General features: G+C 36.1%; 9 protein-coding genes across 15 annotated transcripts in view; 4 read left to right on the forward strand and 5 right to left on the reverse strand.

Annotated features, from left to right (window-relative positions):
- Positions 1–7,678: 7,678 nt before the first annotated feature.
- On the reverse strand, positions 7,679–22,983 carry LOC125683881 (zinc finger protein 99-like). 2 transcript variants are annotated; one of them, XM_056141415.1, is made up of 6 exons: positions 22,885–22,983; positions 19,835–20,076; positions 14,370–16,027; positions 13,664–13,797; positions 13,043–13,227; positions 7,679–12,042 (listed from the first exon to the last, which is right to left on the reverse strand). In XM_056141415.1, exons 2-6 carry the CDS (start codon positions 20,043–20,045, stop codon positions 11,174–11,176), a joined length of 3,057 nt encoding a protein of 1,018 aa, XP_055997390.1. In that variant the 5' UTR covers positions 20,046–20,076; positions 22,885–22,983; the 3' UTR covers positions 7,679–11,173. The 2 variants fall into 2 exon arrangements, with proteins under 2 accessions (XP_055997390.1, XP_055997389.1); XM_056141414.1 differs by lacking the exon at positions 22,885–22,983 and adding an exon at positions 22,673–22,758.
- On the forward strand, positions 22,962–34,304 carry LOC125683883 (60S ribosomal export protein NMD3-like). The gene is made up of 15 exons (XM_048925385.2): positions 22,962–23,096; positions 23,248–23,382; positions 24,011–24,104; positions 24,512–24,592; positions 24,704–24,832; positions 26,152–26,242; positions 26,357–26,435; positions 27,326–27,422; positions 27,660–27,777; positions 28,747–28,889; positions 30,710–30,825; positions 32,393–32,465; positions 32,635–32,744; positions 32,928–32,998; positions 33,927–34,304. Exons 1-15 carry the CDS (start codon positions 23,053–23,055, stop codon positions 34,049–34,051), a joined length of 1,506 nt encoding a protein of 501 aa, XP_048781342.2. The 5' UTR covers positions 22,962–23,052; the 3' UTR covers positions 34,052–34,304.
- A 5,682-nt stretch (positions 34,305–39,986) lies between these two features.
- On the reverse strand, positions 39,987–41,952 carry LOC125683090 (60S ribosomal protein L19-like). Its single transcript, XM_048923868.2, has 5 exons — positions 41,821–41,952; positions 41,180–41,286; positions 40,808–41,051; positions 40,514–40,624; positions 39,987–40,274 (listed from the first exon to the last, which is right to left on the reverse strand). The coding sequence occupies exons 1-5, from the start codon at positions 41,823–41,825 to the stop codon at positions 40,145–40,147; spliced, it is 597 nt and encodes a 198-aa protein (XP_048779825.1). The 5' UTR covers positions 41,826–41,952; the 3' UTR covers positions 39,987–40,144.
- A 282-nt stretch (positions 41,953–42,234) lies between these two features.
- LOC125683091 (ATP-dependent 6-phosphofructokinase-like) lies at positions 42,235–78,843 on the forward strand. 4 transcript variants are annotated; one of them, XR_008796153.1, is made up of 23 exons: positions 42,236–42,506; positions 44,822–44,895; positions 45,474–45,551; positions 45,682–45,871; positions 48,293–48,458; positions 49,598–49,642; positions 50,374–50,482; positions 52,363–52,458; positions 52,560–52,652; positions 53,649–53,774; positions 54,037–54,101; positions 55,760–55,850; positions 56,099–56,245; positions 57,246–57,266; positions 61,239–61,309; positions 61,559–61,649; positions 64,339–64,491; positions 66,690–66,854; positions 67,355–67,419; positions 69,436–69,647; positions 71,402–71,510; positions 75,137–75,370; positions 76,556–78,843. XR_008796153.1 is itself a non-coding variant. In XM_056141416.1 (22 exons), exons 1-22 carry the CDS (start codon positions 42,323–42,325, stop codon positions 75,273–75,275), a joined length of 2,490 nt encoding a protein of 829 aa, XP_055997391.1. In that variant the 5' UTR covers positions 42,236–42,322; the 3' UTR covers positions 75,276–78,843. The 4 variants fall into 4 exon arrangements, 2 of the variants coding, with proteins under 2 accessions (XP_055997392.1, XP_055997391.1); XR_008796154.1 differs by lacking the exon at positions 57,246–57,266 and having other exon boundaries at positions 42,235–42,506; XM_056141416.1 differs by having other exon boundaries at positions 75,137–78,843.
- Positions 78,844–82,640: 3,797 nt separating this feature from the next.
- LOC125645428 (uncharacterized) lies at positions 82,641–83,600 on the reverse strand. Its single transcript, XM_048870928.2, has 2 exons — positions 83,582–83,600; positions 82,641–83,380 (listed from the first exon to the last, which is right to left on the reverse strand). The coding sequence occupies exons 1-2, from the start codon at positions 83,598–83,600 to the stop codon at positions 82,641–82,643; spliced, it is 759 nt and encodes a 252-aa protein (XP_048726885.2).
- Positions 83,601–84,942: 1,342 nt separating this feature from the next.
- Positions 84,943–93,868, reverse strand: LOC125645668 (BAG family molecular chaperone regulator 3-like). Its single transcript, XM_048871345.2, has 3 exons — positions 93,785–93,868; positions 87,303–87,549; positions 84,943–86,981 (listed from the first exon to the last, which is right to left on the reverse strand). Exons 2-3 carry the CDS (start codon positions 87,459–87,461, stop codon positions 85,752–85,754), a joined length of 1,389 nt encoding a protein of 462 aa, XP_048727302.2. The 5' UTR covers positions 87,462–87,549; positions 93,785–93,868; the 3' UTR covers positions 84,943–85,751.
- A 41-nt stretch (positions 93,869–93,909) lies between these two features.
- On the forward strand, positions 93,910–105,429 carry LOC125645669 (methionine-R-sulfoxide reductase B2, mitochondrial-like). Of its 2 annotated transcripts, none has more exons than XM_048871348.2 (5): positions 93,910–94,138; positions 95,092–95,204; positions 96,310–96,386; positions 96,530–96,677; positions 99,459–102,743. In XM_048871348.2, exons 1-5 carry the CDS (start codon positions 93,997–93,999, stop codon positions 99,561–99,563), a joined length of 585 nt encoding a protein of 194 aa, XP_048727305.1. In that variant the 5' UTR covers positions 93,910–93,996; the 3' UTR covers positions 99,564–102,743. The 2 variants fall into 2 exon arrangements, with proteins under 2 accessions (XP_048727305.1, XP_048727306.1); XM_048871349.2 differs by lacking the exon at positions 99,459–102,743 and adding an exon at positions 105,220–105,429 and having other exon boundaries at positions 93,912–94,138.
- A 3,318-nt stretch (positions 105,430–108,747) lies between these two features.
- On the forward strand, positions 108,748–111,888 carry LOC130047031 (uncharacterized). Its single transcript, XM_056141149.1, has 2 exons — positions 108,748–109,442; positions 111,825–111,888. The coding sequence occupies exons 1-2, from the start codon at positions 108,748–108,750 to the stop codon at positions 111,886–111,888; spliced, it is 759 nt and encodes a 252-aa protein (XP_055997124.1).
- Positions 111,889–122,067: 10,179 nt separating this feature from the next.
- The window catches only part of LOC125647988 (solute carrier family 13 member 2-like), a 33,358-nt gene continuing 29,036 nt past the window's right edge, over positions 122,068–126,389 (reverse strand). For both annotated transcript variants that reach the window (XM_048874870.2, XM_048874871.2), the window contains 5 exons: positions 126,046–126,152; positions 125,783–125,901; positions 122,952–123,113; positions 122,685–122,822; positions 122,068–122,435 (listed from right to left, as the gene is read on the reverse strand). In XM_048874870.2, coding sequence (XP_048730827.2) covers positions 122,229–122,435; positions 122,685–122,822; positions 122,952–123,113; positions 125,783–125,901; positions 126,046–126,152 — 733 coding nt within the window. In that variant the 3' untranslated portion in view covers positions 122,068–122,228. The remainder of the gene's footprint in view (positions 122,436–122,684; positions 122,823–122,951; positions 123,114–125,782; positions 125,902–126,045; positions 126,153–126,389) is intronic.

The raw sequence follows: 126,389 nt of genomic DNA on the forward strand, positions 1-126,389 counted from the left end.
GAACATGCACATGACTCTGTAAGCCAGTTTTAAGAGCATTTCTATCTTTTGATTTATAAAAAGGTTTCTCTTTGACAAATATATATATATGATTGTAAGTTGCATCTCTCTTCCAAGATCCGACAATGGTGCTTTCAAAGATGTATCTGCCCCCAAATACCTCGGGTAACTTTTGGTTGGGGATGGTTTTAAAAATTATAGACCGCTTGAAAATAATGACGTAAAAGAAATATTATATCTAATATGTATACCTGTGTGTCACCTTAAAAATGTTCAAATATCAACCTGCATGACGATGGACAAAAGATATTCAGGTGACCTGAAAATCTTGGACAGGTTTTGCTTTCTATTGGATGCAGATTCATAGCTTTGTGCATTCTAATGTTCAAAACCCACCATACCGTGCTACCCACAGCACACAATGCTTTCAATACATAAACTGAAATATACATCACCCCATCAAAGGTTGTGGGCATGTTTCTATGGATATCTTTTTCTCTCTATCCAAATCTTGTACATAATTCACATTTGGTAAATTGAAATGTCAAAACTATACAAGATCAAGGTCATGAATCGGGTACACACTTTGTTATTGTTGGAGGGCAATCTGATTCGGATTCTCTGGTCCGCTCGCGTAGATCGTTACACTATTGCGAGGATTTTGATTCTCAGTATATGGATGTCTTGTTGAGGGAGGTTTAAGGAGGTATGAAATTCAATAAAAGGAACATATTGCATTCATATACCAGTAATATTGAGCTGATGTCATAGATTTTTGCATACTCTTGCAAAATTTATTTTATTGCTACATTAAAAAAATCAAATTCTGCGAGATTCAAATCTATATATCAATTCCTTAGAATTATAGCTAAATTAACCCATATATCAAATAAGCTAACCTGAATATATATATATATAAAAGACCAGGTTAGATATTGCTGACCTTTATTCAGATGTTACAAAATAAGGTACGTCACAGATTGATATAATGGCTGATGCTACAGTAAATAAGTTCTACAACTCTACGGCATTTTTGCCATGTTTGCTAATCAATGTCATAAAACAAACCCCTTACAGTAAATACACCCTATATAACTCACAGACGTATCTTTATGTACCGTTTACGGTACTCTTCTTTAACTAGAGGCCCATGGGCCATATCGCTCACCTGAGTCACCTTGACCCTGCCATTCAGCTGTTATGATTTTTAAGATTTTTCTTTTATCAATCTTTATTCCCATGAAAACTTTTGACCCCATAATGTGGCCCAACCTAGCCCCAAAGGATCACAACATAACTGAAAATGAATTCACATAACACAGAAATGCCTCAACACCAATATGACTAACATGATCTTGCTGTTCTGGATAAGAAGGTCAGAGATCATGGTATGATATGTAAGACCCTGTAATGATAAATCTATATACAAAATATGAAAGTTCTATCTTGAATAGTCCAGGAGATATTGATTAGGTCATATTTTTATCAAAAATAGGTCAAATTTTCAGGTCAAGGTCACAAGGCAAAACGCGAGTAAATCAAGGTCTTGACATAAAAATCTATATCTACAAAATGTAAAAGCTTTTCCTTAAATAGTTCTGGAGATATTGATTAGGTTAGAGTTTTAAAGAAAGTAGGTCAAGGTCACATGATCAAATATCCTTGTTTCACAAAGTCATTTAGTCATAAATAATCCATATACAAAATATGAAAGCACTACGCAAAATAATACATTTTCTTAAAAGTAGGTCAGGGTTATAATATGAAATAGAAGGTATTCTCACTAGAAATTTATATACAAAATATGAGAGATTTATCTTAAATAGTTCAGGTGATATTGAATAGGTTAGATTTTATTTAAAGTAGGTCCAACTCCTCAAAAGGTTAAACTACACAAAATTAGGTCTTGCCATTAAAAAATCTATGTACAAACAAGAGGCCCATGGACCACATCGCTCACCTGAGTCACCTTATCCCATATCTAAATTCTTTCCATGTATATTTGCATGTAAAACCTTAGTCCCTATTGTGGCCCCAACCTACCCCTGGAGGTCATGATTTTTACAAACTTGAATTTGCACTATGTCAGAAAGCTGTCATATAAATGTCAACTTCTTTGGCCCAATGGTGAAGATTTTTAAAGATTTTCCCTATATATTTGTATGTAAAACTTTGATCCCCTATTGTGGCCCAATCTTACCACCGGAGGCCATGATTTGAACAAACTTGAATCTGCACTATGTCAGGAAGCTTTGATTTAAATCTCAGCTCTTCTAGCTCATTGGTTCTTGAGAAAAGGATTTTTAAAGATTTTCCCTATATGTTTGTATGTAAAACTTTGATCCCCTATTGTGGCCCAATCCTACCCCCGGAGGCCATGATTTAAACAAACTTGAATTTGCACTATGTCAGGAAGCTTTGATTTAATTCTCAGCTCTTCTAGCTCATTGGTTCTTGAGAAGAAGATTTTTAAAGATTTCCCTATATATTTGTATGTAAAACTTCGATCCCCTATTGTGGCCCCAACCTACCCCGAGGGCCATGATTTGAACAAACTTGAATCTACACTATGTCAGGAAGCTTTCATGTAAATGTCAGCTCTTCTGGCCCATTGGTTTTTGGAAAGATTTTTAAGGATTTTCTCTATTTATTCCAATGTAAAACTTTGATCCCCTATTGTGACCCCCACGTACCCCCGGGGGCCATGATTTTAACAATCTTGAATCTGAACTATGGCATGAAACTTCCGTGTAAATCTTAGCTCTTCTGGCTCAGTGGTTCTTGAGAAGAATAGTTTTAAAGATTTTCCCTATATATTTGTATGTAAAAACTTTGATCCCCTATTGTGGCCCCATCCTACCCCCGGGGGCCATGATTTTAACACACTTGAATCTGCACTATGTCAGGAAGCTTTCGTGTAAATGTCAGCTCCTCTGGCGTGGTGGTTCTTGAGAAGAAGGTTTTTAAATGATGTACCCTACCCGAATTTTGCATTGTTGTGATTATCTCCCCTTTTGAAAGGGGCATGGTCCTTCGTTTGAAAAAACCTGAAAACCCTTCACTCAAGGATGCTTTGTGCCAAGTTTGGTTGAAATTGATCCAGTGGTTCTGGAGAAGAAGATGAAATCATGAAAAGTTTACAACAGTATGCAGAAACCGACAACGACGACAGACAACGGACTCTTCGGCTCAGGTGAGCTAAAAATGAAAAAAAAAAAACACCTAAAATATATTTATTAGGTTGTGTTTTCTTAAAATTATAGGACAAACTCCCGTTTTCAAGGTCACAAGCCTCAAGGATAAAGGCCATGATATGAAATAAACAGTCTTGCCATAAGTAATATACATACAAAATCAATCTCTACCCAGAGTTATCGTTCCCGCTACGCTCCACTAATACCTCTGTCAACGTCTAAAAAGTTATATTAAAATGTACAAAAACTAACTTAGCATATCGAACTGTAATGATAATATCTGAGCAAATCAAACACTTCTCTGAATTTTTAAAAATCAGAAGATGGTAAATATGAGACACCTGAGCGAAATAGAAGGTTTATATAAATATTCATTCATTCAATAATACTAGTATAATCATGGAATTCGTTGTTTTTGTGAACCTACTTTAAGATTTAAAGCATAAAACTTAAACTTAAAAACTTATTATCCGTGATGCTATAGGTATAGGTAAGTTTTGCCAAGAATCTTGACATTTAGACGTTGACAAAGGTGTTGTAGCGCAGCGTAATGCGCCCTCTGGTGAGAGATTGATACAAAATATGAAAGATCTACCTTCAGGATATATTGAATAGGTCAGATCTATATCAAAAGTAGGTGAAACTTCCGGGTCAAGGTCACAAGATCACACACCATTGCATCACATGAAAGGTCTTTCTATAAAAGATGTATATACAAAATATGAAATTTCTAGCTTAAATAGTTCAAAAGATATTTATACCCAACGCAACGAAGTTGCGAAAGGTGTACAATGTTTTTGACCCGTCCGTCAGTCTGTCAGTCCCTTTTTTGGTCAGCGCAACTCCTCTGAAACCGCTGAACAGAATTTCGTGAAACTTTGTAGTTAATAAGGACGCACTGTGTAGATGTGCATATTCCCAGGAAATTCTGATTCAATAATTTTTCTGGGAGTTATGCCCCTTTTGGTCTTAAAATTTTGAGCCGTCCGTCCTGAACAACGAAGTTGCGAAGGGTATGTTTTTGACCCGTCTGTCAGTCCTTTTTTTTTGTCAGCGAAACTCCTCTGAAACACTCAACAGAATTTCGTGAAACTTTGTTGTTAATAGGGTCGCATTATGTAGAAATGCATATTCCCAGGAAATTCTAATTCAATAAATTTTCAGGGAGTTATGCCCCTTTTGATCTTAAAAATTTGAGCCGTCTATCCTGAATATTGAGCCTGTCTGTCCTGTTCTTATCAGCGCAACTCCTCTGAGACTGCTTAAAACAATTTCGTGAAACCTTGTAGTTAATCAGGACACACTGTGTAGATGTGTATATTTCCAGGAAATTATGATTCAATGATTAGCTCACCTGAGCTGAAAGCTCAAGTGAGCTTTTCTGATCGCCTGTTGTCCGTCGTCTGTCCATCAGTCTGTAAACTTTTTACATTTTCGGCTTCTTCTCAAGAACCACTGAGCCAATTTCAACCAACCTTGGCCAAAACATCCTTGGGAGAAGGGCTTTCAAGTTTGTTCAAACGAAAGGCCATGTCCCTTTCAAAGGAAGATAATAATAAAAATACAAAAATAGGGTGGGGTCATTTAAAAATCTTCTCAAGAACCACTGGGCCAATGATATTTACATGACAGCTTCCTGACATAGTGCAGATTTAAGTTTGTTCAAATCATGGCCCCCGGGGGCAGGATGGGGCCACAAGGGGGATCAAAGATTTACATAGAAATATATAGGGTAAATCTTTAAAAATCATCTTCTCAAAAACTACTTAGCCAAGAAAGTGGAAATTTACATGAGTGCTTCCTAACATAGTGCAGATTGAAGATAGTTAAAATCATGGCCCCTGAGGATAGGATGGGGCCACATTAGGGAATTAAAGTTTTACATACAAATATATAGGATGGGGTCATTTAAAAATCTTCTCAAGAACCACTGGGCAAAAAAACCTGATATTTACATTAAAGCTTCATGACATAATACAGATTCAATTTTGTTCAAATCATAGCCCCCCCCCCCCCGGGGGTATGATGGGGCCACAATAGGGGGTCAAAGTTTTACATACAAATATATATAGGGAAAATCTTTTAAAATCTTCTTCTCAAAAACTACTGGGCCAGAAAAGCTGATATTTACATGACAGCCTTCTGACGTAGTGCAGCTTTAAGTTTGTTCAAATCATGGCCCCCGGGGGTAGGATGGAGCCACAGGGGGGGGGGGGGTCAAAGTTTTGCATACAAATATATAGGGAAAATCTTTAAAAATCTTCTTCTCAAAAACTACTGGGCCCGGAAAGTTGAAATTTACGTGAAAGCTTCCTACTATAGTGCAGATTCACGTTTGTTAAAATCATGGCCCCCGGGGGCAGGATGGGGCCACAAGGGGATCAAAGATTTACATAGAAATATATAGGGTAAATCTTTAAAAATCATCTTCTCAAAAACTACTGGGTCAAGAAAGTGGAAATTTACATGTATGCTTCCTAATTTAGTGCAGATTGAAGTTAGTTAAAATGGCCCCTGAGGATAGGACGGGGCCACAGTAGGGGATTAAAGTTTTACATCCAAATATATAGGGAAAATCTTTTAAAATCTTCTTCTTACAAACTACTGGGCCAGGAAAGTTGAAATTTACTTGAAAGCTTCCTGACATAGTGCAGATTCAAGTTTATTAAAATCATGGCCCCCGGGGGTAAGATGAGGTGACAATAGGGGATCAAAGTTTTACATACAAATATATAGGGAAAATCTTTTTCTGAAAAATCACAGGGCCAGAAAAGTTTACATTCACATGAAAGCTTCCTGACATAGTCCAGATTCAATGTTGAAAAAATCATGGCCCCTGGGAGTAGGTTGGGGCCACAATAAGTTTTTACATGCGAATCTTTAAATATGAGCCAAGGTTACTCAGGTGAGCGATGTGGCCCATGGGCCTCTTGTTTTTCTGGGAGTAATGCATAACATTACCATTCATTATGTGAAGCATTGTAAAGCAATGTTGGAGCCTGGGGTATGTGAGCTTGCTCATCTCTGCTTTCTTTCATTTTTAAAGATTTTTGTCAATATATCAGCATATAGTACTTAAATCCACTATTGTGGCCCCAACCTATCCCCTGGAGCCATGATTTTTACAAACTTGAATCTGCACTAAGCTGCCATGTAAATAAAAACCTTTTTAGCTCTGTGGTTCTTGAGAGGAGTTTTAAGATTTTCCCTAGTCTATTCTCATGTAAAACTTTGATCCCCTATTGTGATCCCATCCTACCCCCGGAGGACCTCGAGTTTTACAAACTTGAATTTGCACTATATCAGCAAGTCAATGCAAACTTTTCTTGCACAATAGATTTTCAGAAAAAACTTTGATCCCTCTTGTGATCCCACTCTACCCCTGGGGCCTTGCTTTTAACACTTGAATCTGCACTATATCAGAACTTAATCTTTCATGTAAGTTTATATATTTATGAAAGTTACAGGAAACATATTTGATCAATTGGTTGTGATATTTACAGTTTAATAGGTCAATCTTATGCTACACATGAGGCACCAATCTTTTGTATAGGGTAGAATTTTAGAGTTTTGAAGTCATTCGAAGTTTTGCTGCCTTACAGTGCAACAGACACACACCCCTACCCCACCCTATACATACTTGTATGGTAGTTATTTCATGTTCTTTTATTGAAATCCCAATTTTCTTTTGTAGACTGAAAAGACTGCTGATGGTGAGTGTCGATATGAAGTGCGTTTTGTACATATATATATATATAGCTATAATTGAATGATAGTAGTATCATCAATTAAAAATATTGAGCAGACAATATCTTCCAATCTCAAGAGTGGATTGACCACGTGACCTCAAAATCAATAGGGGTCATCATCTCCTGAAGATGTACCAGTGTTACAAGTTTGATGTCTGTCAAGCAAAGGGTTATCAAGATATTGAGCTGAAAGTACATTCCAATGTCCAGTTTGACCCTTGACCATGTGACCTCAAAATCAATAGGGGTCATCTTCTTCTAAAGATATACCAGTGTACCAAGTTTGATGTCTGTCAAGCAAAGGGTTCTCTAGACATTGAGTGGTCAGTATATTCATATGTCCAGTTTGAGTTTGACCCATGACCTCAAATTCATTAGGGGTCATCTACTCCTTAGGATGTACCAGTGTACCAAGTTTGAGGTCTGTCAAGCAAAGGGTTCTCAAGATATTGAGCGGACAGGGTTCTCAAGATATTGAGCGGACAGTGTCTTCATATGTCCAGAGTAGATTGATCCTTGACCTTTTGATCTATAAAACAATAGGGGTCGTCTTCTACTCATAAACCAACCCACATATAAATATCATTCGATCAAGTGAATGGTTCTTTTAGATATTGAACGGACAACATGTGGTCTACCGACCAACCGACCGACAGGTGCAAACCAATATGCCACTCTTCTTTGAAGGGGGGCATAATAAAGCGATATCTGTGTGAAAAAGGAACTTGCAACATGTTAAATAACAAACATTTATTGGTAAAATGTGATGTGGCAATGCATGGACAATTTAATATACATGTAACATCAGTACAATATTGGAATTGGTAACAAGTTATTAATATGTAAACGTACAAAGTACATGCAAATTAATTAGGTTCATTTTATGCAATAAAATGGCATATAATTATAATTGCTGATTTCCAGTTTCAACAAACATCTGATTGTCCCTAATTTTAAGCAATGCCATAAATGTTGCATGTAGATACCTGTGTAAAACTTTGGAAGATCATAGGGATGGAAATTTGTAAAATATTTTCAAATAATTATGGGAAAAATGGCATATCCTTTCTATACAGTGTACATTACAAAGAATTTAAATTCTTAATCTAAAAATCAAATTTAAAATGAATGAGTATTAAATATCAGTTCTATCCAACAAAAACAAGAGTACCGCAAACGGTACAATCTGCGCCTGTCAGACAGTGAAGTTCACCTGGAAGTATATTGTGCACACTGAATTGATACAACACACATCTGAATAGAAGGCCTTAAAGTGGGTCATGGTGCACCAATCCATCTGACATGTGAACTGATTATGTATTTCTCCGAGAGTGAAGTTGAAACAAAATGTCGGAGCAATATCTAATTATGATGATGAAAGTCCAGGAAACCATTTGATCTACTTTAGTCCTAAAGTAGGTCATAGTGTGCCAATTAAGTTGAAATGTCAACTGATTATGTATACTCTATACCAAAGAGAGTTTAATTAATATTTGGGGAAAAAATTCATTTGTTTATACAGTCGTTTGCCTAATTCCGGATCACATTTCATTAACAACGGTATAATCCACGAAGATACTGTAGGCTTTAATCGTCTTGTGAGAAGATCAGAAGTTACTAAATGAAAAAAAAAAATTATTTGAAAATCGTGGTAAATATCACCGGCCTTTGCATTTTCCATAACCGTGTTCATGGGTCAGTTCCGAATCACGGGGATGTTTGAAACGAATGCAGGCCGATTTGACCTTTACTGACCCGATCCTACTTTCAATCAGTCAGAAACTTTAATCAGTATGTGTGTACGTTTATTTCGCTTAATATATACCTAATTTTTGTAGAAATCAAATCAAATCAAACACTAGTTTAAATTAATCTTTACATTATTGAATATTCAAAGCTTCACATTTAGGCATTGGCATAGCCAAAACTGCGGCATTCAAAATTCTCTCAATCAACATTAATAATTATCTTTCTCTGATTGTGGTTATGATCTAACGGTATATCTACCCGAGATAACAATCCTTCGGCATTTTCTTGTGGAGTAGGCGGGGTTGGGAAGAAAAAATAACAGTCATTCATTGTATTAATATGCTTAAAATTGAATTGACTACAGTAGGCCTATTCTTTTTAATTTTCAATTTCAAGATGTAAATCTAGATGCAATACATAGTATATCTACTGTCCCGATTTTCTCATTTTAAAATGTGTTTTACGGGGGGGGGGGGGGGGGTATCCATTTTGGTAATCAGGGAAAAAAAATAGTTTATTGTGTTTATAAAACAAGAGGCCCATGGGCCACATCACTCACCTGAGTCACATTGGTCCATATCAGAAGACTTTTCATATATATTTGCATGTAAAACCGTAAGTCCTATTATGCCCCCAACCTACCCTGGTTTTTGCAAACTTGAATCTACACTATGTCAGAAAGCTTTCATGTAAATGTGAAATTCTTTGGCCCAATGGTTCTTGAGAAGAAGATTTTTAAAGATTTTTCCTATATATTTATATGTAAAACTTTGATCCCCCCTTGTGGCCCCATCCTACCCCAGGGGCCATGATTTGAACAAACTTGAATCTGCACTATGTCAGAAGCTTTCATGTAAATATCAGCTTTTCTGGCTCAGTGGTTCTTGAGAAGAAGATTTTTATAGATTTTTCCTATATATTTGTATGTAAAACTTTGATCCCCTAAGGATTTTAACAAACTTGAATCTGCACTATGTCAGAAAGCTTTCATGTAAATATCAGCTTTTCTGGCTCAGTGGTTCTTGAGAAGAAGATTTTTAAAGATTTTTCCTATATATTTGTATGTAAAACTTTGATCCCCTATTGTGGCCCCATCCGACCCCCGGGGGCCAGGATTTTAACAATTTAGAATCTGCACTACCTAATAAAGCTTATCTATAAATTTCATCTTTTCTGGTCTAGTGGTTCTTGAGAAGAAGATTTTTTAATGACCCTACTCTATTTTTACCTTTTCTTGATTATCTCCCTTTGGATGGTGGCCTGGCCCTTTATTTTAACAATTTAGAATTCCCTTTACCTAAGGATGCTTTGAGCCAACTTTGGTTGAAATTGGCCCAGTGGTTTTTGAGAAGAAGTCAAAAATGTTAAAAGTTTACAGACGGACGGACTCCGGAATACGGGTGATCAGAAAAGCTCACTTGTGAAGTAGGCGGGGTTGGGAAGAAAAAATAACAGTCATTCATGTATATTAATATGCTTAAAATATTCTTTTTAATTTTCATTTTCAAGACTGTCCCGATTTTCTCAGTTTAAAATGTGTTTCCGGGGGGGGGGGGGGGGGGGGGATCCATTTTGGTAATCAGGAAAAAAATAGTTTATTGTGTTTAAAAAAAAAATAAAAATGTGTGCTTATTATATCTGACACTACTTCTATAACAGTGCATTTAATATAAACTGTGATAGTCCTCAAAGTTTAGTTCAACAAGTCGCGTATGACAGTAGTTGACACAACTGATCCGGAATTGGACAAACAGATGTTGTCTCTTTGGTAAGGCATCTCAACTACAATAATGCATTCACTGAAGAAATAGTTATTGATGCATTTGCTGAAAGATCAATTAAATGCATTCATTTTTTGTGAAGAAGACTTGGTTATTCTTTAGCTACAGACAACTTTTCCCTCCAGCGCAATTTTTTTCCAAACGTGTGTAAGTGACCAAGATGTCGAAGTCCTAATGTATTAAAGAAGTGTGACAAATAATAAACCTGGGTTGGATAAAAATTACAATAGTTTTGTATCCCTCAGTAATCATTTTCAACATGATTTACCTTTCTAAGTAAAAATAATTTCATTAATTAGGTATTTTTTAAAAATTTCAAAGTGATTCGGAACTGGCAATGATCCGGAACTGGGCAAAAAACTGTACGTTACCTATATAATAAAATTCAGTGAAGTCTCAATAACTGACATTTCATAGAAAACTGTGAAATTTATACTGGAGATTAAATATCACCTCCGTATATTTGAAAAATTTGCATAACAAATTTTCTGATCTCCAAGTTTTTGGATGTTGTGGGGGATTTTCAAATATTTCATTATAAACACGATTTCTTAATAACAGAGTTCCATATAAATGAGTTTTACTGTACATTAACAAATACTGTAACCACTAATGGTACTGTTACTAATGTCTTCGATATTGATCACACACAGGTACAATAATAAATACTTATGTTTGTATTGCTCAAAGTGTGGTGTTGTTACAAGTGTTGCATAGATTGATTAATGGCATTCACTATAGCTGCGGAGTAGCCCACACTATCCTCCGTTAACTGGTGGACATTGCCGAGGGTAACGATGTTTCCGTGATTATGGACAACAATGTTTTCATTTGAGACCATGACTTCCTGAGGTACTTGTACAAGGCTAGTTGGGTGGACATGATGACTTGGGTCAATAATCGGGTCAGAATGGACAGCAACATTTGTTAGCGTGTGAAGGTTACTGACTTCTACCACAGCAGGCGTTCCAGTCAGCTGGATTTGCTGGTTCCCATGGTGACCAGTGTCCTGCTGATGAGTCGCTAACTGAAAATCCTGTAACTCGAATCCGGGCTGTGCATCTGGAATCACTTCCTCCTGAACGGAGATGTAATTGAGAGACATTGTGTTTCCGGATTTCCTGGCCAGCCTTGCCGCCTCCAGCAGGCTGTCATCCCTAATGTATCGCACCTCCATGTCCTTATGTTTCTGTTTTATGTGTTTCCGTGTGTTCCCACCAGTAGCACACGTAAACGTACAATAGGGGCACCTGTACGGTTTGAACCCCTTCAGCTGATGTTGAATTCGGATGTGTTCGTTCAGTTTCTGAGACGTCTTAGTCTGGTAATCGCAGTGCGGACAGTCATATTTTTTCTCAGAATGAGTCCATTGCTTGTGGGCTCGCAGGGTCGAACTTGAAATGAACTTTTTGTCACACATATTACAAGAGTACTCTCGAATGTTTTTATGGCCGTTCAGGTGGGTCTTAAACCTATGTCCAAGCAAGGTTGTGAAATCACAATGAGGGCAGCAGAACTCCTTCCTTGTGTCTTCTTTAGCTTTAACTTTGTGAACCATGAACAAATGAGCTGTAAGATCAAATAAAATTCTTACTTTCTTTAACCTCCAGTTGTGGTTTCTATGAAATGCTAATTACTTTTCTTGCTTTTTACAAATCAATAAATCTTGAAGCTCTGAAATTCTGCAGGTTTTGTATGTCAGATGTAGTGTTGTGGTGATGGTTAACAGGAGATGAGTCTGTTTTACATTAAATCACGTAATTCTAAACAAATAAATGACTTGAGTTAGGCCTTCTCTTTTCAATTGTAATGAAAATCTGTACTTTTACAAAAAGAAACAAATTACAAACCCAATATATACAGAATGTCTAGTCGGAGTATTAATGGGGACATTAAAACAAATCTATTCAGAATGTCTAGTCAGAGTATTAATGGGGACATTAAAACAAATCTATACAGAATGTCTAGTCAGAGTATTAATGGGGACATTAAAACAAATCTATACAGAATGTCTAGTCAGAGTATTAATGGGGACATTAAAACAAATCTATTCAGAATGTCTAGTCAGAGTATTAATGGAGACATTAAAACAAATCTATACAGAATGTCTAGTCAGAGTATTAATGGGGACATTAAAACAAATCTATACAGAATGTCTAGTCAGAGTATTAATGGGGACATTAAAACAAATCTATTCAGAATGTCTAGTCAGAGTATTAATGGGGACATTAAAACAAATCTATACAGAATGTCTAGTCAGAGTATTAATGGTGACATTAAAACAAATTTCTGTACAATCAGATCATGCTGCACATACTTGATTATCCTAGTTTTGTATAGTGTTGACAATGGTGATTATTGTGTTAAATACTTATCATGTTTAATACTTATCATGTTTAGTACTTCTCATGTTTAGTACTCATCATGTTTAGTACTCATCGTGTTCAGTACTTGTCATGTTTAGTACTCATCATGTTTAGTACTAATTGTGTTTAGTACTAATTGTGTTTAGTACTAATCGTGGTTAGTACTAATCGTGTTTAGTACTAATCGTGTTTAGTACACTTACTGTAGAACGTGGCTTTATTAGCAGTAGCGTAGGGACAGTGTTCACACTGGTAGTCCTTGTCGGTAGAGTGGCGGTTCTTGATGTGAGACTGTAACTCTGATTCTTCTCCAAACCTCTGTCCACACACCTGACACAGGTGAGGACGGATCCCAAGGTGCATCTTGTTAATATGCTTCTTTAGGGTGCTGAAACGGAAGGAAATACTTCTAACCATTAATTTCTATTTTTTTTTTTTAAATGTTCAACATTATTTTTCTAAGCGTATAATATTCAAGTTAAACTCTTCAGAGGTTGTAGCTGCAGAACTGTAGCTCTCTGGGAAAAATTTGGTACTATACCATATTTTTCCCCTATAAAGCTCCATACCTATAGCTACAAAACGTCTTTGACTTGAGTTATCTGTTAACTACCATATTCTATCTCTATAAAGTACTTTGATAAAACTTTCTCTGTTTAGTACATTGATAAAACTATCTCTATATAGTACTTTGATAAAACTATCTCCATCATCCAAGTCCTCTACATATCACACTATTCAATAAAAGTGCTTTGCATGAAAAACTAACAATTGCTACATCATTAACCATGAGAAAAATTCAGTGATCTCCCTTCCCGACTTACACCTCAGTTTTGAGTCGGAGCGAGCAGTACTGACATTCGTAGTTTTTGTCCGTGGAGTGTCGTCTCATGTGAGACTTCAGACTAGAGCTGGACATGCACACTTTGTTACAGCCATTGTATTCACAGCGGTATAACTGCAAGAAAAACAGAAAGAGTGATCCTCCATAAGAACGACGTTGTCAACTCGGGGACACTGGCAAAAATCAAATGGAAAATCTAAGATTACTTTCATAAACACCTTTGCCAAATTTTCAATTTGAATACGTTGATATCAATGACCAATCACACTATGGTACTGACCCCATACAAGAAACTGTTATTCCAAGAGATTTTAAATCATTCTGCAAAATGTGTGTGTAATTATTTAGACTAGGTGAGTGATTTATGCACAGGAAACCAAATTTTTGTGTTTAAAACACTTGCACACTAATTGGGTAAAGATGTTGTTAATAGTTTTATTGCTTTCCATTTGATTATTATCAACTTCTGCACCAATATGGTGATGTCAATGAAACATAAATATTAAGATTTGATTAAGGTTAGGCAAAACAGTTTATGCTGAACTCTTACTTCAAATGGTTCTAAACTGGTCATGAAAAAAAAAATTTGAGTGGAGGAGATTGATTTCAGTTGGTTGTCAAGGGCAAACAACTTTTTTCAGTTTGGCCTAATCAATACTTTCTAAGCACACATGATGCACACTTACCTTCATCTCGTTATGGTAGACCCCATGTTTGAGGAACTGATGAACATGGAGCTGGGAGTTCTTACTAAACCTCCTTCCACATGAGTCACACTGTTTTTTCAGATGCTCAGAACGTCGGAGATGTTTGACTATCATGTGTCGATTAAGCGTCTTTTTCACATGGAAGGTGAAGTTGCACTCAGGGCACCGGAACTGGACCTGGGGGTGTTCCTTCACAACATGCAGCTTCATGGTCATCATGTTTCCTGTGGAGTAGTCGCACCCCTCAACCTCACAGGCAACGGAGTTCTTCAGGGCCTCCCGAACTTCAGCGGCAGACTTCTTGTGAACCCATCGTAAGTGTGACTTGATGGTGCCCAGCGAGGAGTAGGAACTATCACACTCGGAACACGGGTATTTCATGTCATCAAGTTGGTGTACTCCCTCAAAATGGCTTTTCAGGGCTTTGTTTCCAACAAATGTTAAATTACAATCAGGACACTCCCACTTCTGCTGCAGACGATACCTCGGGTACCCGGTCAATTCCTTGGCTTTCTCAAAACTCAAATAATGTTTCTTGATGAGGTGACTTGCATAGATTCTCCCTTTTGAAAGGACGGAATGGCAAAAGCAGCACTTTTCATACTCTTTACTTGACAGGACTCGCCTAGTTTTCTTAACTGCTTTTATACCTTTGTTTTTCTTTTTCTTTTTATATATAGATTTCATTTTCTGGATGTGTTTGACTACTTTGTAGAATTCCCCTTGTTTATCACCCGCGTAGAACGGCATATGATTCTCTTGAATGTGTCTGTAAAACAAGCTGTAAAACTGAAAGTTACAAGCACAAATTGTACACATGAACTTTTTACTGTAGTCTGTAAGTGTGCAGTAACGCAGGGATCCTGACCCCTTAATAATATTGCTTACAATAGCACGACTTTGGGTGAACTTGAGTGATATCTCCTTGTGTTGAATAACCATATGTCTTTTAAGCGCAATGTGAGAGTTCAGTGTTTTCCCACAGACGTCACATCTTGCTGTGGACCCTTTGGGAACCCAGATCTTGACAACTTTTTTAGATTTGTCTTTCGTAATGCCCTCCTTTTTCTTTCCTTTGGCATCTTTTTTCTTTTGCTCTTTTGAGTCTTTCTTTTTTGTCTGTCTTTTTTTGCCTGGACTGTCCATGACTGGTCTCCTTTTCCCACGGTTTCTGGTCGTCATTCCATCATCTGCTGATTCTGGGACACCTTGAATCTCCGGTTCAGACACCTTCACTTGCACAAAATCCTCGGGTTCCTCTATTTTCACCTCCGTTTTCTTTTTCTTTCTGCCTCTTTTCTTTTTTGGTGAATGTAAATTGGACATTTCACTACTTGTGGCACTGCTAATGGTGCCTTCTGTCACATGACACACTGATCGAATGTTTTTGTCCTTGACCTCAGAATCTGGTTCAATCATGACACTGTGATCAGAACCAGTGACATTTTTAAGGACCTTGGCATTCATAATACTGGGCCACTCGCTGGAAATATACGCCTGTTGTAGGAGATCTTGTGCCGTATCCATCTCCAAAATCACTGAAGCATGATAGAGAGAAATTTTCTCTTCCATAGTAACACACAGCTGACCGGTGTACATGAATTCTATCAGGATTTTAAAGACTGCTGAATCCACGTCTGAAAGATGATGTATATTCAAAATTAAGGAGGAATCCTATACCTGAGATGTTTGATATGGATGAAAAGAAGAGGATACGTGTATATACAACATTATTTTGAAACTGAAAACTTTCAAATTTACTTTACAGTGAATTACAAAAGACCGGTTGAGTTTTCAATTGCCAGCTGGATTGATCAATAGACTTTACAATTTGGTCAGCCAAGAATCACATTTGGTCTGAATTTAGGTCACAAAGTGTAGATTGCTTTTACAGGTAAATCTGAGTTGATTTCAGTGTCTTTTGCAGCTATTTCCCTAGGTGTTTTTTTTAAAGTGAATATCAATAAAATCAAATTTGATAATATTTCTCTCTCAAATATACATTTGATTACTTTAACATGTTTAAGTAAAAAAAAAAAAGTGCACTCTCTTTCTCTCTTATATTTGAAACATTATTTCTAGTCTTTCTAAATCAATAAATTTGAAATAAAATAAAATTTGATTATATTTCTCTTTCAAAAATACTTTTGATTACTTTAAGTAAAGTAAAGGGTGCATTCTCTCTCTCTCTCATATAATTTTTTTGATGATTGATTAAATTGAACTTAATTACTAAACTCTCATAAATTTCACTTTAGAAATTTTCATAGACATCTCATAAAGTGTCCACATGTACCATTCATCTGTTTGTCAATCTATATTTGAGGTCAGTCCATTCATATCACACAAAGAAAACTTCCAGAATACTCTTTTATTGTTACATGTTTCTGACCAATAGAATTCCTGTTATGTAATAGCAAGATCATAATATATGAAGAGAAATCTTCGTCACAAAGAATGGGCGGAGCGAAGCGAAGCCTATTCTTTGTGACGAAGATTTCTCTTCATATGATCTTACTGACTTAGAACAGAACCCAACCAATGAAATCAATGTTTCAAAATGAACCCCACCCATTAGTGTGTCACAATAGTGTCATGCCCGAGTTGACGGTTTGATTAGGGAGCCACTGTACAAATCGAGCACAATTCCCGTGAAAATCAAACACGCATACTTTCAAAATGGACATTCAATGATCAATCAAGTCGGGTTTTGTTGGATGTAAAGGAAATAGATTTTGCCATACTAGGAGACTGGGATGGAAAATATTTTAAAGCCACCAATTGATGAACATTCCTACTCAAAGTTTGTATCATAATGTGGCAAATAATGGTCGTTTTTTTGCACCTTTGAGTTCGGAGGAAATCGCTGAGAAAGAGTTAAACGTGGTGCCTCTGAAAATAAGGCAAAGTGAAATATGGCTATCAAGTTGTGGAAGGATTTGGCGGAGAACAGAAACTTGCAAATTTTAACCCATTTGGAGAGAGGTTCTATTCCAGCAGACCCGAAGGATCAAATGCACGAAATGTTCGATTTATTGGCTTCAACGCTTCATCTGCGAAATAAATCACATTAAATGGAGATACTCACCCGCCCAATAAACTAACCCACATTTCATCGTCCATACAGAGATATCTGCGTGTGGAGTACAAAATGTTTGTCAGTTCCGAAAAGTGTTTTTTTAAAAACTTATTCACAAAGGCGATCCAAAAAAAAAAATTAGTTGGAATTTGAATTTTAAAAATGTGAATTACAAATACAATTGCATTAACTGGAATTTTTGTTTTTATACGGTGTTTCAATGTTCGTTTTGGTTTATTCTGCAAAATCAAAAAAGTAACGCCCATTTCACAGTTTCTTGCAAAATGAACCAATCAAACACTCTTCAGTAGCTGAAAAATAGAGCGATTCTTCACCACGAAGAATCATTTCTTTGTGAGATTTCGGGGTGTTTGATTGGCTGAAAAAGTGGGTTACGTTCTAATCTAGCTAAACCATTCAGGTTCAGTCTTCTATTGTTTAGTTATTCTATTTATAGTTTCCAGGGTTGGTTAGTGCACATTTGCCTAGCATTGTCTTTCTTTGGGAATTTAACAACACCTTTTCAGCTAATAACCATGAAAAAAAAAATAAGACGGAGAGATATTTTAGAAATGGAAAGGAAATTTCTGAAGAAACAAACAAAGAAATCATTGACCTATACAATGAGAGAAATTCTTTTCCTGAAATAATCAGTAAAACTGGACAGGGTTGTCACTCATACTGAGAAAAAAAGTGGTCAATTCTTTGTCATACCTGAGTAACTTTATGACCTAAATTCAGACCAAATGTGATACTTTGCTGACCAAATTGTAAAGTCTATTGATCAATCCAGCAGGCAATTGAAAACTCAACCAGTCTTTTGTAATTCGCTGTAATTAGTAAAAAAAATAAGCAGTTTCAGTGGAAAGCAATCTGGAAAAAATTTAAGTTAAACCCCTGCTACACTCGAACCTGCGATTTACAGTTCAGCAGACAATGTGCTTACCTACTGAGCTACTCAGCTAGGCAATGATATTTGAAATGAATAGACAAAATATTGCTAATATTCATATTCTAATATGTTCTAAAAGGAAGTTAGCCATTATGGCGATGTAGAGTACCTCCTTAATATAAGCACTGATTTGTAGTACATGTACTTTTAGATACTTTTTAAATCTGCACAAAAGAAAGAAAAATAATCCCAAAGAAAACTCTTTTGGTTCTGCATATCTTGAAGTTTACTGACAGGTATTGATGAATGGCACTGTATTAACACCGAATATTTCACTTCTTTATCATATAACTCAAAATATCATTTACTTGACATGCATACATTGTTTTCAAATTCTCGTTAAAGGATGAATCACATTCAACAGGTTCAGTTACTTTCCTCCGAGATTTTACAAGACTTGTGACAATTGTGCACATTGCTAGACTAAGAACATTTTACACCCTATCTAATTAAAATCAGCTGTTTTGAATGTGCTACCATTTCTGAAGCGGTAGTGGAAACAAAACAGCTAATTAAAATTTATAGATTGATTTTACACATTTCTTTGATTTTACATTCATAATACAGTAAAACTCGAATATAGTGAACATGGATATAGCGAAATTACGGCTATAGCGAAGTGAAATCAATTTCCCCGGCAAATTCTTTATTCTATAGAAAAACCTGCATCTATAATGAACATGGATATAGCGAATTTACGGATATAACGAAGTAAATTTCTATTCCCCTTGAATTAAAAATGAACGTAAAAATCACCTTTTATAACGAATTTTTTTTTTCCATTTAAACTTGTGATTTTTAACAATCGCTTTCCATTGCCATAAAAGATCCATACTATTGTCGGTGTTTCCTATTCTCGTTAATTAAATTTGAAGCTTGATTGCATTTATTTTATCGTACACTCCTTTCTTTGTGTAAAGCAACAAGTAAATGACAACTGCGATAGACTGTTTGTATGTATTGCACATAATTTTGTTGACACTTTTCTTTCGACATGTTCTTGCGTCAATAATCCATCATGAAAAATTATCATAGATAAATCAGTGTGTATAGTTCTTGTATAAAAATACGTCTTCTTGAAATTAGGCTTAATTTCTCATAGAGACAATAAAATGCAAGTATATCGATTGCTGCTTTCTTATACAACTGATTTACATGTAGAACAAACCAGTTTTATAACGAATTCGTTATATTTGAATTATGAATTCGCTACATGTATAAGCGTATTATGCTTTTAGCGAATTTTTATAGTGTCCGGCACTGTCCGCAGAAATTCGCTATATCAGAGTTTTACTGTAGAATTATTCTAAAAGCTTTGCAAATAAACAGTCTGTTATGTGTCAAAGGTCTTTTTGCAGTTTTTCAATTGAATTAACACACAAAAGAACTGAAAACATGGGAATCTATTTTTACCTATTGGAATGACCATATTATACGAATCTTGTCGTCCTCTGATCTTCCTCTGAAAGAAGTCTGAGAACGCTGTTAAAATAAGTCGGTGTGTATAGAAAGTGGACTGATCCGAAGTCACGACTTTTACATCACACAAATGTTTGGAAGTATAGGCTTTATGCAGGCAATCACTGAGCTTCCCATCGTGTTTCAGGCTCACAAGTACATCCATCCTGCTACACTTCTGTGAATCTCTTCGATATCTACAATGTGTAATCAGTTGACAGTATTTCATAGTTAACAAGTGTGCACATTTACAAAACTACTTAAAATGGTTCAATCAAAACTTAGAACATTTGCAACATACACATAAAATGCAAAATCATGAATTTATATCACTGCATTTTTCCAATTCTATTTACATTTGGTGGACATTTGGTACATGTGTGGATTTATATTAGAGGTGTACATAAAATCACACAACTACAAAACTTGCACAGAAAGCTTTTAATAAATTATTACTATACTACCTACAGTAAGTACATTTACTGTATACTGACTCATTGGAGCCCTATGGGCTATTCCAGCAAAAAATGTAGGGGGGGGGGGATTTTTTTTGTAAGAGGCTTTCTGTTTCCAAAGAAGTATAGGTTCACGAATGACATGATTTGACCTTATCAATGGTTCACGAATGACATGATTTGACCTTATCAATTCACAGTTTTATGAAATGACAGATTGAGTTGAATTTTTATGTATATATATATATATATATATCTGTCTGATATCAACTATTTTATGCAATACCAAAAATTTTGTCAGCTGAGCTATTTCACAGGTGTAAAAGGCATCTAAGCTTAGCATTCAGCTCTTGTAACTTGTAATTACTAAAAAATTTAATCAGAGGTCAGGGTCTGTCGCTTAAAAGTTTATTGATTTTTATGCTATTTCAAGTTTTAGACTAATGAGTCAGTCACAGACCTCACTTCACAAGTCAACAGAGGCGTATGATGTCATACTGGGAGATGTACTGTGTCTGTTATATTTGATGCATGTTTTAGCGCCTTTGCTGGTGAAGCAAGAGAACTAATTTATGGTTGCGCTAAAATATGAAATTCTTTATTCATCCACAGAACAAGTGCTTTATCATGATTACGCCAAATAGTGCATGAGATCTGATGGCAACAAAATTAAGCGCTAAAATGTGATACTGTCAATGGTTTAAAACTATATTTTATTCACAAAGTGAATAGGATCAGGCAGAAGGTACCTGGTATAGCCTATTTTAGCCCTCTCCCTACTGTCAATGATGATTTATGGGTCCTTCTCCATCAATCATTGTTTTAGAAGCAACATAAATTCACAGGGTCAAATTCTGCCATAAAAAAATCCAACTTTGTTATTGATTTACAACAATGTGCTCATCACAAATGTTCCAGAGGTTTCAGTTTATCATCAAGACCTAGCTGTTATCTTTTAACAAAACGTTTATACATTAACATTACAAGAAAGTATGAAAGAGAGCTGTTATAAAATAACACTACTAGAGACTAAGTCAACCCCCTGTCTCCACCAGGAGTCTATTGGTGGTACCTAGTGTCATGTTGCTCAATTCCTGTGTCATTATACCATTTTGATGATGCATTCTTGACATCTCTTGAAATTTTCACGTCTTAAAACTTGTTTTTATTAATTAGCTATTTAGATTCTAACATGTATAAACTGTGTTTTGAATTATTAAAAAACAACAAAAACTTTTAGCTATCGATCTTCAATTATAGTGTTTTATTTTGATAATTTTATAGATATAAGGTAGATTTTATGTCATACTGTCATTTAATTGTGTTTTATTGTTGCATTCCTCTTCTTACCCTTGTAAAGCGCCTTAGAGTTATTTGTTTTATATAAGGCATTATATAAATTTTATTATTATTATTATCATCTGCACAGACAATGACACGCTCCACTATACTATCTAAAGATATATAATAAAATAATGGAATATATCATGCACCCCTTCATTTAAGCAGTGTTCGAAATTTATAACCATAGACCAATTCTATGGCAAATGACACCGGTCTATGCCAATTGTAATTTGGATAGACTAAATTGTCTATGCCGATTTTACAGGTTTAAAGCAATAGTTATCCCAAAAGTTGATGTCTGATAAATGTCATGAGGAAAGGAGGACATTGCAAATGGAAAGAAAATATGCATTCTAAGTACATTAGAAGTAAATAACAATTTTTTTAATTTGTGTTAATTTTTTTTTCAATGTTGTGGTCTATACCAATTCGATGAGGTCTATGTCATCTTGTTTTTGGCATAGATCCGTACGTGGTCTATATACCAAGTTTTAAACCAATTTCGAACACATGCAGTTTCACGTGAATTACCCAAGCCGATATCCACGGTCCATGAAATGCCAACTAACTTACTAAGCAAAACAATGTTACACGTACTACATTCCTCCCCATCTCCCCTCTTATTTAATACTTTAGTTGGTTGTACATTGTTTTACATCCCACTCAATAAATCAAATTCACTCATATGGAGAGATCGATCACCATTGCCAGTGAAAAGCTGCAAAATTTAGGCTTATGCTCGGCGCTTACGGCCTTTGAATAGGAAGGGATCTTTATCGTGCCACACCCGCTGTGGCACGGGGTCTCGGTTTTTGCAGTCTCATCTGAAGGACCGCTCCATTAAGTCGCCTCTTACGACAAGCAGTGTGTACTGGGGACCTAGATTCAAACCCGGATCCCCACGAGATATTCAAACTTTGAAAATCTCACATCTTATGAGTTATCTCAATGTTTATCATTCAATCTTATATGAGTTTATGATAGGTATTTATACGCAGTTTGAACGTTTTTTTCTTCTCTCCTCCATGGACTGGGTGCAGCTGAACACAGACGCCATTTTGATAACCTTCTTTGACCTGTACTGTACTAGATAATCTTGGTTTTGTGACCTGTCGCAATGATTAATTTCTGATCCATCGTGGTTTTTCAATTCAGATTACACAAATTATTACAACAATGCACTCAAAGATGATGTTTGTCTCATACCCTTATGGTTCCTCTGTAAACTCCATCCTTGGTGGATCTTGATGGAAGACAGTTTTAGCGCCCCCTGTAGGAATTCTAAACGGTTTCGCATTTTAGAATGCGATGTAGATTTCCGGTTAAACGTCACTGATGTATTTCACAAGCACGTGTTGACAATATCATTTAGAGATGGATTACTCCCTTACAGAAATACACAAGACAACAAATCTCATGTAAGTATGATAACAAGATCTTGTACTGTAATAAAATCTTGTTTTGGTCCGTTTGTTCTAAGTTGCTATGTACTCCGTTTTCATTTACAAACTGAAGAGCTACGTACTAGTATACAGATTCCTATGTTAAGCAAATATTTATTGTATACAGATTGTGTTGCGAGTGCGGCACCGAGATCGAGCCCAATGCCTCCAATATGTGTGTGTCATGCATCAGAACACAAGTGGATATAACCGAGGGAATCCCTAAACAGGCTGTACTGTATTTCTGCAGAAACTGCAACAGGTATAAACGTATGTTGAACAGGAGAATGCCCTTTCAATGCTTATTTTCCTCTCTGACCATCCAATATGCATAATGGTATGCAAATTCAACATGTGAGCAAATCGAATTATATACTAGACTATGAGAAAGACTGAAAATTATAACAATGTAAGACTTTGGTAACAAATGAAATACTCCATGTACTGTAAAGTTAGTAAAAATGACAGATTATATATCCAGTTATGTCACCAAAATATATATAATACTAATAAACAGACATTGTTTACGTAGGTGAAGTGCAGTACTTGATACTTCTGAGGGGGACACCCACCCCCCTTTTGTTTTAGTGTCACATTGTTCATATTAGTCAAATAAAATAAAAATGAAATCTTGGTTATATTCTAGATAAAGTACTAAGTTAATTTTTTAATATGAAAAGTGCTAGAGAGTGTCTCAGAAATTCGTAGCAGAGGTTTAAAAAAAATTGAAAATATCAAACATTATCATATTTTTGGTGTTTTTCACAAACAAGGAGTAATTATAAAATCCAATGTCTTTACAATTATAAATTTAAAATTCAAATATGATCAGTGGAGTATTTGGAAATGTTTGTTGAAAAATGATTATAATTAAAGATAATGTTTTGTAGATACTTACAACCCCCAAGCACCTGGATAACAGCACAGCTTGAATCTAAGGAGCTCCTCTCCATTTGTTTGAAGAAGCTGAAAGGGCTCAGTAAAGTATGTGGATGTATCAACATGTGACTGAACTAAACTATTATATCAACATGTGACTGAACTAAACTATTATATCAACATGTGACTGAGCTAAACTATTATATCACACATGTGACTGAACTAAACTATTATATCAACATGTGACTGAACTAAACTATTATATCAACATGTGACTGAACTAAACTATTATATCAACATGTGACTGAGCTAAACTATTATATCACACATGTGACTGAACTAAACTATTATATCACACATGTGACTGAACTAAACTATTATATCAACATGTGACTGAGCTAAACTATTATATCAACATGTGACTGAACTAAACTATTTCAGAATTAGAAATTCACTATTCAAGTGTACATGAATACTTAATGTGATATAAAAGTGTAATTTCTTGTTTGAAGGTAAGGCTGGTTGATGCTGGATTTGTGTGGACTGAGCCCCACTCCATGAGAGTCAAAGTCAAACTCACTGTTCAAAAAGAGGTAAATACATCTCCAAAATCATCGTCACTCTTCTTCTTCATCATAACTTCTGTTTTACTTATGAAAACTTTGCAGGAATAGCAAGCACTTACATGATGTTTGTTTTTGTAGGTGCTGAATGGAGCTGTGTTGCAGCAGGTTTTTGTGGTTGAGTTTACGGTGAACAACAACATGTGTGATGACTGTCATCGAGTAGAGGCCAAGGATTTCTGGAGAGCTGTTGTACAAATCAGACAGAAGGTCAGCCGATTTAGCTTACTTTGTCCACCATCTCTGTCAGTGACAAAGAGCCATTACAGTGGTGACATCATCACATAATTCTATTTATAGATCACAGCTAAATAAAAAATTCTATCAATGAACCTGTAATTAAGATACTTCTTACAATATAGATATAAGGAGGAAGATATCTGAAGTTCATAAAAAAAGGTGCAATGAGAATTGCACCATGACCTTATCATGCAGAAAACAATGTATACATTTTTAGGTCACCTATGTCACTCAGGTGACCTATTGCTGTCTGTTCATGTCCATTGTGCCCGATAAACTATTAAACTTTTTGGCTTATTCTCAGAAACTACATGACCAATTATCACCGAAACTGCTGTGTCGCATTATTTGAGTGAGGGGAAGAAATGGTGTGAATTTCATGGTCCCTTCCCCTTTTTTGGGCTCTATGGGTGGGACTGAAACTCCTAGAAGAAGTAAAATCTTCAACAAGAATAAATACATGAAAATATCATCTAAACTACATTTTTGGATATCTGGACACCTGCCAAAGTTTATGGTGGATTCGTAAAAAATCATATGACTTTGTAAATTTATTACAATTATAGTGTTCCTAAATGTATTTCCCAAAGCAATGTGCTGTCTAATCTTTAATTTTGAGGCATGAACATATGAAGGGCTATGAAATGTACCAATTGAATGAATATTGATTAATTTAAAAAAAAAAAAGGAAACCCCAAAAAATGTGACGTCTGCTGAGGAATAATTAGACTTTGTTGGGACACAATTTGTGTGGATTTTGTTGGGACACAATTTGTGTGGATTTTGTTGGGACACAATTTGTGTGGATTTTGTTGGGACACAATTTGTGTGGATTTTGTTGGGACACAATTTGTGTGGATTTTGTTGGTACCCTTATCCCAGGAATTTCAAACCTCAAGAGAACACACAAACTATATCCAGGAAATTACATCTCAGTGAAGCTAAAATTTCAAGTGCCATAAAAATTTATCCCCGCAAATTGATATGATTCCTCTGTAATTTTTTATTTTGAGGCATGAAAACTTGAAGGATTATGAAATGAAATTTAGATATGAATTAATTTAGATAAAGGAAGTTACGGAAAGTTATTAACCCAAAAAATGACTATTCCTAAATAGTGTGCCCTAACTGGACTGAAAGCATAGGAATACTCTGTGCTAACTGATATAATCAATAAAGTCTGTTAAATAGATTTAGGATGAGTGAATGTTTGGTCGAGGCCAGTCGAAATCTAATGCCACTTGCTTGGTATGTAACATCTAGATAACTATGTATTATCATTTTACCAGACTGATCACAAGAAGACCTTTTTCTTCCTGGAGCAGCTTATTCTGAGACACAAGGCCCATGCTAACACAGTTAACATCAAAGCTGTTCACGGTAGGAGTTGTTTATGTATCCAACACAGGTCTCAAATCTACATGTATTTCACAGTGTAGTGCCTGTTTGTGATCACCATGATGACAGAATGTGTATATGTATTGACCTTTTCAGATGGGTTGGACTTTTTCTATTCTCAAAAACAAGATGCTCGAAAACTGGTTGATTTTCTGGTGAATGTTGTGCCATGCAGGTAATATTTATATCTTTATGGATACTTTTTTAGCTCACCTGAACCGAAGGTTCAAGTGAGCTTTTCTGATCACATTTTGTCCGTCGTCCGTCTGTCTATCCATCTAAACTTTTCACATTTTCTACTTCTCCAGAACCACTGGGCCAAATTCAACCAAACTTGCCACAAAGCATCCTTGGGTGACGGGGATTCAGATTTGTTCAAATGAAGGGCCATGCCCTTTTTCAAGGGGAGATAATTAAGAATATGTGAAATTTTGGTGGCATCTTTTAAAAATCTTCTTCTCAAGAACCACTGGGCCAGAAAAGATGAAATTTATAGATAAGCTTTATCAGGTAGTGCAGATTCTAAATTGTTAAAATCATGGCCCCTGGGGGTTGGATGGGGCCACAATAGGGGATCAAAGTTTTACATACAAATATATAGGAAAAATCTTTAAAAATCTTCTTCTAAAGAACCACTGAGCCAGAAAAGCTGAGATTTATATGAAAGCTTTCTGATATAGTACAGATTCAGGTTTGTTAAAATCATGGCCCCGTGGGGTAGGATGGGGCCACAATAGGGGATCAAAGTTTTACATACAAATATATAGGGAAAATCTTTAAAAATCTTCTTCTCAAGAACCATTGGGCCAAAGAAGTTCACATTTACATGAAAGCTTTCTGACATAGTGTAGATTCAAGTTTGCAAAAACCATGGCCTCTAGGGGTAGGTTTGGGGCCATAATAGGGACTACGGTTTTACATGCAAATATATATGGAAAGTCTTCTGATATGGACCAAGGTGACTCGGGTGAGCGATGTGGCCCATGGGCCTCTTGTTTTTTATTTAACCCTCTCTATCTGTTATTGTCTAAAAATAGACCTGACCTTTCTGTATTGATGAACCAGGTATCAGTCGGCACAAGAACTGGTCTCCCACGACATCAGGAATAACACCTTTACGTACAAGTACACGTTCTCTGTGGAGATTGTTCCTATTTGTAAGGTTAGTATCCCCCTCTCAATATCCAGATAGAGAAACAAACTTTTCTTACAAATTATTAGGACTCCTTATAGAAGATGCAGGGCCTAGCTAAAATTGCTGTGCCCATCTGTCTGCCTTCATTATCTGTAACCTGCTTTAGTATTATCTGTGTCAATCAATGTTACTGCTACAAGTACAAATATGTACAAAAAAGAGGTGTCATTATATAAATTCATGTTTGAAATTTTTTTTACACAGGACAACATTGTGTGCCTCCCTACTAAGCTGGCTCAGATGCTCGGGAATATCAACCCAATCTGTATCTGTACTCGTGTAACCCAGTCAGTGCACCTCATAGACCCCAACACGCTGCAAGGTAAACTGTCACCTTATACACCCCAACACACAGCAAGGTCAACTGTCACCTCATACACCCCAACACACAGCAAGGTCAACTGTCACCTCATACACCCCAACACACAGCAAGGTCAACTGTCACCTCATACACCCCAACACACAGCAAGGTCAACTGTCACCTCATACACCCCAACACACAGCAAGGTCAACTGTCACCTCATACACCCCAACACACAGCAAGGTCAACTGTCACCTCATACACCCCAACACACAGCAAGGTCAACTGTCACCTCATATACCCCAACACACAACAAGGTCAACTGTCACCTCATACACCCCAACACGCTACAAGGTCAACTGTCACCTCATACACCCCAACACGCTACAAGGTCAACTGTCACCTCATACACCCCAACACACAGCAAGGTCAACTGTCACCTCATACGCCCCAACACACAGCAAGGTCAACTGTCACCTCATACACCCCAACACACAGCAAGGTCAACTGTCACCTCATACACCCCAACACACAGCAAGGTCAACTGTCACCTCATACACCCCAACACACAGCAAGGTCAACTGTCACCTCATACACCCCAACACACAGCAAGGTCAACTGTCACCTCATACACCCCAACACACAGCAAGGTCAACTGTCACCTCATACACCCCAACACACAGCAAGGTCAACTGTCACCTCATACACCCCAACACACAGCAAGGTCAACTGTCGCCTCATACACCCTAACACACAGCAAGGTCAACTGTCACCTCATACACCCCAACACACAGCAAGGTCAACTGTCACCTCATACACCCCAACACACAGCAAGGTCAACTATCACCTCATACACCCCAACACACAGCTAGGTCAACTGTCACCTCATATACCCCCAATACAGTACTGGTAAACCGTCACCCCACCATATTATAAGATAAATTGTCTTTCCTATGACATTAAACACGTTTACTCATTGAATATTTGTAGTGGCTGATGTGAGTGGAACTCAATTCTGGAGATATCCCTTTGTGAACCTCTGCTCTCCCAAGAGATTTGTGGAATTTATGGTGATGCAGGTGGACATTACTCCAGAGAAGGACCGCCCCCACAGAGTGCCCATGTCACACAAGGTATAATGTCGCAATAATGTAAACCAACTTTTATTTGCGGCTACTTTATTTCGCGATTCACCTGTGGTAAACTAGTTTGCGGCAAGTAACTATTGTTTTCGAGCCTATGACAGACGTTCAAGGACTGGCTCACAACGAGAAATATATGCAACAATGAGGTTCTCGCGAATTTCATGAAATTTTATCGCAAGCGAATAAAAGTTGATTTAAGGTATACATCCATGTGTCCCAGTTTGTCACTCGAAACAAACACTTCACACAACCGAGAGACCATTCACCACTCCAACACTTCACACAACCGAGAGACCATTCACCACTCCAGTCACAGAGTACAGAAACAAACACTTCACACACCCGAGAGACTCCACTCCAGGCTCTCACAGAGTACAGAAACAAACACTTCACACACCCGAGAGACCATTCACCACTCCAGTCACAGAGTACAGAAACAAACACTTCACACACCCGAGAGACCATTCTCCACTCCAGTCACAGAGTACTGAAACAAACACTTCACACACCCGAGAGACTCCACTCCAGTCTCTCACAGAGTACAGAAACAAACACTTCACACAACCGAGAGACTCCACTCCAGTCACAGAGTACAGAAACAAACACTTCACACAACCGAGAGACCATTCTCCACTCCAGTCACAGAGTACAGAAACAAACACTTCACACAACCGAGAGACCATTCACCACTCCAGGCTCTCACAGAGTACAGAAACAAACACTTCACACACCCGAGAGACCATTCACCACTCCAGGCTCTCACAGAGTACAGAAACAAACACTTCACACAACCGAGAGACCATTCTCCACTCCAGTCACAGAGTACAGAAACAAACACTTCACACAACCGAGAGACCATTCACCACTCCAGTCACAGAGTACAGAAACAAACACTTCACACACCCGACCATTCACCACTCCAGTCACAGAGTACAGAAACAAACACTTCACACAACCGAGAGACCATTCTCCACTCCAGTCACAGAGTACAGAAACAAACACTTCACACAACCGAGAGACCATTCTCCACTCCAGTCACAGAGTACAGAAACAAACACTTCACACAACCGAGAGACCATTCACCACTCCAGTCTCTCACAGAGTACAGAAACAAACACTTCACACAACCGAGAGACCATTCACCACTCCAGTCACAGAGTACAGAAACAAACACTTCACACAACCGAGAGACCATTCACCACTCCAGTCTCTCACAGAGTACAGAAACAAACACTTCACACAACCGAGAGACCATTCACCACTCCAGTCTCTCACAGAGTACAGAAACAAACACTTCACACAACCGAGAGACCATTCTCCACTCCAGGCTCTCACAGAGTACAGAAACAAACACTTCACACAACCGAGAGACCATTCTCCACTCCAGTCACAGAGTACAGAAACAAACACTTCACACAACCGAGAGACCATTCTCCACTCCAGTCACAGAGTACAGAAACAAACACTTCACACAACCGAGAGACCATTCACCACTCCAGGCTCTCACAGAGTACAGAAACAAACACTTCACACAACCGAGAGACCATTCACCACTCCAACACTTCACACAACCGAGAGACCATTCACCACTCCAGGCTCTCACAGAGTACAGAAATATAGTGCACTCCTCCAAAATGAGGAATTCAGTCACACATCCCTTGTGAATTTTAACTTTTCACTTAAGAAATTGATTGCAATCAAATGTTTCCATCTGCTATAAGAGAAGATGCAATATGATTAAGGATTAAGACATACATTGTGTCATTTACATCTTATTAAAGAGGAATGTTTTGATGTTGTTCTTTCAGCACGTACTGGCTGACCTTTGGGTGTCAAAGGTCACAGAAAATGGACTGAGTGACCAGCAGTACTTTTGCAGGACACACCTGGGGCACTTGCTTAATGCTGGGGACACTGTTCTTGGGTAAGTCAATAAGTCGTCCATTTGATACACAAGCTTAAAGTTTCACTTTGGAAAATATGGGAAACTGCTTTTTAAAATCCTATTTTTAGGGTAGAATTTGTGAAATTGATTTGCAACCATACATATGTAGAGTGAATTAAAATTTGTTTCCACCATGACCCCCAAGAACCAATAGTGTTTAAATGTTGAAATTTTATTTAAAAAGTGTTGTAAAACTATACAAACATCCTTATATAGTTTGTTCACATCATGACCCTTGGAATCAGTGATGCTACAATTAGGATTTTAAGTTTTACATCAGGAAAAATGCAACTGCTCTGGGAGCAATGATGCCCATGGGCTCAGTTTTTTACGCTCATCGAAGATGGGATGTATTATGGTATGCCATCGTCCGTCTGGACCTTGTTGGCAGGATACAGACGGAACCATAAGCTCCAGGATTTTACAACTTTATACATTTGATCACCATTACGAGAGGAAGATGCGTATTGTTTTTCAAGGTCAAGGTTGTAGTATCACTTAGTAGAAAAACCTAGTAGGAAACCCTTGTGGGCAGGATACAAACCGAACCATAAGCTCCAGGATATTAAAATTTGGTATATTTGATCACCATGATAAGAGGAAGATGCACATCGTTTTTCAAGGTCAGAAGTCAAAGGGCAAGGTCATAGTATTACTTAGTAGGAAAACTTTGTAGGCAGGATACAAACCGTAAGCTCCAGGATATTGAAACTTGGTACATTTGATCACCATGATGAGAGGAAGATGCCAATAACTTTTTCAAGGTCAAGGGCTAGGACTATCAAACTTTGTACACATACACTTTATGCCAAGTGGAGGATGCCTATTGTTTCTTAAGGTCAAGGTCATAGTAGCAGGATGCAGACCGATTCATAGGGGCAAGGACCATTACACTTGGTACACATACTGTACATCTTATGCCAAGTGAAAATATTACATAGATAGTACATGATTGGTCTTGTTTTTTCGATGCAAAGAAAGTATGTCACACCCTGATGATTGCTGATACTACTTGAAGGTCAGTTCTACAAATCATAGTGTAAGAAAAACACCCTATATTAGCTTTTCACGGGCGTATTATGTACTGTTGGTGGCGGTGGCCTAGTGGTTAGGCTGTCAGACTCTAGACCAAAAGGTTGTGGGTTCGAGTCCTGGCCGCGGCAGGGCCGATGTTGTGTCCTTGGGAAAGGCACTTTACCCGAATTTCCTCATTCCACCCAAGTATAAAAGGGGTACCTGGCTATAGACAGTGAAAGATATTGTTAGAATGTTAGTGCTCTAGCGCCTGTAACGGCAGCTTGCACTGTATGCTTCCCAGGAAGCAGAGAAAGTTCTAGATTGATATAAGGTCTGCTGGAGTAATAATGTATTGTAAAGCGCTTTGAGCAGCATACGCTGGAAAAGCGCTATATAAAAACCATTCATCATCATCATCATTACTCTTGTTAAAACAATGTGTGTATACAAGACAGATTTATTCCAATCATGACTAGTGGAACTGAAATTGCCAGTCCTACAAGAACTACAAGTAATTTTTTTTTTGCAGATTTGATTTTACAAATGCCAATTTGAATAATCCAGACTTGGAGAAAGTTAAGGCAGAAAAGTTACCAGATGTGGTGAGTTACTTCTCTTTTAACAATCACTGTAGAATGTTTTACTTCCAACACATACCATCAATAATATAGACACATCTCCACAGTATTCATAACTTCATCCTCAAAACGAGGCTTCTATGGGGTTGGTACTAAATAGTATAATGTGTCATTTCTATTATTTGTACGTTAGGTGATTGTGAAGAAAGTGTTCGGAGATAAGACCACTAGAAACAGAAAGCGGAGATGGAAGCTTAAGCATCTCCATGATGATCTTCACATGGAAACGGCCAGCAATGAAAGGTTTGCGATTCAAAATTTTACTATATAAAGGAAAATGCTAAACTATACATGAAAGGGTGGTACTCTGCTCATGTTTCATCATGATGTTAATGTACTAGTGTAAAAAAGCTTTATTTGAAGAAGTTTCACTTAAATTAAATGTTAAATTTGTGTATACAACATTTTACACTAAACAATTTTCAGAGACTACACGGACTTCTTGGAGGACCTTGAGGAAGATCAGACTACCAGGCAACTTGTCAATATTTACAAAGGTCAGAGGGCAAACTGTTTTGAAGTGCAACATGGTGTGATACACCAGTAATATTTTTCTTATATGATCACTACAGGAATTTTGATGCTCTCTGATTGGTCCGGATGATCTTTTCTGGGATGTACCTCAGAGCAAGTTCACCTCAATAATAACTGTAAATGATTTATTTGGGATTTCCTCTTTACCAATCATAGATTTGTCAACATTTTTATCAACCTATCAAATAGAGCATTCTAAAGCATTTATCAGTAAATCAAATTCACCAAACATTACTGATTACCGTCAAATCATTTTATGTATCAACTACAGTGCAGAAGAAAAAAAATCACACTGCCGTAAAATGGATGAAATATTGCCAAAACGGCGTAAAACCTCAATCAACCAATCAAAAAATCACAACATTTTATTACTGTTACAGTTTCTAGGTTTTCAAATATTGAAATATTATCATAATGCATGTTTTTATTGTTGAAGGAATGGAAAAAAATATTGTGAAAACTTGTAAAATTCCTTAACATTTAACAAAGCAGTTATTGACTTTCGTTGAAGTCTACTCATGACTATACGGATCTTGTCTGGTATTGATTGGCCTCGGCCCACAGCCTCCATCAACCAATACATGAATAGGTCCATATAGGCACGAGTAGACTTCATCAGAAGTCATTAATTGTATAATACAGAAATAAGCTTAATATAATCATCAATGCATTTCATGGTCACCGTGATAAATCCCGTGTCACAGTAGGTGTGGCACAATAAAGATCCCTCCCTGCTCAATGGCCATAAGCGCCGAGCATAGTCCTAAATTTTGCAGCCCTTCACCGGCAGTGGTGACGTCTCCATATGAGTGAAATATTCTCAAGAAGGATGTTACACAATATTCAATCAATCAATTCATCTTGGATCATGTACATCTATTGTTGTTACAGATGACAGCAAGACAATTGCCGTTGACACAGACGACACTGAGGATGAGGGTCTGCCACAGATCAGTCTCCAAGAGATGCTCGATGACCTTTGCATAACTGATGACCCCATGGGAGACGAGGACTAGACATTTAATGCAGAAAGCAAGTGATTGGATGACAAGAGAAGTCACTGGGAAATGGACTAGTTGCTGTGTGGAAAATTCTTAACTGTTAATCAATATGAAAGTGTTTTTATATCATGAATTTATGACTCCACATAATTCATTTAACAGGACCTGTAACTACTGCTTATGTTGTTGAGTTTTCAATTTAAGGGAATGAATATCTGTTATTTATATCATAAAAATAAACAAAAATCATAAAACTGATTCAGATACATAGCTGGGTTATACACTGATTTTTATCCTGATGATTATTTTCAACAAATCAGTGATATTCAAGCCATTTTGTTTGAAATGAGTTGTGTATTAGGGGCGAGATCAAAAGTTCAGTGTCTGACAAAAAACTAAATACACATAGTTTTCACCAAGACACCCCCCCCAAAAAAAACCGAACTATGATGAATTTTGAAACTAATCGATTCACAAAACACACAAGTATAAATAACACTCTGTATGATCAAAATATGGATGTCAGATAAAAATTCAAATTGTTAGGGGGAGGGGGTGAAAACTCCCACAAGTTCTCTCACCCCATCATCGGAACCTACAGGTTTTCTCTCAGTTGAATGCAGTTTAATGGACAGAAAACCTGTGGGTTCCAACGATGCTGTTATTCGACATCGATTACACTTGAGTGAATTTTAAAAACCACAGAATAATATAATTACATCTTAATGAACATTTAATAGTTTTAAATGTGCATGGACACGATTTGAGCTGAAAATTTTCAAATTTTATTCTTTTCATTTTTACTATTAATAATTTATAATGCTCAACTGAAGTATTTTCAATCGTCAACCAATTTTGAATATCAGTTGTTAAGTTACAAGTGATATACAGCACTCGCAATTCCTTGTTATGTAAACAACTCGTACCATGTTTTTGTTTACATATTGAAAATATCCTGTTCAAAACAAAATGAGATGTGTCAAACACTAGAAACTGGTTAATTGTGTTCAGAATTAACTTTTAAATTTAAAAAATCTGCTTTAAACGAAACTGTTACTAGTATAATTAACCTATGTAAACAGACACATGACACGAGCCTTGTTTACCGAACAGAGGAGCTCTATATCTCCCATGTACCTATACAACTGACATTCAAATATTTGAAAACCATTAACTTAGTTAAGCATTCTAAACATTAAAAATGAAAAAATAAAATTTGAAAATTTTCAGCTCAAATTGTGTCCATGTCCCTTTAATGTGATGTGCGATGCTAGGCCACTTTCAGTGAGATTGCCCTGGTATTTATTTTTCTATTTTCTAATTAGTGAAGATGTCTTTCACAAATTCATGTCTTAAATCATGATTTAAAAAATGGATCTATTATTTTTTCGTTGGATGGAGGTATAGCATGAAAAAGAGACGGAAAACTGCATTATTCCGTGTAATATACCTCCATCCAACGGAAAAAAAATCTAGTCTTTATCATTTAAACAAAAATATTTAAAGTTTAGAAAACACAAAGCAAGACGAATCAAATTTTTGCTGATCATTAGAAACACTTTGTTGAAGCATTTTAAACATTAACAAGAGTACCGCAAATGATACAATATATGCCCGTCAGACAGCGAAATTCAACCTGGAGGCATATTGTGCACTCTGAATTGATACAACACACATTCTGAATAGAGAAGCCTTAAAAGTGGGTCATGGTGCACCAATCCATCTGACATGTGAACTGATTATGTATTTCTCTGAGAGGAAGGTTGTGACAAAACGACGGTGCAAGATCTATCCATGATGATTAAAAAGTCCAGGAAACCATTTGATCTACTTTTAGCCCTAAAGTAGGTCATGGTGCACCAATTAAGTTGAAATGTGAACTAATTTTGTATTTTTCTGAGGGAGAAAATTTCAGAGCAATATCTATGACCATGCGGGAAAAAAATCTGGAAAACTGTTTGACCTACTTCTACCCCTAAAGTAGGTCAAAGTGAACCAATCCAGCTGAAATACTAACTGCACTTATACCTCCGAGAGGAAGCCTTTGACTAAATATCAGGGCAATACTTGTATCCATAATGAAAAAAAAGCCTGAAAAACTTTTGGACCTATTTTTAGCTTTAAAGTAGGTCAACAATTGATCAGTCCAGCTGAAATGCAAACTGAACTTGTATTCCTCCAAGAGGAAGCCTTTGACTAAATATCAGGACAATATCTGTAATGAAACAAGAGATGTTTGTAAAACACATATGCCCTCCATGGTGCAAAATTGAAAAGGGTTATACACACACATCATTTTTAAAATTGATAGTAGTATCATCAATTCAAAAATATTGAGCAGGCAATATCTTCCTATGTCAAGAGTGAATTGACCATGTGACCTAAAACAATAGGGGTCATCTACTCCTTATGCTGTACAAGTGTACCAAGTTTGGTGTTAATCAAGATAATAATTCTTAAAATATAGGAGACAATATATTACTATGTTCAGTTCAACAATTGACTATTGACCTCAAAATCAATATGGGTCATCTTCTCCTAAAGATGTACCAGTGTACTAAGTTTGATGTCTGTCAAGCAAAGGGTTCCCAAGATATCAAGCGGACAGTATATTCCAATGTCCAGGTTGACCCTTGATCTTTAAACAAGTGACCTCAAAATCCATAGGGATCATCTTCTCCTGAAGGTGTACCAGTGTAGCAAGTCTGTCAAGCAAATGGTTCTCAAGATATTGAACATACAGTATATTCCTATGTCCAGTTTGACCCTTGACCTTTAAAACATGTGACCTCAAAATCAATAGGGATTATCTTCTCCTGAAGATGTACCAAGTTTGATGTCTGTCAAACAAAGGGTTCTCAAGATATTGAGTGGACAGTATATTCCAATGTCCAGTTTGACCCTTGACCTCAAAATCAATAGGGGTCATCTTCTCCTGAAGATGTACTGGTGTACCAAGTTTGATGTCTGTCAAGCAAAAGGTTCTCTAGACATTGAATGGTCAGTATATTCCTATGCCCAGTTTGACCTTTGACCATATGACCTCAAAATCAATAGGGGTCACCTACTCCTTAGGATGTACCAGTGTGCCAAGTTTGATATCTTTCAAGCAAACGATTCTCAAGATATTGAGCTGACATTATATTCCTATGTCCAGACTAGATTGACCCTTGACCTTTTGACCTGAAAAACAATAGGGGTCCTCTTCTACTCATAACCAACCCACATATGAAATATCATTATCATGAACTGAATGTTTCTCGAGATATTGAGCGGACAACATGTGGTCTACCGACCGACAGGTGCAAACCAATATGCCCCTCTTAAAAGGGGGGGGGGGGGGGGGGGGGGGGGGCATAAAAAAGTCTGGAAAACTGTTTGACCTACTTATAGCCCTAAAGTAGGTCAGGGACGGACCAATCCAGCTGAAATGCAAACTTCACTCTTACACTTCTTGATGGAAAAATTGTGACCAAATTTCAAAGTCATACATGCATCTGTTACGGGGGAAAAAGTCGAGAATACATGACCTTGGACGGACAGCAAGCCAGACAAACAGCACTGTAACATAATACGTCCAATCTAATGACGGGCGTATAAAAATTGAAAATTTTCATCTCCAATCGTATACATGTCCCTTTAATGTACACTTTCATTTGGATAAATAAACAGTAGAAATGTATACATAGTCAAGTGTTATTTATACTCAATAATATATTTTTACTTGGTAACTAATATGTGAATTTGGTTTTTTCTTAAGACATTGAACTTCTGATCTCGCCCCAAGGTAAAGAGCTATCATGAGCGTTGTACCAATTCACACTGGACACGTGTTTGCCCTTTACCTACGAATTCTTCGCATGTTAAAAATCTTTTTCTCACATGTTGAAAGTATCTTTTCTAGTTAATGTAATTTAGGGCAATCATCATTATGAAAAGAAATATATGAAAATTTCACTGTCTAAAAGCATGGTGACCATAGACTAAATGGCCGGGACCTAGTTGCACAAAGGTAATTGACAATCTAACATATACATCTTATTATTAAGCTAGATGTTTGCATCAGTCAAAGTTAACCCACTGTTAGGCCAGTTGCACAAAAGTTAGTCAAGTTTAATGGACAGTTAACTTCCAAGTTAACACTATATGAATTCATGCAACTGGAATATTACATTCTAACTCACTGTAACCAACATGACTAGGAATTTCAATGAACTTCGAGATACTTAAAATGTGAACTAAATATAGTTGCAATGTTATCGATTTGAAAATTAGTAGGGCCATTTCCTAGTCCCAAAGTCTGATGAGCAGGACTCAGTTGCACAAGGGTAAGTTAATTTTAACTGACAGTTAACACTATATAAATGTTCAAGTTAATGGCAAGTAACCTTTGTGCAACTGGGTCCTGGTGACCTACAACCTTTCAACCCGAATACAGAATCCCTGTACAATTCCTGACCATCTCGCCTTTGTGGATGTTGATCATCAAGAACTTGAACCATTACCGAAAATGTATGCCTGGTGACCTTTGTACACTATGATTACGACAATCTTTGGACTATCTGGAAAGGAGTCAAAGCACACGCACAGCTCCTGTACATCACCCCTTCCATCTTTGAAGAGGTTCATGGTGAATATTGTAGTATAGGAGAGAAATTTTTTGGCTGGACTGGAAATCGAACCCGGGCATTACTAGACAGATGCTCTAACCACAGAGGTATCCAAGCTGATATCCAAGATCCGTATAGCCCTAATTACTACATTCCTCACTCCTCAATTTGTCTTCGTCCTCAGACACACAACCAAGATTCTTTTCGCCCCTGGCAAGACAACCTGCAAATCCAGGGGTGGTCACAGCACCAAATGTAGTATAGGAGAGAGAAAATCTTTGGCTGCACCGGGAATCGAACCTGGGACCCCTGCATTACTAGTCAGGTGCTCTAACCACTGAGCTATCCAGGCCCATATCCACGGTTCATATAACCCCAATTACTACATTATGAAGAGATATTCAACATACTGAATAATATATCATTCTGCAATAAATCAGTTGTATAGTTGTGGTTTTGGATACAGTATATGTATAATACATACAATAGACATACTTTGTAACAAATCAACGAAAACTCTGCTTATAGACCAAGTGTACATATCCCCAGAAATGTGTTTCCTGTATCTCAAGCTCTCAATGAATGATAAACCTTTCAAGGTCATGAACATTTTAAAAGACTCGAGTGCCACAATGTGACCATGAAATGAAGGAATCTTAGTTGTTCTACCCAAGTCACACTGGCTGGACTTTAACCTGCTGCAACAAGTCAGTATCGCATATTACACATGAAAATGGTCTTCATTTTATTAACAGAATGCATCTGTTAATCAACTCAACTTTAATGCTGAATCATAGCGAAGATTAAACAATGCTCAAATTTCAAAGAGATATTTGCAAATGCTTAGCACACAAATAACACTTTAAACTTTTCCTTACAATTTTTTTTTTAAAATAAAGTACATCACTGTTTTTATTTCTAATGATTCAGAAGCAAATGCAACACTGATAAAAATATTAACAATTTTACCTAATTAAGATACCAAATTGTAGCTACATTTTAAAAAGAAGTCATGTCCCACATCAATCTAATTAGAATTAGATCTTCCATCCGCTCCCCAGTTTTCGATAGGGAGCAGATGGAAGATCTAATTTTAATTACATTGGTCCCACATTGACGTTAAAGGAAACGATTTCAAGGATTTCTGTTTCAAAGAATCTACAAAAATCTTTCTATTAATACTGCTAAAATTTTAGTGCTATGTAACATTTGATTCTGATATGTTGCATAGTGTTGGATACTGAGTTAGACCACACAAATAATCAAACCAATCTGACTTGGAAAAAACATGAAGGTAACTATCCCCCCCTCCCTTTCCTACATTGAGAAACGGTTTCCAATTGGATATCATCCCTTTAATCATGTTAACATCTCAAGTCAAGAAATGTGATCTCCAATCCACAAGAATTGCAAAGGATAAAGGATGATGAAGAACCATTTTTTCCCACACAGGTTTATTGTGCTGACAATGTAATCTATGTGTACACAAAGTCTGTTTTTAAGAACTTGACGCTGGGGGTTCCTTCTCTGAGAAAGACTTAAGCATCTCTTCCTTCTTTTGCTTGATGCGCTCCTCCCTGCGTTTACGTGCCTCACGGACTCTCTGTCTTCTAGATTCGGCCTGGTCACTGTAAATCAATGCAATAAAAACTTATAGTACAGTTAAATCAGTTTACAATGGATATCTAGAAAGGGCAACAGTTGGTCAGAAACATCAAACAGTACATGAATGAATTATGGAATTTTTTTCTTTACAGAAGGACAGACACACCAGCCAAATGAAAGATCAACTTGTTTAGCAAAACAACTTTGATGGTAGAAACTTAGTATACAACTATGACGACTTGTTCAATTAGAAAAATTATACCTGAGCTGTTTACTTCTTGCTTTCTCAGCCTTTCGTTTGTGAATGTGTTCCATCAATACTCTCTTGTTCTTGAAACCATTACCTTTAGATTTCATGTATAGTTCATGGTATCTACAATTACAAGTAACAATTCTCCGTCAGTAATAAATCTACAAAAATAAGACAAGAACATCAAATAACACAATAACAGCATTCAATGAGGTTAATGTGGTGATTTTATCACAAATTAAACAATACGCAGATTAATAAATTCTGTCAAACAAATGACAAAACTGATGAATTCAATCAACTTACAAGTGCTTGTCAATCTTCTTGGCTTCCCTGTAGCGCTTCAGAAGACGACGGAGCACTCTCATCCTACGCATCCACAAGATCTTAACGGGCATACGCGCATTAGCAGTACCCTTCCTCTTTCCATGACCCATGTGGCGACCCTTTCTCCTGGCAATAGCATTCTTGCGAACTCTAGCCCGTGAGTGCACAGCAACAGGTTTGCGGATAATCAAACCATCCTTGATTAATTTACGAATATTTTGTCCTACAAAAGTACACTCTTTTATCAATTCATGCCAAGTTCATCATTCTCAGTTAGAACATAAATAACATACACAAGCATAAAAATTTTGCAGGAAAATATTGGAAACAGTTATGAAAGTTATAACTTACTTGAGTTGGCATTGGCAATCTCATTTGTTTCATTGGGATCAAGCCATACTTTGTTTTTGCCACACTTGAGAACGGCGGAGGCTAGCCGTTTCTGCAACCTGAGGGTACTGAAAGGGAAAAACAATAAAACACAATAAGAATATTCTTTCAGATTAATTGTTGATAATTATTACATGCATTTAATTCACTCAACTACATGCATTTTGTAGAAAACCTATACTTAAATATATATATTGAAGCAGAAAAATTTGATGCATGTTTCCAACTGTATGTTCATTGTTGCCGTTCACCCCCCCCCCCCCCCCCCCCCAACCTTTCCACACAACAAGCCAATATAACCATCATGAATTAAATAGTATTACGATATTGTTTACTTAATTATTATGACTGTAAAATGTTCAATTGAAGTGTGAAAAGATCACGTGGAAACCAGCGAGTTTATTTCTGTACTAGTCTATTAGAGTAGAACACATCCCTTCTCGATTGTCTATGTAATAATTATCCGTCAGTTAAAGAATATAGCCAATGTATTGGTTTATGTAAAATACTTAAGATAATATAAAGCTAGAAGCCCCAAATGTTCATTGATTTTACAGACATTTAATGAAGAATTTACAAAATCTTTGGGACAAAAAATGCACCTCATGGTCGCGATTTCACGTTGTTGAGAAAAAGGAAGTGCGTTGTAATCGCAGGGAAAAAGTAGTCCGTATAATACTGGAAAAAAACTTACAAGTAGCAATGTAAGCTTCTACAATGATATAGGTTTTCCTTTTTTTATGTTTTCATTTAGATAAGATACGAAAGATAGAAAATATAGCTAAATTGATTATAACTACATTTCTTGTCGTAAGGTATAAAGTTATTAGCCGGAAGATAACGCTAATCGCGGGGAAAAAGAAAATTAACACATTATTTCACCAGTTAAATTGTATGAAAAGATATAAGATAGACCAATTATAGAATGTGCCTTTTTGTGATTTTTTTCATGATAGATATTTTTTTTTTAGCGAAATTGTCTACTTCTACGACATTTGCTATGGTCAATGAAAAAATCAGGGGTGTTCCGAATTGGTCGAATCCAGTCAAGGTCGTGTCTGGAAGGTCTCAGATCTTTCGTCTGGAGGACACATTCCACCAAAAATGGCAATGGAAACGGATGGCGTGTTTATGAGAAGTGACAGGGAGCGTATCTTCAGTAATCGTAACGCTCTGAGTAGGAAAGACAGCATCATGACTGAATCTGGGAGAGAGGGACAGGAATTAGCATGGGGAAGTGGTATGGGGAAAGCCATTGGCGTTTTCACAAGTGGAGGGGATTCCCAGGGTATGTCGTATTCAGCAATCAATACATTGCAAAATTATTAAGTCCCTGTTTCCCAAAAGTATGCATATCTTAAATAGCCTAATGTTCGTTGTTTATTAACCGAAAGTTACCGGTGCTGCGCTAGCAGACAATATACAGAGTGTCTCGGGTGTTATCATTCTATAACAAAGGCGAAACCCAAGAGGTAGCGAAATCCTTGCAGCCGTAAAGAGCATGATTTTGTTTTGACAAACAAGATTGATTTAAATGCCAAACATGTTCTGTTTAGTTCCTGACCTTGAGAAATGTTTTACATGTAACAATGTAATCTGTGCAGTCTTAGGGACAGATGACATCACTAGTAAATTAAACAAGAAAGAATGGCAAGATCTACTGCCTGTACTAGTGAAAAGTACCATTGTATGAGTTGTTCAGCAAAGTACTTTTACAGGGATCACACTGGGCCAAAACTTTTGTGTCGCAACCTGGCACACATGCATCGACTCTACACGTTTACTGTATAATCAAGAGGTATATACAATATATCATATATGAAAGGTGAAGATAACGAACAGTGATCAATCCCACAACTCCCATATGCAATACAAAATAGATAGTTGGGCAAACACGGACCCCTGGACACACCAGAGGGGGATCAGGTGCCTAGGAGGAGTAAGCATCCCCCGCCGTGAGCCCTATATCCTGATCAGGTAAAAGGAGTTATCTGTAGTCAAAATCAGTGTGCCAAGAACGGCCTAACAATTGGTATGAAACATGTCAGACAGCATTTGACCCAATGATAGGTTGTATTGACGAACTGAATTGTTCAATGACGTTTCTTCAGCAATTTTGAATGTACATATCCCACTGTCCACTACATAGTAACTTAAGTCAGATACCTACGGTAGATCTCGTCTTCACGAAACATCAGTCTTAAAAAGCAAAAAGAAAATTTCCAGAATCTATGATGCATATGCAAACTGGAAATACACAATCAGTGTTGGAAATTGGTTAAAAACTTGGTATAGACCATGAATCTATGCCAACACATGATGACATAGACCTTATCGAATTGGCATAGACCGCAACATTGAAAAAAAATATCGCCAAAAAAAGAGCATTTTCATTTACTTCTAATGTACTTAGAAAGCATATTTTCTTTCCATTTCCATAACGGTATCCTCATTTCCTCGTAACATTTATCAGATGTCGACTGATCATGTAGAGCCACAGTAGAGGTCCTTTGGGATAGCTTGATAGCTTAAATCTAGAAATTGGCATAGACAGTTTGGTCTATCTCAATTACAATTGGCATAGACCAGTGTCATTTGACATAGACTCGATCTATGGTTAATTTCGAACACTGCACAATACAAAGTTAAAATACAAAATATCACTTAAAAAATTGAATTTTCAGACTATATGGAAGTCTATGACTTTTGCAATTACAACGATTTTTGGTGTCCCAATATTTAATAAATGTTTGTTGGGACCAGAGGTCTGACGGTTTTCAGCTGTTGATAATTTGATCATGTTGATACAATAAATAGTCATTTGAAACGGTTAGAAATTAAACTTTGAATAATTGTTGAGTGAACTTGTTATGATCAATCCTCCCGTATATGTATACAGATACTGCATGGTTGTTGTTTTTATAATGACTTGCTCATGACAGTATAGCATTTAATGTCAAAAATGAATTATATTAATAAGGTGACTCTGCTTATTCATGGTGGTATATAGTCTGCCATCAAATATTCAAGAATATGTAAAAGCTAAAAGAACAATATATGAGATTGATTTCTATAATTCAGTTTGATAAACCTGAAAATTAGCCACCTTAATTGATTCCACTGCAGTGATCCTATCATCAGTAATGTCCAGAGCAGAATTATTCGGTGTTAGTTTTAGAATTTGTAAGTTTCAAGTTGCTATAGAAGAGATTTATTGAAATCAATTTGGAGCCATTGAGGACATGCAAGTAAAGAGCAACATACAAAAGAAGAAAGTCAGAATTGATAGCAGTAACATGTCGTTGTTATGTGTGGCATGATGAAATTCTTTCAAATAATACATAATGCTGTGTTGTAAATGTATTGTATTGATTGAGAGGAATTCATTTTGTGTTTATGACAGTGGCTTGTTGGTTCTTTACATTTGCTATTCATATTTACGATGGTATAATGCCTTTATGTGGGAGGTAGACAAGACATCCCTCCCCCTTTCCTCTTTTGTCCCTCCTCCCCTTTCCCCTCCCTCTGCCTCTCCCATTTACCCTGTCTTTCCTCACATACATGTTAGAGTGAGTTAAAGCCATTTTCTCCTCTGCTTTATAGGAATGAATTCCAGCGTGAGAGCTGTAGTAAGAATGGGAGCCTACCTGGGCTGCAAGGTTTTCTACATAAAGGAGGTAAATACCAACACACAATACGAAGATTTCCTTGACAGGCAATGATCTTCATTTCCTGCTAACTACCTTGTATAAGCCTCACTAATCACTTGTTCAGAGTAGAAAAATTTCCTGTTAATTTTAGAAGACTGTAATGAGGAACACACACAAAACAAATAGAACAGGTGTATAACCATTCATTGTCCATTTAGGCCAAAAATAAAAATTTATTTGTTTGATGTACTCCAACCGACCCATCAAATTTGCTCCTACCCGATAATTTTTTTCGGCAATTTAAAATTTCATTTTGTTTTTTTTTTTTGTTTGTTTGGTTTTTTTTTTTTTTGGTTCCCTTGAAAAATATATATTAAAAAAATCCTTATTTGAAAAGAAAATATTAGTTTCATGACATTAAAAAAAACCCCAAAAAACTTACCTACCAACCCACCTTGAAAAATGTGGGTCGGAGTACATCAAACAAAAATATATTTTTAATGATGGCCTTACATGCACAATGTAGTCTTTTTAAACAGATTAAAGAGAGATACAAATATCCGCTCACAGCCATGTAAATATAACACCTGAATGTAACTTTGTAGGGATACCAGGGGATGGTTGATGGGGGAGAAAACATCATGGAGGCCACCTGGGCCAGCAGCTCGGGGATCATGCAGATGGTAAGGTTACTGAAATATTACATTTGAAATATTTGCATCTCATGATCTACATCCCACATTTCTGAACACTAATGATACCTGATAACAGGGAGTTCAGGATTTTTTGAAAATCACTAGACACTTTTGACAGGGAGGAACTGTGATAGGAAGTGCCCGCTGTAAGGACTTCCGTGAGAGGGGAGGGCGTATGAAAGCTGCTGAGAACTTGGTCAAAAACAATATCACAAACCTGGTGGTGATTGGTGGAGATGGCAGTTTGACAGGTGCCAATCTCTTCAGGAAGGAATGGGCGGAGCTTCTGGATGACTTACTTAAGAATGGTAAGAAGGATATTTAACCTGACTAGAAGGGTTTATGACACATTAGTTTAGGCAGTAACTCATCTGTTTTTGGTCTTTATATGACTCTATTCTGGTTATGCATTATTGAGATTGTCCTGATTTTCTAGGTTAAATTACGTATTATCATCAGATTCTTGTGATTGTGATCTGGCAATGTTTTGTTGAGATTATTCCGATTTTGTAGGCCATGTTATATATCATCATCAGGTTTAAATAAATCCAATTTTGTGGGATCTGTCATATATTATCATGAGGTTGAGATAATCCCGATTTTGTGGGACCTATTATATTTTATCAGGCTGAGATAATTCCGATTTTGTGGGACCTATTATATTATCATCAGGATGAGATAATCCCAATTTTGTGGGACTTATTATATTTTATCACAAGGTTGAGATAATCCCAATTTTGTAGGCCTTATTATTAAGGGTGAATCAATATATCGATATATGGAAATGTACCGGTATACATCTGTCCAGCGATATACGATACGGTGTTTCTACAATACGATATAATGTCGGGTTAAAAATAGCCCTTTTAATAGTCGGGATCGAAGTTCATAATTTAAAAATGGCTTCTAACAGGAACACGATTCCTCTTTTACATTGTGACATTGGAGATTTCTCAGACTTTAATACCCGCTTTTACATTGTGACACATCGGAGACTTCTCAGACTTTAATCCTCGCTTTTACATTGTGACATATCGGAGATTCCTCAGACTTTAATCCCCGCTTTTACATTGTGACATTGGAGTTTCCTCAGGCTTTAATTGTCATTGTTTGTTTTGTTATGAAATAAAAGATATTGAACCACTTCATTTTTTTTTTTATTTTGATATTTTACTTTAGAAAATGCTTAACTATATTGTAAATCCATTATATCGGATATGGCATCAGAAAATATTGTTTCGTATCGTATCGGAAAATCTTGAGCAATACACACCCCTACCTATTATATCATTATGATATCAGTGCTCCCACTGGACCAGAATTCCCTTTCGCCACTTTTTCGGGGAGTGGCCAGCACAAATAATCACATGCTTTACAATTATTTCCATCATATTATTTATTATTTTACTCATTACACTTATTTTAGCATTTTGAATCAGTTACATTACTTAATCATATCCAGCTACCATACCTAAACATTTCTTTCTGAAATAATAAGAAATTGATTAGTTTAATAAATTCTATTATGGAAATCAAAATTCAGATAATAAATCATATAAATATAAACTTCATGATGCTACACCCCTCAGTGAAAACATTGTGTACATTGACCGAAATGCAGATGTCACAAAACATCAAGCCCAATTTAGAGTCAAATCTCAACCATTCCCTATTAAATTTCCGTTTTTGTATGGAAGATTTTGCAATTTGGACAGAATCAGATGTTTGAGCAGGTGGGGTTGACTGTAAAGCCAAACATAGATATTTTTTTAATTTTAGACTGACTAGGGTCAGAAGCTACAAGTTTAGTGTCAAAATAGAATGGGGTGCATAGTCTTATGAGATAAGCATTTTTATACTGTTGAGCACCGAACTTCAAAGAAAATTATTTTTTAAAATTGCTATATCCATATCAATGGTGACCGACCGCATTGTTTATGAAATATTCGAACTAAAATCAAACACATCAAAATCAAAATCTTGTAATCAACGAGTTTGGCCGCAAAAACAAACCATTGATGTATTAATATATACATTATACACAACAATATGGCCAATTTAATTACCGGTCGGTTCTCTGCTTAAGAATTGACATTAATGTGGAAATGATAACACGATAATGAATAAGACTTTAAATGTTAAACAATTGACCACAGCAGGGTAAACAGCTGACCGATGTACTTTATTACATAATCACCGACTTTTTTGCAGCCATAAATTACCTGAGGCTGTGACCAGCTCTGTGTGCACTGGAGCGACGCGAGATTTCCAGTCGCACGCGTTGACTGAATAAACAGATTTTGACTGCATAAACAAACAGGTGATAATGTGTCACTGACAAAGGATTAAAAATTCAATTTATTGCAAAAAGGGATTTTCGCCACTTTTTTTTCCGCCATTTTTGAAAAAAATTCACCATTGGCGAAAATGGCGAAGCCCAGCTCGAGCACTCTATGATATTTTGTCATCAGGTTGAGGTATAATCCCGATTTTGTGGGACCTATTATATTTTATCAGGCTGAGATAAATCATAATTCTGATTTTGTGGGACCTATTATATTATCATGAGGTTGAGATAATCCCAATTTTATGGGACCTGTCATATATTATCATCAGCTTAGATAATCCCAATTTTGTGGGACCTATTATATTATCATCAGGTTAAGATAATCCCGAGTTTGTGGGACCTATTATATTATCATCAGGTTGAGATAATCCCGATATTGTAGGTTGCATCACCCAACAGCAGAGAACAGATTGCTCCCACTTGAACATTGTGGGATTGGTGGGCTCTATTGACAATGATTTCTGTGGGACAGACATGACTATTGGGGCTGACTCCGCCCTCCATCGTATTGTAGAAGCTGTAGACTGTATTGCCACCACTGCCTCCAGGTAATTCAACGTGTTGTATTCATTATTAGTCCAAATAAAATATGTGTGGTTCTGGTTACACTCCCTTGAAAAATAAGGTAGGTAGGTAAGGATTTTATTTCATTTTTATGCCCCCGAGATCGAAGATCTTACTTTTCATGTTCAAAAACATGATTTTGGCAAATGCACCGATTTTTTTTCCCTTCATTTTACTTAATGTATTTATTTTAAATTATATATAAGAATTTTCAAAACTAGGGTGATCCATACCAATTTTGATAGGGATATATCACAACATATATAAATGAAGTAAAAAAAAAAATGGTGTTTCCATCTTAAATCTAACATTAAAAAATAAATTTAAACAAGATGTGTTTGTGAAACACAAATGCTCCCGATAATGGCCAATTCCGAAGATGGCCAAGGTCACAAGGGCAAATATCTTGGTACCAGTAGAAAGATCTTGTCAAAAGAAATGCTCATGTACAATATGAAAGCTCTAATATTTACCATTTACAAGTTATGACCAATGTAAAAAAAAAATTTAAAGTAGGTCAAATGTCAAGGTCAAAAGGTTTAATACCAAGGGAAAGATCTTGTAACAAGGAATACTCATGTGAAATATCAAAGCTCTATCTCTTACTGTTCAAAAGTTATTAGCAAGGTTAAAGTTTTCAAAAAGTAGGTCAAACTCCAACGTCAAGGTCACAGGGTCAAAAATGTAGGTACCCACGGAAAGGTCTTGTCCCAAGGAATACTCATGTGAAATATCAAAGCTCTATCACTTACTGTTCAAAAGGTATTAGCAAGGTTAAAGTTTCAGACAGAATGACAGAATTACAGACTGGACAAAAACAATATGCCCCCCGATCTTCTTTTGGCTTATATCCTTTACTTAACTGGATTGGGTGTATTGCCAAGCATAGTAAGAATGACGTCATAATGTTTCGTAACATAATTGTTTGGAAGTTTAGATATTTTCATCTATCTTTTCCAAGAAGAAAAACCTGTATTAAACGCTCAGTATTATGTAAATGGATTTTAGGTGAAGTGATTTTCGCAGTTTTGCTGTAGTTTTGATAGACTACTATTAGGACCATTTCATAAACATTACTGAACTTTTTTCTAAATTTTTCTCATTAATTTTGTTATTTTCATAGCCATCAGAGATGCTTTGTTCTGGAGGTGATGGGCAGGCACTGTGGGTAAGTGACTTATGTTGCCTCTTACAGCAATTTTGAATTTCAGCATTTTGATTAATGTATTAATAATGTATAATTATACACATACTGTGGATCACTTACTTGTGTACAGGTAATTCACTTACCTGTATATGTCACAAGACGTTTTCCCCTACCATCATACCTTGTTAGGTTTCTCAGAGAAGCATAATTTTTGTGAACTTTGAATTTGTTCATTGTTATGTTTACATGTAAAATTATTCAGAGAACCATATTTTCACTTAAAGACTACATTGCACGTGTTCTTGCAAATGAAAAGTTATTTACAGAGCATGTATGTGACTGTTAACGGACTTACTAGAAGTAAAGTCAAACCACATTATCTTATCTTTGGGGCCAAGAAAAAACTATGAAATATCCGTGGGTTTAAGATATTGAAGTTAAAATACATTCTGTGCATAAAGAAAATGTAGGTGGGACTTCCAAATCACTACGACATATCCATGGTATTTGAGATATCAACATTCAAGATACCAAACTTCAACTGTGATTCATTGTAAGTGTTTTCCACTGTGATTCATTGTAAGTGTTTTCCACTGTGATTCATTGTAAGTGTTTTCCACTGTGATTCATTGTAAGTGTTTTCCACTGTGATTCATTGTAAGTGTTTTCCACTGTAATTCATTGTAAGTGTTTTCCACTGTAATTTATTGTAAGTGTTTTCCACTGTAATTTATTGTAATTCTTTCCTGTAGGTACCTAGCGTTAGTGGGAGCTCTGGCTACAGAGGCGGACTGGGTGTTTATCCCTGAGTGGCCTCCGGAGGATGACTGGGAGGAAACCCTGTGTAAAAAACTGGCAGCTGTAAGTCTGGAATCACATGACTGGACTCACTATATTCACTATAAGTAGGGGACTGGAATAGCGTGACTGGACTCACTATATTCACTATAAGTAGGGGACTGGAATCACATGACTGGACTCACTATATTCACTATAAGTAGGGGACTGGAATCACATGACTGGACTCACTATATTCACTATAAGTAGGGGACTGGAATAGCGTGACTGGACTCACTATATTCACTATAAGTAGGGGACTGGAATCACATGACTGGACTCACTATATTCACTAGAAATAGGAGTCTGGAATCACATGACTGCACTCACTATATTCACTATAAGTAGGGGACTGGAATCACATGACTGGACTCACTATATTCACTATAAATAGGGGACTGGAATCACATGACTGGACTCACTATATTCACTATAGATAGGGGACTGGAATAGCGTGACTGGACTCACTATATTCACTATAAGTAGGGGACTGGAATAGCGTGACTGGACTCACTATATTCACTATAAATAGGGGACTGGAATAGCGTGACTGGACTCACTATATTCACTATAAATAGGGGACTGGAATAGCGTGACTGGACTCACTATATTCACTATAAGTTGGAGTCTGGAATCACATGACTGCACTCACTATATTCACTATAAGTAGGAGTCTGGAATCACATGACTGGACTCACTATATTCACTATAAGTAGGGGACTGGAATCACATGACTGGACTCACTATATTCACTATAAATAGGGGACTGGAATCACATGACTGGACTCACTATATTCACTATAAGTAGGAGTCTGGAATCACATGACTGGACTCACTATATTCACTATAAATAGGGGTCTGGAATCACATGACTGGACTCACTATAAGTAGGGGTCTGGAATCACATGACTGGACTCACTATATTCACTATAAATAGGGGTCTGGAATCACATGACTGAACTCGCTATATTCACTATAAGTAGGAGTCTGGAATAGCGTGACTGGACTCGCTATATTCACTATAAATAGGGGTCTGGAATCACATGACTGGACTCACTATATTCACTATAAGTAGGGGTCTGGAATCACATGACTGGACTCACTATATTCACTATAAATAGGGGTCTGGAATCACATGACTGAACTCGCTATATTCACTATAAATAGGGGACTAGAATAGCGTGACTGGACTCACAATATATTCACTATAAATAGGGGTCTGGAATCACATGACTGGACTCACTATATTCACTATAAATAGGGGTCTGGAATCACATGACTGGAGTCACTATATTCACTATAAATAGGGGTCTGGAATATCGTGACTGGACTCACTATATTCACTATAAATAGGGGTCTGGAATATCGTGACTGGACTCACTATATATTCACTATAAATAGGGGTCTGGAATTTCGTGACTGGAGTCACTATAAGTAGTGGTCTGGAATCATGTGACTGGAGTCACAATATGTTGTAATATTCTGGGGCACTTCAAAAGCCTCAGAAAACAAGGTTTGATAATGCTGCAGTCTTGTATCTGTGTCACATAGTCTGCATGCAGGTCAAGTGACTCAATGATTGGAAACATCGGTATCATTGCCTTTCTGACAAGAAAATTCACTTAGTATGTATGTACCAGCATTCTAAATTCTTATAAACACTACATTGATAACACATATTACTCTAGACTCTTATAAACACTACATTGATAACACATATTACTCTTAATTCTTATAAACATTACATTGATAACACATATTACTCTTAGCTCTTATAAACATTACATTGATAACACATATTACTCTTAACTCTTATAAATATTACATTGATAACACAAATCACTGTATATATTGTTCTTAATCAACCATAAGACTATTGACCACTTGTTAACTTGACCCAATAGGAACGAGCCCTTGGTCAGAGACTCAACATCATACTGGTGGCTGAGGGGGCCACAGACAAGAAGGGGAATGCCATCACAGCAGACATGATCAAAAGGGTTGGTACATGTAAACACTCCTTTTACGTCAGCTCAGCGATCTGTACTACAAGATGAAGTTATCACGATTTGCATAATGAATCCTGATCTGTGTATTCTAGGTTATCACTGAGAAGTTGAAGTATGACACCCGAGTGACAGTCCTGGGGCACGTACAAAGAGGGGGAAAACCCACAGCCTTCGACAGGATTCTGGTGAGTAAAAACATCAGGTTTCATATTGTGTTATAAGCCTACAACCTTTGACAGGATCCTTGTGAGTAAAACATCACTCAGGTTTCATATTGTGTTATAAGCCTACAACCTTTGACAGGATCCTTGTAAGTAAAACATCAGGCTCATATTGTGTTTTATATAAACCTACAGCCTGAGACATCAGGTTCATATTGTGTTATAAACCTACAGCCTTAGACATCAGGTTCATATAGTGTTATAAATCTACAACCTTTGACAGGATCCTTGTAAGTAAAACATCAGGTTCATATTGTGTTATTGAGTCCTAATGTATTTGTACAGTTGTAAGACATGTTTATCTTTACCAATTAAGGGCCCTCAGGTGGCATGTACAGTTTTAAAACAATATACCAGTAATTACATTTATAACAATCTAAATAAATGATGTTCTATTATAGCTTACCAGAAGAAAATGCTCAGATGAGCTGTATGTGTGTCTGTTCATAAACTCCTTTAAACTCTTTTAATACTATATGAACTCCACCTTAAAAAACACTGGGTCAATTCCAACCAAACTTGGCATGAAGAATGGGTAAAGGGATTTAAGTTTGGTTAGTTGAAGGGCTGCACTTCTTTCTAGGGCAATTATGTAATTAAAAAGAAGAGTAAATTATATAAAGGAGAGTGTCACTTTAAGACCCAGTGCACTTTTGTGTAAGAGGAAAATGAAGTAGGTGAGCTTGTAGATCCCTGTGCCAATTATTTACACTTTCATGTTACATGTAACAGTGTATGTGCAAAATTTTCATAATACATGTGCTTCAAACATGTATTTGAATTAGTTATATCGTGCTCAGTAGGAATGATTTCATTGTACTGATATTTTTAGACTGATGTCTTTCTTATGGATGGTAATAAAACAACTGGAGGCATGTTCTTTGGTCCACTTTAGTCTCTGTAGTAACAATAAGGAATAAGATGGTAAGGGAGCAAACTCTTTGTAAATTCCATTGACAGGGTGCCCGTATGGGAGCAGAGGCGGTCCTTGCCCTGATGGATGCCACCCCTGACACCCCGGCCTGTGTGTGCTCTCTGGACGGTAATCAGACGGTGCGGGTGCCTCTGATGGAGTGTGTAGAACGAGTAAGTTGTAATGGTCAGCTGATCAGTATTTTCTAAAATCGTCACTGAATGTGGATTAGTAAAACAGTTTCCTGAAGCTTTTATTTTAATGAAAATGTTGTAGTGGTGTATTTAAGATTTTTTCAGAAAATATATTAATGTCCGTGGAGACCTTTTCGTATTATCCTTATATTATTTTCATTTCTATCAAAATTGATATAAACAAATGAAAGATTGAGTAGATTTTGATTTTTCTTTAAGTGATGGTTATTAAACATTTCAGACACAAGCTGTACAGAAGGCCATGAATGAGAAAAACTTTGATGAAGCAGTAAGGCTGAGAGGAAAGTAAGAATATCTTATACAGTGGAGCCTTGGTAATCCGGACGCCATTAATCCGGACGCTTCACCTTCCGGACGATTTTTCTAGGGAACGGAATTTTTATACAGTATTTTGCATCACTAATCCGGATATTCGGGTTCCGGATCCGGACGGTCACTTTTTACTACAAAACGTTATAATGCATTGAAAATTGTACCGTTAATCCGGACGGTAATTTTTTAAGGGAAGGTCTGTGTCGGACAATTTTAGCAAGGCGTAAATTATAAAGAAAACAAGCCAAACTGTCTAATTGAAGTGATTACCTGTACTTGTCAACACCTCCCTATAATGAAGTGGTGTGTGATGATGTCAATTAGATAGCACGTGCCGATCGAGACATTGTATTGCCAATTTTCGCACATAAGATCTTTATTGCGTGTAGTGTTGAATTTTGTATATAAATCTGTAGCATATCATTTTATAGTCTTGATCAATAGCCTAATAGTATTAATAAATTAAACATCATGCCGTAATGATAATTTTGTTAACTGCTACATGTGCTACACATATCAATTGTACTGATTCGTAAATTGATTATCGGCTTATGCAAATCTAAAGAGTGTAGATTATACTTCTAGATTCTGGATTTTATATTGTTGATTGGCTTGAAATATACATGTATGTTCATGCATATGTATATGTAGTAAGTTTTTAACGTTCAGAATGTCACGCATGTAGAATGTACCTGTGTACGATTGATTCTTGTTACGATGTTGTAGAGCTTTATTGCTTTCGAATTTTTAAACTCTGGGTAGAAGTGAGAAAATTACCATTTTAAGGAAAATGACAATTAAATTTTGTATGTACCCGTAATGTTAGTTTCACCCGAGTTTTGTTCCGTTATCATCGCATCATGATAATAATAGGTGCGTGTGGCTAGATCAAAGCAGTAGTAGGTCTTGATATTACGAGTTTAAATGATTTTTGTTCTCCCGATATTGTCTTGGATAATTATAGAATAAGAAATATAAACTCTGGCAGATGGAATTTTGGTCAAAGAATGTTGTCAACTGACATGATAATCACGAAATTCTTATATCAACTTTTAACAGACCGCCGAACCCGTGAATCGTGACAGATGGAAATTACCGACCTCTTTAAGAAGTAAAAGTGTGATGAAATGTTTGAAGTGTAAATGATTATGTTAGTTACTATAAATGATTCATTTACTTATAGTTACATAAAGTGCTTCATTATTTGTTTTAGTGCATACGGTACACAGTTTTGTATATTTATTTGTAGGGTTCATATATACGTACAATGTAAGCACAGGCAAATACACTGAACACGTATTAAATTTTAGTGCTTTGAAGTTCATGTAAATGTTAACATCATCATAATTTATTTACTAGTGCTAATGGTCAAATCCAATGATAGAATGTGTTTAATTCACTATGCATCAATAAAGTAGGCATATATTGGTTACTTATGAAAAGATAGAAAATATGCGATTCAATTATCCGGACGCTTCATTTATCCGGACGATTTTGCTGGGAACCAAAGTGTCCGGATTAACGAGGCTCCACTGTACTATGTAGTCCGTACACTGCAGATTTATCAGTGTCGGTGCCACCTTCATGCAGTAATTAGAATTAGAAAACTTTATGAAGTGTTGTGATTTCAGGAGTTTCCAGAATAACTTGACCACCTACCGAATGTTGAGTAAGCTACGACCGCCAAAAGAAAAGTGTGATATCTCTGGAACGACCTGTGCAGTAAGTGGAAGTGATACCTGTTTGAACTTTCTTTCTGTAAGAGATGTCATTCTGTAAGAATACTAAGACATAATAATATAAAGTGAATTCATGCATGCATATATAAAATATTTACCACTATTGGAATTTCAAAATCTGAGATTGATGTTTATGTTTCCATGTCTAAGAATGCTGCAACAAGATTTGTAAAGCAGCATCATGTGAACACGTAATGGGGCAGTTATATGATTCCTATGTTTATTTCCCAGACTGGGAAGAAACTTGGTGTGATGTGTATAGGGGCACCTGCCTGTGGTTCGAATGCAGCGGTCCGGTCATTTGTTAGGGTAGCACTGACCAAAGGCTACACTGTGCTGGGCTTCCACGACTCGTTTGATGGACTCTTATATGGCAATGTAAGGCTATGATTATCAGGGATTTACAGGGCATCGGAGGAGGGGGGGACAGTTCTTATTTATAATGTACAATATCACTAACATGAATCGTTTACCGCCTAAATTCAGCTCTCTATACTGTAAATCAACTTTTATTCACATGTGGGAAATCTTCATGAGATTCATGGGGTTCATTGCTGTCGTGAACATTTCTACAAAGCACTCCTTTAACATTTCTTATACTTGTTTAAGATTATCTTGTCGCAAAAATTAGTCATCACAAAATAGCTCATCATTAGTAAATTACAAAATAAAGTCATCGCGTATAAAAGTTGATTTCCATTATGTTGATTTGACCTTTGTTTGATTAACACATGTTTCCTGTTAGCTTCTGATATACATTGTATCTACCACATTGTAGTTTTAGTGTTACTTTAGTTACATGTGGGTTAAAAATCATGTTCGAATCCCAGTCTTTCATAAAAGGTCATTTTGACTTGTTTGATGTAATAGTATATAATGTATACTGTATGTTTCTGTCAGAATTAGAACGTCTACAGTAATTTATCTGAGATGTTTTATACACATGTACATGTGGGTCTTAATATGAGGTAGAAGTGAGCAATGAATTCTGTACTATCATAGTTTCATGACTGCTGTGTTAATTAAACACCTTTGTATATATATAGTGTCCTATGATTTAAACTTATTTACAGTTGTGAAATCATTTTCTCAATAAAAATCAACTAAATTAAACCAACCAACACTATAATACATGTACAGGATTTTGAAGTCATAAAATGATTGTTGGCCAAGAGGGTTTTTAGATTTTTTAACTTTATTTTTCATTATGCTTGATTATTATTTCAATTTTTTCATTGCAACTTTTCTTAATGCATGCATAGGTAGTTTCAAAATATACAAATTAATGGGACAATGTGTTTAATGCTTAAGTATATGTAGCTTACGTGTAATTGGGAGCATAATAGCTGGTGGTTTAAAATTTTGTTTTTGGTTGCAGTTGACAGAGGTTATAGATCCGGTAAGATTTACCTCCCTTGTAATAAAGTTCCCACCATTCAGCTTTGTTTCAGCTTCTCTAGCAAGGGTTTCTGGGAATTTCCTATGCTTACATACATTGTATAATTACATAAGCTTTTAAGCTGATACTTTTTAATGAACTATATCTCAAGCTTCAGGGTTTCAAGAATATATTTTATTATACCCCTACAACATGAGGAGAACTTAGTCCCATGCCCATTCATTCATGCATTCCTACCTGTGCTAGTTCTCTTCAGTATACAAAATTAAAGTCATGGGATACTTGACCAAACCAGGAAATCACTTATGGTGAAGATCTAGTTTCCTATTTATTGTTAAAGAGTTTCATGGTCAATGGTCGTTTAAAAAAAATCCTTTTGTACAAAGTTTGGAGTGTACATGTATTTTATCATACAAAAGACACCGTATCAGTACCTATTAAATTTGGAGTGCAAAGGTTGAAGGACAAGATCACAATCTTTGATGGAATGAAGAATGAATCTAAGGGTGCATGATAAAATAAACTACAGATGGAACATTTAATTCTTGTTTTTCTATTTCATTTTGCACTTCACTCTCCCCCCCCCCCCCCTTTTGCCAGGTGTAATGATTGTATACTATTCTATCCCCAAAACCATTATCCTTGGATACTTTAACTCCTGAATGATGTGGTCAGATTCTTACCAAGGAGTTTCACTTTTAGTACAGTGACCTTTTGCAAAAAAAAATGTGACAAAATCATTCTTGCTGGTCACAGGGCAGGTTGAGTATCCAAGGGAACCAGTTTTTAAAACATTATCCAGATTTCTTGATCAGGAAAGGCTTAATCAGTAAAGCATATAGAAGATCTATAACAATGGATCCATTGAGAAATTTTATCATGAAATGCCTGTAATTGCAAAAACAATATTAATATCACGTTAATTTTTAATTGATTGCTTTTTGGCCATGTATAGATTTAACAAGTTTTCAGTAATCATGAAATCAAGCATCATTCTTATTAGATAGATTAATTAATTAATGAGATTGAATTTAATATCAGGCTCTTCTTTATTAAAACCACAGTGTTTTTCACTAAAGGTAATACATAATTTTCAACTGCAGAACAGAAGCTCTCTGGGGATTTTTTTTTTTAGAAAGCTACAGTTCTGGCGGCCGTTTCACTAACCGATCGTAGATCGTAAACGTAGACTTAAATGTGAACGTAGCACGTACGACCGTTTCACTAAAAGTTACGATTTGCGATTTACGATCAGTATTGATCGTAACCCTACGAGTGGTCTAGGGTTATCGTAAGTGTTCCTACATGCAGGTAAATGAGCAATATGGCCGCCATGCTGGCCCCGCCTGAGATCATTTTGTGGTAGTATTTACCTGACCGAGTTTGTTTATACTTTGTAGGAAGAAAACAATCACAATGACTTGCAGTCTGCTTTTGCACAAAAATATTGTACAGTCCGAGCCCGAACCTTAAATCAATTAGAGTTGTCCTTCTTTGTTATGCACACCCACAGAAATGTCAGTCTCACAGGGGTCAAGTTCGTTTTGGGCCCGGGCTCTGTGATACCACAAATATAGAAAATTCATTGTATCATAGAGTTCGGGTCCAAAATGGGCCTAGCCCTTGTTACCAGTTTGCTGAAATAAATATAAAGACAATGCAAGATCGAATTCATATTTTAAAAAGTGAGGGGGGGGGGGGTAGTCAATATATCAAACTTTGCATGTAATAATAACGAGAACAGATAGGGGGGGGGGGGGGGGGGGGGGGGTATAGCTACATATGCCTGCATCACTGTTAGATCACATGTATATTTAACATTAGAGGGGTTCCAAGACATTATTATTCTCATGTTCAGAAATAAAATTTCTTTAGAAACAGTGGATTTAATGATCCAAGACGTTGTGATTCGACGTACTCAGCTTTTTTTCCCCGTCAGATCAATACCTTTGATGCAACTGACTAACTGCATAATACATGCACATTTTAAGGAAAACATGATAATAAAATGATTTGGTAATGGGAGAGGGGTTAAAATCCCAATTTTGTAAGTGGATCGTTTCTGTGCTTTTATGAAGGTCGTTAGAAATTAAACATACAAACCTAGACCTATATGTATACACAGACAAGGGAAGGGTCATTATCGGACCCTTGGGGTTCCGACCCCTTTTTATAAAGTGCACTCCCGTGGGGATCCGGGTTAGAATAGGTCCTCAGAACCTCTTGCTTATCGTAGGAGGCGACTAAATGGGGTGGTCCTTCGGATGAGACTGCAAACACTGAGGTCCCGTGTCACAGCAGGTGTGGCACGACAAAGATCCCTCCCTGCCCAATGGCCGTAAGCGCCGAGTATAGGCCTAAAATTTGTAGCCCTTCACCGGCAATGGTGACGTCTCCATATTAGTGAAAATTTACGAGAGGGAAGTTAAACAATATAAAAATCAATCATCATAAAGTATAATATCAATAATAATTTTTAATAAATGATCTAGATTATACATCATCACGTAAAGACAGAAGTTAGCATATGCTTACATGCCTAAACGGAAAAAATATATATAAAAGACAAACGCATGTGGAAAATAAATTTCAAGTCATTTTAGGGACAATTGAGCCCATGATTTGTTTGAAATTTATACAAATAAGTGAATAGATATGTCATTAGTGTTACAGCTTATTTTACAACAATGATTAAACGTCGGAGTACGTACATATCCATGGTTTGATGCAGGGTAAAATTTCCTATACTTGTGTGCAATTTTATTTTCATTTTATTATTTCCTTTTATCAATATAATTTCATTTTCTTATTCATTTTTTTTTTTAATCCGTTGAAGATAGTTTACTTATTGATGGAAATTTGGCTCACATGAGCAGATCGATACATGGCATTTAAAATTCTAAAATGTAATTCTTTTATGTTATTTCTTATATCACCCCCCCCCCCCCACCCTCCCAACCCAATTTTAGTTACATGAAAGTCAATAAAAATTATTCTATCAATTGTTTAAACATTCTAGGAATTTTCTTTACGTTACACTAGAGATCGGGCTCAAAATTTCCATTATTTTTGTTGACAACTTGCATGGGTTACTGCAGACGATAAGGATATATGTTTAAAACCATGAAGAAATAATGAATGAATATTTCTTTCCATGGTAGGATTAATTTTAAATCTACCTCCATAGAGAAAAGAGTTCTAAAAAGTCAGACGTAAATCGCAATCGTAAGTGTTATGACTACGTTAGGTTTCGTGAAACGCTCGTATACGTGCGAGTCAAATGACCTTAAACGTAATCGTACGTTTACGATCTACGATCGCTTAGTGAAACGGCCGCCTGCAGCTTTTTTAACCATTGTTACAATATTGTTATACAATGCGTATGGAATAGATATATACATGTAGGTATGCTTTATAATGAATTTAAACTGACCGATGAAATATTGCATGATATCATATATATAGCATTCAAATATACATATAGTGGTAAAATAGCACCCCTGATATTGGTACAAGATCCACTGTTTTATAATCTCAATAGGGAAAGTGTATATTATGTGTAATACCAGATACCTAGAAAAATGATAGACTAGGGTTCTTTATTTTCCTGAAAATAGCATCTTTCTCTTGTTGAAAGTATTCATAAAATTAATGTTTTAATGTATTATTTTCAGGTGTAGAACTAAACAAAATGTATTATATTAGATGCATCCTACCTGCATGAATCTCTGTATCATTTTCTTCACACTGAATCAGATTTAAATATTATAAACTTTGATGTGTAATTTTTTTAATTCTTGGGATTTGGAAATTCAAAGGAACATATTTTCCCAAAAAGTTTAGAACATATTTTGATAATGTTTTTAGTCAATTGTTCCCTCAGACTTTATGTAAGGTTGGAGAATAAACTTTGTACAGTTCAGAAACCTGTCATGTTGTAGACTGGCATTGATTTTGACTCTTGTTTATCAGGTAAAACCAATGAGCTGGACAGATGTCCATGGCTGGTCAGGCATTGGAGGCTCTCTGCTTGGAACTAAAAAGTAGGTTAAGGATGCATTTTGTGGGGGGAAAAAGGTTATGGGTGCATTCTGTAAAAAGTTGATCAAGGATGCATGCTGTATGATTCTTATTTTAAGGCATTCAGAATTTCTGTACATAAATCTTGATGCCAGCAACTGTATCATACTTCCAAGATTATGGCCATATTTAAACTAGATATTGTTTATCTATGCATTAACTTTGAAAAAAGATAACACAGTCCTAAAATTTGTGCTGCTTTATGATTTTAGGTGTGTTGGAGCAAAGTATGGTATGGACAAAATTGCAGAAAAATTCAAAGAATATGATATCAGTGGGTTACTGATTATCGGAGGATTTGAGGTAGGTTTAAATCAAATTTATAGAGTTTCAAACCAGATCAGTATACTCTTTATATCTTTCCCTTACATTATCACCAGTGTGAGATCGACTTTATCCATGTGAGATTTTTCTGTCTCACACTGCTTCGACGTCATTTGATTGTGACGTCATATATTTTCTATGATTTACGTTACACAGTGAAGATTTACGTTACACGGTGAAGTAAAAATATTTTCCATCGTTATCTTTAAATTTAATGTATATATAGCTTTCTGGTGGACAACCTTGGGTTTTTTAGTTTACACTTACAGTAATCCATTTTCGGGTATGCTCTTTCTGGCTGTCTAATTAGTTTTTGCATTGAAGTTGAAATAAGGATTTTGATCATTTTGAATAGCTTTGAATTTATGCACTAAACTGGGGGTAAAATGAGAGAAAAATCCTTCATTATTTACTTGTGTGGGATAGGGAAATTCCATCTCTGGAACAAGATTCGCTGTCCAGGCCTTTGCAGAGCCTTGTCATAAATTGTGAATCTTGTCCCCTCGGTGGAATTTCTCTATCCAACACTCGTACTAAAGAAGGATTCTAATATGTATATATGGTGTGACTGTAGGACTGAGTGAAGCACGAAATGGTCATTTACGTGGCCCAAGTGATAATCATAATTTCGTTAAGGATGATAAATTATAATTCATTTAAAAATATATATTATTTATGAAATTCTCCTTGTTAAACGCCCAGTAACATCTAAATATTAAAGGGGGATATATGAGGATAATTACAGGATCCGCTTATTCGTTTAATGTGGGGAATATAACGCCAGCCAATGTAAACCGTGCATCATGACGTCACATTTAGCCTCAACCATTTTTCTCTTTCAAATCAAACAATTATAAACAACAATACATCCCATATGCAATTTAAAAGACAATAAAAATTAAAACAAAATTAACCCACAAATTCAGCGTGGCAAAAAAGTAAACGTAAATATATCGTATATTTTTATATAAAGAAACTCGTGAACTCATTCATCTATTTAGTCGTATTACTGTTTTTCTATTTGATGATTGGCTAAAAATTGCAACAATAATAATTATACCATTCATTTTAAACAATATTTGATGTCAGTCTTGTATTTTTGGCATTCAATATTAAAACATGGAAAAACTGTAGAAGCAACTAATGAACAAAACAATATGGCAGTGCCCATATGGATCACAAAATGCTCAGTGAACATATGTAGAGATTATCTCTATCCATTTGCTGATTTTCTCATTTTTAGCTCAAGTGAGCTTTTCTGATCGCCTGTTGTCCGTCGTCTGACCGTCTGTCTGTAAATTTTTTACATTTTCGAATTCTCCAGAACCACTAGGCCAATTTCAACCAAACTTGGCCAAAAGCATCCTTGGGTGAAGGGCTTTCAAGTTTGTTCAAATGAAGGGCCATGTCTCTTTCAATGGGGAGATAATCACAAAAATGCAAAAATAGGGTGGGGTCATTTAAAAATCTTCTTCTCAAGAACCACTGGGCCAGAAGAACTGAAAATTACATGAAAGTTTCCTGACATAGTGCAGATTCAAGTTTTTAAAATCATGGCCCCTGGGGATTGGATGGGGCCACAATAGGGGATCAAAGTTTTACATACAAATATACACTGTATAGGAAAAATCTTTAACAACATTTTTCTAAAGAACCACTGAGCCAGAAAAGCTGAGATTTACATGAAAGCTTCCTGACATAATGCAGATTCAAGTTTGTTAAAATCATGGGCCCCGGGGGTTGGATGGGGCCACAATAAGGGATCAACATTTTATTTACAAATATATAAGGAACATCTTTAAAAATCTTCTTCTCAAGAACCACTGAGCCAAAAAAGCTGATATTTACATGAAAGCTTCCTAACATAGTGCAGATTTAAGTTTGTTCAAATCATGGCCCCCGGGGGTAAGATGGGGCCACAAGTGGGATCAAAGTTTTACATACAAATATAGGGAAAATCTTTAAAAATCTTCTTCTCAAGAACCATTGGGCCAAAGAAGTTGACATTTACATGAAAGCGTTCTGACATAGTGTAGATTCAAGTTTGCAAAAATCATGGCCTCCAGGGGTAGGTTGGGGCCATAATAGGGACTAAGGTTTTACATGCAAATATATATGGAATGTCTTCAGATATGGGCCAAGGTGACTCAGGTGAGCGATGTGGCCCATGGGCCTCTTGTTTCTTTTGCATACGTGTTATGTTTAGAGCCTTGCTTTGGCCCGTCTGAGCTTTGCTCAGTATTAATCTCACCCAAGCCTTAAATCTGATAATATTTAGTATTCCATCTGTGGTTAGCTGTCCATATTTTGACTTCTTCAGAATAACTAAGCGAATATCAACCAAACTTTGGACAAACTATTATTTGTAAAAGTTTTTTGGTATTTGATGGTTCCTGTCCTATATTAAGAGAAGATAATTATAAATAGTGAAAATAGGATGTGGAAGTTTAAAAAGTTTTATTCTCAAGAACCACTCGACCAGAGAGACCAAACCTTGCATGAAAGTAATATCAATATGCTAAACTTTTTGAGACATGTAGTGTATGTAGTTATGAACTGCAAGTTTTTGTTTACTGTCAGCCGTTATTTACTCACTTTTGTGTGAACTGACACAGGTGAGCACTGTGGCCCATGACCTGTCATTTAATTGCTTTGTAATATATTTCAGGCATATCACAGTGCTCTGCAGATGGCGGAAGCAAGAAATAAGCATGATGCTTTTTGTATCCCTATCGTGGTGGTTCCGTGCACGATCAGTAACAACGTTCCAGGAACGGACTTCAGCCTCGGTGCGGACACAGCGCTCAATGAAATTACTGATGTAAGTGGCAGGTCACTCGCAGCGAAAACAATAATGGTTACCTTTTAGTTGTCAACAATAAGTTGTCAACAATAAGTGAAACTTGGGTTCTAAGTGGGAGACATGTTATGAGTAATGATTCAGATGCACAGTATATACATGTATACAATGTTCAATGTGTGTGTGAAGTGTATTTCAGAGTGCTGTACAATTTATGTTCTGTGAATTTGAAAACAGGCGCATCTGTGAGACGATACATGCAATTGCTTTGTCTATTGCCACATCCTGTGCAGAGATGTTAGCAACCAATGTTTTAGGAAATTAATACATCCAATGCATATTAGATGTGCAAACTGCACCATAGAAACAGTTTTTAGTCTCTTCGTATATACAAATCTTAAACTATTTGATACACCTCAAACACTTCACAAAAACCCCAGAAACAGAGATATATTGCAGATCCAGTACATGTTCTACCAAGCCCTTATTTTTGCTCCACACTAAAATATTAACTGAGGTAAGGGAGATAAGCATGCGAGAAGTGGTGTAAATCAAACGTGTATTCCAAAAACCAAAGATCTTTTAAAATCTGAAATCACAAAACTTTTCCAAAATCAAGAAAATCAAAACGTATGATTTTTTTTACACTTTAGATGACCATTCCTCACGATAAATTAAAGACTAGGCTTTTTGGCATCACAGACAGCTCCTTTTTAAAAAAAAAAATGAAACACAGAAAGATTCATATTTTGTGATCAGTCATTCAAAAATTATTTTGTTAAACACCACTCTGATTCTACACACAAGTACTCTGAATTTGGTATTAAAAAGATGCTGGAGATCCTCATTGACAATATTTACATAGTCTTTGGTGATCAGGTCTTCCAACAGTCTGTTAGAATTCCTATGTTAATTGTTAATGCCAAATATTATGTTAAGAAATATTGAAAAAGAACAGTTCATTTCTCCACAAAATTGAGGAAATTGATTTCGAGAAACAGTTCATATGTTGAGGATGAAACAGTTCAAATTTCCGCAGTGATTGGTATAGCAGACTGTGGATAAAAAAAAAATTATCCCCAGAAATTTCAGTCTCTCAGTAATAAAGTTTGTTTAAGTTTAAACACAGGCAAGTACATCTGAATATATTAGATAAATTTTATGCAGAATAGATTTATTTTAACCAATATTATTAGTACATGTAAATGGAATGTCCATACATGTATAAATAAGTTCAACATATGTAGAATTTGAATGTAATGTAATCTATTTGATGATTTTTAAACAGAGTGGAGAGATCTTTGACTAAGATTTTGCTATGAATAGGTATCATGTTTTGTTATGAATAGGTATCACGTTTTGCTATGAATAGGTATCACGTTTTGCTATGAATAGGTATCACGTTTTGCTATGAATAGGTATCATGTTTTGCTATGAATACTGTAGGTATCATGTTTTGCTATGAATAGGTATCATGTTTTGCTATGAATACTGTAGGTATCATGTTTTGCTATGAATAGGTATCATGTTTTTCTATGAATAGGTATCACGTTTTGCTGGGTGGTCCTTGAAATGCATCAGAAATTTTTTACTTCACTTTTATTGATTATGTTGAGCACAAATTAGTACATTTCAAATTTTTCTAATCTGACCAATTTACGCACCAATGTTCCCAATTCTACGGACCCTGGACCCATGTTTATACCAATTGTTAGGCCATTCTCTTCTATGACTATGGATTACTCAGTCTCCCTGTGTGACCAGTCAACTGGGGTGCTTACTCCCTCAAGGCATCTGATTCCACCTCTGGTATATCCAGGGGCCGTGTTTGCTCCACTCTTAATCCTTCACCCGCTGTGATACCTCATATCTTAATCAGAGTAATCTATAATCAAAATCAATATATAAAGAACGGTCTAAAGATTGGTATGAGACACATCTGACAGCATTCGATTCAATATGACAGGTTGTATTTTTTAAAATTGGTTGGCATTTTATAGAGTTTACTTCATTGTAAGCTTAATTTTGTTTTTAGTTATTTGTTGTAACTGTCATTTTGATCAAAGAAGAAGAAAAAGAAAATTAGTTGGGACCTAAAAATCATTTCGTTGTGTGTGACATTTCGTTGTATCCAATTTCAAAGTAAACAGAGGCCACTGTGTGTTTGTGTGTGTGTGTGTCTGTTGAAAAATCCTTCTTGATACATTTTGTGATTTCAGATCTGTGATAGAATAAAGCAGTCTGCAACAGGAACAAAGAGGCGTGTCTTTATTGTGGAAACCATGGGAGGGTACTGTGGTTACCTAGCAACAATGAGTGGATTGGCAGGTGGTGCAGATGCTGCTTATATTTTTGAAGAGGATGTTAATGTCACAAAGCTTAGGGTTCGTAATCAAATGTTAATATCACAAAGCTTAGAGTTCATAATCAAATGTTATATCACAAAGCTTAGGGTTCATAATCAAATGTTATATCACAAAGTTTAGGGTTCGTATTCAAATGTTAATATCTCAAAGTTTAGGGTTCATAATCAAATGTGAATATCACAAAGTTCAGGGTTTATAAAGACAAATTAACATCATCAAGTTCAAGGTTTGTAATCAGAAGTGAATATCACCAAGTTAGGTTTAGAACATGTAATTTAGAACATGTAATTTAGAACATGTAATTTAGAACATGTAATTTAGAACCTGTAATTTAGAACACATAATTTAGAACATGTAATTTAGAACCTGTAATTTAGAACACATAATTTAGAACACGTAATTTAGAACATGTAGGACAGTTATAACTGATGAAGAGAATAAAACTACTAAAAACAAAGCTTTCTAAATAGAGTTTTTATTTTTTTTAAATCCCTAAGGTGAGAAAATTGACTTTGTAGGATGATGTATTCCACTTGAAGGACAAAATAGTCAACATGGGTGTTCAAAGAGGACTTATTCTGAGGTAAAATCTCGCCATCATGTGCAGTCATTCACTGTACAGTAGAACATTCTTATAACAAACACACTTATAATGAACTCACCATTATTGTGAAGTACAGTGTAATATTTATTCCCCTATGAGAGGAAAATAACAAAAATAGTATTGGATGTAATGAAGTTTGGTTAGAACAAACTTTTTTTTCTAAGTCCTTAGAGGTTCACTAAAACGGTTCTACACCTAAACAGCAAAATCATGTTAGTCATATTGAAACTGAGACATGCCCATGTTGTGTAAATTCAAGTCTGGTTATGTCATGACCCTTTTGGGCTAGATTTGGATACCATATGGGATCAAAATTTTCATGGGAATAAAGATTAAATAAAGATTGAAAAAAAAATCTTTTAAAATTCACAAAAGCTGATGAACACGAGGACCACAGTGGCTCAGGTGAGTGATATAGCCCACGAACCTCTTGTTATATATTTTGATTATATGCATAAACTAATTTCATTTAGATTATTCATGCAAAATATTACACAATCTATTGCCACATGTATGCAATACTTACAGAATGCTGTTTTTTTTTATTATGACCCCCTTTGAAAAAGAGGGGGCATATTGTTTTGCAACTGTCGGTCAGTCTGTAGACCATGTGTTGTCCGCTCAATATCTTTCGACCCCTTTGCTTGATAACAACCAAACTTGGTACAGGGGTTGCCCCAGGAGAGTAGATGATCCTTATTGATTTTCAGGTCACATTGTCAAAGGTCAAGGTCAAACTACTGGTCTTTACCCTATGTGGTAGACCATGTGTTGTTCACTCAATAACTTTTGACCCCTATGCATGATAACTACCAAACTTGGTACAAGGGTTGCCCTTGGAGAGTAGATGATCCCTTTAGACCTTCAGGTCACATGGTCAAAGGTCAAGGTCAAACCTCTGGTCTTAAGCCCATGTGTTGTCATCTCAATATCTTTTGATCCCTTTGCTTGATATTAGCCAAAATTGATACAGACTCTTTTCTTAGAGAGTAGATGATCCCTATGGATTTTCAGGTCACGTGGTCAAAGGTCAAGGTCAAACTGCTGGTCTTAACCCTATGTGGTAGACCATGAGTTGTCCGCTCAATATCTTGAGAACCATTCACTTGATTGTAATGATATTTCATATGTGGGTTGGTTATAAAAAAAAAAAAAAGAGGCCCCCTATTGTTTTTCAGGTTAAAGGTCAAGGGTCAATCTACTCTGGACATAGGAATATACTGTCTGCTCAATATCTTGAGAACCCTTTGCTTGACAGACATCAGACTTGGTACACTGGTACAACATCAGGAGAAGATGACACCTATTGATTTTGAGGTCATATGGTCAAAGGTCAAGGGTCAAACTGGAGATAGGAATATATTGACCACTGAATGTCTCAAGAATCCTTTGCTTGACAGACATCAAACTTGGTACACTGGTATATCTTTAGAAGAAGATGACCCATATTGATTTTGAGGTCACATGGTCAAAGGTCAAGGGTCAAATTGGACATAGGAATATACTGTCTGGTCAATATCTTGAGAACCCTTTGCTTGACAGACATCGAACTTGGTACACTGGTACATCTGCAGGAAAAGATGACCCCTAATGATTTTGAGGTCACATGGTCAAGGGTCAAACTGGACATAGGAATATACTGTCTGTTCAATATCTTGAGAACCCTTTGCTTGACAGACATCAAACTTGGTACACTGGTACATCTTCAGGAGTTGATGACCCCTATTGATTTTTAGGTCACATGGTCAATCCACTCTTGACATAGGAAGATATTGTCTGCTCAATATTTTGAATTGATGATATTACTCTCAATTAAATGATGTGTGTGTGTATAACCCTTTTCAATTTTGCACCATGGGGGGCATATGTGCATTACAAACATCTCTTGTTTAAACAAAATTTATTCAATAAATTGATGGATCGCGCAGCAGGCTTAGCCTATATGAGCCCTCTCCCTATGTTTTTAATGCATTGTCAGAATCATATTTTGTGTAGAAATGAAAATGCCAATTCCAACTACACGACTGACTTCATTGAGCATCTGTTCTCCGAGGAAGGGAAAGGTGTGTTCACCTGTCGGAAGAACGTTCTGGGACACATGCAACAGGGAGGCATGCCGTCGCCGTTCGACAGGAACTTTGGAACCAAAATGGCAGCAAAGGCTCTTCAGTACATGTCCGATGCTGTTCAACAGAACATGAATGCGTGTAAGTACTGTGACCGACACCTCGGCGTATAGAGAATTGAACACCAGTGTTACTTTGTGGTTCATCAGTAGTTGGGGTAGTTATGCAGATTTCCCGTTTTGTTTTCAGGGAGTAATCCAAGTTTACGTCCTTGTTTTGTATCAAATAAACTGTCAACACTTGTCCGTCAGTTTGGAAGCATGAAAGGCCTTTCTATGAATAATCATCACTTTTCAAATTTTTACTCAGGTTCACGACTGATAGAGAAGTTTGTTCACCATTAGTATATGCAGTATTTCGTAGTTTGTATTTGTGGTCACAGCTTTTGACACTAGCACTAAATGCTGTAAATGTATAGTTTAATATTCACTGTAGTCTATTTTCAATTATTTTGTGGGTAAAGACAAAACCATAAAATCAACATTTTGTGAAGTAACAAAGATCTGTTCCATTGACAACCACAAAAAGTAATATGGATTGAGAAATTAAAAACAGCATTCTTGCTTTTGTTACATATCTTATACACTGTAGAAAAAATTCATGCATTAGAGCAATGGGTGTTACACTGGACTGTATTACTACCTTATAATGACTATAAAGTATGCACTTACCACCACGCCCAGGGTGCCGGAATTTAAACGTTGAAACTTGTCTGGTTCTGATGGCCTAGATAGCAGAAAAATCTTCTGACAGTATCTTGAATCAAGAACATTTCTAGTAGAATTCAAAGTTTGTTGCTGAAGTATTTGTTCAGGTTTTTTATGCCCCCGAGATCGAAGATCGGGGGGAATATTGTTTTTGTCCTGTCTGTCTTTCTGTCTGAAACTTTAACCTTGCTAATAACTTTTGAACAGTAAATGATAGAGCTTTGATATTTCACATGAGTATTCCTTGTGACAAGACCTTTCTGTGGGTACCAACATTTTTTACCCTGTGACCTTGACCTTGGAGTTTGACCTACTTTTTGAAAACTTTAACCTTGCTAATAACTTTTGAACAGTAAGAGATAGAGCTTTGATATTTCACATGAGTATTCCTTGTGACAAGAACTTTCCATTGGTACTAAACCTTTTGACCTTGACATTTGACCTACTTTTAAATTTTTTTTTACATAGGTCATAACTTCTAAATGGTAAATATTAGAGCTTTCATATTGTAATGGGCATTTCTTGTGACAAGATCTTTCTACTGGTACCTAGATATTTGTCCTTTTGACCTTGGCCATCTTCGGAATTGGCCATTATCGGGGGCATTTGTGTTTCACAAACACATCTTGGTTTTTTTTTTGTTTTTGTTTTTTTACAATTTTGGGTTACACAGGATGCAGACTAGACAGGTTTCACTGCACTTCTTGTCTGTATGTATAAGTACACATATAAGTAATCATACAGTACAAGATATTTCTTGATTTATAACTTATCAGTTCACAACATGGAATATTAGCACTGTGATAAAATTAGGACTGTGATTTGTAAAATAAACTATGATAAGTTAGAGGTAGTGATTTGTCAGAAAGTAAAATCAAATCTTCAACAATTTAAAATTTTGAAAATAATCATGAATATTATATTATATGTTGCCATGGTGACTGACAGTCATACTTATGATACATATGTAATACAAAGTGCCCTTACATGGGAAGAAAAGTTGGCGTCCAGTATATTAATCATTTAACTAAAAGTTTAAAGGTGGTGCATAACAATGGACGTAAATCTACAGGGTGTGAACAAAAGTCTGTTATGATTACTGTTGAGATTTCCACTCTTGTTTTACAGCGGGTAAAGTCTTCAGTAAAGATCCATCGACTGTAGTTCTCCTCGGAATGCAGAAACGTCACCTGACCTTCACCCCCGTGGAGGAACTCAAAAAGATGACAGACTTTGAGTATGTACAAATTCACTTGTTATTGGTACCAGGTAACTAAAAAGACAACAGACTTTTAATATGTACAAATTCACTTGTAATTGGTACCAGGTAACTAAAAAGACAACAGACTTTTAATATGTACAAATTCACTTTTAAGTGGTGGGTCCAATTTTCACTGTTTTTGTGGTACAAACATTTCCACGATCCCCTGTGAGTATCGGAAAATCATTCCGCAATTTAATTTCCCTCACAAAGGAAAGAAAGCATTCCACGATTTCATATCCCCACATTTAAAAGAAAATCCTCTATAAATGAGAGAAATCATTTCATGCTTTTATATTCAGGAATAAGTTAGGGCTATTCCAGAAATAAATACATGGGGGGGGGGGTCAGGAGGCACCTTTTGTATATACCAAGCACCCATAAAAAAAAAAATAAAAAATTACCCCATGACCCATCAAATTAATAAACTCATTTTACAATTACCCATCTAATAAAAAAAAAACAACTAACCAGACCCACCACAAAAATATTTTTAAAAATGAAAACGGTACAAATCTCGCGAGGTTTTCGGGACAAACATTCTAGTCAATGACGCGGTAATGCCTGTGCGACATTGTATCACAGTAGTTCTGAAGAAACGATGTCACATCAACAATCAAAGGCATCTATAGCGGGAATGTTGGAAAGATTGGGAGTCCAAACAATGCTATTATCATGAAATGGGTATGGATATATGTTTTTCCACGAATCGTTCGTCTTCTAATGGAGCCCGTGCCCAGAGGCCTCTATATCACCATCACACCGACTGATAAATATAACGCATCGGTACCCTCGTATAAATCAACTAACGTTTGCCTATTTTTATTAGAAAACGGAATACCTATTGGTTTCAAAATATTCCCAAAATCGATGCACTGTAAACTGTAATAATCTACAGAACAGAGTTCGCCGCCATCACGTCCAAAGGGACCCTACTAAACGCGCCTCTAATTTGAAGAGTGCCGTAATGGAAAGTTATGCACTGCAAAGAGCGACAACTCGAATAGTTCTATGTTACTTCTGATTTCCGATTTCGAAAGCAGCATTTCGAAAGCACGTTTTCAATTTTCCCTCCGACGTTTTGTAACCAACACGACAAGAGCGACAATAAAAATATTCTGAAAACTCAACACCCACATGGCACAAAATAAAACAATAGAAACTACCCACTACCCATAATAAATATTTTTTAACAGTCCAACCACGGACCAATTAAAATATGAAAAACTACGACCACCCTTACAAAAAAATATCGTATGCCGCCCGACACCCCCCCCCCCCCCCCCCCCCCCCCCATTTGATCATTTCTGGAACAGCCCTTAATGTATTCCACAGTTTAATATCCCCAAAACATTCCATGACTTTATACCCCCATCATGAAGAGAATTTGCATCTCCAAGATTTAGAGAATTTATTTCCCCATAATGAAGAGAATTTATTTCCCATTATGAAGAGAATTTATATCCCCATGATTTAGAGAATTTATACCCCCCATGATTAAATACAGTGGAACCCCGTTATTACGTTCCCCCTTTAATACGTTAGTCCGCATATTACGTTGGAATTTCAAAGCACAAAACCATTTCTTAACAAACCTATATAAAATAGACCTCGTTATTACGTTGCCCTAAGATGCCGGGACTCGGTATTACGTTGTAAAAATTCCGACAAAAACGTAATAAACTCCTAATTATTCAATAATGATTCTCAAAATAATAAGCCATTCACACCTTGACTGTCTGAGGCAGTCACCATGTAAATTTCCTGGTCTGTTTGGGGATTAGAGACGCTTGACTGATCACGCTTCGATAGATCTAGCGACATCAATACAGGTGAATACCTCGTATCGAAGCCAGTGATAAACAATTAAATAATGTTTATTTAGACATTGTACTCTATGAAATTTACTTCATTTTTCATATTTTGATAATCGAAGAAATAATTTCTCAACCACCTGAGTGTTCAGTATAGTGTGATTACCTTCCCTATTAAAACTCTATTTACGGACAGCTTTGGTACCGAACATGAAAGACAAGATTTATCGTAGCATTGTTAAAACCGCTTGGGTAACTGCTTGGACATAGGTGACGAAAGGTGGTTAATTAAAAAATTGTCTGTTGTTTGGACATGCAGCTTGGTTGTTCATAAATCTCGTCCATACATACACCAATCAAACTGTCCTGTGTTATCGGCCGATTCGCGCACGGCATTTACCTCAGTGAATATTCTAAAATCCCTTGATGCGCACGTGATTTTAGTGCCATCATTTAGCGTTATAAATGAAATCTTCGTGCATTATTATATTTTTTTTTTATGTGGATTGCGCTTAAATTGTTCTCCGTGTTTATCGTTGGTGAGAAAAGTGTGTAAGTGTTGGGTATCGTGTGCGTTTTGTGTCTATAGTTTTGTTGTTTTGGGGTGGGATTTTTTTTTTATTGTATTGTGTATTGTGTAATTAGAGAACTTAATAAAACGATGTTTTGTTATTTTTTTAATACGAATGTTGAATACGAACTGGAACGAGTTATTGATAGAAATTTACATGAACGCATTGTTTTAAAGTTGAACAAAATGGCGGTCCAAACGAATGCAGAAAAAACAACGTTTATCAAAACATCCTTATGTATCCTACACCAGAAATAAAGAAAAGGGATAAGAACATGAAGAATTACGGACATTAAAGATAAAATGTAAATAAAACAAAGTATAATAGTCTTTTAAACAGAGAAACAGTAAAGATATATTCACACACCCCTTCACGGAGTACCAACGGACGATATACAATTTCCAAATGATATTTTTAACGGATTTCACTGGGAACATTTATTACGTTGCCCCCGGTATTACGTTATTTTATCGTGACAAAATGGAAAACGTAATAACGGGGTTCCACTGTACTGAGAAAATAAACATTGCCATCAAATTTACCTGGTCGTTGAACCCTGTCAATCAGTCCTTGTGTATATCTTGATTAAGAGAACACACTCCATAATTTTATATTCCCATGATTAAGAAAAAGCATTCCACCCCATGATTAAGAGAACACATTCCACGCCATGATTAAGAGAACACATTCCACCCCATGATTAAGAGAACGCATTCCACCCCATGATTAAGAGAACGCATTCCACCCCATGATTAAGAGAACACATTCCATTATTTTATACCCTCTTCATAAAGAGAAAGGAAATAAACACAAAGAAAGGCATCAGGACCCCTCTGACCTTGTTTTTTCTTCTCATCATGAAAATTTAATGTCATGAAAGTAAGTGATTCTAGAGTAAAGTATGTCACATATAATGGAGAGTCATTTGAACTTTTCATTTGGAAGACTGTAGTGTAAAGACATCTTCACAAGCGAAGGGTTTTTGGTCCATTCCCCTGCGGTGAGCAGAGTGGATCGAAAATCCTTGGCTAGTGAAGATGGTATGTAAAAAGTGAAGCAGTAGCTCAATTTAACATGATGGCAATTAGATATTCTCTATTTGTAATGTGTACACATTCAGTAGTAGTGAGGATGAGAGGATTAGTAAGAAAAAACAGAGGGGCGTGTTTCCTGTAGTAATTCTAATTCATGTTGTCATCGCCTGTTTAATTTGCAGACATCGAATTCCAAAGGACCAGTGGTGGTTAAATCTTCGCCCTCTCATGCGTATTCTTGCCAAGCACAGAGAAAAGGCGTACATGACAGAAGGAGTGTTGGCTGGAGTAGATGATATCGAGGATGAGGACAACATTTAAAATTCACCCCCAAAAAGTTCCAGATCCAACATTTTATTCAACCTACAAATCCATCCCGCTTAACATGTACCCAAGTCTGGCTGAATTTCCCCAAGGTGGATATACAATAGTTTTACAATTAAAGCATGTGACCTCAAACTGAAGGGAATCACTGACTTTGAGTTATGTCACATCATGCACACAGCTAAATTTTAGTGTATGTCATGAATGGCTACAGTTATCAAGACTTGAATACTTCTAATAGTGATATTACTAGTGATCCATAGAGTGACATTACTAGTGATCCGTAGACATTACTACTGGTAATTAATCTGTAGAGTGACATTACTACCGGTAATTGATCCGTAGATTGACATGACTACTGGTAATTGATCTGTAGAGTGACATTGCTGATGTTAATTGATCTGTAGAGTGACATTACTACTGGTAATTGATCTGTAGAGTGACATTGCTGATGTTAATTGATCTGTAGAGTGACATTACTACTGGTAATTGATCTGTAGAGTGACATTACTACCGTTAATTGATCCGTAGAGTGACATTACTACTGGTAATTGATCTGTAGAGTGACATTACTACTGGTAATTGATCTGTAGAGTGACATGACTACTGGTAATTGATCTGTAGAGTGACATGACTACTGGTAATTGATCTGTAGAGTGACATGACTACTGGTAATTGATCTGTAGAGTGACATGACTACTGGTAATTGATCTGTAGAGTGACATGACTACTGGTAATTGATCCGTAGAGTGACATGACTACTGGTAATTGATCTGTAGAGTGACATTGCTGATGTTAATTGATCCGTAGAGTGATATTGCCAAGTGATCCGTAGAATTGGAAGGCAATGAGTTTTTTTGCAAATTACTCGCCTTTCACTTTGAAGCATTAGAGTGTTGGTAGTTTTAGCATCCAATGAATTTGTTGTCTTTTTGCCAGAAATTGAATTGTTCTGTTCAAACAGATTCCCTGTGTAACATTAGATGTTTGTTAATGCTAGTCTCCAACAATGAGTTAATGTATGACCATTGCCACCCAAAGGACATGTACCAGTTTAACTTGTATTAAAGACTGAATATGTGTTTAGGTAGAAATAAAGTTCATTATAGTTTATGTTTATTACTTTCAGGTTGCTTTCTACATGTGTATTTCAGTATTTGTTAACCTTGGCTGCTTAATACAAGTTTTACAAATGAAGATAGTTGTTCATGTCAATTTAGTTAGGCCTGTTTTTATTTTGTTTTTCTTGCATGATGATACTTTCCATACTTATACAGTGTTGCCTACTGTAAAAACCACCATGCTGATAGCTTGAAAAGTTAAGGACTAACTAATAAACACAACTAAATTGTGACTGTTTCACGAAGACAAATATTTGAGAGGAAGTGGTGGTCACATTGCATTGGAGCCCTTGTCCTACTCTTCACAGACTCCAAGTACTCCTGCTGTTACTTGTTTTCAATTTATTTCAAAAACTGCCACACCAATCTGCCTGTGACATCCAGAAGTTTTAGTGTGTGAAATAGATGCTAATTAGGTATTGTTGGAATATAATGCATTTATAAAAGGTTTGTTTTGCTTTGTGTATTGCCATAATTTGCATGTTGTAGATGCATGCTCTGCGACATCTGTTTAATGACTAGACATTTGTAGATGCATGTTCTGACATCAGTATAATGACTAGACATTTGTAGATGCATGTTCTGACATCTGTTTAATGACTAGACATTTCCCGATGTTGGTGTGTAATTGTTGTTGAATTAATTGTTTATATTTTGTTAGTGACTTACTAAGTTGTGAATGGTCAGGATTAACTTTAATACTATACAATTGTATGTAAGATCTGATATTTGGATCTGCGTAATGTTTTCACTGGAGCTTTTAAAATAAATGCCCCTGTTAATTAACATTATATGTGTAAACATTTGTTATAAGATGGTCTAAAATTGTAACTAAGAATACTAAATCAATTTTGCCTTTCATTTTGATTATACACTATATAGCACATGGAAAAAAAGTACATGTTTTAAATTTACCTGGTGTGTCCACGCGTTTTTCTTAATTTTGAAGATTTACTCCACATTTAAAAGTTAATAAGGACATAAGCGATATTTCTCAATAATATATATAGGTTTTCGTGACATTTCACATACGATTTACATGCATTCTATGTCGCTTCTACAAAACATTTTGGGGTACATTACCGTGTCTGTTTTCGAGTTGGCACATTTTGATAGTTCTTGGTTGTTGCAAGAAAAAAGGTGAAGTCAGCTCTAATGTATTACAGTAAGTTGTATAAATTACTGTAGCAAAGAAGGAGAGAAAAATGTTGGGAACAATCGGGTCCTTGCATTACTAGTTAGATGATCCAGCCACTTGAGCTACCCAGGCTGACATACAAAGTGTGGTTTTATTACTACAACCTACAGTGGAAATCTTACAAGAACTCTTCATATCAAAGAGATGAAAAAATAATTCTAGAGAAAACAACACGAATGTTGTGTATGTTCTTTAGGTGTGTCTGAGACAGTGTTCATACGCGTCAGTAAACAGTATCCTGCATTTTAAAGGGACATGGACACAATTTCAGCTTAAAATTTCAAATTTTATTTTTTGATTTTTATTGTTTAGAATTCTTAACTAACGTATTACTAATGATCAGCAAAAATTTGAATGTCAGTAGTCAAGGTACATGGGAGATAACAGAGGTCACAAGTCCTTGTTATGTAAACAAGGCTTGTGCCATGGTTTTGTTTACATAGGTTAAATAAACTAGTAAACAATTTGTTTAAAGCAGATTTCTTAAATTTATAAAGGAATTCTTAACAAAATTAGATATTTTCTAGTGTTTGGCACATCTCATTTTGTTTTAAACACGCTATTTTCTATTAAACAGTCTAATGTAAACAAAAACATGACACGAGCCTCGTTTACATAGCAAAGTATTGCGAGTGCTGTATCTTACTTATAACTCAATTTTAACAACTGATATTCAAATTTTGGTTGATCATTAGAAATACTTCAGTTAACCATTGTAAACAATAAAAATGGAAAAATAAAATCGGAAAATTTCCAGCTCTAATCATGTCCATGCACGAAACTAGACATGTACATCATATTTTATAATTTTTGTTCAAAAGAGATGTAAAAACAGTGTACATGATAACTTTGTGTTGAAATGTACAGTGCAAGTACCAGAGTAAATATGTTTCATGGTTGTAATATTGTACCAGTTCTAAATGCAAGCTACGCTTTTGAAGCATGTCCACATGTCAATTATTTTTGTTATATACATGTTGGCAAGCTTTTAATTGCAGTGTTTATATATTTATTTTTTCATATTAAACCTGAGTCTTGTCCAATAGGATTGTATATTAAATTTACAGGGTGTGATATCAAAGCTTTTTATCCTACAATCCGAAGGCATAATTCAAAATCCGGTGTGGAATCTTTTGAACACAACTGTAACTGCTTGTAAATCACATGTTAGCTAATCCAGCCTTTACTTGTTTCAATTAATTTTTTTCTTTTGTTATCATAATAAAGAAGTAAATATTCAAAAGTTGCATAATTTCTTTTCATTTTTTCACTTCGACACAGATTGTCTATGGGACCAAAATGATTTAGAACCACCACCCAAGGCCAGTTAGACCAATTTAAAATGGACAAAACAGACAAATGTTATAACTTGTCCAGACCAATTGAAGTGTCTCATTTCTGACAATTTGAGGAATATTGCCTGGGTGAAATAAAGAGATGAAGTTGGCACAGCTTCAGAATGGCTTACACAACCCAGCATGCTTTTTATACACCCATTTTTAGACGGGACATATTATGGTACAGCGATGTCTGTACGTCCGTCCGTTCGGGGTTTTCTCTTTATAATTTCATTTTCCATTCACATATGCTGAAACTTGCTGTGTAGCTTCTTTGTGGGTCACTCTAGATCATACTGCAGTTTTGATCCATTTCGACCTTTTTTCCAGGAGTTTTGCCCCTTTATTTTGAAATAATTATTATATGGAGGGTACATAATTTGTCCGCCCTACTCCTCCCACAGTTTTCAAATGAGAGCCTTCTTATTATGCCACCTTCAAGGAAGAGGGGCATATTGGTTTGCACCTGTCGGTCGGTGGACCACATGTTGTCCGCTCAATATCTTGGGAACCATTCACTTGATGATGATATTTCATATGTGGGTTGGTTATGAGTAGAAGAGGACCCCTATTGTTTAAAAGGTCAAGGGTCAATCTACTCTGGACATAGGAATACAATGTCCGCTCAATATCTTGAGAATCCTTTTTTTGAAAAACATCTAACTTAGCATACTGGTACATCCTAAGGAGTAGATGACCCCTATTGATTTTGAGGTCATATGGTCAAGGGTCAAACTGGGCATAGGAATATACTGACCATTCAATGTCTAGAGAACCCTTTGCTTGACAGACATCAAACTTGGTGCACTGGTACAACTTCAGGAGAAGATGACCCCTATTGATTTTGAGGTCACATGGTCAAGGGTCAAACAGGACATTGGAATATACTGTCCGCTCAATATCTTGAGAACCCTTTGCTTGACAGACATCAAACTTGGTACACTGATACATCTTCAGGAGAAAATGACCCCTATTGATTTTGAGGTCACATGTTTAAAGGTCAAGGGTCAAACTGGACATTGGAATATACCGTCTGCTCAATATCTTGATAACCCTTTTGCTTGACAGACATCAAACTTAGTACACTGGTACATCTTCAGGAGAAGATGACCCATTTTGATTTTGAGGTCAAAAGTCAATTGTTGAACTGGACATAGTAATATATTGCCTCCTATATTTTAAGAATTATTTGCTTGATTGACACCAAACTTGGTACACTGGTAAAGCATAAGGATCGAGTAGATGACCCCTATTGATTTTTAGGTCACATGGTCAATTCACTCTGGACATAGGAAGATATTGTCTGCTCAAGATTTTGAATTGATGATACTACTATCAATTAAATGATGTGTGTATAACCCTTTTCAATTTTGCACCATGGGGACATATGTGTTTTACAAACATCTCTTGTTTTGTGGAGTGTTTGTATGGGTATTGAAGATGTGCATGTGGGGTGGATTTTGATTTTCTACAATTTTTGAGAAAATTACAGGTTGTTGAACTTAGTCTATTTGGAAATTAATATTCTATGGAGGGTACATAATTTGTCCGCCCAACTCCTCCCACTGTTTTCAAGTGAGGACCATCTTATTTTGTGGAGTGTTTGTATGGGTATTGAAGATGTGCATCTGGGGAAGGATTTTGATTTTCTTCCATTTTTGAAAAAATTACAGGTTGTTGAACTTGGTCCATTTTGAGGAAATCTAGATTTTTAAGCTAAGACCCTTTGTTCATATGAAAGTTTGTCACAGCCTCATGATGGCTGATAATACCTGAAGCAAAGTTATACAAATTATAGCACAAGAAAAACACCCTCTGTACTAAGCATTTCACGGGTGTATTATGTACCGTTTGCGGTACTCTTGTTGAAAACATTTACGCAGAGGGGGAACCTCCCTTTCGTCAGAAATTTTTGCTTTAAAAAAAGGTAGATATAACCCATTTTGAGGATGGAACCCTCCTTTGAAAACCATAATTAATGTAACTTCTCCTTTTCAAAAATTCCTGAATCTGCCACTGTTAACAGGTTCTTCTCAACAGTAAATCGTGTCGAACACAGAATCTATGTCGGCATGAAGAAGTTAAAGAATTATGAGGTGGGTTTAAATCAAGTTTTCTCAAAAAAATTAAACCCTGGCAATTCAAGGAAATGCTCACACACTAACTTCTTGAATGGAGATGTTGAAAGGGATGCATTAATCGGAGTTTCTGAGTTGCAATTGTTTGTTTTTAAAGATACAAGAAATCATTAACAGTCCTAAAAAGTTTTGGCTATATCAACTCTAGTGTATAATTGAGGATATTCGACTGCCGCAATAAATCTTTTCTGATGAAGTACACATTAAGTGTGATTGTACCTAGTCCTTACACACTCTAAGAAGCAAGTATAGACTGATTTAATGTGCATATAAATTAATTAACTATAAATAAGCAGCTGATTTAAACCTTTGACAAGAATTCATTATATATTAACTTGATCTTGCAGATAGGTAATTCTTGAAATATACGATTCCATGTATGGAAAAAGATTTGGCTATATATCGTGCATGTGTAACGGGAAGGGAGAAAATGCCATGGATCAACCTGGGTCCCCTGAACCTCTAGTCAGACACTCTACCAACTGACCCGTCTGACCACCATATTCCCCCCTCCTCATTCGTCTTCACGCCCCAAATCAACCCAGGATCTTTAACCCATGGCAGGCATTTTCACTTGTCAGTTTCAGGGGCTGGTCTACAGCACCAACTATAACAGGAAGGTTGAAAATTTTGGGCTGTACTGTGAATAGAGCCCAGGACCTCTGCATTACTTGTCAGAAACTCTAACCACTAAACCACCTAGACCAATATTCAGGTACCCCACACCACTACCATGGTACACATGAAAAAGGGCACATCCTTGTAGTGCAGCACGTTTTTCAAAACCTTCACATTCTTGTATGGAGATGCACACAACTTTCTACACTGCAAGACAGAATGCCCCAGATATGTAGCACACTGCAAGACGGAATGTTCCAGATATGTAGCACACTGCAAGGCGGAATGCCCCAGATATGTAGCACACTGCAAGATGGAATGTCCCAGATATGTAGCACACTGCAAGACGGAATGCCCCAGATATGTAGTACACTGCAAGATGGAATGCCCCAGATATGTAGCACACTGCAAGACGGAATGTCCCAGATATGTAGCACACTGCAAGACGGAATGTCCCAGATATGTAGCACACTGCAAGTCCCAGATATGTAGCACACTGCAAGACGGAATGTCCCAGATATGTAGCACACTGCAAGGCGGAATGTTCCAGATATGTAGCACACTGCAAGACGGAATGTCCCAGATATGTAGCACACTGCAAGACGGAATGCCCCAGATATGTAGCACACTGCAAGACGGAATGTCCCAGATATGTAGCACACTGCAAGACGGAATGCCCCAGATATGTAGCACACTGCAAGACGGAATGCCCCAGATATGTAGCACACTGCAAGTCCCAGATATGTAGCACACTGCAAGGCGAAATGCCCCAGATATGTAGCACACTGCAAGGCGGAATGCCCCAGATATGTAGCACACTGCAAGACAGAATGTCCCAGATATGTAGCACACTGCAAGGCGGAATGCCCCAGATATGTAGCACACTGCAAGGTGGAATGTCCCAGATATGTAGCACACTGCAAGACGGAATGCCCCAGATATGTAGCACACTACAAGTCGGAATGCCCCAGATATGTAGCACACTGCAAGACGGAATGTCCCAGATATGTAGCACACTGCAAGGCGGAATGCCCCAGATATGTAGCACACTGCAAGGTGGAATGTCCCAGATATGTAGCACACTGCAAGACAGAATGTCCCAGATATGTAGCACACTGCAAGTCGGAATGCCCCAGATATGTAGCACACTGCAAGACGGAATGCCCCAGATATGTAGCACACTGCAAGACGGAATGTCCCAGATATGTAGCACACTGCAAGTCGGAATGCCCCAGATATGTAGCACACTGCAAGACGGAATGCCCCAGATATGTAGCACACTGCAAGACGGAATGCCCCAGATATGTAGCACACTGCAAGACGGAATGCCCCAGATATGTAGCACACTGCAAGGTGGAATGTCCCAGATATGTAGCACACTGCAAGACGGAATGTCCCAGATATGTAGCACACTGCAAGACGGAATGCCCCAGATATGTAGCACACTGCAAGACGGAATGCCCCAGATATGTAGCACACTGCAAGTCGGAATGTTCCAGATATGTAGCACACTGCAAGTCGGAATGCCCCAGATATGTAGCACACTGCAAGACGGAATGCCCCAGATATGTAGCACACTGCAAGACGGAATGCCCCAGATATGTAGCACACTGCAAGACGGAATGCCCCAGATATGTAGCACACTGCAAGACGGAATGCCCCAGATATGTAGCACACTGCAAAATACTTCCTGTTTATTCAACACTCGAATATCGAAGAGTATTCGTAAATAAATGTTAGTTCTAAGATGACTTATTAGATATCAAATTGGAAAAAAAGATTTCACTTCAATAACGTGTAACTTGAGAAGCAACACTACATACTTTGCAGTAAGTTTGATGACCCTAGCCGTATTACATGTAGCACTGTTTTCCTGCATGATAACCTTTACCTTGAGAAATAACAAGCATCTTCCTATCACCAAGGGAAATTTGTGTAGCAAGGTTAATTATCCTAGACTAATTAGTACTCTTTTCATCCTTCCCACAACACTGTTAACCTATAATCATCAGGACAATGTGTAAGAAGTTTGATGATTCTAGCCATGCAAGTATTCTTTTTATCTGATCTGATAACGTGCTGACGGACAAATAGACCGAGACATAGTGCAAACTGTTCGGCAAGGGATTATCAGAGGTTGGCTATATATCGTTTAATATCCCTCTCGAGAATTGTTCACTCATGTGGAGATGTTACCAATGCCAGTAGCTGCAGAACTGTAGCTCTCTGAAAATAATATTGTGACAGACACAATATATTTTTCAGAGCTACAGTTCTGCATGCAGCTACAATGCCAGTGAAGGGCTTGGCCTTTGAGCAAGATGGGGTTTTTATCGTGCCACACCTGCTGTGAAACAGGACTTCAGTTTTTGTGGTCTCATTCAAAGGACCACCCCATTTAGTTGCTTCTTGCAACAAGGATGGGGGTACCGAGGACCTATTCTAACCCGCATTATCAGAGGAGTATAAAACCTCAGTTGCTGTCAAGATTAAGAAAGGTCCATGTCAAAGTAAAAATGGTAATCAGCAAGGGTGTTAGACTATTTGATATGGATACAAGTTAAAGGGACTGATTTACGATTTCCCCCAAAATTTTGTTTTCACTTTTATTGATCAGTCTACTGCCTAACGCATTCAAATGATTGCACATAAAAATTAAAGTTATATATTATCAGAGAAGCTCATTTTAGTGAGTTCATAATTTGTTTTGTAAACAAAGATTGTGGTATGTATTATTTACAAAATTTTCAGAAGAAATGGATATCGATCTAAGTTTGTTATATCTTTCATATTTCAAGCATTCTTTGGGTAAAATGTGTCATCTAAAATTTGTGACTATGCAAAATTAAGATGCTTTATATTACAAAATTGATATTTCACTGCTTTGTTTACATAAAAAGACTTGGAGTCTTTGTTAACATAACACAGATTTAAGGCTAAACTATTGCTTTTATTCTTCATTCAGTAGGTCAAAATATTGGCTGACAACATTAAATGAGTTATATTTTTAATGTTTCACATAAAAAATAAAAGACATTTTGTTCAAAAATCGTGAACCAGTCCCTTTAAAGTCATTGGCAGCAGCTGTTAAGGGTTCAAAGGCATGAATACCAGATCAAATTTTAATATATGGAGCAGTGAAAGGCACCAAGTAGCCAGTGCTTTTACTGAATAATTAGGCTAAAGCTTGGGTCCGTCCCTGAATATGGTGTAGAACATCACAATAAACAGTTTAAATCAGAAGTAGGATTCTATAATTTCAAACAATTTTATTAAACAGTATTTTAGCAAGCTTTCTACTGAATGCTACAAGTATGTAAATGCAACCATAAACCTTTGCATTGAACATGAATGATATACATAATAACTTTTCTTTGGAAATTAAAGAATAAATGATAAATGTTGCATTTCTGATAAGACATTTCTGCATAGTTTTCATCAGGTGCGACCCAAAATTAAAATTACATACTACATAAATTGTCTTCAGTAGTACACGACATTGACTAGACTTGTAAGATGCAATTGATCACAGTAAAAAAAAAGTTCATAGTAAACATGTTAGCATTCTGAATGCCCTTGATTTCCAGAATTTCTCTTCCATTAAAAATAAAAAATAAATTGACCAATCTTTTCCACATGATAACCAAGCATGTCATTAGTAGGCAGACATAAAATTTCCCATAAAATATTGTTATGTATCACACCATTGAAATAAAATTTTTGCTCTCAGTTCTAAAATTGCCGATTTCTAACCAACCTGGAAACTCCATAATCTAGAATCCTAGTCACTGTTTAACAAAACCCAATATGTAAATAAAATTACACATCCTTTCTCAGTACACTGTTTATTGCATTGCAACCTTTGTAACACGGATATATTATATTACACAAATATATAGAGATATAAAAACATTCAATAAATAACCACTCAACCTCTCTCTAGACAAATTAACAAAAACAACAAAACTTTGAAAGCACTTGCACAAAAATTAATCAATTCATACCAACATACTTATCACTAAGTATATATATATTTAAAGCATGCACTCAGTCCACCCTGATTATTGTGTCTGTGAAGTGTCCATCCATTCCTTACTTGTCTCCTGTTTAGATTCACTGCCATCCGTTGTTTTCTGTTCATCCTCTACAAAAGCCTTGAGGTCTAACTGATCGAGATACGACTGAAATTCCTTCACAGCTGTGCGTCGAGCCTGTCGAACAGCCTGGTCATCACCGGCCTCAATTCCGTCCAATTTCAAAATACCCCTATTCAACATTTCCTCTAGATATTTATATTCTTTGTCAGACTTTTTTCCTGAAAATGAATTCACTCTATCTATGATATGTTTTGTTTCACTGACTATTTTTTCTATCCTCTGTAGAGAAATATTTTCCTGCACTTTCCTCGTCTCTGTGGGAACACTGTCCGTTTGATCTGGACCCATTGGAGGTTCTTCAGATTTAGATGTACTGTTTTGGTTTGTTTCTTTATTCTCGCTGTGCCTTCCCTGTTCTTTTGGTACCTCAGCAGTTTGCTGAGACATGTTCATATTGACAGGTTCTGTAGGTTTATTTTCACGTCGGACCTGGGGTGGTGACTTGGCCCGATATTGCTGTTGCTGTGGAGGGGGGACCTGATTTGTTGGTTGGGGTGGGGACTGATACTGGTGGGGTGGCTGGAAGTGTTGTGGTGGGACAGGGTATTGTTGAGGTGGCACCTGCTGATGGGATCCACCATATTGTGAATGTGGTGGCACTTGTGCCTCGGTTTGTTGTGGAGGGTACTTCATCTCTGTCTGATGATATACTGGTATTGGCTGTGAAGGCTGGTTTGGCATCTGAGGCTGGGGCATCTGTTGATACTGTTGTTGTGGGTAACCTCCATGGGACGATGAAGGATAACTCCCTTGACTCGGTGATGCTGGAGGATATCCTTGTTCAGGATAGCCCCCTTGGTTTGCTCCTTGATTCCCTTTGTAGAAGGTATAGCCTTGTAGATCTGGATGCTGACTCTGTGAGGTGGAAGACACATGTTGTACTGGGATTTCCCTCACGCCCTGGTAAGGTTGTGGCATTTGTTGAGGTGTGGCAGAATTAGGAGGTGGGCTCATTCTCTGCGGTGAGCCTACCCTAACAGGAGACTGCATCCTTTTAGGGGATCCAAGTCCTGGGGACCCAACCCGGTGGACAGCTTGGTGGGTCCATTTTGGTGGTTTTGAATTTTCATGAAACACTGGAATTTCTCTGGAGAAAAGGGAATTATGCTCTGGATATCCAGAAATATGTTGTCTCTGCAAAGAAATTTTAAAAAATAAATGATTAAAACTATATATATTGGGATTGTCGTTTAATGAAACTGTGATTCAAATGACACGTTCAATGCATTTATCATGTTACAAATAGAATTAAATCTTTACGAGCACCCATCCCTACCCCCGGGGGTAACAATTCAACAATATAGGCGTCTCATTTTTCACATCAGAGCGATGCAATCTGAATCAATACCGCTAAAGATTTCACTTGTCATTAGTCTGATTTTTTCCATCTGTACAACTTTTACACATTAATTTCAACTCTGGAAGGCTGATGAGGCAATTAAATCGCATCCTTACCATTCTTAACCGAGGGTCTTCCCAGCTCGTCGATTTCGTGTTGTGGTCTATAAAATATGGCCAACCTGTATTGTGATCGTGCAGCATTTCCCAACCCGGTGGAAGATCGTCGTGGTTCAAGTTGTTGTACGGATTTGGATATAATTGTCTGCCTGCCATCTTTTTATAACCTCTATTCTCGATGTTTCTCAAAACCTCCAGAGGCAACTACAGCGCCACCACATTCGGGAAAGCTCCGGAAGTTTCTCTGAGGAGATAAAAATAGAACAGTAACGTAAACCGTAGCTAAAAATATCCGTTAAGGCGTAAACGTTAGGTACATCTCGGTGAGTAATACATTTTTACATGTATGCCATGCCTTCATAGATGTTTGAAAAGATCACGATCCGTAGGAAAAAGTGGTGTTTAGGCCTACATGCATTACACATGTAAATGTGAAAAGCTTGTTGATGAAAGAAAATCTTTTTTGTGATGCTATAGAAAAAACAGTAAAGAATATTTTACCAAACTTGATGAACAAAAATCCATTTACTTATTATGTTCTGAAGAGCCATCTATTCTAAATATAACATATATATATATATATATATATATATATATATATATATATTTCATGTAAATCTATCTTTTTTTCAAAATCTTCTCTTGGAGCCAATTTTCCCTCTATGTGGATGAAATAAAAACCATTTTGTTTAGAATGTCGAAAGTAACTGTTATAAGTCTTTAAACAATGTTACGATGAAATATTGCAGAGAGATAACATTTTATTCATAATGTTAATTTTTTTTATTTCCATAATTACGCATACTTATATAACATGTACATAAAGAGTAAGTACTCTCAAATTAAACTTCATGTTTTGTTTAATTGTCATATCTTTACAATAGATTATTATATAATTATTATGAAATTATCAGGTGATACTGTGAATAATTCTGAGATCAGTGCTTCTTATTTCATCAAAATTGAACAAGAAATGCGTTCAGAATTTTTTTTTGTTGAAAATATATGGTTTTGTATGAAATATATAGTGGAAATTTTCCTTGGGAACTTACTTATGGCCAAGTACTGTACGTCTCGCTTGGCTTCCGGCTTTACTAGAAATTTTGATATTTTCGTAAAACTACATAGTAGGCCTCTATGTTAGTTATTTGTTCCATATGCTTATAACCCCTGAGATATTGGAGTCGTAGCGTAACGGAATATAAATATTTTATATGCACATGTACGTCATTAATGCAGCCTGATTCTTTTTTCTAAAATGAAACCTTGAATTTAATTTCTGGCCTGTGATTTCTGGTTCAAATTTCACGAGAATTTTAACAGCCAAGTACTGTCAGGGAACTCGTATCTATACCATTAGATCTCGTAAAACTTACGAAATGGTCGTGATTTATATTACAAGAGTGAAATTTCATGTCGCCAATTTTCTTTATGATTTTTTAAATAAATGTTTTGTGATGTCAAATTTCATGTTGTTAAAATTATGTATTTCTCTGAAATGAGAGATAATATATAAGGAAAATAATGTGTAAATGTTCTGACCTCTTTCAAATAAAAACACCGTGCATTGTTCAGAAGATATGTATTTTTAAATATACCCTTTAGAGCATTACTGCACAATCGGGTCTTTATAAACAACGACAAATAGTTACATACTGTATTTGGTAAGAAGAACATGCTACATGAAATTTATAACAAACAGGTCCGTGTAGATACTGGTATGCCGACTGTGTATATCTATAATGCACTTGTTATATATATATAATATATATATATATATATATATATATATATATATATATATACACAGTGTAGATATATATAATGACATTTTGACGTGATAGAGATCGAGATATCATTTTCTCTGAAGTAAGTCCCAATGACTACAGTACTAGGTTATTAATCAATTTTTACAGACAGCACAAATAACATATTTATCACATGGACTATATATAACACCAGTACCGTTAACGAAAATGAGCGTAACAAAATTGCTACAATTCACTATCAAAATATTAGTAAATTAAAGAAAGGTTCACAAGTCAGGGTTTATTGATTCATTACCTCGCAGTGTGAGGTAACGAATCAAGAACCTTTGAATTGTGAAGATGAACGAAGAAAGATTCAGCATATGCTTACAGAGGCAATATGAACTTTCATGAACTGTTGTACGTACACAATTTTGACTTTGATAATGTACGTAACACTGGTCAAGAGAAATTTGATTATCTTTTAAAGATTTAGCATCAATATTTGCACGATCATATTTCCAGAATAAAATTTCGTGTGTGTTATTATTATGCAACCCCTGTAACCCCCCACCCCTATTAATTTTTCTAGATAGACCACTGACTCGGCTGGATAGTTTTGTCATTCTCTATGAGTCTACTTTATGTACAAATAAAAGTCATTTTTAACTTCCGTTAAAAAAAATCATCTTTCTAACTTTCCAGATGTCTTTCACAGATTTTTGTGTGACCAACCTACGACTCCTCAAGAAAGTTCATCTCGATTTCGGCCTCCTTTTCGTGAATCTCAATCGGTAATCTAACAAATGTATATATCAATCTTTATTGTACGTGCGCTGTCTGTCATTCCCTGCATACTGTAGTTTGAATTTTAGCTCGATCTGCTTTGTGAAGAAAAAAATAACGTTACGTTTTACAAGATGCATGACACAGACGTTTGACAGAAACCTACCATGATTTTATTTGTACATATAGACTACTATAGAATGAAAAAAATATTGTATCCAGCTGATTCAGATCGGGGGGGGGGGGGGGGTGGGGGGTGGGGGGGGGGGTACTGGGGTTGCAACATAACACACACCCTTTTTGGTTGACTATCTTTAACAAAACTCATTTTGAATAGTTATCCCCCCATTTTGAGGGCATCAATTTCTCAATTTCCCTTTTGGGGCGAAAAAGGTACAAACTTAGGTCGCAACCACACCCACCCACCCACCCTCCCTTGAAAATTTTCTGGTTCCGACTACGTGATATAAATTGAAGATTTTCATGCAGAAAATAAAGTTGCAATAGTGACCTTAATTCTCACATGTTGCATTATGAAAGGCGAAGATAACGAACAGTGATCAATCTCATAACGCTTATAAGCAATGCAAAATAGATAGTTGGGCAAACACGGACCCCTGGACACACCAGGGGTGGGATCAGGTGCCTAGGAGGAGTAAGCATCCCCTGTCGACCGATCACACCCGCCGTGAGCCTTATATCCTGATCAGGAAAACGGAGTTATCCGTAGTCAAAATCAGTGTGCCAAGAACGGTCTAACAATCGGTATGAAACGCGTCAGACAGCATTTGACCCAATGATAGGTTGTATTGACGAACTAGATCGTTATAACGACCATAGAATTTGTGAAATGCTGACTTCAATCGAGACTGTTGAAACCCCTGTACCATCAACTTGTTTGTCAGTAGCTTACCTCGATTTAAAGACTGACTCAGTCTAATTAAAATTAGATGTTAGATCCGCTCGCGTACTCACATACATTATGTATGCGAGTACGCGAGCGGATCTAACATCTAATTTTAATTAGATTGAGACTGACTATACGCAGAACAAGCTCTTGTGGATCGAATCAGTTGAGTGATATAACATCATATGCAGGTGATAATGGAATATTGCTACATAAATATGAGAAGTTGACGATGTATCTAGGATGTTTTTAAATACAATTCTTTATATCATGATTAAGAGTCGTTTGCAAATCGTTAACCTTAAAACTACACGTCATTTTAAAATCTAAAATAATATTAAATGCATTCAAAGTAGAGAAACAGAAATATTATATTTAAACTTTGATGATGATTTATTCATTTCATCAGCGTATAATCCCATTCAGCGTATCCTATGTTGGCTCGTCTTATAAATACTTTTATAGTAATCGAGTTACAGTGCAAAAAGAAGAAATATTTAACAAGAGGGCTACAACGCTCACCTGATCAAGTCAACTTCCCCCTCTGCTGTTTTTCGAAATCTTCTAAAAGATTTTTACCCTCTTTAGTCCCACATAAAATTTACCTCATATTATTACTCCATCCTAGTCCTACGCGGAGTTACGATTAACCGCGAACTTGAATCCACACAAGACAAGAACTAATCCCAAGCATCCATCAAACTAATTAGATCCCACGATCCGCTCATCTACTATCGCTACACATCTAAGGGATCAAATCCTATGTGTAGCGATAGTAGAGTCCAGATGAGCGGATCAATTAATTTTAATTAGATTGAGTATCCATCGATCTCGAAATATAAATCAGAGTATAAGCACAGTCCCCTGGTGTCTTCTGCAAACTTGTTACCAAGATTGATATGCATTCTTTTGTTTTATAATTACATTTCTGTTTTGGACTCGGGGAGAATTTTAATCAAAACAATATTTAGAGATTCTTAAGCATCGTCCCCAGGTGTCCTTTGCAGTTTTGTGATAAATTTACAATTACATTATTTTAAATGTGTGTGCATGTGCTATGGCAATAATACATGTAATGCACAACATCTAGTCAAGTTTTGATCTTCCTACTTTGTACATTATACTGACAATTACACATGCCAAGAAATTCCTAGCAAAATCTCCGGTGTAGAAAACCCGTTATAAATCATGCAGTGACCGCAATAAGAGATAAGCGACGGCTACTATTAATCAGCATGTAATATGGTCCTATTGAAGTCAATGAATTCAGACCGGACGGGATTTCTTGGCATGGTCGTGATTTTTGTGTATTCAACTAAAACACTCAAATAACCCCATACCGGCTTATTTGGTCATTTTTGAAAATTTTTGCACACCAAATCTTTCCACAACCTTGGCGTAAAAATGCGTAATGGCAAAAATTACAAATTGTGACCCCCCCCCCCCCCTTTGGACTTGATATCTAAGGAAGGATATCATAACATATTTGGAATGAATCGTTAGAGAAAGTCGTAATTTATCACTTGTTAAAATTGATGCCATATAACGCGCGCGCGCTGATGCCATATAACGCTGTCGGAAATGCTCATTGTCTCGTCTCGTGGGGAGGGGTGTCAAAGTTTTCCATACAAATATAGGGAAAATCTTTAAAAATCTTCTTCTCAAGGGCCAAAGAAGTTGACATTTACATGAAAGCTTTCTGACATAGTGTAGATTCAAGTTTGCAAAACTCGTGGCCTCCAGGGGTAGTTGGGGCCATAATAGGGACTAAGGTTTTACATGCAAATATATATGGAAAGTCTTCAGATATAGGCCAAGGTGACTCAGTTAAGCGATGTGGCCCATGGGCCTCTTGTTTTATTTTTACTAACCCCCCACCCCACCCCATCCTTTCAAATTTTCCGTTCCAAACTCGGCTGTATCGTACTCGTTTACGGTTCTGCACTGGGCTCAGGGTAATCCCATTTAACATGCACTTCTTCGGCACCGTCCCCTGGTGTCCTTTGCAGTTCTGTAACCATTAATTACTATTATGTGGGTATACACATATGTATATATTTGCAGTGGTGCATATATTGCACTATATCTGGTCACAATTAGGTTAATTCTTGTTGAAGAAGTATAGTTAATATTGTCTAAACATTATCAATATGTTTATGTTATAGCAATGGTACATGTGATGTAAATGCACAACATCTAGTCATATTTTTCAGTCCCCAATCGTTGTTACCAATAACTCCAATCAATCTAAATTGTATTGTACATTTATAATCAAAACTAAATGTTAAATAAATGTATGCTATGCATGTCTGTCTCTAATGTACATGTCTTAAATCATAACTGTTCTTTGTATATTTGCCCCTTGTAGGTCCATAATTGGTCAATAAATCATATCATATCATATTTAAACGTTACATATTATACATATGTATCACAGGCACTTGTTTCTGTAAATGACTTAAATTATGACCTCTGTATACTAATAACAACACGAGCTGTTGTTATTAGTATACAGAGGTCATAAGTCATTTACAGAAACAAGTGCCTGTGATATGTATGTCTGATATAATTAAATCAAATTGTCATATCGAGGATAATTCTCCAGTATTCTTTTTTGAACAAATTCCTTCTAAGCGGTGATTAATTTGTAATTAACAGTAAAAATACAGTTTTTAAAATATAGGCTTAGTTAATATTATATATATATATATATATATATATATATATATATATATATATATATATACATTTACATATGTACAGTGTACATAAAAATAACCAGAGAGAGAGAGAGAGAGAGAGAGAGAGAGAGAGAGTAATTAAAATTGGATTCATATATAAGGGGTAATTTGACAAATCACTGTAATTTCAAAATTGTAACTTTTAAGATGTAAAGCAAGTGGCGGATCCAAAATTTTACATTGGCCTAAATAAGAGCATTATGACCTACTTGTGCGAAATTGCATTTGATTTCATGAATACGACAATTGATACAATAAATAAATGAATCATGATGACAAGTTCATATGAGTTTTCACCTGAGATTCTATTTGGGGCAGAGATAAACCAGTGAGAAGCGGTTTGTTGTCATTCATCAAATCCGATCGAACATTCGGATAATCTCGGCTGATTACCATACCCTTTATGAAATATCGACCGAGGTGTCCCGAGTAAGGTTAATAATTGTACATGAGACGTGATCGTGACGTAAGGAAATAAACAGTGCAGACGCAATTTCTGAGGTAGAATTATGTCTCTGTCGAGTGCCGTCCGTGTGTTTTGGCGATCAGCATCAAGAGTTCAACAATTAAACAAGTTCAGAATCTTGAAAGGGTGCAAGAACACCTCCATTTGCAATGCAGATTCGACAGTACACCAGTCAACGTGTCGCTGTAAGTCTAATTCGAATTTCCTCATCCTCACCTATATATTTTGGCTATCGGTCTCAAGACATCTGTAAATGTAATCTACAGTATCTGGCCATAAGTTTTATTTTTAACTGTATATTTCATGGGAAAATGCTTTTTTTAATTGAGAAAACAAAACTTACTGCAATGCAATTTGTATTTTATATAGATCTAAATAATTTATAATGTCACCAACAATCACATGCCAAATGCTGAAGTGAAATTTTAGGACACAGATTTGTGATCATTGTATAAGTTTGCTATATAGCATCATAGGGGGGAAATTGACAATTGTGCATAATCAAGTAAATAATTTAAATTATGGAGATAGGACAAAAATGACATCACAAGTTTTTATTGAAATAGGTTTATGAAAAAATAAAATGATGACTCGCTTATGGTCATATACTCTATGCAGCATTAGTATTTGGTTCCAGTAGGAGCATTTATTGGATGTAACAAGAATTTGACGCAGTATTCTAGATAAAAATTAGTAAAGACTAAAATGAAGTTCTGCTGTCATTAACTTACTCTCTTATCTTACAAAAGTAAGAATATTAAGTGCCTATCAGTTAAATATAGAAACAGGTCAATATTGTTATCCTGTCATTCCTAGAGAAAATAGATTTTGTTACCATTGTAAGATCAGTGTTGATGATGAACATTTTTTACTTGATTGTCTTTTCTAAGAAAAAAGTTTTCAAAAACATCATATAATACTCCTGTATCTAGTTTACTGAATCCTCTTAATCTTTTGTCTATAAAAGAAATTTGTTTATATATCAGAAACTCTTTACACCCTAGAAACAAAGGAATGTTGCAATTATAATACCATTTAACACAGTATACAATACAAGTATTTTATTTTACATGGCTAACAGCACGTAGATACCTGTGCTTCAGTCCCTATAAAGAATTGAATAAATGTATTTTAACAGTTTACACAACGGAAGTTGACCCAGATAATCCTAGAACAGTTCCAGATGCCGAGTGGGAGAAACGTCTCACAGCGGAACAGTATGCTGTTACCAGAGAGAGAAAGACTGAAGAAGTAAGATGCAGTGTTTCTGTACATTTACACCAACAAAATTTGGATTGTAATTTTATCTGATATGTCCATTGTTGATACCCCGGTGCTACTGTTGGTGTGAGTGTAGCAGCTGCACAAAACACGGGCAAAATTTGATGCCACGAAAAATATTCGAGCTGAAGATGGCAGATCTTAGAAGAAGTCTTATATGTCAGCATTTTATTTGCATGCATATATATACACGTGTACTACGACTTTAAAAGTAACATAAAGATATACACACTACATTTATTAACATCTACCATATATATATAATGACATTTCATCATCAACAATAGAGACAATGATGCCTGATTATGATTATGTTGTGAGCAATATTGTTGAGTTCCTATAGAAATAATGTTTAAAATATACTTCTTTTGTCAACTATTCCTTCCAGGGCCCTTGATTGGTCAATAAAATATCTTGTATCTTGTAGATAGTGGTGTCACATCTTTCAATGCTGAATAGGAGTTTTGGAAGATTCTAAATGTTTCTTTGATTAACATACAACTGTCTAGGACTGAAACAATACACCCCCTTCACGATACGATACATATCGCAATACTTATGCCACTATTCAACACTTTCAATACGATACAATTTACAGAAGAACAATTTAATCACCAAGATTCACAATCATAATTTTAAAAGCAAAATGTTTCCAAATTGCCAAATGGTAAAATGCCTGTTGGCTCTGTAGTTTAAACTGATAAAGTTCATTATTATTTTCGTCAGACTCCAAGCAAACTACTGTCTGAATGTTATTCTATGTTATTTTGTCCCTCAAGCAGGTAAAAATAATAAGTGCAGGGTGAGCCTGATGTATTTTACTTAACTCGTTTGTAATAAACGTATCGAACCGAAAATCTAGGCAATGAATCGAGCGTTTATACTGAACAGTATTGATAATTCGGTGAATCGTTTCAGCCCTACAACTGTCCACTCTCAAATTTCCTCTATTTACAAATACATCAGTTGTTTCAAAAGAGGTCACTAGCCCATGCTGTACTCATTATTGGAGTTAGTTTATATTCTCTTAAGAATTTTAAAAATTTCATTTTAATGATGTTTTGTTTTGTTGCAGCCTTTCAGTGGAAATTATTTGAATCATTTTGAGAAAGGCACTTATCACTGCATCTGTTGTGATGTGGAGCTTTTTAGGTAAGGAAAAGAGCTTTAGCATTAAGTATTCCTTTTCATGTGATCCATGCGAAATGTATCATTTTGTTATAACACATTTCAACTACATGTAATTAGAACCTGTCAGTAAAAACAAAATGTATATGTTGATCATTTATGGACAGTTCTAACGCAAAGTTCGACTCACATTGTGGTTGGCCTTCTTTCACCGAGGCGTACGGAAGTGTAGATGGAAATGAATTGACTTCCAACATTTTGCGTCGTCCTGACAACAGTATTGGAATGGTTCGCACAGAGGTTATATGTAAAAATGTAAGTTTAGCATGCACACAGTCTTAATTGGGTGGAAACAATTAAATGTTATTCATGATTTGAGAGAGCAGGTCATTTGTGTAAATTTTTCATTCACTGTGTAGTAGGGGTGAATCAATATATCGATATATCGAAATGCACCGGTATCCGCCTGTCCAGCGATATACAATACGGTGTTTCGATGATACGATACGATATAATGTTGGGTTTAAAAATAGCCCTTTTGATAGTCGGGATTGAAGTTTATAATTTAAAAACGGCTTCTAACAGGAACACGATTCCTCAGACCATTCTCTCACCAGAGGGCGCGCTACTCACTGGGTCGTAGCGTAACGCCCTCTGGTGAGAGATTGTTTAATACCCGCTTTTACATTGTGACATTGGTGTTTCCTCAGACTTTAATTGTCATTGTTTTGTTATGAAATAAAAAATATTAAACTACTTCATTTTTTTTTTTATTATTTTGATATTTTACTTCAGAAAATGCTTAACTACATTGTAAATCCAATATATTGGATATCGCATAAGAAAATATCGTATCATATCGGAAAATCTTGAGCAATACACACCCCTACTGTGTAGAAATGTCAATATAATGCATTGCTAATTGTTTAATGAACTCCAGAGAAGAAATTTAAAACTATTTGCTAGTTTACGAATGAAGGTTTTTCTTTGTAAAATTTTTTTCAGTAGCTTAACGTTACTTGACATTTAAGGGAAATTTTCAGAGCATGTTTGTATCGGACCTAAGCCATCGACTCAACTGACACTCGTCTTTAACCCTGTCTCCTCCCCCCCCCCCCCCCCCCAAAAAGCCTTGAGAGGGCTACATTATTGCAACTAGGTATCTAGCAATATGAGATCAAGGTTATATAGAAGGTCAAGATATAAAAATCGGGGGATATTTGTATATGCATGTGTAGTTTGATGATGATTTTTCAATAGTTGGTTGTATATTGTTTAATGATCCACTCAAGAATTTTTCACTCATATGGAGACATAATCATTGCCGGTGAAGTGCTTCAAAATTTAGATCTATGCTCAGCGCTTATGGCCTTTGAGCAGGGAGAGATCTTTATTGTGTGACATGGGGCCTCAGTTTTTGCAGCCTCATCCGAAAGACCGTCCCATTTAGTGACTCTTACGACAAGGACCTATTATTTTTCTAACCCGGATCCCCACAGGATTTCTATACCTTAATGCCTAATCATTTACATAGTGATGGTGCATTAAAAATGGGGATGGGGGTGCGTGGGTGGGTAAAACTTGGTTTATGATATCAAATAGTGTCCAGATGTTTGGGCCTTGATATTTCAGTTTTCTTTGCAATATTTCAAGTACTATTTGAGCTCCACCACTGAAACTTTACGAAACTTTACATCATCAATCTTTACGATTATACCTGTAGGGATTACCTTGTCTGTCCACCATCAGTATTCTTGTCTGTCCACTATCATTATACTCTATCCGCTATCATTAAACTCTGTCTGCTATCATTATACTCTGTCCATTATCATTATACTTGTCTGTCCGTTATCATTAAACTCTGTCCACTATCATTATACTCTGTCTGCTATCATTATACTCTGTCCACTATCATTATACTCTGTCCACTATCATTATACTCTGTCCACTATCATTATACTTGTCTGTCCACTATCATTATACTCTGTCCACTATCATTATACTCTGTCCACTATCATTATTCTCTGTCCACTATCATTATACTTGTCTGTCCACTATCATTATACTTTGTCCATTATCATTATACTCTGTCTGCTATCATTATACTCTGTCCACTATCATTATACTCTGTCCACTATCATTATACTCTGTCTGCTATCATTAAACTCTGTCCACTATCATTAAACTCTGTCCACTATCATTATACTTGTCTGTCCACTATCATTATACTCTGTCCACTATCATTATACTCTGTCCACTATCATTATACTCTGTCCACTATCATTATACTTGTCTGTCCACTATCATTATACTTGTCTGTCCACTATCATTATACTCTGTCCACTATCATTATACTCTGTCCACTATCATTATACTCTGTCCACTATCATTATACTCTGTCCACTATCATTATACTCTGTCCATTATCATTATACTTGTCTGTCCACTATCATTATACTCTGTCCACTATCATTATACTCTGTCCACTATCATTATACTTGTCTGTCCACTATCATTATACTCTGTCCACTATCATTATACTTGTCTGTCCACTATCATTATACTCTGTCCGCTATCATTATACTCTGTCTGCTATCATTATACTCTGTCTGCTATCATTAAACTCTGTCCACTATCATTATACTCTGTCCACTATCATTATACTCTGTCTGCTATCATTAAACTCTGTCCACTATCATTATACTCTGTCTGCTATCATTATACTCTGTCTGCTATCATTAAACTCTGTCCACTATCATTATACTCTGTCCACTATCATTATACTCTGTCTGCTATCATTAAACTCTGTCCACTATCACTATACTCTGTCCACTATCATTTTACTCTGTCCACTATCATTATACTCTGTCTGCTATTATTATACTTGGCACAAATGTTGCTTTCAGAAGATAGTTTGTCATCACTTTACCCCAAGGTCACTGAACGAAATAATAGGGTTTTCACATTTTAAAGTATTCGAGATTAAAGATGATCTATGTATGAGCAAGGTGACTCAGGTTGGTGTTGTGGCCCATGGTCATTTTGTTTTACAATCTCACATTCATTATTGTTCATATTAGCAGTTTTTCTTAACAGTGTGACGCACATCTGGGCCATGTTTTCAGTGACGGGCCGGCACCCACAGGACAGAGGTTCTGCATCAATAGTCTTTCACTGAAGTTCAAGTCTTACAGACCTTAGACCTGTGTATGGTTATGTGTCGTAAACAGTTTATAATCAAAATATGTGGCAATCGTTTTGTTATAAAAGACAGAGAGCCTTATATGGCAAGTGTCTAATTTGGTCCCATAAAATATCTTTCAATTTTTTAAGAATGTTTACTTAATAGGAAAGAGAATATGTAATTCATGCCCAAGTTGATATTTGTTAATCATAGAAAGATGTCTGTGATATTTTCCCTAGGGTTTTGAAACTTTGATAATTTAACAAAAAGGGACAGAATTTTGTACTGGTTTTCTTTTTGAAAATTTTGGGCAACTTTGTGAGTAAGATTCATGTTTTTATAACACATTTATCTTTTACGGATATCCCAGTATGTCATTTTTAGAAAAGCCAATGTTTTTCACAAAGTGGGTTATTTTTTTAAATATTTTTTTTCCTGTAATAAACATGAATACTGATTGACATGTTCAACAGAAAGTAGTCAATAGTTCTTGACATCAATAACAAGAAGTGGCACAAGGTGGACTTGACATGTAATAATGGCTTTGAAAAAGTATATTTAAAATGTATATTTGAATGACCTTGTGGTGACCAAACTAGGGTTGTTATATATGACTCATGGCATCAGAACTGAGTTTGTCACCAAAATATGGCCAAATCAAGAAAATCAATTTTTAGGAAACGCATAACAAAATATTTAAATTTTATCTGTTAGTGATAATAAAGAAAGGTTATGATTCATTTTTCAGCTGCAATTTATATTTGTAAGATGTGTGATTTGTATACATATTATACAGAGGAGGACGTGATATTCAACTTGAAGTACGTGGATGAGGATCATGTATATTGAGTATTTTGTTTGTAAGAATCTCTCAGTTCTTAATTTATTTTATTCATGCTTACATACTAAAAGGATAAAACTGAATCTATAAGCTTTACTTCCTGTGTCCATATTGGTTGTGTAGGACAGAAATATTTTTCACTCAAATTTTAAAAGCTACACTATGCCCTATTGTTTTTGGAAAAATCATATTAAACACTTTTGGATTTGGGGAATTTTTTAATGTTGAATTCTTTCATCATGTTCATGTTTGAAAAATTACACACATGTAATATACCGGTAACTATAGATTTTCATAACCATAGCTTTGTTTTGCGAGCTTGTCACATAATGCTTCAAATTCGTTATGCAACAAGACCTGCATGCACATCATTAAGTTGACATTATTCAAAGTTCTAAAAACACTTGATTAAATGAGGAAAACATCCTGTTATTGTCCAATATTTTTCTTTTGAAGATCCTATTTTCATGAGTTGAGATAAAGCTTTATTCATTTATTCTCCTTGGAAAATTTTGGCACCGTTTTGGGAATTTGTGACAACTTCTGTGAGGGGGAATAGCCTGAATAAGGAGTAACTTCATATGTATGAAAAACACTGGACTGCAAACTTTTGAATTTCTTAAAACCTGTAAATTAAGACATTCAAGGGCTGACTGATTAGGTGGCTTCTGTAATTTGATAGTCTAACAGTGATGAAATGAAAAAAGAAGGACACCTCCTCTCCCCCACCCCCCCAAAAAACAAGCCCGATTTTGGTTATATTTTGAAACCAGCCTATATATTGATTTTAATCTTGGTTGTCCTCATTTTTGAACTGGAGCATAGATAATCATTATAGTGTGGGTTATTTTACCTTGTGGTTTATTATATTATACAAAATTAAGAATTGTGGATCCTATATACATTTTGTACATTTTTTAAATGTAATTTTATTTTTGATTATTTTTATGTCTTAGGTCCCTATATATTGATTTTCAGAGAACTCGAGTATTAAATTGATGTATGCATCATGGCTGTTGTTTTCACAGCATCTTGGGGATATGTTTGTCTTCTGGCTTAAAAATCTTTTCACTGACTTGTCAAAAAACTTCCCATATTGTCAAAACATTAATTGTATTGTGGTTGTTTGTTATATGAAGAATATATCTGATTTATGTATAATATAGTAAACACAATGTTGTGATTTAATTTTTGTATTGGTGCTACATGTAATAGTCATTATTGTGAACCCAATTTTTTTCTGGATTTTTCATTTTTATTTCCCATCAGTGTTGTTGAACTGTACTGATTTAAGTGTTTCTGCCAGCTCTTTGTGAGTTAATATTAATGTCAAATAGCTATTTACATAGTGTTGCATGTTGTGGGCTTTTGTAAACTTTTATTCTTTCTTCAGTAATTCTGTCTTCTTAAACTTGAGGCCAATTGGAACCAAACTTTACAAGAATGTCACTTGTATCTTCATAAAATCATTGAAAATCTAGTTCTGAGACTTGGGCCATGGGATGCAAATTTTACATCTGGATGTTGGTGGATTTAATAAAGACCCAGACTATAATTTGTCAAATCAGTGTGCATACATCTTGATGTAGTGTATAGATTCAGGTTTCTTCAAACCTTTGTCTTTAGGTTCAGAGTGAGGCTACAATAGAGTTAACAAGTTTTATCTTACAAAAAAAACAGATAGAAAAAAATTATTAAAAAAATCCGAAGAGTGACCAATTCATGTACAATGTAGTTCCGTCACACCATTACTGCAACTCGGTTTGGAGTCTTTGACAAGGGCCCCATATTTCTGAGTGATTCAGGTGAGCATTGTGGTCCATGAGCTTCTTGTCAAACATATGTAGTTTAGTTCAGATTTCCCCTTCTTTAAACTCTGTGGTAAAGAAGATGTATTGAGACATGGGGTGTTGAAAATTGGTGCTTTGCAGATTATTTATCTGAACAGTTGATAGTGCCATCAGTAGTTACTATCCAGGTTTGAATTTTATTTTTAAAGTTAATGTTTGTTTGGTTCTTTTATGTTTTCTTTGGTTTTTCTAAGATTAATTTATTTCTCTAGCTGTGTGTGTTTTGGTGTTGGTTTTTTTTTGGGGGGGGTGGGGTCGTTTGTTTGTTTTGGTAGTAAGTTTTTTTAAAACAGTATTAAATTGCAAAAAATATGACAAATACACAGCACATGAAATCCAGTATGTTTTGAATATTTAGTATTTAGGATTTTTTATCAAAGTGATTTTTTTTTACACATTCAATATGTTAATGTATAAAAACTGAAGAGATTTATGCATGGGAAAGTTTTGAATTATCTGGTAAAATTGTTATGAATGTGATTTTGTAAATAAAGTTTATATCACATTGTAGTAGTTGTGTTTTCCTATTGAGAACCTAACCTAACAAATCAGTAGATTTAGCTCCTCCATGAACTGATTTCTTGTGGTATAGGCCCTGATGCATTGGATTGTTCAATAATGCACTATTTCTACAAGAATGAACTGAATTCACAGGTTTTTTTTCACTCCATCTCCCCTTTTCTAAGTGTATATTTATTTTTGCATTGAATCATTAAAGTTGGTTAACTTTAGGCATTTTATAGGCTACCCAAGATTTTGGAGGCATCAAATGAAGTAGGATTTTGCAATGTTTAAGTGGGATTTGATCAAACAACAATTTAAATTACAGTGTAATACAGGAGATGCACCGATAAAAAGACCGTTTTGAGGGATTTCAAATTTTGAGCAATGGTTTTTCTATGAGTTTTTAAGTAAAGATTTGTGAATTTTGCAAAAATAAAAGATACAAAAAGAGTTTTGGACTCTTAAGGCTTCTTTTATTTCATATAAAAGACCGTTTTCATAAGTTGTTTTGGGTATTTAGTCATTTCAAGTGAAAAAGCGGGATATTTGTGAACGTTATTCGTTCAAAACTTAATTAGAGCACAGCTTGAACAGAGATTTTCTATGACATGTTTAGGCCTACACTGGAAAGATAAATATATGAAGTTTGTTTAAGCCTGCGCCGGATGTGTTCTAGAAGAAAAATTGGGGGGGGGGGGGGTCTTTCCTTTGTATTTAAAAGAAGAATGAAAATGGTGGCAAAACTTGATGCTTACAGTGGACTAGCCATTTGACCAAAATGAGGATGATAACTGAGTTGCATTAGGAGTCTTGCATAAGAATGATTTCGATGTTGACTTTAGCAGTCATTAAAAATAATTTGCTTTGTACTAATACTGTCATTTTGTTTATTTGTTTTACATCCCATCGAAGTTTTTAGACTTCACCAGCTGTAGGTGAAGTACCACAAATTTAGACATGCTTAGTTAGCGCTCAAGGCTGTAACAATGAGGGTTCTTTATCATGCCAACGCCTGCCGCAACACGAGACCGGTTATGTCCGAAAGATCCGTGATTCTCACTTCTAAATGCCGAGCGTTTGGCGAAGGAGCAATCACTGTCTATGTTAATATCTATGGCAAGCCCTTTTACTATTTATTCGTAAAATAAGATATCTCTTTAAATAAGAGAGATATCTCTTATAGTTAAAGAGATATCTCTGTAAGTTAGAGAGATATCTTTTTACGCTTGGGAGATATCTCTTTCTCTTTGAGAGATATCTCTCAAAGCTAAAGAGATATCTTTCAAAGAGAAAGAGATATCTCTCTAGCATAAAGAGATATCTCTCTATCAATGTAAAAAGAGATATATCTTTAAGTTAGAGAGATATCTCTTTAAATTTTCAAAAAGAGATATCTCTTTAATCTAAAGAGATATCTCTTTAGATTTTTCCTCCCGGTGATCATAATGACTTCTCCCTGTTGCATTGTCATTGAAATGATGTAACCTTATTTTTTAATCAAGCAAAATACTTCTAGTGTACAAATGGCGGGAAAGGTTGAAGAGGTGGTTGGGGTACGTAACATTGTTAAGTTGCCGAAAGGCGAAATATAGTCTAGCTCGCATATTTCATCAATTTATTGTCTTTGTTTTTTGTTACCTTTAAATGTATACATTTCACATGCGGTAAAAGGCAAAATCTTTCCACGGGATTGCAGCCATCAGGGTGTTGCTAAAACGCGGAACGGAAAACGAAACGGAATTTAAGAATTAGAATGATTAATGTAGATAAGATAACGGTAAAAATCGGAGGGGGGGGGGGGTTCATTTTGATTAAAATCAACAATTTGGGAATTGTTTACAAGCGATAAAACAACTTTATCTTAAAATTTTGCATCAGAAATTGATTAATCGAATTTACTTAAACGCTAGCATAAGAATTTACAAGGCATTTTACAAGAATTTCGAAATTTCGGCAATGACAGAGGTGTTAGCGAGCAGTGACACCTATGGGTAGAGAATGAAAAGAACACACGTGGTTTATAACCCAACCCCCCCCCCCCCGGTGGCAAAACGTCATTAACACACATGTACACGTATTTACACATAATACCGTGTAAGTGTGTACTTACAACAAGGAGTGTGATATGTATAACACAATAATAATTCATGATCCATCCTATTTAGTCAACAAGTTAAACATCTTTTGTTTGATTTATCATTTTTTAACTAACAGGAAACTTAGTAACCGGAGCTCTCCAATCCTAAATAGGGAGGACTTCTGGCAGTTAATTTTTAAACTAAATACTTGTATAGCTTAACATTTGGATTAATAATGAGATGACTTTTAATTCCATTCAAGCATAAATTCTGTGTTAGCTTTTTAGCTATTCATATATTATGAAATAAATCTGTTAATTCCTCTTACTACTGGTCGTAAACTTCACCCTGGTTAACATTGGTTTTGTTTCAATCTTTCTTTCCTGTTGTATCTTTTCAGTTTCAACACTACTCCGCAGGATATCGGTAAAAGTACGAACTTTCACATAGATTCATCCCAAATGAGGAAAAACTTTTCTTCACCGGACTCGCTCGCTTTAAAATTTGATGTGATACATGAATGTATATTGTACCAGGTGTAGAACTAAATTCAAATTCAGTTATCTTATAAACATATGTAATTCGATTAAAAGCACGTTCGATTTAAAAAGGCTATGTTTGGGGAAAATTGTTCAAAAAATTATTTTATCTTTTACAATGTTGTTTTCGGGGGGGAGGGGGTGTACCTTTTATTCATTGGATAGGCTCATAAAATCTTTTCTTACCATACCAGCCAGAATAAAGTAATATAATCTGAAAGAGGTTGAATTATAATTCAAGTCTTTTTCAGTATGTTACCTTATTTATTTTTTCTTCATTTGTGAAACATAATACTGTCAAAATCTTAGGGGGGGGGGGGGGGGGTGACAAAGCCGGGGGAAAAGATGGTGCCAACAGGCGCTTGCTTAATATTTTTATTAAAACTTACTATATAAAATATTAAGCAAGCGTCTGTTGATACATTCATCCACAAAACACACCGTGTAAAAATACATAATAATGCATTAGTATGAGGTATCAATATGAAATGGTGGATTCTGAGGATGACTTCCTGTTCTCTCTGTAATTTCTGCATTCCTTATTCAAAATAAGCTCTTTGATTTTGCAAAATGTTGACCTCCTCATAACATTATTGCATAATATATTTTCCGTTCCGCGTTTTAGCAACACCCCAGCCATCATTGTAAGATTTGTTTTGGCGGGCTTCCGTTTTAGGGAGAATTACTTAAGTATTCAAACTAATAAAAATATTGGAAAGAGATATCTCTTTCTCTTTGAGAGATATCTCTTTTTCAACGATTAAAAATATATCTCTTATACTTTGAGAGATATCTCTCTAGGAATTCTTAGAGAAATATCTCTTTAAGTGAAGGAGATATCTCTCAAAGTAAAAGAAATATCTCTTTAAGTGAAAGAGATATCTTTCTAAGTGAAAGAGATATCTCTTAAAGTATAAGAGATATCTCTCAAAGTGAAAGAGATATCTCTTAAATTGAAAGAGATATCTCTTTAAGTGTATGAGATATCTCTAAAAGTAAAGAGATATCTCTTTAAGTGAAAGAGATATCTCTCTAAGTGAAAGAGATATCTCTTATTTAGAGAGATATCTCTTAAAGGGACTGGTTCACGATTTTTGATAAAAATATTTTTCATTTTTGATGTTAAACATTAAAAATATAACTCATGTAATGTTGACAGCCAAAATTTTGACCTTCTGAATGCAAGAATGAAAGCAATATTTTAGCCTTAGATAGGTGTTATGTAAACAAAGACTCGAGTATTTTTATGTAAACAAACAAACAAGTGAATTATTGATTTTGTAATATAATTCATCTTAATTTTGCATTGTCACAAATTTTAACTTTTAGATGGCACATTTTACCCCCAAAATGCTTGAAATGTGAAAGATATAATAAACTTAGATCGATATCCATTTCTTTTGAAAATTTCGTAAACAATAGCATACCGCAATCTTTGTTTACAAAACAAATAGTAAACTCTCTAAAATGAGCTTCTGTGATGATGATTAACCTTAATTTTCATTTGAAATCTTTCAAACACATCAGACGGTAGATTTTGATCATTAAAAATGAAAAAGAAAATTTTGGGTAAAATCGTGAATCAGTCCCTTTAAGATTAAGAGATATCTTTTATTTTAAAGAGATATCTCTTTAATCTAAAGAGATATCTTATTTCTCGAATAAATAGTAAAAAGGCTTGCCATAAATATCTTAGGTTTGACGAGGCCCTGGCATGAGCGGGTCTCGAACTCACGACCTCCCGGTTAAGATACGAACGCTTTACCGCGACCGGTCTGAAGGGCACCATGGTGGCGCACTGCCGTTCATGAAACGGCGTTAGGTAGATTAATCGATAAGTTTTATGCAATTTATTTTTTAAGTAAAGAAAAGTACTTTTAACACGGTAGATATTAATATTATGCAAACAGATACATATGCGATGACTTATCAAGGTATGTAACTTCATTATCATAGGAAGAATTATACCAGTTTCTCATAGGAAGAATTATACCAGTTTCTCATAGGAAGCATTATACCAGTTTCTCATAGGAAGCATTATACCAGTTTCTCATAGGAAGCATTATACCAGTTTCTATATACAACACACGCCTTGCGGAAGAACCCATGTTCACTATCATTTTGTTTGTAAGAGATAAAATGTCGGAATAAGTAACCCACAGAGCGACTATAGTACATGTATTGACAACACTATAAAATTGATTGATTGATAGTTTTGTGTCCCGTTGAGAATTTTTCACTCATATTGAGACGTCACCAGCTGTAAATGAAATACCACAAATTTGGATATATACTTAGCGCTCACTGGTCGTAGCATTGAGGGTTCTTTATCGTGCCAACGCCTGTCGCAACACGGGACTGGTCATGTCCGAAAGACCCGTGACTCTCACTCTGAATGCCGAGCGTTGGGTGAAGGAACAATTTACTACCTATTTAATGTCTTGGGTTTGGCACAAGCGGGGCTCCAACCTACGACCTCCCGATTACGAAGCGAACGCTCAACCACTGAGCTACATGTACTCGCTGCGACCGTAAAATGATGAAATATGTATCGGTAGGGGGATCAATAAATCATGCTTATTGGGTCTGTAACCTGCACCCTGTTTTAGACTCTTCAGAGATGTTATTACTATTTTCTGTCAATATTTTTAAAGTAGGAAACTTATTTTAAGAGATCCTTTGTAGTTCTAGTTAGAACTCCCTGAACCCACACGACAGCTTCCGAGGTCTTCCCTCCCTGGATCCCCACAGCAGGTTTTGATAGGTTCACTCCATGCATGGACTCCAATGACATCTTCCAAGAGGTTTACTCCCTGAACCCCTTAACAGATTCCAAGAGGTTCGTTCCCTGAATCCTATAACAGATTCCAAGAGCTTCACTCCCTGAACCCCACCAGATAGGGCTTACATCACACTATGTATACATATAAATGAAACTCTGTCACCATACATCCCGCGACTACGCTTTTTGGAAACACTTTGAAATGATGAAAATTCTATCGCCGTGAAAATGTCAAAAGACTTTGGCTTAAGTTTAGAATAAAAAGTTTGAGGATCCAGAAGGGGTGTTCACAAACACTTATCTTTAGTACCACCTTTCAGAATTTCATGGATGTGAATATGTTTGTCTGACTCACAAATTATACTACTGAGAGTTTCAATTTAATTTTCACTTGGTTGATTATCTCATGATCATCAAACACCTAATGTAACATGTGTGAGGAAATTTGAAAACACACACAATGCAACATTTACTAACAATATGTTGGTTGGTGTGTATCATGTGTGGTTTTACTCTATCAGTACCTGGATTCTCCACCACAACTAAGTATATCATGTGTGATTTTACTCTATCAGTACCTGGATTCTCCACCACAACTAAATATATCATGTGTGATTTTACTCTATCAGTACCTGGATTCTCCACCACAACTAAGTATATCATGTGTGATTTTACTCTATCAGTACCTGGATTCTCCACCACAACCAAGTGTATCATGTGTGATTTTACTCTATCAGTACCTGGATTCTCCACCACAACCAAGTATATCATGTGTGATTTTACTCTATCAGTACCTGGATTCTCCACCACAACTAAGTATATCATGTGTGATTTTACTCTATCAGTACCTGGATTCTCCACCACAACTAAGTATATCATGTGTGGTTTTACTCTATCAGTACCTGGATTCTCCACCACAACTAAGTATATCATGTGTGATTTTACTCTATCAGTACCTGGATTCTCCACCACAACTAAGTATATCATGTGTGATTTTACTCTATCAGTACCTGGATTCTCCACCACAACCAAGTGTATCATGTGTGATTTTACTCTATCAGTACCTGGATTCTCCACCACAACTAAGTATATCATGTGTGATTTTACTCTATCAGTACCTGGATTCTCTACCACAACTAAGTGTATCATGTGTGATTTTACTCTATCAGTACCTGGATTCTCCACCACAACTAAGTATATCATGTGTGATTTTACTCTATCAGTACCTGGATTCTCCACCACAACTAAGTATATCATGTGTGGTTTTACTCTATCAGTACCTGGATTCTCCACCACAACTAAGTATATCATGGGTGACATTACTCCACGTCTATATTTTGATGGGAGATTATTCTAAATCTAAACAGGATCTTCTTCCTGGACCCTTTGACCTCGTGTTCTAGCACAGCCAGATCTATAAAATGCCAGAGGTCGCTTCATCAATGTCAAGTAGAATACCCTGCGATAGATTTCCGACTCAATATGTACATGTATCGGGATATAACAGACTAACGGTCTGGAAATGTCCACCTCCTTCAGTTGGGGAGTAGCCTTTCTCCCAACATGTTTAAAGGACAAGTGAAAGATTTCCAGCTGACCACTGGAAAACTCTGTCTCCTCGCGTCCCTTTTATACCCGCGGGTGTTGTGTTGCTCCGTGGTAACCTTATTAGATTATCTGTTAGCTAGCTACTACTTGCTACCGACGATGTTCCTTTGTTAAACCACAACACTTGGCCCGCTCAGACCCTAGGAGCCATGCCATGCTAGACTGAAGGAAGTCCTTGCAGATTCTCAAGAACATTTAATAAAATTGTCATATAAATTAAAATCCCCGCCAAGACCCCAGGGGTGACGGTGTTAACAACATGAATCTACACCACAGGATGATGGGGCGAATAATGTGAATCTACACCACAGGATGATGGGGGCGAATAACGTGAATCTACACCACAGGATGATGGGGCGAATAACGTGAATCTACACCTCAGGATGATGGGGCGAATAATGTGAACCTACACCACAGGATGATGGGGCGAATAATGTGAATCTACACCACAGGATGATGGGGCGAATAACGTGAATCTACACCACAGGATGATGGGGCGAATAACGTGAATCTACACCACAGGATGATGGGGCGAATAACGTGAACCTACACCACAGGATGATGGGGGCGAATAACGTGAATCTACACCACAGGATGATGGGGCGAATAACGTGAATCTACACCACAGGATGATGGGGCGAATAATGTGAATCTACACCACAGGATGATGGTGTGAACAATGTGAATCTACACCACAGGATGATGGGGCGAATAACGTGAATCTACACCACAGGATGATGGGGCGATGATGTGAATAACGTGAATCTACACCACAGGATGATGGGGCGAATAACGTGAATCTACACCACAGGATGATGGGGCGAATAACGTGAACCTACACCACAGGATGATGGGGGCGAATAACGTGAATCTACACCACAGGATGATGGGACGAATAATGTGAATCTACACCACAGGATGATGGGGCGAATAACGTGAATCTACACCACAGGATGATGGGGCGATGATGTGAATAACGTGAATCTACACCACAGGATGATGGGGCGATGATGTGAATAACGTGAATCTACACCACAGGATGATGGGGCGAATAACGTGAATCTACACCACAGGATGATGGTGTGAACAATGTGAATCTACACCACAGGATACTTGCACATTTTGATATGTTATGCCCTTGTGGTTCTTGAGAAGATGGGGTGTTTTGTTTTTTAAAAAAAATCAACAAACAAACAAAAATTGAATAAAATTCCTATGTAAAAATTGATACACGATTGGTGCGACTTCATTCAGTCCCATTATTAATGAATCATGGACGTATTACACTAGATAAAGCCTAAAAATTGATATACGATTGGTGCGACTTCATTCAGTCCCATTATTAATGAATCATGGACGTATTACACTAGATAAAGCCTAAAAATTGATACACGATTGGTGCGACTTCATTCAGTCCCATTATTAATGAATCATGGACGTATTACACTAGATAAAGCCTAAAAATTGATACACGATTGGTGCGACTTCATTCAGTCCCATTATTAATGAATCATGGACGTATTACACTAGATAAAGCCTAAAAATTGATACACGATTGGTGCGACTTCATTCAGTCCCATTATTAATGAATCATGGACGTATTACACTTGATAAAGCCTATAAATTTACAGGATAAATTGTACCCTGTACACTTTGACTCTAAAAGCAACATGCACAAATGCTAATTCTAAAATATGATACATTTTTCAATATACATATTGATTATAAATACATTAAACATTGCACTGCCATGTTACATGTATATGCCAGCATGATATATCTCTCTTTTATATATATAAAAAAAAATTAATAATAATAAAAAAAAAAATTAAAAAAATAATAGAGAAAATAATTTTTATAAGCATCAAAACAAATATACTAGTAATCAGTATACGGGGTCCCGTAAACACCAGGTAATTCCCGAAAACACCAAAAAAAAGTACCGAAAACACCAATGTATTATCAGAAAACACCTCTAGGATGATTGTTCATGTCTGTAAATACATATGTCCAAAGTGTCATTCATATTGAAGAGAATTGAATGAACTATGGCTAATTTTATATCTTGTATTTCAGACTGCATTTATCAGCGCCATTGGCGTCCATGTTAGCCAACCAGAATGTCGTTCCCGGCGGTTAATTCAAATTGAAGCTCTGGGAGGTTTTTTTTTAAAAATTGGTTATATATAATTTATGGATAATTTTCATCACATATAAGATCATTAATGTATAGCAACTTCTTTGTACATATCAATTCTGTATTTCTGTGTCTTGTAATAAAAGTCAGAATAATATGGAGCGCCAAATTAACATAAACTCAAATAATTGAAGATATCTTCAATTATTTGAAGATATCATCAATTCATTTGATGCGCGCAACAATTGAATTAAAGATCTCTTCAAATAATTAATGATATCTTCAATTCTGAATTATTGCGCGCATTAATTGAATTGATGAGAGCATTAATTCTTCAGCTGATTTGATGCGCGCTTTAATTGAATTAATGATCTCTTCAAATGAATTAATGATATCAACAATTGAATTGATGCGCGCTACAATTCAATTGAAGAGAGCAATAATTGATATAATGCGCGCATTAAATCAATTGATGGGAGCAGTAATTGAATTGATGCGCGCATTAATTCATTTGATGAGAGCAATAATTGATTTAATGCGCGCATTAATTCAATTATTGCTTTCTTCAATTGAATTAATGATATCTTTAATTCATTTGAAGAGAGCAATAATTCTTTTAGAGAGAGCAACTATATAATTAAAGATATCTTCAATTCAACATATCCACAATTGAATTAATTATATCTTTAATTGAATTGTTGCTCTCTTTAAAAGAATTGATGCGCGCATTAATTCCTTATACAAAAGCATTGTAAATGATTTAAAGATATCTTCAATTGAATTAAAGAGATCATCAAATTATTTATACCGAGCTCTAAATTAATTATTGCGAGCAATATTTCTACTAAATTGATGCTCTCATCAAATGAATTGAAGAGATCAATAATTGAATTAATGCGCGCATTAAATCAATTATTGTTCTCATTAATTCAATTGATGCACGCATTAACTCAATAATTGAATTGAAGCGCGCATTAATTCATTTGATGAGAGCAATAATTGATTTAATGCGCGCATTAATTCAATTAAAGAGAGCAATAATTGAATTGATGATATCTTCAAATAATTGAAGATATCTTCAATTATTTGAGTTTATGTTAATTTGGCGCTCCATAGAATAACGATTCCAATATTCAATTTCTCACTTTATTTCAAAAGAAGGGTCATAAACAACAACAATCACATGCCAGTAATTTCAATTTGATAAAAGCAGCTCCAAGAAATGTGTACCATAAGCATTGGTTTTTTTTAACGTATGATTTCCATTGTAATTAGGAATAGGTGATTTAGATCTGCTTTACACATTTCCAGTCAATTCAGTCAAAATATGTATTACAATGAAAAATTAATATCAAATAGGATTTTTAAGAGTAACTATCATCATCAATTAAATATGTTGCTAAATTTTTAAACAGAAAAATGCACAAATATGGGTTCTTAGAATTTTAATTGTATCTAATTTCAATTTTTTGAAGCAAATACCAGTACTAGAAGTCGGAAAATGAATAAATGTGAAAAAAAATATATATCAAAACCAAAAGCCCAAACGTTTCTATGCATTAAATTCTTTTTTAAAAATAATTTTAATGTTCATACCGTGGCATTTTTTTGCTGATAGAAAGTCATTTTATATAGAAATATATGGTGTACAAAGTGTAATGTAAAGATAAAAAAAATGGCACCATATATTGTAAACAGGCGATAGCGCTCCCGAAAGCTATAATAAAATATAATTAATAATAGTAAACTATGGTACAAGTCACTTACCTAATATAATATTGTTGATTATGTGCAGATACCCGATGGGCGTGGTCATAATGACACTCGGGAACCAACAATATTATATGGGGTAACTACTACGTATACAGTTGACAACGATTGAAATAAAAATGCAGACTGCACTTTGACCCCCAGTGATCATGTCGAATATCACTTTAAAATATTTGTATTTGAACATATTTTATTGTATGAATATACAAAAGGATTGGTTACAAGTTCTAGCAACTTAGACAACCTCTCCCGTATACAAAATATATTATGCTATATACATGTACAAATAAAGATTGTCGTACCACAGAAAATATAATATTAGTTATAATGTACAATTATGATAATATACAATATATGTTTAGGTTCATGTAAGTACATAATCAGGCATAAAATGCAAAACATATTTTAAAATTATGATATATAGGTCCGATTAAAATCTGTTAAGAGTTTTTAATAAACTTCTGAACTGCTCTGAAAATAAAAAAATTTACATCATTTAAAAATATTAACATAATAAAAGGTGGGTATCGACAATAGCAATATCATTTAGCTGAAGCAGTTCATTGAAAAAACAATTTCTTGCTTGAGTGTATCTTTTGCAAGCAAAGAAGAAATGATGGGCGTCTTCAATATGACCACATATACAATTTGGAGAGGCAATGATGTTTTTACGATAAAGATCATTATTTAAAATGCAAGAATGTCTTAAAGACCCAACTTTAAGTTAACGCCCCCAAATTTTACCTGTGTCGCGATCAATGATAAGCCGCTGGTCAATCAAACTTTTAACAATAGAGCTTAGATTGATTGACATTTGCAGAGACCGTGGTCTACAGCTACCTGAGAAAGGTGTTTTGATAACAATCATGGCTAATGATGACCGGCAGTCTTCAGATCTCGAGGAAAGCCCCAGTATACCTGAGTTTTGATAGCATTGACTCGCACCTAGAATATTTTAATTTCTAACGTCCCCTATACAATGCAATTTATCATCGTATTTTCTCTCTCCATCTTTATACCTGTATTATAGATTAAACAATCAGAAATCAAACAATAATGATAAAAAAAAAAACAACCAAACAAACATAAGTTATTGGAATATTTTCTATCAATGATTTATTGTGGCTTTATATTTATAAAAACATGAACAATTCTTTATTGGCGCAGCACATCAACATGTATAATGGTTATATTGCCCATGCGTAAAACTGTTACAGTAGTTTAAAAAATGCTTCTGTTTGAGATACCACATGGATTATAAATTACACAATCAGAAATCAAACAACAGTAAAAAAGCATAAATAAGTTATTGAGATATTTCTATTTATAATTTATCACGGCTTTATATTGAGAGAGAGAGAGAGAGAGAGAGAGAGAGAGTTACTGAGATATTTCTATTTATAATTTATCACGGCTTTATATTTATAAAGAGAGAGAGAGAGTTGTTGAGCTATTTATAATTTATCACGGTTTTATGTTTATAAAGAGAGAGAGAGAGAGAGAGAGAGAGAGAGAGAGAGAGAGAGAGAGATGTGTAAAACTGTAGCAATAATATAGATGAAATAATATGGCATGGCAATAGTGTTGCATACGTATGACAATAATTATTCATTTAGTCAATGATTGAGAGTAAGGGAGAGAGAGAGAGAAAGGGGGGTAGACTAGCTATGTGTCAGCTTTTGTTTGGGATACCATCGTTACACAAACACTACGTCCACAGAAACCCTAAAGAGAGAGAGAGAGGAGGGGGTGTATACTTCGTGTCAGCTTCTGTTTGGGATGCCATCGTTACACAAACACTACGTCCACAGAAACCCTAGATAGAGAGAGAGGAGGGGGGGGGGGGAGACTTCGTGTCAGCTTCTGTTTGGGATACCACCATTACGCAAACACTACAGCTACAGAAACCCTACAGACAGCCCATATTGAGGGGTATCTTGACCATTCTTCATTTGGTTGTACATGTACACAGATCTACTTGGATTTATTCATTCTCTCGAAACATGGATATTTTACCTACTACACCCACGACACCGCGAACTCCCAGGACACGCCGGGTAATATTATATTTAGGAAATTATTTATATACGATATATAACAATTTAATTAGAAGTTTTAAAAAGCAAAGGTTTAGAAATGGGCTAAACCTGTCATTTGCAATACATAAATATGACCAAGTTTGAAGGTTTACGGGAAATAGAAATGCGGTATGCATGTAGGTAGAAATTTTAATTATCATTTTTTTTTTTTTGCACAAATCAAGACACTAAGCATAATTTGTAATAACCTGAGAAATTTCCTATGTATATCATAAAAATATACACAACAACTGATCTCTTGGCTAGGTGAATTCCAGGTAAATAACATTGACCGTGGATAAGCTCCGCCCACATTCAGTCATCCGTGGAGCAACCGTACGGTGTTTTTTTTTTGGGTCTTTAATTTTGTATGAATGATATTAACATATCGATGGCCATATGAATAGTATAAAGGTGGTTTTGAGGGTGTTATTTTAATGTGTTTTTCAAATTTATCAATTGAAGTTATCTCCTTTATTTCTGTACTCAGCAAGTTCCATTTCCTAACTGTGTCGGGAATAAAGGACTTTTTATATAATTCAAGTCTGCATCTAGAAAGTGTGTAGTCGCTAGAATTACGGGTATCATATGATGATAAATTTCTGCGAATATTTGGGCAAATTTCTTTTTAAAATGTACATCGTAGTAGTAGTAGACGGATTTAGGATATTCTTTGTTATCAATAGTAAACACTTTAGATAACAATTTTGTGAATTCTTTTGGGTCCCGTGACGGTAAGGATCCGGGTTAGAATAGGTCCTTAGTAAAGAAGCGACTAAATGCAAATCGGCACATACATAAGTGAAAGTGCTTGCATTCAAAATTTAACTGCGTCTCCCCCCCCCCCTTTCTAGACAGTGATATTGGGTTAATAAATATAACTTTTAATCATAGTCATGTCGAATTTGAATTAACCGCCGGGAACGACATTCTGGTTGGCTAACATGGACGCCAATGGCGCCGATAAATGTAGTCTGAAATACAAGATATAGAATTAGCCATAGCTCACTCAATTCTCCTTCAATATGATATGAATGACACTTTGGATATATGTATTTACAGACATGGACTATCATCCTAGAGGTGTTTTTTGATAATACATTGGTGTTTTCGGTACTTTTGTGTGTGTGTGTGTGTGTGTTTTCGGGAATTACCTGGTGTTTACGGTGTTTCCGGTAATTCCATGGACCGAGTATACGCAGGTCTATTTTTAAAGCGACTCCGATACGGGTTTTCTTTTCACACCATGTATTTTTCCGTATCAGGTCACTAACTAACTGTGTAACGAATTTATCATGTCGAAGACCACTAACTGTATATGTGTGAGTCTATATCATACAATAAATTACTCGCTCAATACGGATTTTTCTCGCATGATACGGGTTTTTTCACGGCTTCATGTGACCAAGATATTCAACAATTTTGTCTGAGGCGTGATAAACGTACATATAGCCCGGCTCATAAGTCCTTAAATCTTTCAGTTTATGATACAAGCACCAAATTTGGGACATGAGGTCCTAATCCTGTATACTTTGAAAAAAGCACGTTAGCCACTCAAAAAATTTCATTGGCGGCCATTTTGAAAACAAAATGGTGGATAATAGCATTATGATGCCTAAGAGTCAAACAAAAGGTATTTAAAAGTTCATTGACAAACAAACCTATTAACATTGACTTAAATTAAATGAAACAACACACCACTAAAACGTATTTAGAAGATTTACAATAATACAAACACAATAAAGAAGCTATTCATGCCTGAGGATGGGGGTATTTTAGTGGTTTGTTAGCTTGTCAGTGCTTTTTTTTCCGTTCATTTATTTTGTTTATTAACAAATTGTTTCTTGGTTCTGGTTTTTTTTTTTGGGTTTTTTTTTTAAATTTTATTTGGGTGTGTGTGTTTTTAATAAGTATTAACATTTGTATATACATATTTGCCAGTTGTGTCCTATCCATCACAGTTACAGCTACAAAGCGCAGTACAAGGTATGCTTAACCGAAAACACTTGCGCCGACCTCGACAATCAGGTTTGCAGCCACATTTTGTAAGTTGTTGACAACATTCTGCAATAGGAGGTACATTTTGTAACTTTGTCCATACAACTTCCCATATGTTATCCTTTAGTTTCTATCCCCAGTCAGCAGGGCTAATGTCTTGTATTCTGCAGCTTAATGCCTGTCTCCATATGTAGCTTGTTTGATATTGTCAGTTCCATTTTCATTATCATGTACCAGTGTTTGTACTGAGGGCTTTCTCAGCTCGAACACCATTCATCAAAATCAGTGACCGTTAGCCTCAACGTAGTGGATATTATATGCTTCTGTCAGCAATTTGTAGAGACTACATCCGGTGCATCTGTCTTGTTCTTGTTACACTAGATGCATCTAGAAATGATTCTGCAGTTCCTGTAGATGTAATTCCTGGTTCTGTCACTATCTTGGAGAAGAGTTCCCACTGACTTCAAAGCTGCCATTTCAATATTGAGACCGCCAAACATTAGGATGAATTTGTCCTCTCCATACTGATCTGGCCAGTGCCATTGAACTAGTTTAGCATTTGCAAACATTGGTTGATCTGCAGCAATGACAGGAACTTGGTGAGGATTGAGATATGAAACGTCTTTGATCGTATCTAGACAATGGCAAATAGTTGGAACTGAATGTGCTTGTTCTCGGATCAGAGGCAGTAAAGAAGTGACAGTAACTTTAAATTGAGGAATTCTTTTCATGGCGACGTTATATCCACCTCGGTAGTATCGATGGTTTCTGTTAGATTCACCTCATGTCACCACTCAAATTCTTGTTTTAAAACAAGATTTGGGAGAACTAAATTAATTTCTGTCAAAGATAGTTCTGGATTTTGGGGTATAAAAAAGCTAGTCTTACATTCGTATACGAATCTGGGAGCTCTTGGATCTTATTCACGCTTTAGTCTCGATGACATATATCAGCAGCTCTGAGAAAACTAGAGGAAAGACTTCCTTTTCTGACGCTATTTCATCATCTTGATTTGCTCTTCTTGCCAAATATTTTCTTTCTCGATTGTAGAGAGATGTCAAACAGGAATTATGATATTTCAACTCCTGTGCAATGACAGCCTTAGTGTTGCGAGCAGTTTGCCATCATTCAAATTTCGAATGACATTCTTGGTGTTGCGAGCAGTTTGCCATCATTCAAATTTCGAATACACTCGTTAAGCCTTTTGTCTAATTGCATTGTCATTGTACATCTCAGCTCAGAATTCGGATCCTCTTTCTCACAAATAAAACATGCTTTATTGTCTATGCTTATTCTTCTACTCTTTGAAGGGATCCGATATTGACTCTCTGTAACGCCTGACCTTTTCCCCGCCCTCTCAGGTTTACTGTTGTTTAACATTAGTCTACAACTTTGATGGTATTTTGCGTCATGCATACGCAAGGTTTCGTTGATCCCTTCTCCATCATCTAATCTTTTGGGATTTAGCATGATTGACATCTGGTTTATTTCCTTAAACAGAGGTACATTCCTAGATATCATAGCGTAACCATCTTGGTCTTTCCTTTTGTTTCCTACCGCCATGGTGGTGATTTCAACTCTTCGCCTTTATCTGACTGACAAAGGTAACATTTGCTCCAGTCTGTAGTAGGCGAAGATGCAAAAGGTGATATCAACATTTCTGATATTAGCTCGTATTTCAATAAAGTCACAGGTTTATTCACTGTATTCGTTCGATATAATTTTCTCAGATAATTTAAGGCCGAGGGTGTATCCTTTTACTACCTGAAATTATCTACATGTAAAGCACATTATTGTATGGAATACAACTAGAATCGATCTAAATTCTGTAGCTCTACCTCTAGCTCGATCGTTCATCCAGTGTCATTTCAGCCCCGTGCGATCTGTACACCACCCGGATAATTATAGCCCCAGTATCCTTGACTCGGCTCCCCCGCGCTAGCACATCCTCTCAATTCCGGTGGGGAATTCTCACAGTTAACTGTATACCTTTATACGATATATAGATTAAGGGGCTTGCTTGATAGCATTTGGGACACCGATACACATTTATTACGCAATAGCTGACGCTGAACCTGAGTTACACAGCATTGTTGTCACCAGTGTGTCCTGATTGTGCTTTGGCATCCACTCATTGAAATCGCAAAACATACTTGCCCATTAAAATTAAGAGTGTTTTTGTATTAAGTGAAACGAATCATGGGACAATTATGCTTGCATCAGTTAGTAACGATGCAGTGATGCTATCTAAAGCTCATGAAGTTATTCATTGGAAAATGTAGAAATAATAAGCTTTTATCCGCCATATTGGAAAATGGTCGCTATTTTGAAAGATTCGGTTGGCTAACGTGCTTTTTTAAAATTTGAGTGCTAGGAGACTTTGCATGCAAAATTTGGTACTTGTATCATAAACTGAAAGAGTTTTTCATATACAGAAATAAACTGCCGGACTAATATACGTGAAACGTAAAAAAAAAATTGTAATTACAAGGGAATGTAACCTCGTAAATTTTTATGAGTAAATCAACACACTAGAAAGATTTCATTATTACAAGAATAATATCGATTTTATGTTTGTTGTAAGAATAAATATGAATGGAATGTCATCTGATTTTTTTTTAAATTATACACCTTTGAAATATGAAGTGTAATACGTAGAATTCTCAAGACGAAAATTGATGTTATGTAATTCATTTCATTAATATAGAGATATATTATTCAAATTTAGAACCGCTCGTCTCGATGTTGAATTGGACAGATGAAACTACACTCCAAGTAGTGAAATATGCGATTTATGTAAATCCGGGATACCAAATTGGGGATGACTCACTGTAGTGTGCATTTCGTTGCAATATTAAACAATCTTGCTCTTTATAGTGAAAGAAAGATTCCCATACGGTATAAAACACTGTCCTCTTCAATGACAAAAAATGAAACTGGTGAACTCTCTTTCCTTGTTTCATGTCGCTACTGAATTATTACGTCACTTGTCATCCATAATACTAGTATATTCATACGTTATCAAGATTTATCAATTCTATTAATATATTGTATCTTGTTTAGCGTCCCTCTAGAGAATTTTCAGTCTGATTAAAATCAGCCCCCTCCCTTTTCTCTTATCGTCGTGCTGACGACGATAGAAGAGGGGATGGTTTTAATCAGACTGGAGAATTTTTCACTCGTATGGAGACGTCACCAAGACCGGTGAAGGGCTTCAAATTTAGGCATATGCTCGGCGCTTACGGCCTTTGAGTAGTAGGGGGTTCTTAATAGCGTTTCACACCTACTGTGACACGGGACATCCGTTTTTAAGGTCATCGACGAGGACCCGTGACATTTACACCTGATGCCGAGCGTTTGGCGATGGAACTGTCACTACCTGTTTGAACGACTTAAGTCTATCGCGACCGGGATTCGAACTCCGAAAATGAAAATGAATAAGAGTGTGATTGAATAAAAGTCACAAGATATAAAATTCACAAGATACAGATCACACACTAAACTTCACATACAGTTTGCTTTGGAAAACACGGAACACACACATTTGCTTGGATCAAAATTTCAGTTGATACTGGTGTAACAGGATACAGGTTTGATTGATTGATTGAATATTGTATACAGGTTTGATTGATTGATTGAATATTGTATACAGGTTTGATTGATTGAATGAATATCGTATACAGGTTTGAGAGACAGTGTGTGTTTTGTATTTTCAGAAGCAATATATGCTTAATATTTGTAAAATGTTGACCAAAAAAATGAGTTGGCATTAACTTTTATGACCTTCCTCTGAACTTAATTGGAATATGAAACATGGTTCGCCTTTTGAGTTACTAAATAATGATCTACAATAATGGTCATATATGACCCTTATCCTCCTCCCTCCTTTACAGACAAACTGTATATATTCTCTAGGTTTACATAACTCTACACAAGTCCGCGCGAAATAGCCGAGGTGGCCACTCTATATATCCCTGATAACAGTTTCACTTTCAAAAAGAAATACAAATTATAGTAAGTAATGCGAAAACCGTAAGCGTGTTAAGTACCACGGCAAAGGTTTCCAGCGAGTCACAATACTATTTTCCAAAACACACACAGTACCATGGCAACCGTCTGATAAGCAGTAAATGATATAATGTTACACCAAAAGCAGGTAACATGTCTGAACATTATCAACCAGTGGCGTAGCTTCCATTGAGGCAACCGAGGCAGCTGCCTCGGTAAAAAAAAAAAAAAACCAACACCTTTTACGTTGTTAAAATGTCGATAGCTTCTGGGGGGGGGGGGGGGGGGGGGGGGGGGGGGGGGGGGGGGGGGGGGGGGGGCAGCCCCCCAGACCCCCTGTCTCGGTAATATTCGAACCTAAGCTACGCCTATGTCAACATAAATGAATCTTTAAAAAATGTTTTCATGAGCAGATTGTTATGATAACGTAGTTGGTATTAAAAACGTTGAAGTATTCAAGTTGATAGACCCAGCTAAGAATGAGTGCAGTTATACAGAGGTACTGTCCATAGAAAGTGTTGTCGCGTTATATGTTTCTGTTGTCGTGACAACGACTGTTCCACAGGTACCAGCAGCAGCAATGGACGAAAAGTAAGCTGGAGTTGTGTCCAGGTTGAAAATGGACTGACCCCAGGTGTTGATTGCGAGAGTGATGACTGAAAGGGCGATGATGTTCATAAAAAGGCCAGCCTTGCACTGAAAAATAAACGTGAAAGTGTATCAACATAGTATGAAAATTAGTTTCCTCGGTTGAATCTTATTTTTATTATAAATGCTGACTCCATGAACATTGTAAACTGGAAAGTTCATATCTGAGTGCATTTCATAATCTAGTTATTGCTTCTTGATAAGTATTTGATATCATAACTACTACCTTTATAATATAATTTGAAATATTTTTTTTCCTGATTTATTTTAAATGAATGAATTATGTGGTATCGATACCATGTCTGGTATTGTGATATAACCAGAGGAGAACACGATAGCATTAGGAGGCGTGGCCACCGGAAGACAGAATGCGAATGACGTAGCGACGGCGGTGGGGATCATCAGATAGAGAGGGTGTTGCCCAACAGAGATTGCCTACAAAAATAGAAATTAACAGATTATTGTACAAAGCACGTACACTGTAACATAAAACTCTGTAATCTACATTGTGCATGTATTAATTGTCATCTCGAGATGATAAAACAAAACAGTTCGTGCTCTTACCAATTCGAACACGATTGGCATCATAAGAGACGCTATAGCTGTATTGCTCGTGATTTCCGTGATACATGCCACTAACAAACACACCAACATGGTCATAACCCAAGGATCTGCTTCCTTAAACACTCTTAACTCGCATCCAATTAATGACGATAATCCAGATTTCTGCGGATAAAGCATCAATTAGAAGGATTTGTCTGGAAATAATAGTTCATTAATGGCTGCGCTGATTAGAAAAGACTAATCTTAGTTATTATGTACACAAATTTATGTTTCATATCTAAATATTTACATTTCCAAGCTTTTGCCTTTGATATCTTTACAAATTGTACTGATAGCCATTTCCTCATGAATGTGATGCAGTAGTGAACAATGCGCGTATGAATCTTGAAGTATACCGGCGTGAAGCGTCACAGTTCATACCCTCATGTATATTTTCAAAAATTATGTTAATTGTTGGTTGATTATTTGTTTTACGTCCCATCGTGAATATATTTCAAGTGAAATTATAGAAATGCTATCTTATGACTTTTATCAACATATCGATACCCGTGACTGATGTAGAACCAAGATTTATATTCCTTAGATATTTTCTATATTTACTTTGTTGTAGTGTTTCAAGTTTAAATACAGTGTATCTACATTTTCAATGTTTTTGCCTTCGATATCTCTACAAATTGTAATGATAGTCATTTCCTCATGAACGCCTTGCAATGTGCGCATGAATACAGATAACTATAAAACGTCTATTTTCACGGTTGGAAATTCCTACAGAAATCAAGGTAGAATGTGCATGTAAATATAAAAAATACACATCATTTTTGAAAATATATGAGGGTATGAACTGCAACCTTCATGTCGGCGTACTTTTCATGAGGTATTGACGCACTTCGTGACGTATTCCGGCGTGAAGCGTTGCAGTCCATACCCTCATATATTTTCAAAAATGATTTTGGTTGATTATTTGTTTTACGTCCCGTTAATCTCATATTGAGACGTCACCAGCTGTAGATGAAATACCACAAATTTATACCTATGCCTAGCGCCCAGAGTCGTAGCAGTCCGGTTGGAACTCACGACCTACCGGTTACGAAGCTAACGCTCTACCGCTGAGCTACCGTGACTGGATGTCAATGATACGTATATTGATTTATTGAATATTCTTTAACGTCCCTCTCAAGAATATTTCACTCATATGGAGACGTCTGCAAAATTTAAGCCTATGCTCGGCGCTTATGGCCATTGAACAGGGAGGGATCTTTATCGTGCCACACTTGCTGTGACACGGGACCTCGGTTTTTGCGGTCTCATCCGAAGGACCGCCCCATTTAGTCGCCTCTTACGACAAGTAAGGGGGTTCTGAGGATCTATTCTAACCCGAATCCCCACGGAATCAATGAAACGTATAGAAATTAGTAGAAGCTGAAACGATGCCAGAGCACGATCTAAGTGGCCCACATGTCAATTACTGAAACGTCGAAAACGACAAACTAATTGTAAATTTTTATTTTAAGAAATATGTTTCAAATAATTACCACACGAACCCAAAAGAATAAACTTCGGACTTTTCCGCCTATCAAAATACATGTATCATATCATGTGACCACCTGTCATATCATGTAACCACCTGTCATATCATGTAACCACCTGTCATATCATGTGACCATCTGTCTTTGCTATTCCAATTGTAAACTTGTTCATTCTCTATGTTGAATTCTATCATGCATCTTCTCTCTTTCACACTTTTGTATATCTCTGTTACAGACCAGTCACGGTAGCTCAGTGGTAGAACGTTCACTTTGTAACCGGGAGGTCGCGAGTTCGATTGATTGATTGTATATTGCTCGAGAATATTTCACTCATATGGAGATTCGAGCCCCGTCTCAATATGAGTAAAATTTCTCGACGAGACGTAAAACAAACAAAACCAATAAACTACTATAGTCCGCAAGCATTTCTTTAAAATAATCCTGAGCAAGTGTATTCCATTTAGTGTTTCCCTTTATGTAACATGTTTGTAGATACACAATATCATATATAGCATTGATGTAAAAATAATGACTACATGTTATTGTTAATGTTGTCATAATTTGGAGGAAATGACGATCGCCAGTATTGCAGGAAATATAATTAAGAGAATAAGGGTAAAATACTAGCCGCGCTATATTTTATTTCCCCACAATGTTGGCATCCGTCAAAACAAAACCACACTTCATTGTTCAAACTCAGAGAATGTGGTTGGATGACGTCATGTACGCCGCTCCCTGATTATGACAGAGCTCTGTAGAACAAAACAGGAAATGATCATATGTTAATCGAGGTTTTGGAGGAAAAGGTAAATGTTAATAATTACAATTATAATTGTAGCGTTGCGGTGCATATCCTTAAATGTTTCGGAAATCGACATGTGGCCAGTTCATGTTTTGGCATCGTGCCAAGTACTGTCCATTTCTTTACACGTAAACGAAACGTTCCACACGTCGTCATGCTTCATGAAGCACGTTAGCGCCACGTGAAAATGCCGCTGTGGAGCGTTGCAGTTCATACCATATCAGGTATTTTCGAAAATGAAGTTTATTTCTACTTTTATTTCTGTCGAAATTCCCTGCCGTTAATTAATTAGACCATACTAGATTTATCAAGATTCATGCGCAGGTACATCGCATTCATGAGGATATGGCTATCATTACAATTGGTAAAGATATATTGGAAATGTAAATATTAACCACTCCGATCAAAATCAACCCTTGGATGATTGTGAGAAAGATGATCTGTTGATAAAATATTAACGTGATCGTCAACTGATAGGTGGAGTGTTTACATTTCATCATTACCGTTGCAGCGTCAGCCAAAGCAAACCCTCCACCTAGCAAGAAGAGCACACCCCAAGCCACTTTCTGCTGAATACTATGCCAGGTCAAAATCGGCTGGTAATTCGGTCTTACGTTCGTCTCTACAATACAACTTCCGTCATTCAGAAAAATTACCAGGGTGGCTGATTTTAAAAACAATCTGCAGTTATGCTCATCAACAATCATAATGTTTTGATAGTTATTGATTTTCCATGGTATCGAATTCAATCTGCATGTATACAAACCTGATTCTTGGAACCAACAGAAGATGCTTGGAACTTCTTTGGGGAGAATGAAAAGCAGTATTGCTACAAAAATTGATGCCGTGGAGTCGCGTGCCGTTTTTATTTTCCTGTAAGAATACGTCAATAAGTTATGTTGCAAATCTTTCATGCTACCAATATTAAATTCATATTAACTTCGAGGTTTACCCAGATAGCAAGCTAACATTGGCCCAACGTTGGGCCAACGTAATCAGTTACATTGGGCCAATGTTGGCAAATGACGTTGGCCCAATGTAATTTTGCTCATCGGCCCAATGTTGGCCCAACGAGTTGGGCCAACGTTGGCCCAATGTAATGCAAGTTTT

Source organism: Ostrea edulis, chromosome 6, assembly GCF_947568905.1.
Source record: "Ostrea edulis chromosome 6, xbOstEdul1.1, whole genome shotgun sequence".
Taxonomy (NCBI): Eukaryota; Metazoa; Mollusca; class Bivalvia; order Ostreida; family Ostreidae; genus Ostrea; species Ostrea edulis.

Bases quoted from the DNA above. Each gene is read 5' to 3' on its own strand.
- LOC125645668 (XM_048871345.2), bottom strand. From the start codon at position 87,461: ATGGCAGGCAGACAATTATATCCAAATCCGTACAACAACTTGAACCAC. The intron at 86,982-87,302 runs GTAAGGATGCGA...ATTTCTTTGCAG, and splicing joins AAGACCCTCGGTTAAGAATG to AGACAACATATTTCTGGATA.
- LOC125645669 (XM_048871348.2), top strand. From the start codon at position 93,997: ATGTCTCTGTCGAGTGCCGTCCGTGTGTTTTGGCGATCAGCATCAAGA. The intron at 94,139-95,091 runs GTAAGTCTAATT...GTATTTTAACAG, and splicing joins ACACCAGTCAACGTGTCGCT to TTTACACAACGGAAGTTGAC. The intron at 96,678-99,458 runs GTAAGTTTAGCA...TTTTCTTAACAG, and splicing joins CAGAGGTTATATGTAAAAAT to TGTGACGCACATCTGGGCCA.
- LOC125683091 (XM_056141416.1), top strand. From the start codon at position 42,323: ATGGCAATGGAAACGGATGGCGTGTTTATGAGAAGTGACAGGGAGCGT. The intron at 42,507-44,821 runs GTATGTCGTATT...TCTGCTTTATAG, and splicing joins AAGTGGAGGGGATTCCCAGG to GAATGAATTCCAGCGTGAGA. The intron at 52,653-53,648 runs GTGAGTAAAAAC...TTCCATTGACAG, and splicing joins CAGCCTTCGACAGGATTCTG to GGTGCCCGTATGGGAGCAGA.
- LOC125683881 (XM_056141415.1), bottom strand. From the start codon at position 20,045: ATGGATGTACTTGTGAGCCTGAAACACGATGGGAAGCTCAGTGATTGC. The intron at 16,028-19,834 runs GTAAAAATAGAT...ATCATCTTTCAG, and splicing joins TAATATGGTCATTCCAATAG to ACGTGGATTCAGCAGTCTTT. The intron at 13,228-13,663 runs GTAAGTCGGGAA...CTTCCGTTTCAG, and splicing joins CTCCGACTCAAAACTGAGGT to CACCCTAAAGAAGCATATTA.
- LOC130047031 (XM_056141149.1), top strand. From the start codon at position 108,748: ATGTGTGATTTTACTCTATCAGTACCTGGATTCTCCACCACAACTAAG. The intron at 109,443-111,824 runs GTATATCATGGG...CTTGTATTTCAG, and splicing joins GGATTCTCCACCACAACTAA to ACTGCATTTATCAGCGCCAT.
- LOC125683090 (XM_048923868.2), bottom strand. The intron at 41,052-41,179 runs GTAAGTTATAAC...GTACTTTTGTAG, and splicing joins GATTGCCAATGCCAACTCAA to GACAAAATATTCGTAAATTA. The intron at 40,275-40,513 runs GTATAATTTTTC...ATTGATTTACAG, and splicing joins GCAAGAAGTAAACAGCTCAG to TGACCAGGCCGAATCTAGAA.
- LOC125683883 (XM_048925385.2), top strand. From the start codon at position 23,053: ATGGATTACTCCCTTACAGAAATACACAAGACAACAAATCTCAT. The intron at 27,423-27,659 runs GTTAGTATCCCC...TTTTTTACACAG, and splicing joins AGATTGTTCCTATTTGTAAG to GACAACATTGTGTGCCTCCC. The intron at 30,826-32,392 runs GTAAGTCAATAA...TTTTTTTTGCAG, and splicing joins GCTGGGGACACTGTTCTTGG to ATTTGATTTTACAAATGCCA.